At 43.4% G+C, this 108,833-nt stretch overlaps 9 protein-coding genes across 12 annotated transcripts in view; 5 read left to right on the forward strand and 4 right to left on the reverse strand.

Moving 5' to 3' along the window:
- The first annotated feature begins 18,586 nt into the window (after positions 1–18,586).
- On the forward strand, positions 18,587–28,220 carry anapc5 (anaphase promoting complex subunit 5). The gene is made up of 18 exons (XM_080499520.1): positions 18,587–18,712; positions 18,834–19,064; positions 19,150–19,229; positions 20,827–20,936; positions 21,043–21,286; positions 21,378–21,444; positions 22,013–22,114; positions 22,215–22,405; positions 22,494–22,575; positions 22,676–22,768; positions 23,667–23,848; positions 24,032–24,167; positions 24,378–24,452; positions 25,255–25,376; positions 25,477–25,584; positions 27,321–27,468; positions 27,621–27,783; positions 27,858–28,220. Exons 2-18 carry the CDS (start codon positions 18,867–18,869, stop codon positions 28,070–28,072), a joined length of 2,316 nt encoding a protein of 771 aa, XP_080355646.1. The 5' UTR covers positions 18,587–18,712; positions 18,834–18,866; the 3' UTR covers positions 28,073–28,220.
- A 4,759-nt stretch (positions 28,221–32,979) lies between these two features.
- Positions 32,980–39,177, reverse strand: ggt1a (gamma-glutamyltransferase 1a; the record flags this gene model as incomplete). The annotated part of the gene is made up of 12 exons (XM_080498795.1): positions 39,002–39,177; positions 38,795–38,925; positions 38,632–38,721; positions 38,132–38,324; positions 36,360–36,520; positions 36,016–36,165; positions 35,564–35,700; positions 35,165–35,352; positions 34,938–35,065; positions 34,581–34,693; positions 34,372–34,485; positions 32,980–33,126 (listed from the first exon to the last, which is right to left on the reverse strand). Exons 1-12 carry the CDS (start codon positions 39,172–39,174, stop codon positions 32,980–32,982), a joined length of 1,725 nt encoding a protein of 574 aa, XP_080354921.1. The 5' UTR covers positions 39,175–39,177.
- A 4,967-nt stretch (positions 39,178–44,144) lies between these two features.
- Positions 44,145–55,589, forward strand: lrrc75ba (leucine rich repeat containing 75Ba; the record flags this gene model as incomplete). The annotated part of the gene is made up of 4 exons (XM_080498794.1): positions 44,145–44,432; positions 47,222–47,350; positions 48,124–48,236; positions 54,983–55,589. 4 exons carry the CDS (start codon positions 44,145–44,147, stop codon positions 55,587–55,589), a joined length of 1,137 nt encoding a protein of 378 aa, XP_080354920.1.
- Positions 55,590–59,512: 3,923 nt separating this feature from the next.
- ggt5a (gamma-glutamyltransferase 5a) lies at positions 59,513–69,209 on the reverse strand (the record flags this gene model as incomplete). Its single annotated transcript, XM_080498793.1, has 12 exons — positions 59,513–59,659; positions 59,742–59,852; positions 60,014–60,120; positions 61,282–61,373; positions 61,667–61,851; positions 64,572–64,702; positions 64,917–65,063; positions 65,300–65,460; positions 65,558–65,744; positions 67,779–67,874; positions 68,526–68,653; positions 69,043–69,209. 12 exons carry the CDS (start codon positions 69,207–69,209, stop codon positions 59,513–59,515), a joined length of 1,659 nt encoding a protein of 552 aa, XP_080354919.1.
- A 3,812-nt stretch (positions 69,210–73,021) lies between these two features.
- On the forward strand, positions 73,022–78,690 carry asphd2 (aspartate beta-hydroxylase domain containing 2). Of its 3 annotated transcripts, none has more exons than XM_080499529.1 (5): positions 73,022–73,108; positions 73,284–73,358; positions 74,390–75,596; positions 76,058–76,171; positions 76,352–78,690. In XM_080499529.1, exons 3-5 carry the CDS (start codon positions 74,732–74,734, stop codon positions 76,480–76,482), a joined length of 1,110 nt encoding a protein of 369 aa, XP_080355655.1. In that variant the 5' UTR covers positions 73,022–73,108; positions 73,284–73,358; positions 74,390–74,731; the 3' UTR covers positions 76,483–78,690. The 3 variants fall into 3 exon arrangements, with proteins under 3 accessions (XP_080355655.1, XP_080355656.1, XP_080355654.1); XM_080499530.1 differs by having other exon boundaries at positions 73,041–73,358; positions 74,390–74,538; positions 74,705–75,596; XM_080499528.1 differs by having other exon boundaries at positions 73,041–73,358.
- Positions 78,691–80,998: 2,308 nt separating this feature from the next.
- Positions 80,999–82,900, reverse strand: LOC308132212 (uncharacterized protein; the record flags this gene model as incomplete). Its single annotated transcript, XM_080499211.1, has 3 exons — positions 80,999–81,460; positions 82,001–82,097; positions 82,182–82,900. 3 exons carry the CDS (start codon positions 82,898–82,900, stop codon positions 80,999–81,001), a joined length of 1,278 nt encoding a protein of 425 aa, XP_080355337.1.
- Positions 82,901–84,018: 1,118 nt separating this feature from the next.
- On the forward strand, positions 84,019–91,429 carry cabp1a (calcium binding protein 1a; the record flags this gene model as incomplete). Of its 2 annotated transcripts, XM_080499524.1 has the most annotated exons (8): positions 86,975–87,115; positions 87,951–88,136; positions 90,378–90,408; positions 90,606–90,749; positions 90,854–90,963; positions 91,049–91,123; positions 91,228–91,300; positions 91,404–91,429. In XM_080499524.1, the coding sequence occupies 8 exons, from the start codon at positions 86,975–86,977 to the stop codon at positions 91,427–91,429; spliced, it is 786 nt and encodes a 261-aa protein (XP_080355650.1). The 2 variants fall into 2 exon arrangements, with proteins under 2 accessions (XP_080355649.1, XP_080355650.1); XM_080499523.1 differs by lacking the exons at positions 86,975–87,115; positions 87,951–88,136 and adding an exon at positions 84,019–84,792.
- Positions 91,430–95,395: 3,966 nt separating this feature from the next.
- mlec (malectin) lies at positions 95,396–98,710 on the forward strand. The gene is made up of 6 exons (XM_080499549.1): positions 95,396–95,510; positions 95,926–96,146; positions 96,518–96,696; positions 97,141–97,317; positions 98,259–98,316; positions 98,429–98,710. Exons 2-6 carry the CDS (start codon positions 95,945–95,947, stop codon positions 98,671–98,673), a joined length of 861 nt encoding a protein of 286 aa, XP_080355675.1. The 5' UTR covers positions 95,396–95,510; positions 95,926–95,944; the 3' UTR covers positions 98,674–98,710.
- A 9,294-nt stretch (positions 98,711–108,004) lies between these two features.
- hps4 (HPS4 biogenesis of lysosomal organelles complex 3 subunit 2) overlaps positions 108,005–108,833 on the reverse strand; it is an 8,968-nt gene continuing 8,139 nt past the window's right edge. Inside the window, exon 12 of the mRNA XM_080498843.1 lies at positions 108,005–108,526. Within this exon, the coding sequence (XP_080354969.1) occupies positions 108,355–108,526 (172 nt within the window). The 3' untranslated portion in view covers positions 108,005–108,354. The remainder of the gene's footprint in view (positions 108,527–108,833) is intronic.

A 108,833-nucleotide genomic window follows, 5' to 3' on the forward strand; every position in this document is an offset into this window, starting at 1 on the left:
CACCTGCTGCTGGCTTTCACTCAACTGCGCTGGCCAATAAATCCCACAGACTGGCACTCGGATCTACACACACGTGATCCGCACAGACACACACGGAGACAAACGAACCGTCAGTGTGAATCCAGACATCTGAGGCCAAACATCCTGAACTAATGCTCAAGGAGGGTTTCTCTGATTTTATTGAATTATTTCTCCTTCCAAGAAGAACTCTATTTGGGAAACACTTTATAGAGAGAGTGGATGGGGGGGGTTGGTGGGGTCTACCCGACATCTGCAGTACATCTCTCCGAAGCAGCCGTACACAGAGTGTAGCTGTCCTGTTTTTGAAGGGCTAAAATTAATATGATGTTTCCAACGCAATCCTGTTAGCACTGTTTAATCCGAGTCAGATTGGCAGACTTGAAGACTGGGTCTCGGAAGCAGTTTGAGGATTACCCACTTTGAGCCTTATAGACGCCATACTTGCTGGTTTACTTGGCTGGCACTCAGGATTTCATATTCTGTGAGGGGGAAAAAAACAACAACAAACCATATCCGTCGTGCACATGAAAGCAAAACAACAGTGGTCAGTGACATCCTCATACTGAAGTCTCTGGTGCGCTCACCACACACACATTAGGAGCTGATATGATGAAAGCACACAAAATAGCAGTGAGAGGAAAGACAACACAGCAGAAACACTACGTGTTGTCCAATCACAGTCGGCACCCTGGAGGCCCACAGTCTCACATGGCTTCTAAAGACTGTCAATGTTTGATATTTACTAGTATGTTTACATCCGTTCCTCTTTGTCGGTATCAGAAGTTGTTTTTTTTGTTGTTGTTGTTTGCTTGAGTTTCACTCTCGCTTTAACCATCTTTGCCAGCTTGTCTTTCTGCCGAGCTTTGTGCTGTCCAGCCCACTGCCCTGAAGGAAAACTATAAGTCTTTCAGACAACATGTCCAAGACTGAGATTGACATAAAACAAGGAAAGAAAAAGAAAAAACCCTTGGTGTTTGAGGGCTGCTGATCATTGCAACTTGAAGTTAAGTCATTAAAGGTAAAACACAGCTGATAAATTATTTTCCCTGCTCATCCACTTACATGGCATTCATCAGAAAGTAGAATACATTAAAGTGAATTGAGCATTTTTGCCATTTGGGCAATATTAATTGAAAAGCCATCACTGCCAGCCATGCACCAAATGACCACATTAACTGTCAACATTATGTTTGACATCCTCTGAGATGAAGTAGTGCTTGGGGAGCTCTCAGCGAGCTCTTTAGAAACACCAGATGAGAGAGAGAGAGAGAGAGAGAGAGGAGAGAGAGAGAGAGAGAGAGAGAGAGAGAGAGAGAGAGAGAAACCATACTAAGCTTGTGTGTAGGTGGTCGGGTCTGAAGTCAAAGAACAAATTGCCTCCTCATTGCGTCACTGTTGCTAATCACAGATGGATGGATTTGCTGTGTCATCCAGGATTCCTCTCTGCCGACACAAAACGGCACAAACTTCCCCGGTGTGTTGTTTTCTCAAATGGCGGCTAAATAGAAAATAGAAAATGAGACCCTGGGTCAATTCAGAGACGAGCAGTTACAAGCTGTTTTCCTCTGTTTGTACCTCATTTTGGTTCCGAGTTCATCTATCATGTCATATCGCCTGCCTGCAAGGTATTTTCACTCTTGTTGCTCCTCGGGTCTCAGCCTGTTTGAGCATTTGAGCTTGTGTTTCAGGACAAGTAGCCTGGGGAATAAAACGCAGATCCCCGTCTCTTTTGTGCACTTGCTCATGCGAAACTTTGTGCAGCACGGTGCTTGTAAGATGACAGGAGTACTTAATTTTAACATTAAGGTATACGTCAGATCCCCCCAGATACTCTTTGACTTGTGTATTTCCACGAGGATTATTCGGTACAATGCTAAGGCAAAAATTGCTGAAACATTGTGTTTAGAATTGCCTACTTTTATAAAAACAAATTGCGAAGCAAATGAAGAAGAATGAGCAACTGGAGAAGATATCAGTGACGAGGGGAAGAAAAAACGTGGGTAAGGCTGATAGAATTAAATCCAGTGCTAATCTTGATGATACATTCCATCCAATAAGAACCTGAACAAATTTTGCAACAATTAAGAAAATAGGTATCCTGCCAACATAGAAAGAAACATAAATTAGTAGAATCTATGTAAAAATTAATTCAAGCAGTATTTGAAGCTGTTGACTTTTTAATTGGTGTGTGAGTGGGTCTTAAGTTAATGCTGCAGCATGCGGATGAGTCCCTAGTGGGGAAAGGGAGGAAAAAAAGAATGTGACCTGGAGGACATTCCTGAAGCCATCGAACATCTCCGGGGAACTCTGCGTTAGAATATGCCTCTGAGACTTGAGTTAATGCTGCTGATTAGACTTTCTCTGCTGAGCCTAATTTCCACATTGGCCTCTCCAGTAACAGTGAAGAGAAGCAGGTACTGACCCGCACAGGACCGATATTTGAATCAAGGTACACGGCTCCAGGGGTTCCATGCTTCTTGAGCCTTTGTGGTGATTTTTTTTTTTTAAGGTATAAGATAGACCCATTCTGGGAGCAGGTCAGGATTTGAAAGACTTCATTACAATAAATTATCAGAAAGTACAAGAGATGTTGGAGGGGGGGAATGCCAGTCAGTCCTCTGATCTCTTTTCAAAGCTTCACTTTCCACACGATGAGCTGGTATAAGGGTTGGAGCATGTGGTCGGTGTTCTGAAGACTTAAAGTCGCAGTCACTAACTATGTTGAAGGTGCTATCAAAATGTATCGATGAATAAATGAACATTGTGCAGGCTGACGTCGCTTGGCCCACGCTTGAATATTCAACGTTTTGATATTAACAATGAATCACATGAACATGTGTAATGTGAAGGAGGTGGCATGGACCAACAAACCTGTAATTTTTGCAGCTCAGTGTTTTGGTTCTCCTGGTCTGAAATTGCACTGTTCATCATTTCATTTCGAGACACGTTTTTGGTTTTTTTTGTTTTTCCTGACACAAAAGCCTCTTTCCAAATGGTCAAAACCAAACAGCAGACGAATTTAACAGCTACTTGGCAAACACACCGTGCAGCATTTAGCTGCTAAAAATGTGCCAGCGGTTGGCTCTAAATGCCACAACATCCATTTTCTGTTTGTTTGCGTGTGTGTGTGTGTGTGTGTGTGTGTGTGTGTGTGTGTGTGTGTGTGTGTGTGTGTGTGTGTGTGTGTGTGTGTGTGTGTGTGTGTGTGTGTGTGTGTGTAAGACAACAGCCATAAATACCTAATTAATGCAAATACATAAATAACTAATTGATTGGGCTCATCTAACATTCAATCTATATCAGTAATTACCTGGAATCCAATGACATGTACCTGAACACCAGATGAAGCTGAAGAATTAAAAAACATGGAAATGCCACCATGGGCTAATAGACCTGCTCAAGCCTTCAGGAACACAGAGGTCCACAGACAATTTTCCAACAGCCAGATTGTAATCCTATTATATCAACCACTCTGCTCAGACAAATGAAATCATCTGCTGCTACTGGATGGAGGCCAAGTTTACATAAATAAATTAAGAAACAGATTCACTTCCACCCCCTTCAGTGATTGCACCTGGATTCCCTGAATGGTGAAAAAGCATAATTCACATGATAAGAGCCTCTCAATAAATTGGACTCAAACTGTATTTGATTTCGACAGGTCTTCAATGTTTTTCCTCTTTAAAAAAAAAAAATTGTTCATACAGGTTCATTTTACTTAATATTCAAATGTTATCACACTGAGAACATGTTGACTAATTTGGGCTAAATCTCCAAATCATGAGCTGCAATTACTCCCACGAGGCTCCGTTTGAGGTCTGAGTCTTGTGCTGCAACATTACTTTTACACAAAAGATAAACAGGCTTGAGAGCAATCCCACAGGAGCCGCTTGTATCACCAGTCCTTTGGCTGAAAAACTGCATGTTGTGATAAAGCATTCAAAACTAATTGGTATTAGCTGCGAGTAGGGATTGATTGGACGAAACAAATGGTAAATTAGTACCTTGTGATTGCCTGCCACTGCCGACTAGCAAAGTTTGAATGGACACTCAAACAGATCTTAGATATTCTACAACAATTGTCACAACCTCTGAGAAGTTGTGAAGATTTGAGGAATATAAGCTAAAGCGGCTGCAGTGACCACAATGTAGTTGCAGTTAAAAGGAAAACCAAGGCACTTAAGGACAACATTTTATTTGCAAAAGGACTATTAAAAATCATAATAAGAATGTTTTTGTAGCAGAAGTAAGGAATATAGATTGGTCAGAGGTAACACAAGAACAAGATCCAAGTAAGGCTGTGGTGGTCTTTAATAATTTGATGACACAGGTGACAGATAAATGGAGATAGATAAATCTCAGAAGCAATGACAAATGTCTCTGACCTCAAGCAATACATGAAACAAAGGGACAAAGTCAAAGCAGAGGTATTTTGCCACCATTTGGGAAAATGGAAGGAATATCGTAAAATGTGAAATTTTGCTCCCACATGAAACACATTTAAAAAAAAACAAACAAAAAAAAACGTTTGTACTATCAATACAGATTAATGAAGGTAAATCAGTGCAAAAGTATGAAGTACATTAAATTAACTTATGGTAAAGAAAACAAGGTTTGCTCCAACGGTTTTTTTTGGAGGGGATGGAATTTACCAGACGAAACCAAAGGAAATCAGCCAGTTTTTCACTTAGAAAATTCAGAAATTGAGAAATGCCATGAAGTTAAGACAGGAAGAAGAAAATTGATAAGAAATTATATAATGCAGACCAAAAATAAATGTTGGATGAAAGTTCAAGATAAACCATCTTGTTGAGGTGAAATTGTTGAAGATGGTGGTAGATTTCATCTTTCCTATATAATTATTATAAGGTTAAGGAAAAGCTTCTTTCCATCACAATGGAAGATAGCAAGAAATATTCCTTATTAAAAACAACAAAGAACCACTGTGAGCCTGTTACTGGCATTAAGCAAAATAATGGAAAAAGTAGAATATGACCAAATACTGGAATATTTTACAGCTTGCGGATTAAATACAATTTATCAGCATGTATGTAAAATGTGTCACTCCACAACTTCTGCACTTACTCAATATGATGGGCACAATATTTTTATATTTAAGTGCAGCTTTTGATGTTTCAGATCATACAGTTTTATTAAGTAAGTTAGAATTTGAATCGCCTGCCTCAAAGTAGATAGAAAGTTATCTTAGTAATCGGGAGTATAAAGTTTATTTTAATGGTAATTATTCTGACGTTGGATAGATGGATTGTGGAGTTCCCCAGGGAAGTTGTTGGGGACCTCTTTTGTTTTCTATTTTTACTAAGGATTTTCCCCTGATGTTAAAACATGCAACCATGGAGATATATGCAGATGACACTACATTATTTGCATCTGCACAACTAGAATGCCACCTTCATAATATTTTAAATGAGGAATTGGCCTTGGTAGCACACTGGATGAGAGCCAACAAATTAGTTATTATTGTTGAAAAAACTAAATGCATGACATTTGTTCAAAACACTGATTAAAAACTACACCGATGTTACATCTGACTTTAGGAAATAACATAATTGAACAAGTAAACCATGCAAAATTGCTCAAAGTAATATTGGATTAAAAATTGCCATGGAGCACTCAAATTAATTGATAAATTGATTATGCATGGTGGTTTGGTCAAACACAAGTGAAAATAACAGCCAGTAGATTGAAGTACTTCCTAGCATTTATTAGGAATGTTATTGTTGCAAAAATAGCTAAAATTAAATATAATAAATTGTCATTTCTTGCAGATAATCAAACAATTACAGTCAAAGTGAAATGAGGTGTGCACCACCAGGCTGTAAAATTAATCAATTACCAGGAGCTGTTTATGATAGAGTCATGGTTACCTGGAAGGCATTACTTGGATTTTTGTTGTCAGAGAAAAAAAAAGGATGTTTTTAAAAGAAGTTAAAAGGGTTTACATTTACACAAGAATTATTTCTGATTAATCATCTGTGATCACCAATTAATAATGATGATTTTAACATCAATAATAATGGATAATGTAAAAATAACAATGATAATTGTTGTTGTTGCTGTTTTATTTCGATTTTTTGATGCCCCCCCCCCTTCCAGTTATTATTGTTATTATGTGACATCTTTGGGTTTTTTGTGTTCTTTCGACAGATATGTTTTATTTGGTTTCGCAGTGAGATTCACGGTTTGTCCTGTGTGACTGTGCGTGTGTATGTGTGTGTGGCTTTGTATGTAATGTAAATAAGCTCTGTAATGAAAAGGAAGGAGACCACAGGCAGACTAGATCCTGCAATAAGTCAGGAGCTAATGGGGCTCTCAATAAAGTGAACAAATGAACAAAGCTTTCACAAAATTGTGAAAATATGAGGGTGCCGTAGTGTTAACCACTTCATCCTGAAGACAGTCCCTTCAAGCCTCATTGAGATACTGCACTCAGAGACGAAACACAAGTAGGGCACAGTCACCTTGATATTTCACCTTTAACCACAGAAATGTAATCAAAAAAATACCTTCAAAATGTGAGTTGATGGAATTCCTTTATAGAATGACAGAAATAATATCAACAAGACGGAGATGTGAGGCTCCAACCTGTGGTGATTGCTTGGCTGAGACTTGGAAATGATGAGTGAATAGTTCAAATGTTTCAGTAAAGTGAACCATAAACAGTTGTGTAGTGGTTAATACCCTCACCTAAAAGTGAGAACATTACCGGTTCGAGTCCAGATTGAGTCTGGATGCTTTGGTGACTGAAGTTTGCACGTTTCCCCTCATACATGGGGAGGTGCTCTGATTTCCCCCCAAAACTACAACATTTAAAGTCAATTTCTGTAAATTTCCCACAAGTGTGTGTGGTTGTGTGTGTCTCTGTGTTTGTAATGTAATGGACTGGCGACTTGTCCGGAGATTGCCTTTGCTCACAGCCAGCTGGGACGGACTCCAGCGCCCCACAACCAAATGAATTGGATAAAACGGTGGGAAAAGGATGGCTGGATAGATCTCCAGAAAAAAAAAAAAAAAAAAAAACATCACACATGGAACCACTCTGTTGTTTCTGGCTGCCATCTGTGATTGGAAACACCAAATTTAATATGTTACTGACAGGTAGACTAAACTAAAAAAAAATAAATGAGAAGAAAGTCCATTTTTATGTAATTAGTTTTTATTTAACATGATTCACCAGTGAAAGGGTTTTTGACTCCATCTGACCAGCTGAAAAAAAGCTTGATAATGTTATGAAATATTGGAACTCTATGTATGTTGAAACTGTGATGTTGTAATTTGCACAGGCACAAATCAGCACAGAGGGAATGCATTACAATGTCAGAGTTATAGAGCTTGAGCTATAAGGTGGATGGATGGATGGATGGATGGATGGATGGATGGATGGGAGCTGTTTGATCACTTGTGATTTAGGTGAGCTGCTTCAAATGCCACACGTTTATTGATGTGACGGCAAAAGGAAACTCCATCCACATCTGAATTCATTAGAATTCATTAGAGCCGTCCACACCGGATGATGTCATTCGCACGGCACTAAGACACTAAGACAAGTCTGTCGCTGGATCACAGCCGTCCCAGTGGTGAATCGAGCTTTTTCAAAAGCCTTGGAAGTCACTGAATGTCCATCAATGGGAAGGTATCCGGGAAGCTTTGGGACCACAATTAACTTGATTCTGTTAAGCTGACCAAGGTTTTTTTTTTGTTTTTGTTTTTTTTCCACAGTATATTTATTTGTTTCTGACGGTGTTTGTGTCTGTCGCCTCTGTTTCCTAAAATAGTATTTTCCTCTTCCTGAATAATCTAAGACAGATGAATATAGATGAATGTGTTTTTAATTTAAGAGTTCCTAAAAAGGAAAGAATATTGTCCCCAGCATTTCATTATACTGGCCCCGGAGAAATTATATGATGAATTAAAAACAGGGATTAAAATGGTGGCTTCATTGACACTGTGAGGATTCCCATTAGTGCAAATGAAAGATCTTTCATCAAAGCCTGAGATGACGGCACCGTTTCATTCACCTCTACCAGCTAAATGCGTCTTCTCTTTCCTGCACATACCTCCGATTAATGCTTATCTGGTGTTCCACAAAGCAACACTTCAGTTTTCTTCTTCTGTTTAATCTGATTATTCCGTCTGCCCCTGGAGAACGATTTCCAGAAATGAAAAACAAAAAAGAAAAAAGAATGACACACCTCCCTTTATACTAACTCACTGCACAGAGACAGTTTTCCCTGATCGGAAAAGTCCATTACATCATGAACGTAAACACTTGTGTAAGTCAGCCGGTTGTTTTCTCTCTGTGTCCGGCAACACGTAACCATATCAAATGAGAAGTAATGATCCCAAGTGTATTACTTTTTAATGGTGTTATTACAGCATACGCGTACAATTAGTTCATCAGCAGAAAGAGCAGATGATTTCCAGTGGCTCAGCTCCATTTAATGGCCGTCCCAGGGATGCTGGCACAGCAGAAAAACACGACTGCAACAGTAGATGACATTTAGAACCATAAACAGCTTTGTACTGTGTAGGTTTTGAGTGTGTAGGCCTAAATTAAAGCTGCAGGTGGCAAATACTTAAATTAAGAAGCATTAGAAATAAGTCATATCTGTATATAGACAGCATATTATGTAAGAGTTCATTGAATCGGCCTCTACAGTCATTACAAGATATGTCACGCACACTCAATTTAGAAGTGCGCTTAAATTTACCAGCATAATTTATAATTACAGCATTTCAGGGGACATCCTCACTTTGGATGCTGCTGTTGCCGCCGCTGTCTGATTTCCTGTAATGTACCATCATAAAAAGGTGAGTCGGTGATGATCAGATGATGTATCGCTCCAGCACCGCCCATCCCATGACATCAATTACGCTGTGACACTTTCACGGTTGTCGGGCCACCCGTAATGATATCCGATGGGTCAACTTGAAATTGGACAGGTGAGACGGTATGTCATCTTGACATAAGGACAATGGAAACAGCATGAGTGTTGATAGCAAAGAAAATTGATTTAGGGGCATTTTTTCACCAACATCCTCACATTACTGCTACTGCTTTTTCCCCAGATATTATTTAACATTTGACAATGACAATGTCATTTTTTTTTTTTCCTCCGTGCGGCTTTGCTGGAGACCTGTTTGGTCACATGCTTGGATTTCAGGATAAGTTCCACTTTTTAAAACGTGAAACTACTCTCCTCTGTCAATTCAGTTCAGAATGAAGACTGAGCTGTACTCGAGCGCAGCAGAGGCTTAGCCACTTTTAAAAAAGTGCAGCACATACCTGAAAGAGATTATCATCAATACCCGAGCAGTCATACCTACGTTACAAAATCCCGTGTGTTTATTTCCCCCCACTGACTTTAAAACGACAAGACAAGCCATCCTAATCAGACTCAAAGTTCCTTTATTATGGTGAAGAATCTTGTAGCCTTTGCTGTTTCCGCCTTGTTCTTGTCACTCCATAAAAAAAACCATGAATTATGTTTGCAGTGTATTAAATAAATTACCTGGAGTATTGTGAGACAAGCGTCACACAGATCTGTGCGTGGGAGCTGGATGAAGGTGTCCTTGAAGTACTTCATGCACAAGAAATTCACAGAGGATTAAAACAAGGAGATGATTTGAAATAGCGGTTTCGCGTCTCATGATTTGCCGTCAGTATTTCTTCGAACTTCCACAGACATCAACTGCAGTCACTTTGCAGTAATTCATCAAAATCTATTGTTTTGCCAGGGATAAATAACCATTTACATCTTAGTATAAAACGCTAACATCTAAGTCACTGATTTACATGAAACGTCAAAATGGTATCAATGAATGTTTGAATGTGGCATAATACAAAAAAACACCTGTTTGATAGGCACTGTATCTTTATTATATACATTGGCGTTCATTCGTACATATTGGACTAAAGCACAAGTGTAAAGGATTGGGTGAAATCTCGTCTTGACACTCTCTTGTAACCAGCTGACTTCCACTTTAACGATTCTTAGAGAACCAACAGTGGTCATGAAACCTGAAGAGAAAAAAAAAACATGCTACTGAAACATATATATGCAACTTGTGTGACATGAATGGCTGATTTGAAGTTGACAAAAACATAGCAGGTGATAAAACTTTTATCTTGAACCTTTTTACAACGAGAATGAATTGATTTATTTAGATTTTAAGAGTGTAGAATTGTTAAAACTTTGCATTTTCTTTATTAGAATAGCTCCAACTCTCAATATCTGGCATTTCTGTTGCTCATGTTACAAATATGGGCTTGAGGAAGTCCTTGGAGACACTATAATGAATATATTGTTAGCATTTTCTCTGCATGTTGCTCTTTTCTTCGAGGTATCAGAAATGGTAGAGGAGCTATTGTAATGAGAGTACACATGTCAAGTCCTGTCAGTGTTGACAGGATACGTATAAAATAATATACAATTTTTCTGTCAGCAGTTCCTTCTAAATATACCTCACTGGTGCTTCAAAAGCTAAATGTTACATCTTGATAAGTTCAATAATCCCCCGCCTGAGCGTTCTGCAGCAAGTTTTGAGGAAATAAGTTGTGTTTTTATAGCATGGAAGCATGAAAGGTGTATATTATCTGCTGGGGCAAATTTGAAAGCTTGTTTTTTGGGGTTTTTTTGTCCATTGGAAAAGAATAAGAAAAGAAAACAACCATTGAAAAAAATACAACTTGAAAATTATTTAAGAGAGATGGTTTTTTTTAATCTTACTGTTGTTTTCTCACAGGTATGAAGTTGATCTAAACCTGATCCAATCACACCCACTGACTGGTCTTGTGAGACTTTTCCAGTAAACTCTTGAGAGCAAATCTGCTCACATAGACTTTTTTTTATTTTTTATTTCTCCATTAATAAATATCTTTATTAGGAAACAAAAACGTCATAAGTACATCCAACAGCTCTGTAAGTATTATGATAGGCATATGTTGGAACGCTACTTATTTTATTAGTTTAATTGGTTTTATCATAAATGTTTTGCTGTTCATCTGAAAAAGTTTTTATTGTGTACTCAGCCACCTCCTCGACTCCCACTTCACCCATGACTGTCCCCCCACCCACCCCAGCAACACTACAGTCACGTTATCTGGCGACCCCACTGTGACGGGACTGATTTCAAACAAAACGGAACACAGAGAAGAACCTCAGCCTTTCCATGTTCCAACTGTTACTTGAACATTCGCAACACGTGACAAAGGATTGAAACTCGACTTGAGACGACTGCGGCACGCAGAATACGCTGCCGTCTGTAGACACAGCAGAGAGTGGGGGAACTTTAAATTCCACATCTCAGCCGAACTCGCCTGGACTACAAACATGTCTCGTCAGGTGATCGGGTCCCAGCGCTGAATGGACTGTGTGAGGAAGATGAAGCCGGCTTGGCTTTGCTCACCCCCTGCTAGTGGTTGTCAGTGATAGAGGCTCTCCTGAGCCGCCGCCGCTCTACACAGGCGAAGAGGAAGGACCTGCAGAGGGTGGTGAGGGGAGCTGAGCACGTCACACACATGCAGCTCTCGCACACACCTCCATGTGCAATAAACCCCAAAGGATTTGTAAAATGTATTTACACAGATAGATTCATACCTACTGTAAATTAAGAAAAAGAAAACGAATTGTTTGATTGGTTTATTTATAGATTAATATCCAAACTTGTTTCTGTTTCGATGTGTTCATACTAGTCAACTTTATTTATTTATTTATAGTAGTGTTTTTGTTGTTGTTTTGTGTTACAGTGTAGTTTGGAGAATTAAAAACCTTCCTATTAAAACGTCAATTGCTTGACAATTTGACTGAAACCAAGTTGAGTGACACTTAATATGTTACAGTAAATGACCATGTGATACTTGCCTCCAAGGAAAATAAACACCACTGACAAGCAGAAAAGGAGAGTGTCTTTTCTCTGTATAATTACTGTCAAATAACATAGTTGCTTTCAGGTAGAGTCAAAGGATACTAAGAAAATTGCAGGAATAGGCGAGCTTTTAATGACTGGAAGACTGAAACAACATCACAAAGTGAAAGTTCAATTATATGAAGTTTTGTTACCAGCATGCAAGCAGAGCCATGAAAAAAAAAAAAAGGCTAAAAGTGATTATCCAACAAGCCAGAGCGAAAATATGAACGCAACAAATCTGAAATCCAAAATCTATCAGGAAAGTTTAAAACTTAAGCAATAGTGTGTTCTTGCTTTTTGATTTATGGCTCGGTCACGAATAGCAGAGACTGTATCAAGATATTGTTATGGCTTAGAAAAAGAAAGACACCCACTCACATGCACACTCACACCCACAGAAACACAGAGAGATGCAAAGGCAAGCACAAACAGAGCTGGCTCAAGAAACCAAACACATTTGCCTTGAGAAGGAAATCCACAAGCACACACAAACAACTGACATGTTTCTCTCTGTGGGCCATGAAACGGGGCCGAACACTCTTCTTTTCAAGTCTGTACCAGTGGATTTCAGCACGTTGGACAGTACCTCAGCACCGCGGACAAAGAAAGTCAGGGAAGTGCTCAAGGTCCACTCAAAGAGACTAAATCCCTCCAAAGAAGATGAAAAGGTGGTTATTGCATACGCAGAGAGGCGGCTCCATCCATGTACGGTCGAATGAGCCATGGGTCACCCGTGCCTTTGGGGTCAATACGCTTCCGGTCAGTTTTGTGTCTTTTCTCAAATCCATTAAGCCCTTGAGATTTTGTCATGTACAGGGGTTTTGTGTTTTTATTAATCTTTCCTTTCATTCATTTATTTCTTGGATATTGTTGAGTCAATTGACTGAAGCCGATGGAAACCTGCCAGGAAATTTAAAAAAAATGTGGTGATTGTTTTAATTAGTTGGCTCCACAGTGACGGTGCTTTAAGTTGAAGTTCTAAAATGCGAGATGAACTTTGGAGTCGATGAAATATATTTCTGCTCGGCCTCTTCAATGTGTTATTAATGCACAAGTCAAACACCCTCAAGGAATCACAGAGGGCACGACCATATCTTAGATGAGAAAAGGGAGAGAGAGCGAAAGTTGCAATAAAACCGAAGTAAATCCCTCTGATACCATTTGGCAGACGGTTGCTTGATATACCTCAGGCTGGATATTAAAAATCTCAGATGGGCTGTCCAACTGACAACTTAATCCATTTAGAGACACTGAGTAAGCAGCAGGAAGCTGAGTCAGGGTCAGTGTACACAGAGGTCTGTCATTTCTCACATGAAGCACAATAAGTTTATATCTGGTAATCTATTCCACACACTTAAGAGTCAGACAAAGAGCGTCGAGAGGCAGGAGAAAACTGCAATCATCTTGTTTTGATATCATAATGACGAAAGGGTGCAACACCATGAAAGCCTCCCAGGTCGGCCGTTAGACAAGCACTTGAAAAGAAGAAAAAAATCCACTGTCTGCACACTAAAAGAAATACTATAGGGACACAGCCAACTTAATGCGAGAATATGTTATGCAAAATCCTTGAATGGTGAAGGGTAGGCCAAATGACCTTTTGAAAACAGTGCAGTTCAATATGTTAATTAAGGCCATGTTCCAAGGTAGCGCGAGATTAGCTGGAGGCACAGCACAGCCTCGGCGACTTTCTTCTTGACGTTCGGACAGAAATGTAGGAAGGTGCAAATGAAAAACACTGGCTGTGATATTTAATAACACTGTTGTTGTTTTTTTTCTCCCCTAATCCTGTGCTGAACTTGTGACGACAAACACAACCCACATTCAAGGAGAAAGTGGCATTTTTGCAAGTAAGATTACATGTAGTTCGCAATGTTTTTTGTGAGTGTGGATTAAGACTTACTTTTTGGAAAGAGAAAGAGGAACACCTTTGAGCCTGCACGACGTCCACTGATAGAATCGGCCACTGTAGTTTCCATAGCCAGGCTGCGAACCTTTGTGATGGTTGAGTGAGCTGAGTGCCGTTCAGCATGTTTTCAGGCGCCCAAACACTTGGAGACCCCACACCACTTTTGGTGAAGTGCTGTGCAAGGCCAATGTCAGCAGAAGGGCTCAAATCTGCAAGCGACCCGTCCCCGGGCCACTGCACTGACCAGCTGACCACCATCCTCACACAAACAATGAACGCAAAACTTGTTTCAAGGCATTTCCTGAAACGAGTGGTGGGAAAACACGGCGACGTCACAGGAAGATGAATATTGCTTGTCTTCCTTGCCGGTGGGGCTTTTCTCCATTGTACCCAGGATTCCTCCCACCGTCCAGAGAAACACTTGACAGACTAGGGAATTACTCTAAATTTGCCGTAGGTGGAAATGTGAATCGTGTTTATGTGTCTGAGACAGACAGACACCTGTATCTACACTTACTTTCACCCTGGGTTCAGGCTGAAGTGACGGCAGAAGATGGACGGATGGAATTTCTGATACTGTTTATCCAAGCCTCTTGACAAACTAATAAAATACTTTTAATATTTCAGTCAAGTAAATCACAATTACATAGAAGGCATTGGTGAAAAACTGAACCCTTTGAAAACTGCTCACAATGTCAACCACAACTTAATGTTGACAGTGAACGTACTTCTTTACGGACATAAATTGTGAGGTGATGAAAGTAAATTAAAAACTGCTTCTCTTGACAGCTGTGAATTACTTCATTCCTTGTTTCAATTCAATCTTTGCAACTGGAGTCCATCAGCCACCGGTGACCGCTGTAAAGTGGACCAAACCACCTTGAGGCAGATCGGAGGGGGTCACTGCCTTTTAAATCTTAATATTTGTGTCCGTAAGTGTTGATACTGCTTTACATAAATGGTGTTGTATTAAAAATATTACCCAGTTTACTACCAAAATTGATTTTTAAACCTGATTATATGCTCCCAACCTCAACCATAATATCTCTCCATCCATCTTCTCTTGTGAAGCGGCAGGGTGCCGTCTCAACAGGTGTCTTGTGGGTCACACGTCAAACACACAAAGACATACAAATAACAACGTATTCAACGGTAAACCTGATCTATCTGCAACTAACCAGCTCAGTCAGTACCATGTAGCATACAGAGGGGGAAAAGATGAAAATAACAGCAATATCTATATTTAAGATGTCCCTAGACACAAGTAGCCATGTATATTAGTAGGTCCTGCACGTGTTGCCCCAGTGACGTATGGTGCATTCAGAGGGTTTTTGTAGACAGGTTTCATTACCTGCTTTCAACTAACTGTCAGCTTCGTGTTTCCAATGGAAAAAATCCCAAGGTTTTTCTTTGAGAACTGGTACCAAAGGTGGTCCTAATCTCGTCATCAAATGCTCAGCGAGAAATAAATGCTTTTTTGTTGTTTTTTTTTTTAAAAGGAAACAATTCCCGCAAAGAAATCCAAACGATATGCCAGCTGGTAATCAAAACACTTCTGGACAATTTTCTGAATAATTTGTTTGGATTTCTTGTGAATCAACCCATTTCACTGTGGGGTAACTTAGATCTGTGAGGTTTCTTTGATTGGAATATTAAAAAAAAAAGCCACTTTTCTTCACAGTCTATTGTTGTTCGGGGGGAAATCATTGTATGAAATGCTGTGAAGGAACGTTCAGAAGCGTGAACCTAAGTCTAGGTTAAATAAACTCCATGTGTTACAGTAAAGATGTGTGCTGCTGTAAGTAAGGCCACTTGATAGATAGATAGATAGATAGATAGATAGATAGATAGATAGATAGATAGATAGATAGATAGATAGATAGATAGATAGATAGATAGATAGATAGATAGATAGATAGATAGATAGATAGATAGATAGATAGATAGATATTCCACTGTCATCATGACAATAAATAGTCACTGAGGCCAAAAACAGATGAGACACAACAGAAGTTTGTTTGTACATTTCCTGAAAAATTAAATCCTCCAAACTGTGCAGTCATACAGTTGGTGATGTTAGCTGACAGTGACTCAAGTGTTGACAGAGGCATTTAGCGTCCATTTATTTAAGACTTTCCAAAATATCAGCTCTGACAGGTGCTATGGTCTATCTGCTGACTTTCACCCCCCACATCAACAACAAAAAGAAGACAAACCGTGACAGTGGTACAGTGAGGGGAGAAGTGGGGCTCGTTCTTCGTCCTGTCCATCTGGTCCCTCTCAGGCCAGTCAGTTCCTGATGGGAGGAATAATTCAACCAGTCCCAATGAGATGGAAGCTCAATAGTGCCCTCTTCCGGATCAAGATGATTCACTCTCCCTCTTTTCTTTTCTCAGGGTTATAATGTGCTGTGGGATCTTACATGCCTCTCTATCTGTCCCACACAGCCTGTTCACGTTCCCAGTTTCAACACTGAATTTGTATTTATGCTTATTTTCCCTCAGAAATCTGAATAACAGCAAACATTACTTCGTGGATGGATTATTAAATAGGCAGTTGATACGCAGGCACCAAGACACTCACAGTGGTGGTTGGGGGTGGGGGGGGACAAACACTGATGCAGTTTGTGTTTTTAACTTATTCTATCAATATATATTGTTTGTCTCAAGTGTTTGATCTGTTTTCTTTTGATGCATTTTTGTGATTTTTCTTTGTTTTGTTTTTTTTAATGTTTTGGTTATTAGTTTAGTCATATTGGCCATGTCTGCCTCTTTCTCTGACCGTCTGGATTTCATTTAGTCTATTTTGCATTTTTTTTGTCCTTTTGTCATTTAATGTCTCTGGGGTGTCCTTTTTTATTTGAAGAATAAGACCAGGCGCATCAAGCTTCCTCGGGCCCCCAGACCTGCATCCAGCCTCCACAAGTAATATTTGTCTCAAATATCAAAGATAAGATGATTCTAATTGCAGACAAAGGGAGACCTCTTTCTGCTATGCATACAAATTTATCCCTCTGCCTCAGATATTGATCTCTTATTAGCCAGACAATTAGAAAAATTATAGTATTTTCAAGGTGGATTATACAAAAACAAACCAGAGTAGACTGTGAGACGGCAGGAATTACAATTCCTGGATTAACGGCATACCAACAAAACAAATTAATCCTATTAAAATGTTATTTATTCATTTTTTAACTTAATAGTGTCCAGTATACCCAGGCTTGCACACATGGTGTTTGAAACCAAACGAGGAACCGTTCGTGAAGATATGTGTATTTCAGGATGCAATTATGACATGGTTACAAAAGCAGGCTGACTGTTTTGAGCTTCATCCCACCATCAGGTGACCATCAGAGTCGCCCAGTGTTGACAGAGTCATACAACAAGTTGTGAGCATGTCAAAACTTCATATTTGTTATGTTTTACCAATATAGTCTGACCCTCTTCATGATAAGGAATCTATATCTAATATAGAGCCCTTGGAATGTTATTTAGGAGGCCATTTAGTTATAAACATATAACTAACACATGTCATATATCAACGCTTAGTGATGCTGTTTTGTTTACATGTTCAAAATTAACACAGCACTTACTTATTTGTTTTGTTTTGAAAATGTATAGTAGACTTATACCTGTATTGAATTGGACATGGTGATTTCTTTTTGATGCACACTGCCCTCTAATGGTCATGATGTGTCTGCCTGTTTCACAAAACTGGGAAGTTTGATCACTTGCTGAAGTATTATTACACAGTAACTGTATGGTACCAAAAGATATTCTTGATTTGTTTTTATATTATACTACAGAATATTCATATTCATACATTGTGAAATGGGATCTTTTCAACTACAATTATCCCAGTTCCCATTGATGTGAAATCATCTTCATCTGATCGAAGCAAGCTGATATCAATTCATTAGAATATAAACAAATATTTATGCAACCATCAAATATTTAATAATACTCCATAAGTACAAAGCAAATACTCAGTTATAGTCTGCAGTTCTAGTAACTACGGTTCTTATTTTGTTGTCTTGGGTGATGAAGCAATTGTAATATCTTTTTCGTCACGCATTTATTTTTTTGTTTGGTATTTCAGAGTTTCAGAGATTCACAGTCAAGCTGCATTAGGTTTGATTTCTTTTTCAGATTCTTGCAAAACAAACATTGGGACGTGTAGTGAAAGTAAAAAAAAAAAAACACTTCACAAAATACATTTTTAAAAAGCTGGAAAGAAAAATTGAAAAAAATATATATATGACTCAAAAACAAGCTATAACTACACAGGGAGAACATTCAATTTTCACACAAATGCCCCCAGTCCCAGAATTGAACTAATATAGTCTCAGTGTGAGGGGAGAGTGCGAATCACTACACAACCAAGTGGCCCATGACAGAAAAGAAAATATATTTTCGTTATTTAACTTGGTTAGAATAAAAATAATGTATGTGTTATTTGATTTATTTGTTTACAATAGATTTCTATGCATCCAACAATCTTCTACAGCACTTAATCCAATTTAGAGTTAAAAGTGTTCGTGTGGTAGCCCTGTTAATATTGTCCTCTAATAAAACTGCTGATTTTCTTTACCACTGCTGATTTATACATTTATAAAACTCAAAATCTTCATAGTGTGTTATTTTTGTCTAGTTTGAAATTAAAATAAAGTTTTTATGGCTTTAAAAAAAAAAGTATTTTCTTGTGTGACGTCATCTTTCGGCGACAGAAGGAGGGTGGTTTGAATCTAGAGAAACGATTTGTGTTGATATCTTTAAAATGATCCAGATTACCCGTTTAAGCAGGATCATTTGCACACCGTTAATGTGATAGCTTGTCTTCAGCTTTACTGAGGTAAATATCTTTGCTTTTGATGTTTGAACTTATTTTACCGACGCTAATTGGACTTGCTACACTCGTTAGCCTGTTAGCTGCTGGTCCTGTCCGTCAACTGTCTTCACTTCAATCCTCCCAGCTTACTGCACCACCAGTGTAAGACTTAAGGAGGATGGCGAGCGTGCACGAAAGTCTGTATTTCAACCCCATGATGACGAACGGAGTGGTCCATGCCAACGTGTTTGGCATCAAAGACTGGGTGACTCCGTACAAGATCTCCGTGCTGGCGCTGCTGTACGAAATGACCGCGTCCAAGATCACCCTGTCGGAGAGGAGGAGGCTGAACAAGCTCATCCTGCCCCTGCAGCAGGTCAGATCCGCCACCGCAGTTCTCACGGCGTTGATCCCTGGCTGAGTTGCATGTTGCTTGACCGTGTTGCTTTGTGGGTCGCCAGGGTCCAGACCTGAGCCTCGGCCAGTTCCTCGAGACCGTGGAGGAGTGTTCGCCTCAGACTGCGTATGCTGTCAAGATCAGGTCAGCATCTCCCCCGTGCAGAAGCTGCTCACTGCACTAGATCGAATTTGCAAGTTGATGGACTCAGTTTGATTCTAATTGTATGGCATATATTTCAACATAACCATGGCATCTTACTTTACTTTGAATTGTAGAGGAAAAACACTGTTTTACCACGAGGAGACCTCCAGTGAATCCAGACTCTGAGTTTGGAAGCTTTTTGCGTGCACAATCCAGCAGCTATTGCATAGTGAAGAACTGGCTCGGACACAGAGAGACACACATCCACCTTCTGCACCCCTTATGTCCAGATCAGGGTCACGGAGGGCTGGAGCCAGACCAGAACACACCCTGGACAGGCCGCCAGTCCAGCACAGGACAAATATAGAGCGATTGACTGACGCACACATGCATTCATGACGAGACAGAATCCAGGGTCACCAATTAACCTCACAAGCATGTTTTTGGACTGTGGGAGGAAACTGGAGTATCTGGTGGACACACACACACACACACACACACACACACACACCAGCCAGTATTTGAAGCCAGACCAGCGCTACCTTGTGCCACCTTGCTGCTGAGGAACAAATAAGTAGACCTTAAACAAGCTAATCGATGGGGTCAGAGACCACAAATTGGCCGACTTTCTTGCTCCAACAGAGAACAGAGTGCTCACCACTTCAATAATATTTAAATAACACTTATTTATTCTTAAATTGATTTATTTCTCATGTGTTATAGCTGTTCTCTTATACGCGCTTACTTGAAGTCGTTGCATACATATATCTTGACTATTGCAGATCTTAAACTATGTGTCTGGATTCTTCCTTGAAGTCATGATTGATCCTTCAAATGGACTTAAATGCCAGGTTATTTTGATTTGTACTGCGATGCACCAAGACGAGTGTATATCCTCAGTCTGAGCCTGGCAGAAGCTTTCAAGATATCACTTATTGATCACTGCACAGACCTTTTAAAAAAAAAAAAAAATAATAAATTTAAACAAATAATGGATACATGCCTACTTCTTGAAATTGACATAATCAATCATGAGAAGAAGTGAGCCGATTCAGCAAAGGAACACACTGGCATATTATTCACTTAAAAAGGAATGTAATCCCAAAAGCAAACACGCAGGCCTGCACTGCTCAAAGTCACAAATTTCATCTTGGATTTGATGGAAAGCATCAGTTAAAAGAATTACCTTTTTTTTTTTTTTCCTCCCTTTATTATTATTTCACTCCGGTTCCATCACTATCATGTTGAAAGTATATTCAAAATGGAGTAGCACTTTGTCAAAGGACTGTGTTCCAGATACACTCTCACAGTTTAGTAATGAAACGATATGTAATAAAAAAAATTTTTTAAATGGACTAAACTTCAATAAGTCTTTACTTTTATGATTTTAATTGACGACGTCCAGATCACCTTGTTCCAGAATGTCTAATGTGTTTATTAAGTTAAATAGCTCAGTGACAAGTGTTCGTATCTCGCAGTCTTGACTGAGGTTTCCTCGACGAACGCGTTTAAAAATTGCAACGCTTACCTGCATTCTAGCTGACTGGACAAACGTCGCTGTGTGTGACTGGTGTTCCTGTTCTCTATTACTTCTCAGGCTGCATGAAATGGCAGATGGAGAGCTGAAGGACATGGAGTTCTTCTTTTCCACTCTTCCCACTCAATTTACTGCTTTTGATTCCGAGGCTTATAAAACCAGCGTTGTGGGTGAGTTGGGGCTCATGAGGTGTCAGTCCACTTGCTCATCATGAAACGTGTGGGCTCCGGTTGGTAAGCTCTTACTTTGAGACGTGTTTTTTTCCCTTCCTGACAGGACTTTTTATTCGACACATGCTGCTGGCCTACAACAAGCTGTCCTTCAGTCAGGTGTACAAGCTGTACAAGTCCCTGCAGCAGTACTACCACAGTTACTATGCCAAGCTGACGGACGAGCCGGCGAGTTTGCCGGCGCTGGCCGCGGACGACTCGGACATGGACCTCACCAGCACCGAGGATACTGAAGGACACACGGTGGACAAGGAGGAGCTGGACGCCACGCTGCATGAGTCAGACCTACGGTCCGTGATTCTCTCCCCAGACAGCCTCCAAAATGATGTGAAACATGTAATCAGATTCTCAATGTTGTTGTTGTTGGGTTTTTTTTTATAGGGCTGACAATGCTCCAAGCAGAGGCCCCCTCTCGCAAAAGCAAGCAGAGTATTTTCTTGCAAGGCAGGTGGGTGTTGAGATGGAAGGTAATGTTATTGTTTAGGTCAACCCGTGTTCAAACCAACAGTAAATGGTTAAATTAGATTTTGCAGGCCCTTCTGGCAGCAAGCAAGACAAATATGACCAAAAAGTGGCTGCCTTCAGCGCCACCCTCTCTGCAAGGTTGGATTGACATTATTCTTGGAATGTTCAAAAATGGAGAAGTTAACCTACATAATGCAAACAAGAAAAAAAACTAATGTTATTGTATTTGGAATAAATGGATCAAGTATATTACCCCAACGAGAACGGATTTTCTATGACTTCTCTGAATTGTTTAAAAGGTAAAAGTAAGTAGTTCAGGGTGTCAGATTTTCTCTGTCCCTGTAATTCTCTGACAGCTTTTGTGGTTTTTGTGTATACGCAAAACAACTTTGTGTAAACAGAGGGTTGGTGAATGCTGAGCTGAAGTGAGTTAAAAATGCACGGGGGGAAAAAAAGAAGAGGAAATAATCTTACATTTGTATTTCTACATGTACAATTACAATTCCAAATGTTAAAACTAATAAATTAGATTTTGCAATCTCTTTGTACAGGCATATCTTCTTAAAAACGATGAAAACAAAGCCCTGAAGCCTGCTGCCCTGCAGGAGGAGCTCAACAACATGCTGAAGTTCAACCCAGACTTTGCCGAAGCGGTGAGGCCCTTCGTCCCAACATGTATCAGCGAGTTCCCAAAAGTATTGTGGAGTGGGTGTCTGTCATCTTCATCCCCTCTCGTCTTCTCTTCTTCCGCAGCATTATCTGAACTACCTGAACAGCATGAGAGTCCAGGACATCTTCCTCTCCACCCACAGTCTCCTGCATTACTTCGACCGCCTCATCTTGTCCGGTAATGAGGGCAAAAGCAACGGGGACGAGGGGTACGGTCGCAGCCTCCGCTACGCCGCTTTGAACTTGGCGAGCCTTCACTGTCGCTTCGGCCATTAGTGAGTACAGGAGTTGGTGAAGTCGGAGTGGGAGGGGGCCGTCAAGGCGTGACTACATGTGTTTTTCTCCTACTTGTTGTCATTGAAGCCACCAGGCTGAACTGGCTCTGCATGAGGCCATCCGGATTGCCCAGGAGTCTAATGATCACGTTTGCTTGCAGCACTGCTTGGTAAAACCAAACAATCCCGACAGTTCTTACTTTCGCGTCACTTCAGCGGTGGCGCCAGGGTGCATTAATAATTATGTCTAACACAAGTGTCCTCTGTCAGAGTTGGCTCTACACGCTGGAACAGATGAAGGGATCTGACAGCACGGTGCTAACCGAGGATTCTGTGAAAATGGCTGCTCATTTCTGCCTGCCAGTGAGTGCGTCCAGAGCCCTTATGCAAGACTGTCCGCGCCGAAGTGGCTTTGGCTGTTCATTAGTGTTTTAATTGCTTTGGCTCAATTTTAATTTGTACAGAGCGCCACGCACAAAACGAAAACATCGCTTATTCATGGGAATCACAAGATTATGCGCTTGAATTATTGGGGGGATTTAAATGGTTGTTCATCAAATAAGGCTGCAGACTAGGGTTTTGAGCATTTTCCTTTAAAGCGGCAAGTACTGATCATTTCTTATTCTGTATCTCATGTTCTGCAATATTGGCATCAATAATCATATTTGGAAGAAACTCCACAGGATCTAAGTAGCCCAATAAGCTTGATTAAGAGGAAAGGCACAATTATTTAAAAATAGCAACCAGTGTGAATGAGAATCAATCTAGAAACAGACACGGTATGAAGAGTATCGATGCTCTGATCGATCTACACATCAGTTCTATGATGTAACGTTTCCTGTCTGAAGACTTTCTGTGAAAACTGAGCCGAGGCTTTTGCTTAATTTAGAGTCAAACATGTTCTTCAAGTACGTGTGCAACAGGTGCTACTGTTATTTAACAGGTTTACTGCCACACAATATTTGTCCTGGTATGGGGTGGGTCTCCCCTAGGGGGCGCCAGAGAGCTTCAGCAGGAAAAGTCCTGTATACTTTTGGTATACGTAATCTGACCCAAATTGTTCTCCTCAAAGGCATCATTCACAAACAGAAGATTATATTATTCCAGATTAATATCTTTGCTTTGACACTTTATATACTAAATGCTTCATCTATTCGCAATTTACTAATACATAAAGAATCCGGTGTGATATTTACTGTTGTCCTGCGTGGCCCAATCTGACCTGTTGATGTTCGACGCTGATCGATTCTCTCTGCTGCAGTACCTGGCGTCTCTGGGCATTCAGTCGTTGGTCCAGCAGGGGGCGACACAGGGCAAGACGGCACACAAGCTGATGGATGCCCTGAAGGACACGGACATCCTGCACTGGAAGCACAGCCTGTCGGAGCTGATCGAGATCAGCCTGGCTCAGACCACGTCCATATGGAGGATGTACGGAAAGAGGTGTGGCCTGTTTCTCCTGCACACCGCAACACGCCACCGCCACGTCTGTTCACTGGACACGAGCGCCACGCTAGCCACTTTTGACGAAGTCTTTGAAGATGTTGAAAGAACATGCCACTAACAAACCCCGAAACATTTTCTTCCGCAAGTCATTAATTTCCCCCCCCTGTGTGTGTGGTGCAGCACCATGGCTCTGCAGCAGGCCCAGCTGCTGCTCAACATGAGCAGTCTGGAGCCGGTCAACTTCGGCGTCCAGCAGAACAACACGGAGGCCTTCGCCGTGGTGCTCTGCCACCTGGCCGAGCTGCACGCCGAGCAGGTAGCACTTCTGATTTGATCTCGCCTCCCCGCCGCCATCCCTCCCGCTGCTGCATATCTATTAGTCAGTCGCTGCGACGGCTTATTGCTTTCCCGAATTTGCCCGATAGTGATAAACATTGATTCGGTCTGGGTATTTGGGTTTTTTTTTTTTTCCAGCTCCTGCACGTGACTCACTGTCTCGTGTATGTCTGTTTGTGTTGTGTTGCAGGGCCTGTACAGTGCCGTTACAGCCATCATTCAGCATCTAAAGGAACAGTTCCCACATCACACTCAGCATGCCAAGGTGCCCCCCCCCCGTTCACCCACGCTGTGTTTTTCCAGTGGTGCCTTCTTGTATAAAGGCAGAGAGCAGAAACAAGTGGCGCATGGTCGTCCAACACATTACAGTCCAATAAATTATAAGAAGAGACTCCCTGTTGCTTCATGTCATCGGCTATTTATCAAAAAGTGTCGCTTCCAGGGAAAAATAGGTAGCAGCTTTATTAATATAATTTTTTTTTAAATGCAGTTGAAGCATTCATTGTTATGTTTACACTATGAGGTCAGGCTGCATGTTGGACACTGATGTCACACCATCATTTACTTTGTGCTTCAGGTTTCAGGCTGATGAATCTGGTCAAAACTTATAATAACCCACAACTTATTGCCACATTTGCTGCTTAAGTGAAAGCAGCGGTGACTGTCGAACAGTTGTGATAAGATTTTCTCATTTCCTGTCTGGTTGGAAATGTGTTCAGGCTGTAAGGATTAAATCATTTTCTGCTTGGTTTTCTCTCGATTGGAATTGTTTATAGTGAAACTGATTAAGTTTATGCATTTAGCACATTTCAGTGAGCAGTTTAAAGGGAAAAACCTTAAACCATCCAAACAAATTTGAATCTGTAAGGCAAAGTTGAAATGGCTGAACTACTGAATATAACTTTCAGAACTGTTTTTTAAATTAAGAAAACTTCGAGACATGTAGACTTTCACTGTAGCTTTTGTTTGGTGTTAAAGCTGAAATACACAACCAGATAATTTGCAAAATAATGCAATTTCCTTTTGTTTTGGTTTTGGGTTTTTTCCTTCCAAAATCTTCGATCCAGCTGTGGATGCTGTGTGACCTGAAAATCCAGTTTGAGAAACACATGAACGAGGGGAATTACAACTTGGCGGAGCCGCTGGTCACGGCCATCTCTGCTCTGAACAAAACAGAAGGTCTTTACAGGTAACGTCACAACACCAACCTCCGCCTCTGGATCTCCGTCTGTATGTGTTTTTTTTTTTTTTTTTTGTTCTGCGCAACCAACTCTGAGTTCCACTTCCAGGAAAGCTCAAGTTCTGAAGGCTCTTAATTGCAGCACAGAAGCTTATTCCATCCTGCAGGAGCTGCAGACTCACTGTGAGAAGACGAAATGTACAGAGATGGTCATCAGGTAGGACACTTTGCTTATTTTTGGATGGGTTTTCTGAGGTCATTGTACTGCAAGGAACACACACACATACACACACACACACAGTGAATCTATTCTAACTCGTCTTTCTGAAGCAAAGTTTCCTTTAATATTCCAGTTGTTTTCTGGTGTTTTTGCTGTTACTAGATAGTGTAACTTGGATGCATCCTCCCCACAAATCCAAATATCACACACATAAAAGTCACAATATTACTTCTATGAGATTGAATGAATTGAATTCCCCCAAAAAATATATAAAAAGTTTTAAGTGCACTGGAAGAATCGTCTGCTTGGCAGTCTGGCTGCTCTTCTTCCAGTCAATGGCCTCCAGAACTCAATTATCAAATTGATCAACAAAAACTTGTGAGAAAAGATACAACCGAATGCTTTTGTTGTATACAACGAGATGGAGCACGGACAATACCATGCAGGAACCTAAACAACAGTAAATGTACATATAGCTATGGCACTGTTGAAGATTAGATACCGTGAGATCGAATAGAAATACTTTATTAATCCCAGAGGGAACTTCTTGAACTCTGCATTGTTGATTGTGAATTACTTCATAGAGGAGTATTGAGTGGTCATGGCTCTGTCAAAGAAACAATTTGATGCACCTGCAGAGTCTGCCAGATAATAATTGTAAACCAGCGTGTGAGTTATCCTTGATGCTTTCACAATTCCACTTTCTTCCAAATGACTAATTATTATGCATGAATCTTAGAAAAACATGAAATGGTTCTTTGAAACATTGAGACAAGCGCTAATTGCTTTTTATTTGATAATAAGAAACGTCATAATGTTCTCAGGCACATTGAACTACCGTAGTTCAAATGTCCCTTTTCAAACAGATCCGTGATCGAATCTGGGAAGGAATGTAGGTAATTCTTTGCAAGTATTACATTATGAAATAGTGACAGTTATACACAATTATGTGTAAGAAATGTATTTAAGTATGATTTCAATTGTTTTTCTTTACCCCACAAACATTGAAATTGTTTTGTTTTTTGGGGGGCATTTTATTGCTTTTCAACTGGCTTCAGTTCCTATAAATGATATCTTCAAAAAAAAAAAAGCCACAGTGATCTCACTTGTAGGACTCATTGTGATAGCCTTACAAATTAAAATTTTCCTTAATCTAACGGTCAATAGTCTTAATTTGGCCTGCGTTTTTTTTTTTTTTAATAATTATTATTGTGCCCTGCCACACTGATAAGAGAAGAAGAAAATAAACTTGTCCGTCTTAAACTCACCACAAATGAAAGCCTTGGAGTTTCTTAATTTACCTTTATTATCGATTCTGAAGACGTCATACAACATCCGTGCAGAATTGATCGGTTCAATTTGTATCCATAGGTAAATTTGCTTTGCAGCAAAATAAAGAATGCAGCCGTACGTATTGACTCTGTATTCCAGCGTAGCAACAAAGACATAAAAGAGCTCACCGGCCTGATCGGATTGAGCCGGTTGAAGCTAATGAAGAGCAACAACAGCCAGAAATAATGAATTCATGACCAGTGGGTAAGAAAGGATAACGAGATTCTGCTCGTGTACCTAATGAAGTGATCGGCGAGTCTCTATAGATGCCTGCACGCTGTCAAAGATGACGTCAAATATTGATTTGTTTATGTGTGTATGCGTGCGTGCTTCCTGTGGGGATGGGCCCGAGCCACGCTTCAACTCTCGTCCACATCACCGCCCTCTCACGTCTCGCGCAGGGTGATGCTGTCCACCGCCCAGCTCCACTGGGAGTCGTCTGGCTTCTCCACTGCTCTTCCTCTGCTCCTGCAGGCCTTGGCTCTCGCCAGGCAGCACCACCTGCAGTCCCTGGCCTCAGAAACCATCCTTCACCTGGCCTTCACTCAGGTGGGTGGAGACGCCGTCACCGCTGCTCCCGGTGATGCAGAGCGGAGCTCATTTGAATGCAGCATCGAACACATTGCGCACGCAGTTTAACCGCCGGCCTTTTGTTCCCCTCCTCGTCCCCCCCCCCCCCCCCCCCCCCCCCCCCCCCACAGCTGATGCTGGGGGTTCCTGAGCAGGCCCTCAACGTGCTGCACGAAGCCATCGAGCCCATTCTGGCCCACGGCTCGGTCATGGACAAGGGCCGAGCCATGCTGCTGGCCGCCCGCTGTCAGATGGCGGTGGCTGGGTTCAGGCCAAATCAACAAGGGCAAGCAGGTAACGGCTCCACCCCCCCCCCCCCCCCTACTCCGAACGCCGATCCTCCTCTCATGCTTATTGTGTCCCGGCAGATTCGCGTCTGGTGGTCTTGGCCGTGGACTCGCTAAACGAGGCCGCGGCCTATTTCTCCAAGCTGAGCTGTAAGGAGCGGCTGCGGGACGTCCACTACCTGCAGGCTCAGCTGCACCACTCACTCGGACAAACGTTGCAGCGCAACAAAAGTGCAATGCTCTTCCGCCTGCTGGACCAGGAGCTGCAGTCGCCGCCGGTCTCCATGCGACTCTAAATCCTCCCTCTTTACCAACGATCTGGAGGGAAAAAAACCCCAAATCATCTCCTTTGAACTGCTGAGATAAGTCTCTAAGTCTCGCCAGCAGATGGTGTCCTGCTTCTGTCACCAGTCAAGTATTTTCTATATCAGTCAGTTGAGCTCCAGGTGCTGGTGCAGCGCCTTCAGCTCAGGAAAATGGATAAAAACATTACGAATAAAGATTGTCCAGTAAGTCGTGACTGTATCTATTACTTCCCATCATGATTCAATTTACAGACGTTGATGACTTCCACATGATGTGACCCTCAGATTCCACCCCAGACGCGGCTTAACGTTGCCCGAGCGGCATCAGGCACGCTCTGGCTCATGGGCCAGTTTGGGTTTACCAGGAACTGTCGCCGTTGTTCTGATCTACCTGCCACTTGCTGATGAATGAGGGTAATATCAGAGTTAGCTGCAAGATGAATGTGTTTCAGTGGCCTGGGTGATTCATATTCTGCTGGAGGAATACTGATGAAGCTGGATTCCAGAGGAGCAATATCGTGATCACGTATTAACCCCGTGATGGCTCAACCCCGGCTCTATCTGTATTCCGCCGCAATTTGCAAGATCTCTTTGGGGTGTTAAATTTACATTAGCTTTTTCCCCCCCGAAACAGTTTTTTTCATCACTTACTGCAGCCTGGGAGCCTGGAGGGGGGAGGGCGACAGGAAACCTCTCCCTCATTTCCCTTCTGCCCCGGCCCCTGAAAGTTCCTGTTGAATTAGCTTGAGTGTCATGTTTGGCTTTATGTTCCTCCGTGGATAAACACGTTGCGTCGGTGCGTCATGAACGCCGCCTTGTTTTTTAAGTAAACGTCGCACACAGTGCGCCTTGGCAGCGGTAAGTGTGAGTGTTTACATGTTTGGGTGTGATTCCAGCCGACACTGGGTGGAGTGTGTAGGAAGGTTTACATGAGTAAAGCCAGTGTGTTCACATCAGGCAGACATAAACTGGTTCACAGGTAATAGTAGAATGATTAGTTTAAGCACATTGGAACTACTTCAAATGATTGTGTTAATGACTTTATTTTGAAGTGAAAATGTTTTAGGTGTGACTTGATGCAGTCAGACAAACATAGCTTTGAGTAGACATCAGTCACGACGGATTTTAATACCACAGATCAACCTTGTGGAAGTTTAGAACATGTTGTACTTTGTGGGATGAAATTCAATTAACTAGTTTTTATAACCACAAGTTTTGGATGACAAAAATCTTTGATTTCCATCTACAGACAAAACAATAAATTCAGCTTTTAAAAGGATGCAGGTGGATACGTTTACTACATTTTGATCAGTCAAATATTAAAGGAGAAACTGGGAGCAGAGTTTCTACAGGGTCCCGTTTACTTTCCTCCCTGAACACAAGCGTACGTCCCAAACTGCTCAAACAATGAGTTGATGTAAGGGATTAGTTTTAGTCTCTAAACAAAATTAATCAAGAACAAATGTTGTGCCTGGTGAATCATTTAAGTCTTTAATCAAACAAGATACCGACACTCTGCTGCGATGGCTGCTTTTTCCTTCATTTGCAGCCGATCCCGGGGCGAAGCTTTATAGAGGGCTCCTTTTGGTTCCTTTGTTTTAGGCGTTACTACTTGGATTAGAATTTGATTTATGTGTAGTCATAAAATAGCAATAGCCCTCTAAGTAATTCTCAAGAGGAATTTACACACGCCTAAATATGAAGCTAAATGTCTATTTGTAAGACTAAAGGTGGAGCTTCTTCGGGTCAACAATGTTTTTATGAGAGATTCACACAGCGAATAGACTCAATAATGCTGAAACTAGTTTGGGATTCAAATGTCTTCCTCAAATATACTTCAAGTCATACTTGTTTTTAATTCCTTTTTTTTTTGTATTCTCTGTCCTTATACTCTGATTTCACTTGTAACCACCCCTGCCAACATTAAGCCTGTTGACTGATTAATTGATCCTGCTGTTGGACTTTAATTTGAACTTTTGTCTCCACAAAGCCCCGTGTGACTCGCTGCTGTTGAGTCGTCATGAAGTAAACACATGATCTGGAAATAACCATCAGTCTCAACTGATGATTCAGCAAACAAATGGTCCAAATAAAGTGAAACTTTAACTCTCAAACTCTCACTGTTCTAGTCAAAGTAACAGACAGAAGAACCTAAACTAACATGAGGTTCGACACATCTGCTTTAAACTAACGCATTTAGTGTACAAATGAGCAATGTTTAAAGATTGATATTAACTTCTTGTGCTTTTAGTCTCAGAACATGGCTATCAGTGGATTTACAGGACCTTTGTCATGCAGGCTGGCAGGAGCTGCGTCTTCCTCCATCTGTCGTAAGAACAAGTGTCCCACACCAGACTTACTGAGCTCTCGGAGGCCGAGACGGTTGTCCAGCATGGCAGATTGCAAACAGTCATGTGTTGAACCTTTTCAGCTCTGAAAGCAGGAAGATTTATGAAATATGTGGCAACAGAAGTGTTTTTGTCTTGTTCTATAGATCATTTCAAAGAACCTGGATTTGGGCTTTGTTCCCTGGACACACTGAGGGGGAAGAACCTTCTAATCATCGCCTGCACTCAAGTATGAAACACGGTGAAGCAGCCAGCCGACACTGATAAACACTTAAAACGAGTTAATCTCGTTAAGTTGTTCACAGGAGAAATTTCTCAGTATCATATTCTAATGAGACCTATTAGAAGGGGCGGTGGCGCAGACATTGGTGAAGTGAGCTTGTAACCAAAAGGTCAAATCCGGGACAAGAGATGTGGCGGTGAAAATCGGCGCTTCATCGGCCCACTGCTCTGAGCCCCTGACGAGGGAAACACCGCAATGTCCTCTGTTCCTCTGGACAACTGTGTACATGTGAGGAATTAAGGATTTTCCTCCTTATCTTTCTTGTGACTGGAAGGTGAGGGTTTGAATCCCACCGAGGGGTACACTAGGAACATTCTAACTTATGCCAACCAACAACATACAATCAGAGTGGCTTTCCTGAGATGAAGTGGCCAAAAAAAACAAAAGAAAAGATGGTGGGAAGTGGCTCGGCAACCCAGTGAACTGATGAATCTACTTGTATTGGGGGAAAAACATCTTCTAGGTCCATTCCTTTATGTTCAAGAAAAATAAATGCTCAGTTTTCCTCCACATAGATCATTATCTTCTCAGTTCAGGTCATCAGGGAGGATCTTTTTCACCAAACCATTGCACGTATTTCTAAGATAATTATCCTTTTTGTTTAGAATAACATCCTGCCTTCATATTTACCCACCAGGTCATTTTTCAAAACCGATGATAATTATCTTCAGCACCACTGAGACTCTGAATCCTTCTTGCAGTGTATGTGCACCGGGTTAATTTTATTGATCACAACATTCAACTGAAGAACAAAATCAGACGAACCACGAAACTTAAACAGAAGAGTGATTTTTTTTTTTGTGCCTCATATCTCAGTTACTATGATAAAATATAGCATCTTTGTTCAAAATGTTTAATAACAAGCATGGCAACAAACATGGCATAAGAACAATGCATGTTTAGAAAAATATATCTGCAAATGTATTTTTCCGGATACACTATACATTCACTTAACCTCTACTCGATATTAAACATTTACAATTCAGAAATAGTAGAAAATAACACGATAGGTTTTCCTCTAAATGATCAGGATCTACTTACACCAGGAGACATTTTTGGTGAAACAGGCAACAACCTGAGATGTCCTCCTTTTTATTTGGTATACCTGCTTGCTTTACTGTAATACTTTTCACCAGATCGACATCCAAACAAACTCTCTCCAGACAAACTTCCTGTTATTCACAAAAGGTTTCCTTAAAAAAAATAAAAGAAATAAAAATGGGACAACCTAAAACTCCGATTCTCCCTTTAGCAATAAAATCTAAAAAAAAAAAAAAAAAACACATTTCTCATCGGCCTGACTTGATATGTAACTTGGCTTTAGCAACCAAAAGTACAGAAAATGTGTGTCTGGCAGGTTAGTTCTTGGTTGTAATGATGCTTCTTATCTCATAATGTATCTGTAAAAAAAATAATTAAAAAATGTGTGGGATGAGCAGCAGAGTCAGTGTGTTAAAATAGAAAATGAGCCAAATCTTCTCTGCCGTGCCAAACAGCTTTTCTTCATTGTTTTGGGCTTCTGGTGGCTCTTTTTGTTATTGATCACCAGATAGATTTAGTGGATGTTTGAAACAGGAGAAATGATCACTTTAGCGTTTTGTTATTTTCCCTTGTAACAAACCTCAGTAGCGTGTGGTCGCACCATGCATAGCCACAACAGCGTCCTCCTCATGCTGCTCAGCAGCCGGCCCACACACTCCTGGCGCCAACAACACACGCCCACAAAGGTTTCATAAGGTTGAGTTTGGGCCTGTGGGCCGGTCATGGGACCAGTCTGGGGCTGGCCGAGAATATTCAGCCACTTTCTTATGGGTCTGCTGCTCATCCCACAAATGCAACATTTAAAATGGACGTCGACAGTCCTTAATGTTTATGGAAAAGCTCTATGGTTGCAACAAAGCAAATCTTCTTACTCTTTATCCTGATAGTTTGTACCTGCAGCTTTTCCTCCTCCAGTCCTCAAGCATCACCTTCCTTCTTAAACATGGTGATGAAACCAGACTAGATTTACCTTTTTAATTGAAAATGCAAAAAAAAAAAGAAAAAAGGTACAAAAATGAGAAGTTATGTCAACTAAATGAGTTTTTGTAGGAAAATTGATTCAGGTTCTATGTTGGAGCAGAAAGAAGTGATCTCCGAGAACATACGGTGTCTCTCTCCACAGGTTTAGCGTCAAGTGTTCGATGCAGACGCCTTTAATAATCCGTGGTTCTGTCCGAGTGTCTTTGAGGAGACGGTGGTCACCGGGGGACGTGAGGAGAACCTGCTCAGTATCCCGCCGGATAGCCTCCTTTCCTGGGGTCGGACTCTGCACAGAGCCGCTCTCCCTGCCGCACCACCGCCTGGACCACAGAGTCTGGAGTCCTCAGCAGCTGTGTCACATGGTTCTTCTGTGCCAGACCCTCCAGGACGCTCTGCCGTGGGAACGTCACACACAAACGAGAAGGGGGGGGGATTCATAAACCAGGATCATAGTTGATGGTCATGGTATTTATCACAGGCAACTCACTGAGTAGCTTATTTATATGAGGCGTCCCACTAAGGCTTTTGATTGTTTCCTCCCTGTCTCCTTCCTGAGTTATGATGATGATGATGTACATGACGCTGACAGGTGTGCAGGATGAACACAATGATGAAGGAAACCATCTTTGTAATGTATACCTTAATTTACTAACTATTGTGTTTTGCCACACTGGAGGCTTGTTTGAGCCCGAATTGTTATCAAATATGATGAAATAAAATGTTTCCTCTAATATTGTAATTATTTTATGACATCATAAAGTGAGTCAATGATTTATGGTTTGCACTTAAACATGTCTTAATTTAAATACCAGTGAAAGAGTGAGTTTATACATTTATCTATATACAGTTTATGGTAGTTATGTATGATTGCTGTTGCCCAAGTCATTAGTACTCTTCTGTTCTCTGTAATCTGTATTCTATTTCTCCAATCATCAGTACAAAATAATGTATTAACATTAAACACATTAAATTCACATTTAAATTCTTGTTAAATCATTTTATATTATTGTCCAGTTATTACATTTTTGGTTTTATTTAAAACCATGTAATTATATTTCAGGGTCAGCACTTTGCTACCATTATTGACCAGTTATGACATTTTGGGTTTTATTACATTATATTTTAAAACAATTTAGGTTGTTGTTACATCAAACAAGGCAAACAAGGTTTGAGGCACAAGTCCCAAAGACTTCAATAATATAATGATTTTATTGCATATTTAAATCTTATAGTATGTATATAATATTATATTGAATATGCATGTTTGGGTTTTTTTTTTTATTGTGTACCAATGGCTTTATATTCTGTACACACTGTTCTATATATAATATGTCCTTGACCTTAGTACGCTTTTGCAGGTTGTCTAACTTCCTCCGCTGCCTCCGAGACCCATCGATGTACATATTTGTGTTTCCTTGTAAAACATCTCGTTTGGTCTACTGTAAATGCAGCATTTTGCACACACATTGTCTCCACTTTAAACCTCCTCACGAACGACAACCTGGATGACATGGAACTCAGCGAGAATCGAAATGATGTTTCCCAGAACCGGTTGCTCTACAAACTAGCATCAGAACCCGTGTAGCCATTTCTAATTGAACTGTTACTTTGCACTGCGGTGCCTGCGTGACACCCACCTTTTCAAAGCCCTGCTCAACCACTGTCATATTAGGATTCAGCTGGTTGTGGACTCGCGGCTCTGTCACGGCTTTCTTCAGGTCGTAGTTAAAGAACAAGGAGTTCAGGATGACCTTTGTGCAGACAGAAAATGTAACATGTCAAAGTTCCACGTGCCGGAGCGTGTGAATCTGCAGCTTGGAGCTGCATGACAATGAAGTCCACTCACCAAGGCAGTGGCTGTGGTTATTTTTGTGCCCCCGGAGGCTCCTACTACCATTTTTACTTTGTTTTCTTTGTCAAAAAGGATAGTCGGACACATGGACGACAGCGGCCTCTTGCCTGCAACAGATGAACAGAATTGACTTTCTATCTTCGCTAAACAGAATTAATTAGATCACAAAAGCAGGAGCAAATATAACGCTGGTGAAAATGTGAGATCGGAAACCTTATTAGAGAAATACCAAGTACTGATTATATCTGTTGGAAATAAAGGTTTATTTTGAAAAGATCCACTGGTGCAAGAAAGTCATACCTCAGACAAGAGGTTCAGGAAGTAATGTAGGGCCATTTCAGTCGGCCATACCTGGTTGGATGAAGTTGTTGGGCGACGGAGGGATCCCAAACCCATTGGTCATGTACGGAGAGCTGAAGTCGTCCATTTCATCGTTGAAAATGATCCCAGTTGATCGAGACATGACTTTAGACCCAAAACTGAGGAAACAAAATAGATTTTTCTCGATGGGAGAAACATTTGTTGTGTTCGAATCCAAAGTAAACATCGGTGGGCAGGTCGGACAATGAGACTCTTACTATAAATTAATGGTACTGGTGGCTGCCACAGCGCTCCCGTCCTCGGCGATGACCGACAGGTGAGCTGTCCCGTGGTTGTCCGGGACAAAATAGTCAGGCTCGTAGTAGCTGTCTGGATGGGTGGTGTCGTCTGTAATTTTACTCCTTATGCCATCAGCAAAGTAGTCTGAGGTCATGTTTTGGATTAGCTGAGAGGAACAATGGGAGCGAGTTGACAAGGAGGAAAAAAGAAATCGCCCAAACTCGTTTTTTTTTTTCTTTCTTTTGTGCACATGCCCTTCAGCAACTCTTTTCACCCCAATCCACCCCTTTGCTGATGAGAGAATCATGACTGTAATGAGGCCGGTGATTGTGGAAAGGCTCCAAAGAGGTTTGAAGAATAACAGCATGGGCACTTACATCAGTAATGTTGAGATAGCGTGGGTCGCCCAGGCGGCTCCTTTTGGCGTAAGCAAAGCGAAATGCCTCCACGATGCGGTGGTATGTCAGAGTCTTTTTCTCTGCTGTCGATACACTTGTGTCTGTGAAGTTGTACCCTGTGGAATATCCACAGAATGATTGGCTTTACAAACTGCGTGAAGGCGATTAAACTCTTAAGTCAAAAGGACAACATGAAGCTCGTACACACACATATACATTAATTGTTATCCCTCATTAGAAATTAAAGGAGGCACTGCTCGTCTGCGGCTCCAGCTGAACAGATGGCGACTCAAACTTGGCCAGCAGAACTGAGCACAGGCTCTGTTTTGAGCCTCCAGGAAGCAGGCGGAGGAGTATTCCAGGGGCGACCTGGGGAAGCCTGACATCCTTTCTCCTGCATGACTGCACAGGCGCCCGGCGAGGCCGCTCACCGTCCACGATGTTCAGTATGAGTGCCAGCACAGGGCCGCTGGAGGGGGCGTCTGGAACGTGCATGGTGTATTCCCCCACGTTCAGCTTCAGTGGGCTCTCATTCAGCACTGGCTGGTACTCCAACAAGTCATCCAGGGTGATAATGCCGCCTGGAACAAGTTCAAAAAGTGTCACAGTGAAGTTAAACTGAGGAATAATGATCCCATTACTGTAAATCACTTACAGTGGGATTTCCAGTGACTCCTAGCTTGAGTTCTATTATGTCCAACTTTATTTTTTAGTTAGTTTTTTTCCACAGTGCTCGCTATATTTTCCTTATTATGGGAAGAAAAAAGAAGCACACCTGCCGCCTGGATGTCCTCGACGATGCTGCGAGCCATTGTCCCGTTATAAAACACGTCGGGGCCTTCCTCCGCTATCCGTTGGTATGTTTCAGCCAGCTTTGGAAATCTAACTATGTCATTTTCTTTCAGGATGTTTTTTTGAGAATCACAGAACACCTCACTGAAATGAAGAAAAAAAAAAGAAGAAGAAGAACGTCATTGAAAGTGAACACTGGGAAGAATATAATACTGCTGCCATGTTTAACTGGTGAACATGAAGCCTGAGAGTATCAAGAGAGTGAAATATAACAAATTAATTTCTGACCCAACAACACATCATTTGAGATACATTATTCTAAAAGTGTCTGTGATGAGAAGCCTCTAAATCAGAACAAAATCAACTTCATACGTGGCCAGTGGTGTAGCTGTTCACCCTCATTATGTCATTATTACATTATGTATTCATGTCTGTTCCTGCAGTGGACTTTTTTGCACATTAATGTTTTTGCACTCATGCATTTTCTGTTATATTTATGTTGTTTGTCCTTTCATATTGTATCGTCTTGGTATCGTCTGTGCAGAATTCCTTTTTATCCACAGGAAATTAATCCTTGTTCTCTAAGTTGGGGAAAGTAATAAAGATGATGAATAACTGGAATGTCTGTTTTAAGCCATAAGGTCTCATAAGCCATGGATCTTTTATGAAAATGTAAATGTACATGATGCACTTACTGACTATAAAAGCCAAGTGAATAAGGACCAGCTTAATCCTTTATCTGGTTAATCCTTTAACTGAATGATGAGTCAATGGCAATCACACAAGTCAATGAAGAGGAAGACAGAAATAATTACAGCATTAATAAAAAAATAAAAAAGTGAGAAGAGAAATTTGGGGTAAATCTTGTTATATTTGGTTCAAATAATATAACATTACAGTGACTGACTATAATACAAAATGAGTTTATACAACTTCATCAAGAAATCGCAGAGGAAAATATTCCATTTAGATGCACTATTGAGCTTTAAATTGTGATTTTAGTTAAGTGTTACACTATATTTATTCCGCTCAAATAACATTATAATGTTGATGTGTATCATTTTTCACTCAAAAGTTTCCCATTAAAAAATCCTTAAGATTGAATTTTTCCACTTTCAAGTATTTTATATTGTGCATGGCGGGTTCAATATAGCAAAGTGTAGATTGATTATTGAACAGCTGTCCATGCCGTTGTCATCATATGAATTCACAAAGGGAAATGATCAATCTTGGTTGCAACAAACTAAAGATTCAAGTGCAAAAAAAACCTGCAGTCTTCATATCGCAGTACATTCACGTAGCTCTTTTCAGCACCGTGTTCTTGTTTTGTTTACTTGTTAGTACATTTTGAACACTTCTTTTATCACTTCAATCAATTTTGATCTTTTTTCTGTCATGACACGTTTCTGCATTACTGCTTTCAATTAACCAAATTTTGTTGTGATTTGAAATCATCTCGCTAAATGAGTCTCTTCATGGACAAAGCAGACACATTCCTGCAGTAATCATGAAGTGTTTCATGTTTACTGTGATGTAAGAGGACTATTATCAACACTCAGTTTTCCTCTTTTAAGTCTCTGTGAGGATTATCCACCTGCCTCTCAGCTGTAACTTGATATCCAACATGTTGACATGTGATTAAGGAAAAGAGGAAAGGAGATTAAGGGATTAAGCAAAATTATTTCCGTTTTTTTTTTTTTTTTAAGGCTTCATATGAAGCAAATATTTAAGTATACAAAAGGGAATCCCCCTCACCACATGTTGGCGTCTCCTTGAATGGATTCCTTGCTCTTGAAGAGGGCGTGAGCCAAGGCTTTTCCTATAGGGAAGCCGTCACGAGCCAGGGCGATGCTGGGCTCAAACAGCTCCTTCCATGGCAGCCTGCCATGTCTTTTATGAGCCATCTCATAACCACGGATCTCCCCCGGAATCGCGATGGACAATCCACCTGTTGTGGAGCAGCAGCCGTGGATTACCAGCATAATGTCTTTCTTACCATCCCCTGTCTGAAGTTGATGAGACGCTATGAGACACTGGATGCTGTGTTCTGCACATATGGAGTATTTTACTTTTATTGGAAGCACAAGGAGGAGCAGGAAGGAAGAGGGCTGCATTGGATGACTGAACATCCAACAGAAGCGATCTAATCTAAATCCCTCCTCAGTGCTGATAGTACAGTTGCTGCAACAGCTTTACTGAGTACAAGGACAGATCTGAATCTCCGGGGGGAAATTCTCCATCCCACATTCAGGTACCTGTACGAGAAAGCTTGGTATTGTTGCCAAACATGTCTTCGGTGGCATTCATTGGCGCCGTCTCCCTCGCGTCGATGGTTTCCACCTTTCCTGTCGGGCAGAAAACGAGGACTGATTGAGCCTCGTTGTTCTCAGTGAGACACAGTGAACGGCGCACGCTCACCTGTGGAAGCGTTATAGATGACAAAGAAGAGCCCTCCTCCGATGCCCATGCTGTGAGCATTTAAGAGGCCGACACATAACAGGGCAGCGATGGAGGCGTCCACAGCCGATCCATTTTTCTTCAGGATGTCCCTGGAAACACGGGGATGCTTTTAACAGGCTGAGAAAGCCGACGTGCACAAGTTGCCCCCGCGTTTCCTCTCCGTACCTCCCCACTTCTGAACACTTCCCAGCGTCGGCGGCTACGGCGGCCTTCGAGTAGAAGTAGTCTGAAGGGGCGGGCGGGTTCTTCTTCCCCAGGCCCATGAACACCCCCAGGAACAGGCTCACCGCCGCCACCAGTAGGACCACCAGACCAGCAATCATGGACTTCCCAACCATTTTCCTTTTGGAGAAAAAAACAAAAAAACATTCATCATCAGGCTGAAACTGAAACCGCCTTTGTTAGATACAACCAAATGAACAGCAAATGTTAATTTTTTTTATTTTTATTTTTTTTCTTACCTTTGGCTGTGATCTTTTTGACACAGTGAAAATAGTGCGTTGCAGTGAAAGACTTGGACTAAACTACTGATCCTCCCTGTCCGCCGTGACGCTGCGGCGCTTTGTATGACAAACCCCGGCCACCAGCGACGTGTTGTCTGTTGTGACTGACTGTGAGGAGTGACATGGAGGTGCTACACTGTAACGATGATGAGCAGTGTTTCCTGGATAATAAGCACGTGTGCTGCCTTCGCACATGTTTTTGAAAGCAACTGGGGGGGTAGGAGCATAAAAAGAGCAAAAGGAACTTAAAGAAAAGTAAATATCGTGAACGCTTTCTTCTCCATCTTCTGTGTTTAAGCCCTTGGGAACATCAGCAATAACTTTTGTTATTTGCAGTTTAATCCATCGTGTTTAAAACTAAATGTCACTTTTAAAATGATGGGTGGCTCCTCCTCCCTTTTCACTCAAACTCTTGAGCCTGTCCCCCCCAAATCCTCTATAACCTTGAGTTTGACTCTGCTATCTGTCTGCCAAAGTGAAGGTGCGAGTGATCTGTTTACAGATGCGAGCGGCGTACAGCCGTCACCCATGGCTCAGTGTGATTGGCTCAGCCAACGGCGTCGCCATACTCAGTAGCCGTGTCACAGTCTATTTGGAATTATTCTGCAGGCGACCCTCAGATCGATTGAGATGCCCGAGCCTCCACCCAGGAGCACAGGCCCAAGCCGGCGGTGTCGACGCCGCCGGTTTCACAACATGCCCTTCTGAGGTAACTCGGCTAATCCAGCGTTCACTCCTGTTGCTGGGCCACACTGATAAAGGAGCCCTGTGGTCTGCTGCTGCTGCTGTTGCTGCTGCTGCTGCTATGACTGTGTCCAAATCTAATCACGACTATCCAGCTCTCCATCTCCCAGGTTCAGATCCGCCCTACAGAGGGGAGATTATTCAGTGCATTGAGCTGATTTATTTGACAATTATATTTCTGGGTTTTTTTTGCAGATTCCCTTCAGTTTTATACGTGTCTCAGTGGTTGTTGTTTTTCATGAAAATATCAGCTGCGGTTTATTCTCCATCCCTCAGTGGAGGGCTTACAGGTTTCATTTTGACGTAGCTGTGAGGGGTACATTCGCACGCTCTTCAATATTTCCCTTAATATGTTTCTGCACAATAAAGGAGCCGGCGTCTCCGCGCCTGTATATGTACGCTGCAGCAAATCAAATCACATGCTACGGTTGTTCCTCAGCGTCAGGTGAACGGCAGCCTGCAGACACGTAGATGGTCACAGTGGAAACGGAGGTGATGTCATGTGTTTTTATGGGCGACTGTGGTCCTATTTAATGACAGGGCCTCCCAAAAAAACAGGCTCTGTTCAGTGTGATGCAATTGTCAGTTTATGGCTGAGCTGCGTGGCAAAAATATGTTTTTGTCTTTATGTTACCGGCAGCCGAGGGAAGAAGCAGCGCTAAACCCTTCGGTTTGTTGCTGCAATAAAGAGTCACACGTGTTTGTCATGAGATTTAAACACAATCCTTTTGCCTTGATGTTGCAAAAACTAGAGAAACCCAAGAAGATTGTTGTTCTTTATAATCACCATAACTTCTCCGCTTGCTGCTCTAAATATACACATGCTCTATCTTCACTCCAATCACACTGTACAGCAGGGGATAAGAAACCTTTATCATTGTGAAGGCCACAAACATTTCTTTCTCATGTTCAAACTGCAACCAAGCACTTCTACCACAAGGGCACAACGAAATTTCGGCTGCTAATTTTATCATTCATTTATCATGATTAAGTTCTGGTTTCATACTATGAATACAGAGTATTATTAAAATTAAATCGGTTGATGCCTCTATCCATGCTGTGGTTGGCAGAGTCAATCACTGAGAGTTCCCCACAGGGCTGCTACAGAGGCACACAGATTCAACATAAGGGTTTACATGCTTTCCTTGTGCATGAGTCGGTTTTCTCCGGTTCACACCTGTTTAATTACAGGGTTGTGGTGCACTGACAACCAGCAAAGGCAGTGTTTACCCTGTACTGGTCACCAGTACATCACGAGCCAAAACACACACTCACACAACCAGAGGTAAATAACCTCAGAGGACCCAGAAAGATTACACATGCACAGGGAGAACATTTCCTCACAGAAAGGCCTGGACTTTAACTTACCGCTATGAAAACATGTATGAACTTAATTGATGACTCTAAATTGCCGGTAAGCGACAACAGTAAGACTATGCAAATTCCACACCTTCCTATGACGCAACAATGCAAAACACTGAGCCACTATTGTTGTTATATTGCCCAAAGGCTTCGGCTTTGAGGAGATCAGTTCTTCTTACTGCGAGGCAAGACGGCTTAGCACTGCAGCACTCAAATCTCATGGATAGAAAGAGCAATTTAGATAGTGTAGGGCATAAGAATACGATTAGAGGAGCTTGAAAACCGTACTTGTGATAGCTGTAACTCTGTACATTTGTTTAATTGAAGCCCGTCCTCGTCATTTGGCTGCCAATGTTTTCAAAATCCCAGCAGAGGCAGTTTGTTGGGCTGGAACTCTAACCCTGAGGACATCAATGGTTATTGTCGTCAGCCGCAGTGGACATTATGCAGATGTTCAAAGTCCAGCGCAATCCATTAAGTGACCATCATCTGTAAAAGCAATTGACCTCACTCATCTCTAAACCTCGACATCCCCTTCGAGGTAAAGCTCAAGGTCATGGCTGGAATTTAATTTACATGTGATAAACAGAAAGAAAGATTGATCCCACAGATTTGTATTGCATCAACACATACCTACATGTGCAAGACATCGAGTGATGTTCAACACACATCAGGGGAATGAGGTGTTTTATCAGCATCGCTTGGAGAGATAAAGATCTGACTCAGCCAATTAGGGGCCTGGGAGTGATACATTAAATCAGGGACATCAGTCAATCATAATTACTACATCGAGGAAATTATGCAGCAGGACCTGTCCAGGGAGGATGTGAGGCCGGGGAAAATAATTATTCGAGAGCAGATCAACTGTTGCGCGTCACTAAACAAGGATAAGCCTGAATCATGCCAGAAAATAAGGTCAAATCAGGATCAAAGCCCTTAAAGCCACACTGATGGGACTTACTAATAGGATATGTTCAGAGGAGAGGGACTGAAATAACAGTGGGCTGAATGGCTGACCCTTCATTGACCCCCAGTGGGCCCCTTCCATGACAGCCGTGTGACAAGAAGATACACGGGTATACGGATGTTCTTCCCAGATTGATTTACTGGAGTTGTGACAGATGCAAACGTGATTTGACAGCTCATGTCGTGGCTGACTGACCGCACCACTGCTGCACGAGGAATTTATATTTATTCAGGGCTGCTGGCAACGTGGCGTGTTTGGGAACCTGCATATCAATGGAAATCTTTTGTGTTGTTTTTTTTTTTAAGGGAAGATCTAAAAGCTCCGTCTGTAACCCTCTGACATCTTCCCCAACCAAAAAAAGGACTTGAAAAATGAATTATGAACAAGTATCTTTTTAAAACAGAGCATATATTCTTTATACAAAGACTTTTAAAGGTTCAGCCTGTCATTTTCACACCAGACCTCCATTACTCCACTACTGTTCCAAATACACATTAACTCTTTAAACCAAACATGGATTCTTTAAACCAGACCCCGACTCTTTTCTATTGGACATTTGTAGACCTGATCGAGACTCTTCAAGACAGAACTAGATTCAGTAGACCGTTGACTCCAGGATCCAGACTGTCAAAAAAAGCATGTGAATTAGGAAGGCCCTTGAAGCACTTTCAATTTCCTTGTGTATGAAATGTATATTTGTGTACGTGTAAACACTTGTGTATAAACTATACATACAAATCAATATAATGGCAGGCATGAAATAAGATTAGATGAGGTTGAAAACAGCATAACTGTACATTTGTTTAATTAAACCCTACCCTCCTCATCTGGCTGCACGTGTTTTAGAAATCCCAGCAGAGGTGATTTGTTGGCCTCAAACTCTGGACCTGAATGACTCTTTAAAACGGAACGTGATTCATTAAAACGTTGACTCCTTCAAACCTTTTGAAGCACCTCGAATTTCCTTGTGTATGAACTGTACATACAAATACACGTGCCTTGCCTTAAAGTGCACCTCTATAATCTAGTCCAAACTAATCCAGACACGTCAATTCTTGACAGCTTTAAACGACTATACCCTGATTGTTGGAACTGCTCCCAGACTCTCGAATAAACATGGATTCTTTGGTTCTCTAGCTCAGTTAATCTGATCTGCCTCCACTGGATTGACAAAGGGTCGAAAATAATCATGCATGTTTTGATTTTTGTAATATTGCACGGACGGATTATTTTCTCGTGATGTGAGGCATACAAAGTGTCTGCACGGAGGAGAACTGGGGGGGGGGGGCTAACACCAAGCCCTGCCATTGGTCGGACGCTCCACGTTGCACGAACCTAAACAGCAGCGTAAAGCGGAGAGAAGCGGCTGAAAGGATGAAGCAGCCGGCGCGTCTTCATCACAAGAGAGACAGGCGCACGTAGCCCGTTGGAGCGAAAACCACAACAGCAAACGGAGGGATTGTGATAGATTAGACGTTTTGGTTTTGTGTTGGGGGTTTTTTTTTGGTTTAGTGGAGAATCTGCCTCTTGCAGCAGCAGCAGCAGCAGACAGTCGGAGCGGTTTGCGTCCAGCGAGGAGCGCCTGTGGCAGGAAAACACTGAATCTCATCATGTTGTTTGTCCTTTTCGGTGGTCTAGTCTGAGCTGCAGCGCAGACGCCTCTGCAGGGAAACAAGACAACAACAAGAACAAGAACAAGAACAAGAAGAAGAAGAAGAAGCACGACCACAGGATGGGATCCAGACTGAGCAGACAGAGCAGCCTGGACAATGAGAATTTCTCCAAGAAGCGACGCAAGCTGCAGGACGGCTCCGGGGAGGGCGACAGGAGCGGCCGCGGCGGCGGAGGAGGAGATTTTCTCTTCGCACTGATGCTGAAATCAGACAAACTGCCCGGGATGCTGCGGAGGACGAACCACAGCCCCTACATGAGGAGAGTGGCGTGGATCAAGGAGATCCAGAAGCTGCTCCGCGACCGCAGGATAGACCAGGCGACGGACGTGCTCAAACTGCTGAGGAAGGTAAGAGAGGAAGAACCACCACGAACACCTCGGACCTGCATGGAGGTTTCCTCCCTCACCCCGGAGTCCACGTCCAGGGCACTGTCTGTCTTTGTAAATGCAGTTTATCTATTCATATTTATATATATATATATATATATATATATATATATATATATATATATATATATATATATATATATATATATATATATATATATATATATATATATATACTAGTGCCACAGGTGCAGGCTGTGTCCTCTGACCTTTTGGCCCCAGATCACCCCTCCTTTATTTAAGTATTATCGTCCCTCTCTCCCTGTGTGGCCTCTCGTCTCCTTCCTGGATGATTTGTTGTGGTGGAAAGTGGGCCACTGGCAGAGCAGTGTACCTGTGACACACTGTTTCTGTGGCAGTCACAGCATGTGAGTCACCCCAGTGCTCTCTCTCTCTCTCTCTCTCTCTCTCTCTCTCTCTGTGGGTAAGTGCTCTGTGTTGACATCAGATCTGAAAGGACTGCCTGCACCCTGAATGAGGAAATGGCAGAAACAACATGCCGTGTGTCATTGCATTACCCCCCCTAATGTAATAAAGTCTGAATGGGGTCGAGGTATTTTCACGAGCAGCACGCACACAAATAGAGTCCTCTCCATCTACATCTGTCCTCGTTTCCGCCTGTCTGGCCACAGTCTCACCTCTCCTCAGGCTGTCCTGACGCTGCCATTAGACTGACCTGCCCCCTCCATTTCTCCCCACTTATAATGTGTCCCTCGGTAATGGCCTGTGCTCCAGCAGTGTGCTCTGGTCCTCTACACAAAATATTGTTCCTCTCCAAAAGGTTTTATTAACTCGTTCTTCAAGGATGAAGGTCATAGAAATGAAAATCTAGGCCAACCATTTTTTTTTCTCTCTCTCACGCACTCTCTTTGTTGTGAGTGTTTGTGTCGTCCTCTAAAAATGTTCTTTTTTCTCTTATTTGAGTTGAGATATTTTGCAGCTTCTCTTGCTGATGAAATTCTTTCAAATCAACCAAGTGCATCTCGTCTGACATGTATTGTCACCAATCCGAAATACCTACGGGTTTTGTTTGTTATTTTCTTTTTTTGGAGGGAGTGGGGTGGGGGTCAAAAAAGACGTGATCACTGCACATTTCTTGTAAATACCTAACACCGTTTTTGCTTCACGCGGATAATAGATACAAGTTCTTCCTCAGAATAGACTCCACTCCTCCCGCTCTTCGGAGTGCGCTTGTTTTTAAAGCCTTTTCTGGATATAAGATCAAGGATTATATAGGTGCATCGAAGAGAAAAAAAAAAAGTGACAGCATCCTCTGTGCTCTCATTTGTTTGCTCGCCCTCTGGGCCCCTCCTCTGTCTCCTAACTGTCTTCCAATTCAGTGTTAATTACTGTGAAGCCTTGACACAGGAGAGAGTGGGACCTCCTTAATCAAAGCGAGGAGATAAACTGGCTCCACCAGGCTCCATGACAGCCGCGTCACGGGGGACACAGGTTCACTCCCTCCAAACCAGCTCCACTTTTATTAAATGGGCCGTACTTTTATCTTTGCTCGCAGCATAGCAAGCAGGCGGATATCCGAGAGATCCTGTTCCCTGAATTTAAAAGAAGGAGTTGTGCGGCGGAGCTAATTGGTGTGTAACGGCGAGCACGGCCTCAGACAGGAGAGGGGATCAGAGCTCTGCTGCGTATGTGGGAGCCATTCGTGGGTTTTCATGTCACGTCTGCAAATGGCAGCGGATTCGTGTCGAAACACTGAAGGGGGATATTTCCGTCCGTCCTCTCGCAGAAGGGCGAAAAGCAGCGTCTCCCTCGCTCAGTCTGTGTTTACCGCTGCCCCTGTTAAAAGGGGGCCCTGCTAGCGTGGGGCTGCCAGCCTCCCCTTCCAACTGTCTATTACAATCAATGCTGATTGGGTTCAGGAAAGAAAATCTGGTGTGCGTGCATTTGTGTGTGCGTGTGTGTGTGTGTGCGTGCGTGTGCAGACTGTGTGATGTCTCTAAGGCTTTCTTCTCTCATTAAAGTTACACGGGCCATACAAGCGCTTGCAAGCGTACTTTCCCTCATTAGGACCTTGAGGATGGACGTGTTGATGAAGGCGAGCTGTACAGTTCAGTACACACTGCTGACTGCTGCTTGTCTCATTACTCCCAAAAGGTCGACTGACATCTTCTCCCCTCTTAGGTTGATTTGATTCGTTTTTTTGTTGGATATCTTCCTGGATTCGTGGTGTTTACGAGTCAGCTGCCACGGCGGCCACCGACACCAACGCAAAGTTCTGCATGAGAGCCTTTGATTTGCAAACAAAGCGTGAATCCATATGTAATCTGGGAATAGCTCACAGCTGTAGAATGAACTCAAATGTCCTCAAAGATTTCAAGTCAGGAACCAGGGCAGAGCGTGAACAGTGGTGGAGACCTCAGGGTTTCACGGCGGAGCATCAGGAGAATCATGAAAGCATTTTCTGCAGTGACACGTTGGGTAATGCACTGGAGCTGAGCGCCACAGAGGTGTGATTCTATATGCCAAAACACAGCGTTCCCAGTGACTCCCCTTAGATTTCACTTTTCTACTGTAGGGGGGGGGGGCGCCTGTCTCCTTTCATGAATATTTAAAACGAAACACTTCTTTCATCCCTCCATTTGGAGTCACGGTGTCCTTGACACAGCAGAAATGCTTTTATCTCTTCCCAGGTCCAAAGTCATCAGTCTTCATGGTGTGTTCTCTTTTTTTTTTTTTACGTTTCCACCTCACGGCTGTTGTAATCCGTCCTCTGTTGTTTACTCTGGCAGGATCTGGGTTTGGAGGGCACCTCACTCAACGACATCTTGTACAAAAACGCCGCCTTCCTCAACCTGGTGGACCCGATCTCCCACGAGCTCCTGCTCAGCTTGGCTCGAGAGATGCAGTGTCCTAAGAAGGTCAGTTGTTTAGTTTTTTTCATATGTCGTTCTCACTGCGCCACACATCATGGCCACGTGAATCCCATCGGATGTCGTAGAAATTTCTCCCGGATTAATTTGAAGAACGAACCGGTCTTTTTTTTCTTTTCTTTTTTTTTTTTTAGGATTGTTTAATTTTTCATACCTGGAAAACTGGAGTGACCCAGTAATATGTGAAGAAAAAAAAAAGGCCTTGAGGAATCAGTCAAATTAGCACAGCAAATGAGAGGAGATTAGTTTTAGACACAGAGAGAATCTCATTATTCAGAAGGTTTCACAGCCACCAAAGCTGAATATTGATTTTATTCTATTTATTTTTTGACGTCGGTCTTGTCCACCGGCAACAACAACCTGGTAAACGAACTGAGATGATGGGAGCTCGCCAGCGCCTGTCTAGAATGTCACCTCTCCAGTGTACTTCCTGTGCCCCGCCTCCCGACGCCGCCTGCATGTGATTAGATTTTCTCGCTCCAGCAAGGCAGCTAAATTGTGTTTTGTTCAGCAGAAGCTCGAGGCTTTCGGAGCAATAACACATCATGTTTCCCCCTACATGTGAAAGACGTCACAGTTAAGAGTTTGAGAGCCTTGAGACGGTGAAGGAAGCCTTGCAGCGCTCGCAGTTTGATAGAATCAATGACGGAGGTGTCTTCTCATGCAGGAAATCTCCCACCTGAAAGCTGCTGCCCCACTAATGCTGACCTCTTTGCTCCGTGAGTCATTATTAACACTATCTACTGCTCTCTTCCTTACAGGATGCAGACACCATAAAGTCTTCGGATAAGATTTGCAGACAGCTGATCTACCACCTGACCCCGCACTCCAAGTGGCTGAGGCAGAGCATGTCCAGGCGGAAATCCCAGGCCTGGTAAGCCCTCCTGTCCAGACACTCAATCTGTCATAAGTCAGCAGCTCCACACAACAGAGAGCGGCGCTCCGTGTCCAGCAGCGGAGATTTCCATCTTTGTAGCTGACATTGACATAGGACAGAGCTCGCCACGGGCTGGCCGGACGGGAACGTCACGGGAACCACAGCTGTCACTCATCTCTCTTTAAGCGCCCCGGCCGTTGCAGCGACTGCGTGCAGCATAATTCACCCACGTGTTTTGCGGAGTAAAGATGGCGAGGGTTCACGTGAGAGTGTAATTGTACTCGTTCTGACAAAGGAGCACGTCGCTCTTGATGTGCAATTGACGGCCGGTGAATTAGCTCGTGCACAGTTTGTTGCTTGGTAATCCTATTCATGGAGCAGCAGCGGCGTGTTGTATTTCTCTCTCGCGTAATTGCTTATTCTACAGCTGGCGAGACACTGCAAGTAGTGCATTCATTTTGTGGAGATGAAAATAATCTGGGGATTGAGAGGGAGACAAAGGAGGCTCAGTGAGATCAGACAGGTCCATTTTGAGCCAGTCAGAGGTATCAACGCGCAGAATCACAGGCAAAGCCGAGGCATGTTCTCGGGGACCTGGCCTGGGATCAGCCACTTCACCGTCGAGCCCAACAAGCACGGCTTTGTTGTCGTGCTGCTTCATGTTTTATTCAGCGGCGAAGAGGAGAGACACAAGATTTAACCGACACGACTGCATCTCTGAAACATGCGCAGATAAATGTGATTGCTGGATTCCTGTCGCTGAAGAGGACATTAATATGGTGGATTTTTCTAGTTTGGAACTTTTATCCAAATATTTACATGAGAATTCTACCTGTGTTCGTCATTACTTTACTACCTATTTGTGTCTTCGGTATAGCAGCTACACTAATCTCAGCTTTTCAGCATTCAGTGCTGTCTGCCTCTTTTTATTTTTGCGTATTTTTTTTTTTATCTGTCCCAAGTTAGATGATAAAAAAAAACGTCTGTCTGTAGATTGCATGGTAAAATACAGTAAGATGAGTATAACTCAGAATGAGCATGAAGCACAGGTAACAAAGTTGTTTAATACAGTTGTGAGCATGCCTTTTGTTGGCATTATTTCCTCTTAATTATTCTTATAATTCCATTAAAACGCATAATAATTGGACTAAAGTGTAATGGAGACTAATTGAAATAGATTAAGATCAAGGGCCGAACCACACGTGTAACAGGAATGACAGTTTGAGACTGTATGTAAAGACGAGGGGATGTATATCAAATTGAAAATTGATCTAATCTGGTAGCAGTTATACATTGTATTGCATTTATGGATCCCAACTTATGTGAAACTCCAGGATTCAACCAAAAATGACTACTTGGTGTGAGAAAAAGCATTTTCAGGGTGAAAGCTAGAAAGGATGTGGTTTATGGACAGTGAATGGGGAACTCATCCTGTAACACTTTGAAAAGACCTGATTTACAGTCACCAGCAGGTTCATTTAGTACATTTGTGCAAAGCGGCGCAATCCACAACAGCCCTCACAAACTCACCACATGTTGTTGACACAGTCAGAAATGATTATTCTTTATGTTCATCACCAAGGTTGCAGACGTTGGTGACGCTGTACTGGAGCTGCATCTTTCGGAAAATGTCTCTAATATTAGCTGAAGTTCTCCCAGAAACGGAGTTCAGCGACTGGATAACGTGTGACGAGCGGAGCTTTGGTGTCGTTTGCAGGACCTTTCGGCTGCAGTCTTAAAATAGTTTCTCACGCAGTTCTTACGGGCGGTGACACGTTCCCATTCAGTGAAATAATAATTGATCTGACAGCAAAAGTCATGGATCATTATGCAGAAATCTATGAATTAATAATAGGCTCCATGATGTAACCTTAACATTGCAAATGCCAGCGTGCCAGTCTGATGGCGAGCCTGCTGGTGAAAACCAGCCTGTCTCCTCTGTCGCCCCACCAGGTGATCTTTTTGCAATTTGCCTTCTGCACCAACCTGCACCACGACCCTGCTAATGCCACTCACATACGCAACTAAACAGAAATAATAACACTTCTTGTGATCTTGTACTACTGTGAAACAGCAGTACAATCTGAGCAGGTAATGCTTGTGTAGAATTGTGTTTTAGTGTATTTTCTTCATGGTTTTGTGTTTGTTTCGCTGCAGGCAAGCTGCCTTCATCTGTGCACAAGTGTAACAATCCCACCTCTGTGTGAGTTTCTCTTTGCTGAGACGCAACAAAAACAGCTCAGTCTTTTTTTCTTTTTTTTTTATGTGTTTATTTTAAATCTACTGGATTGTTCATCCCTTCATTATCCAGCATTAGAACTGCACGCCGGCTGCTCTAAATACTGTACACACGTTTCTGACTGAAATGCCACTGCAAATCTGAATTTCACTAATCCCTTTAATCTATCTAACTAGTTTGTTTGGGTTCGGCTCAAATTGTGGATTTCTTCTTGCTTTTTTCATCTCCGATGAAAAAAGCTCCGCAGTGGGCTGAATGGAGGCAATGACCCAGAAACTCCGCAGAGCCGCTCTCACCTTAAGGGTAATTTCATACGAACGCGGAAATTGCCAACACTTTCGTAACCTTTATACCCTCTTTGATTTCCGCACCATATCTCCCTGTTCCATCGGTCTCGTTTGACTCAAAATATGCTTTTATTCAGAGGCATAACAACAACAACAACACATTTCTCTGAACCACTCTAACCATATCTGGTAACTTCTGCATCTCTTCATGGGTTTTTTCCTACACAAACAACAGTTAATTGAAGTAAAGACTCCAAAATAGTAAACAAATTGTGTTGTTTGTTTTGATTTTTGTTTTTCCTTTGCTAATCATCTTCTATATCCAAGTTTTATCTGATTGATGCTTTTATCTAAACAAACTAAATGTGGCTTTGTACATTAAAATAACTACTACAAATAACAGTTTATACTTTTAAGCAAACACCAAATAAATATTTCATGTTTTTCTCTATAAATGCCCATGAATGTACAGGAACTGATTGAGAGAAGCTGGGGGCATTTCTTTTTTTTACAGAGAAATCTTGAAATATGCATGATTTTTAGTCATTTTTATGCCACTTTGCAAGAGATGTGATTATATAATCTTGTTATTTTTTTCTTCTTTTGATGTATTTAACAGCACATTAAAATAAAATGTAAAATGTACACATATTTTAGTGAGTACCCGTCACACAATTTCTTTATTTTCTGCTTTTAACCTCTTCTCAAATGCATAACTGTAGATTACATTGGTTATTGCAGCATGCCTTGCACGTTAAAGCTTCCTCAAGAGGCCGTCAGTCACTTTTGACTGTCAGCCTCAAGAATAAAAAAAACTGATCTCACAGGAAGATAACAGAGAAGCTGCTAAGGTCACTTTTTGTTTTGTTTTTTTTACCAAAACATTCACAGCATAATAATACATCCTGGTGATATTATTTAGGAGCAGCATATTGTCATTTTTCATATAGTCTGTGAACTGTGAGATTGAGCCTGGTGCAGCATGAAGGACAATGCAGTGGTGACGCCGCGGTGTGTGTGTGTGTGTGTGTGTGTGTGTGTGTGTGTGTGTGTGTGTGTGTGTGTGTGTGTGTGTGTGTGTGTGTGTGTGTGTGTGTGTGTGTGTGTGTGTGTGTGTGTGTGTGTGTGTGTGTGTGCGTGTGCGTGTGCGTGTGTGTGTGAGACAGTTAATCACAGTTTGCAGACTTCTCTATATGCATGTATCAATTTAATCTTGCTGAATAAGCGTTTTCAAAAATAAGAGCGATATGTCAGGGAGCTGATGTGATTAGGCCGCTCATCTCGGAAAGGCTTCACCCAATCCGAGGACTGAAATGAATAATGGAGCAAAGTTTTAATCTATATGACTCCACAGACAACAAAATGGTGTGCGCGGTGCGATGATGGCCCCGAGGAAAGCCCAGGAGAAAATCAACTGCCCAAAAAGGCCATTTGTTGACGGCTTCTTTTATCCACCCACGACGTGCATTGAAACATTTTTCAAGAGTGATATTTTCACATTTTTCCCCTCCGCCGTTCCCCCTGACTCCTCAGACATGTATATTTATCTTTAACAAATCGTAACAGTGAGTGACTTTACGCTTACTGAATTCAGATGCTGCTTCATTATCTCAAATTACCGACACATGGAGACGGATGCGACGCGCGTGGAGACGAGTACTGCACTCGGCTCCTTCCCCTTCAGTGGAAACACTTAACAGGAGACTTCATAATAGAATTTAAATTTAATTTATTGCTTAATTATTTAATGGATATTTATGACATTAGTTGATTGTTGATGAGACCTGGTGGCGCCGTTACTGAAATGTTGATTTATGTTCCCAGAGAGATTCTCTTTTTCCTCTTCTTGCTGCTTCGCCCGTCTCCATAGCAATTTATACTGAAGGGGGTTTGATTTATAGTCAACAACACTACACTTGTGAGCCATTTGTTTTGAGCCAGGTTTATCATTTAAACGGAGCACCGTTATCAGCGTTTGCTCGAATGTAAAACCCACCGAAAGTCCTAGTTATCGGCGACACTGTGGTTTTCCTGGTGCCCCATTAATCTGGAGGAAGGATGAAAGAGGCTCCCAGAGCGGACGCCTCAGACATCTTTTTTTTTTTTTTTCCCCTGTTTTCTGAGCTCAAAAGGATGAGTCTGTCGGAAAAAGAAGGGCGCTTCGTGATCAGAACCTATTCACACCCGCAGGGGAGCCTCTGCCACAGCCATTAGGAGTTGTGTGCCTCCGGTGAAGATGAGGTTTCTGTCATCTAAGGGGCTGCGAGGGCCAAACAAAAGGCGGAGGGAGCACGGTGACTCACTAGACATCGGCGAAGGTACAGCCGGCTTGACAGATGTCCTTATCTCACAGATTTCACGCTCAACAGCTGATTAAACTCAATTTTATCCGCACGAGTTCACAAGTAGAGGTTATTCTTTATCTGGGTGCCTGGGTGGGCTGTTATTATTTTTCCTCTTCCATTGTTCTATTAATACCAACATTTCTGCTCATCAAATCATCCTCTGCTTTTAAAATGAAGCAGTCAATCCTCCTGTGTTCAGCATGACCAACAACAACAAAAAATAAAAACCCCACTTTAAAGCATCACGAGTGACAGGTACTGCAGTGGATGTCACAGTAAGTCACCGAGTCCCCGAGGGTGGTTTCATTCACTCTGACACCGAATCAGTGTTACAGGCCATTTCAGTAACGGCTCCAGTTAAACGCACCGCATCCTCCTGCGCGGCGGATATGGGCGACGGCAAATGGGGCTGACGGAAAACAAAAGGGCGAAGGAGTGTGTAAATATTGCATGCACACTTTCCGCTGCGATGTAATGGCAATAGCAAATGCTGGTGAAAAGGTCTGGAGTATTTGTCGTGTTGATATTCAACCTCAAATCTTGTTTGTGTGACACGGTATCCTGAAAGGGCTTTTAAAGAGATATTCAAAGGCCTGTGTGATGCCAGTGCAACAAAAACAACCAGAAATCCTGTGCAGAACTGTCAGTGCACATGTTTAATAAAAAAAAGCAGCCTCCAGACACTGACAGTCACTTTTAAAGTCACTTTTATAGTTGAGTGTCATGTTTGATTTGACACACTCTGGATGCTCTTCCAGGCCAGTCAACCAGGGTTTTAAGACCTCAGAGGTGCCCTTCCAATTGCTGGTACCCAGACCCGACTGCTGTGGGATTCAAACCAGCAAACCTACATCCGCAGCTCATTTTTCTCACCTCTGCCACCACTGACCTATTTAATTTGACTATACAGAAAGAAAATAAATCCCCCAGATAGTTACAGAGCACAACCAAAGTGCACACCAGTCATTCACCGGTCAGCCCCGGGGCGCTATTGGTGAAGGCAGGTCACAAACTGGGAACATCACCAGTCCATAACTGGACTAATACAGCGAGACACAGTTTCAGTGTGTTTTCGAATCACCAATTAATATCAAATGCATTATTATTTTGGGGACTGTGGGCAGAAACCCTGATGAAACCTGTGGAGAACCTGCAGAAAAGGTGGGGATATTTTTGCTGTGAGGGAAGAGTGCCTACTTCTCCACTGAGCAGCCCAATGTACACATTCATGTATTGCTCATATTCAGTTATTTTAACAATCTGCAGCAGTGCATTGAAATGTGCCAACGTTCAAACCTCTTTCAGTAACGTTAGAATATCGGTTTATCAATTTGCACTTCACGAGCTCAAAAAGGAAGTAAATAAACCTTGTTGCTGCTACTTTCCCTGCGTTTTTGCCAGATTTCCCCCACATCTGTCATCGGGTGGCATCATGCCAGCTGAACAAGAGACTCATTTCTTTCCCATCTCATGAGTAAAGTAGCCATGGATGTCAGTTCTCATCCTCGTTTCATATCATTTACTGTCGCGGAGAAACATTTGCGGCTCCGTGCAATATGGAGCTCTGTGTTCCCGGGCTGTCCAAGCTCTGGAGCGCAAACTGCCGGTCCGTTCAGATGTTTTGGCTCTTCTGTTTACACTAGTAAATCCCCATGCTGGAGTCTCTGTATCAGCCTTCCGCTCCAAGCCGGACCAGTCACCCCCTCCTTTATACAGCACAGGAAACACAACATCAAAACCATGGACTTGTTCCCAAGTTACAGCAAGGGAACGTATTGAAATGTGCTTTCACCCCCCACTGTGATGATTTGAGTGTTTACATCTGACAGATCCTATCAAGTAATGATCCTTCTCCTTCATGTCCCCCAACAGTCTGAAGACAACTCTACAGAAAAAGCTTTCCAGCGACTCGGTGGACTTGTCCGGCATCCCTCTGTCCTCCCGTGACGTCCGCCAGGTCGCCTTCTACCTCCAGAACAACAGAGACAGTGTGGTGGCTGTGGACGTCAGTTTCACCGAACTCCAGGACGAGAACCTGAGGTTTCTCCTGCCTCTCCTCGGCTCGCTGCCCAAACTCGGCACCCTGGCCCTCAACGGCAACCGTCTCACGTTGGTGATAATCAAAGACCTCACCGAGATGCTCAAAGACCCCAAGAAGTTCTCCAGCCTGGCCTGGATCGACCTGGGAAACAACGTGGACATTTTCACGATGCCTCAGCCGCTTCTTGTGGCGTTGCGCCGGCGCTGCAGCCTGAAGAGCAGCCTGCCCACCATCTACGAGTACACAGAGGGCCAGCCCTACTGCTACCACCTGGAGACGTCCATCGAGGAGCCCAGCCACTACGAGGAGGAGGAGGAGGAGGAGGAGGAGGCGGAAGACCAGGAGGAGGACGTGGGGGACAAGTTTGAGCTGGAGCCGTGGGGTTTGGGGGAGAAGCAGCTCTCCAAGGACTTCACCCTCCACTACTGTGAGAGGTGATGGAGCATTCACACCCTGAGGCTCCTTCAACTGTGGGTGGAAACGTTCCCCGCAGCACTCCTGTTACCTCCTTCGCCCTCTCGCCCTCACACCACGAGCCCGGTCACCCTTTGAGGCACGGCGGGGGGGAGACAAGTGCCCACATTGTGAACTTCTCGTCCCGACACGGCGACCAAGCCATTCCTAACCATCTCTGAGTTTAACCCACACAAGACAATGACGTGACGGCCGCGGCGGCGAACTTACTGTGTTGGTGGATGGTGCTCTTGGGAACAAGGTGCGGTTTCATTGGAGGGGGGGCTGGAAGTTTTAATGATCCAGTGCACTCTCTCTCTCTCTCTCTCTCTCTCTCTCTCTCTTGCTCTCCTCCTGTCGCTCTACGTCTCTCCCTCTGTGATAGCGGTGTCTGAGGAGCCAAGCTTAAGGAGGTTTAGATCGGATAGAGCAGCAGCATCCTGGTCTGTGGCTGCGGTGAAAGTGGAGTTGTTGTGAAAACGGTGGGTCCCTCTGGGCTCTCTGGCAGGACTGAGACTATCTCCGGCAGGCAGGGCCTAGCTCCACATTGTGTGTTCTCTGTTAATCTCTCAACAAAAGCTATGACACAAGTTCAACAGACTATACAGCCGACGAACCATCACGTGACGCCGGCAAAACTGCTAGGTCGACTCTTTGCGTGTTCCCCCCCTTTCCAAATGTCCACTTGTGAATACCCGCGCAGCTCTTGTGTAGATGTAAATGAGGACACAAAACATGGCTCTGTTGTGTTTCCACGGGCTATTTTAGTGCACTTTGGTGAACAAAGCAATCTTAGAAGACAACGGGTAGGACTTAACAATGGATAGCTGTCACTGATTGTTTTTGTACTTGCCTCAATGCTGATATTCACTTCTTGGTCATTATTGAGCTGCTGTAGTCACCGCCGCAGTGTTTCAGTCCATTTATGACACTACAGCTAACTGTTGATACAGCCCGCACCGACCGTCCTACTGCCGTTTTGTCTATGGATAAGTTGTCATTTTTATCGATGCTGTACTTCAGTGGCTTTGTGTTCTTATGAGACACAGCCATGACTGTTATTTATTGGTTGTAGTCCGTCAACAGTAGCACATAATGATTAAATTAGACTGAGCAGAACACTGTAATGCACTTTAAAGCACTATTCTTTTGATATTTATTTTTCGTCTTAGCATATACTCTGCATATAATATTTATAACTACAAATGCTTGAAGTTGAGAGTGTACCTCCTCAAGGTGAAATGCTGACCAAATGGCTCTTGATTGTTAGAAAGTTCATTTAATACCACCATATATATGATAAATGTTTAATGTCTTATATATGTGTCTGTATCGGTAAATTGTCTGTTCGCTGCAGTAATTATTTATTTGTTTTGATGTCTTGTCTTTTCTCCAACTCGGTAATTACAATGACTCCAATAACTATGAAACTGAGCCCAGCGACCTCCTGCTGTAAGCTCAAGCTGCAAACAAATGGCTGACAGGATTACGCAATGAAACGGGGGAAAAAAATAGCCGAGTGAAAGTAATTCCCAGACCGAGCAGACACCTTTTAAGTTGGATGTTCAATCTTGAGACATGGCGAACGCTGTCCACTTGGTTTGTAGTTTAAGTTTCATGTGTCGATGTCAAACTCTTCTTTGTTGTAGCCTGTGTGTATTTGTCTCATGTCAAACATTGACTGCCAATAAAAAAAGATGAGGAAAACTGACAAGTGACGTCTGGTTTTCTTTTGATGACCTTTACATCATTTTAAAAAAAGACAAGAAAAAGGAAGATCAGCTTTGGGTTATCGACCAAAAGAGGATTTATGTTTGCAGATTAGTCAGCAAGTAGGTCAATAACCCGAATCAGTTCGGACCGGGCGGATTGGGATCGGGTGTTGTACTTGTACTTGTTTCCGAGCCAGCGGATGATCGGTGCCGTCAGGAAAACGTCTGTTTGCCAAGGAAAGCAGGGTGGTCATTTCATGAGGCCCTGCCCATGATCCACTCCTGGCAACCTTTTGCTCCTGCTGCCAGACATGGTAATGTGGCATTTGCAACAGGTGGCGCCTCGAAGGTCGAGGCACAGTGTGACTGTCACACCCCCCGAGGCCCAAATACCATGTGACACGGCAAAGCAGCTCACCTTGAAAACCACCAGGATGCTAGCATCTGACCTTTTCTTCTCACAAGTGATTTACTGCTCCGTAACACGCGATCAACAACAATTGTTTTAAAGAGGATGTGGGAAATGCATCAAACTTTGTCCTGGGATGCTGCTCTTGTTTGATCTGATTCCTGTGCTCCAGCTGCTCGGGCACGAAAACGGAAACATCATTTATGAAAAGTGGCACAGAGAAGTCCTAAAATCTGTTTGGGCAGCATGACGGCGCAGTCCAATGGATTTTCACAGCTCTGTTCAATAGTACTAACCCCAGGTTAAAGGAATTGACCGACCAGCGGTGAGCCACTTAAACGCATCCAGAAAAAGCTCCCCACTATTGGCTGTTTGTGAAATTAGACTTTCAACCAGGGTCGTTTATTCTCGTCCTTTTTACAAGATATTTTTAGTCGTTTGTGGATGTAATGCTAATTCTATGAAAAACAACTTGATATTCATCACAATCACTTTCAGAGACCGACTCTGTAAACACGTCCATAACTGATTATGCGATATTATGCACATTTCTTTAAAAATGTAAAAAATGTAATCTACATTTTAGTTCACATTCATCATGAATGTATTAGACTGGTAAAATAAAGCCAAAATAACTTTTAAATTTAAACTTTGATGTTTTTCCTGTGGTAAAGAGTATATGTGATGAAAATATCTATATTTCCACAAAAAATCAAACACTGATCACCAAAAATGATTACAATCTCAACATGAAACCAATTTTAATTAAACCTTTTTCTTAATACAGTGAAATGTCAATACAACTTCTCCTATAGATTATTTTTAAAAACTCAGCCTTAGAGTTTAGTGAGCTTTCTTGGCAGCATCACTGATCTCTCAGTTCAGGTATTGGTGTTGTGTTTGCTACGATACAGGAATTTGTTGGGTGTTTTTTTTTTCCAAATCAATGTTTTTATTGGCCCACATGCTATGTTTTACACCCCTGTTAACTGTTTCACAAATTCATAAAAAAAAAAAAAATAATAATGCTCAAAAAAACATTCATTTGCAACTAATTGTTGACTGCAGTGAGTAAGTAAGCGAGCGAGCGAGCCCTGCCTTCAACTAAAGTCAGTCAAGCCACTTGCAACCCTCAGTTGGAGAAATCGGTCTGGACGATAGAGGTTTTAGTTGTATATGACACACTATATCCATAATTTAATGTGCATATATGTAACAGCCAGAGGATATAGCAGTCCACATACAAAAGGTATGATCATAGACCCGGCACAAAGAGTTAACAGAACTAAACATCAAATATGTGCGAATTATTAGAAAATAGCCCGACATACAGTATATATCAGTTAACATTCTGGCTGTAAATTAAAGCCAGTTTTACTATGGAATAGATGAACAAAAGTCAAAGTTCTGAAAGTTTTTCATACAAACATGTAAAAAATTGTTTGCAAAAGTGAGAGACAAGGCACAAGAGAAAACAAACGTGTACAAATACAGAGAACAGACGAGTCACAGGAGGTCGGGTACAGTCAAACATGTGGGCTGTTGTTTCTCCATGCAAAGAAAAACCCATCATGTCATTGTTACAGTCGGTTGTGTCTGGAGCCCATGTGTTTAACTGCCATGCGTTACTGCAGCTGTACGCAGCTGGAGAAGCCTGTTATTTTGTGTTTTGTTCAATGATTTTCCGGCAGGACAAACACCATCTGCCGCACATTTTGTTGGGTGAAAGAAGGTCTCCGTAACCTTCGGCAAAACTTGTAAAAGTCCAGAATTATTGACTCATGGGCTCAGTAACCGGCTGGTTCGCCCATTTTCCTGGCGTCTGACCACGCACGAATACAGCCGTCCTCCTTCTCCACAGCGTTAACAACGTTGTAAAAATTCTTTGCTGCTTCATGATTGTGTCCCAGAGCGATAAGAGCCTCAATTACGTCCTGGAGGGCAAAGAGAGGCGATTCAGACGGAGCAAAAACAGGATGTGTTACTTTACTAAACCAACAAACTGAATAGTCTTACCTTATCAAAGCCGGGTTCAAACTTAACGGCATTTTGAGGGTCGACATAAACAACAGGAGCACCGATTGCCTCCTTAAGACTCTTTCCGAACCAAAGGTGGTTCATGATCGCCTGGAGGACGAACGGAAATACGGCGTCACGTGGCAAATTGATGATTACGGACATGGTGAGGAACACTTTTGAAGAGAGCTCTTGCCATGACAACAGTGAGGAGCACTAGTGTGCAACAATTTATCTTAATGGCACTTAGCGTGATTGTCATGGACACATACAGAGGCCATCCCCGTGGTGATCATTCCCCCACCGGTGGATCCAATCACCAGCAGCTTTGACTGAGACTTCAGCACAGCGGGGGCCATGGAAGACGGTGGCTGCTCCCCTGCAGGCGCAACAAAGGATGCTGACTGACAGGACAGACGGCGACGATTCAGACGCGTCAATGTGAGGGGAACATGAACAAAATGATTATGAATACAATCCGTTGAGAGGCTTTGTAGGGCATCTATTCAAATGTGACATGTGCCTTTGCTTTTGTTTAATATCTGAGAGACTATTGTCAGAAGATTTCTATTAAAATCCTCAGTTCTATTTCTATTCAGGAGAATAATCAGCCAAATCTCACGAAAAAAAACACATCAATCTATTCAGGAAGTTACAGTCCTGCTTTTGATATGAAATGCATTTTCCTTCCAAAGTGGCCCAACAAAACATCCCGACTTCAGAGTCAAAGGAGGAGGACTTCCTACTGAAAACTCCAAGAAAGTCCTTCTGGAATTTGGTGCATATTTGCATCACAGTTTTGACATTATTGTCATTTGGTCAGCTGTGTAATCTGTTTAACTGAGCTCAATAACAACAGATCAAAATGGTCTGAAATGGCCTCCACAGTCTATCTAAACGTTGCAGCAGATCTCTTATTGTCCAGGACACATTTTTCCTGTTCTCCAGTGAGAACCGCAGTCTGGGTTCCCATGTTTTCCCTGTGCATGAATAGGTTTTCCCACAGGCTGGATGAAGCAGAAGATGGATGGATAAATATTGCATTTCGTTCCACAGATGTTCAACCTGCTGGACAGTAAAGGGTTACAGGCCAAGTGTGAGAATAATTTTTTTTTTTCCAATTCATGTTTGTTTATTGCAGATTTTGTGAAGTGAGCTGCTGAATCAAAACTGCTTGAGCATATTATATTCAAGGGTCCTCACATTACTACTCCTGTGTTAAACTCTCATTCTTGTCGCTTCTCCTCCTTTATTCCATCCATCTTCTAATGCTTCATTCTCTTCAGGATCAATGGGCGCTGGACCAAATCCCTACTATGGGTGATTGTATGATTCAATTCAATTGAATTTGCACCAAATACAACACAGTCATCTTAAGACAGCTTTCTTGAAAGAAAAAACAAACAAGAATTCCAACTTAAAATCCAGCCAGCAAACCCATGAGTTTCTTACTCTGAGGCAAAAGCAGGAACGACAACGTAACCATGCCGCCTAGTTTCAGAGCCGTTTGGAGAAAAATACAAACGTTGGATTGGTTTACCAGGAAAGATGTTGTCAACTTTCCCACAGAAGTCATAGAGCTCGTTGTTGAGGATGACTCCAGTGCTTGGAGATAAGATCTTGGAGCCAAATCTGTGAAGAAAGTGCATCAAATGAGCAGACTGTGGAACCAAAGACACTTTTATCGGCAATACAATCAAGAGACAACAATAGAGATGCTTCACAGAAAGTGGACTGAATTCAACTGCGATGTTACAGAAAGTGTCTTTTGTGGACGACGGCGGGGATCGTATGAGGAGAGAGAGATCCTCTTCACAAAAACACTTGTTCCTTTATCTCTTAAAACCTCAGTAATCCCGGACTCTCAGACTGACAACACTGATGTCTGGTTTGCGGCTGCGGAGCGGAGCCCTTCAGATACTGACATGTGGTTGATGGTGCTGGTGACTGACACGGCCGATCCGTCTTCTGCCACCACCGACACATGTGTGGTGCCCATGCTGTCCAGATGTGGGGTGATGTTGTAATACTGGGGATCGTGAGTCATGTTGCTGCTGATCAGGCTCCGCATGTGGTTGGCAAAGCTGTCCTCTGTGAATCGTTTCGCCATCTGTGAGAGACGCAGAGCGTTTAAAAACAAACACATTGGGGCAAGAGAAAAAAATACAAAAAGCACAAAGATTAAAAGGAAAATACTAAATCAGAACTTGAAAGGGATTTGCAGCATCCCTCACTGTCCCAGTTTTGGTTCTATTTCTGCACGTGTCATTATGAATCTCTTATTTCTGCTTCAGACATGACAGCTATTGTTTTTCAGAAGGATCAAACATGTCATGGAAATCAGTTTTTTGGTTGTTGCTTTTTTAAATTTCACAGCAGTATCACTTCCCACACTACAGCACCACGAAACAATTATTGAAAAATATGCAAGTCATTTCCTTAAAGTTACGTCTCCTGAAGCCAGTTCCGAGTTCTGATCATGTCATGTGGTCATGGTCATGTTTTGCTCGCTGCCTTCCGGGGTCTCCCCAGCAGATCTTTTTACGTCAGTTTTACGCCGGATGCGCTTCCTGACGCGAACCTCGGCCAGATTCAGGTGCAGTTCAAACTTTTACCGCAACCTTCACAACCAAGAGAGCCGTTCTTGCTCTCCACCAGTCAAATCTAACTGTTCTGTACCTACAAAACCTATTTAACCTTCGACATGAAGAAGGCTTTTCATAAGCAGTTTCGCAATTGGTGAAATGAAAAACAAAAGGAACATTGAACTGAAGACTTGTGTTTTGTTGTTTGTTTGTTTGTTTTGTCCCTTCAGCCTCCAGCACCACAGACAGCGCCTCTCCATGCAGTGCATGCTGGGATTTGTAGTTTTTTAATGCATACCCTCCCCCACTCTCAGTTCAGTCATTCCTTTTAAAATAACTTCACCTCCCGTGGTGCTTTGTGGGCTGTGTGGGCTCGCCAGAGTAATCTGAGCACCAGACACACGGCACGCTGACAGGAAGTAGTTTGCCCTTTCAAAATGAAGGGCTTCACTTCAAATCCAAGGATTTAGACATATCTAAATAATACATTAATTTAAAATATAAATACATATGTAATCTAAAAAGATATTTATGAACATTGTTGTCTTTCCACGGTTAATTATAAGAAGTCTTATTAATGACTTTACATAATATTATGGAGTTTGTTGTCCGACTGGAGCGGAGAGTTGGGAGTGTTCAGTTTAGACTGGATCAGGGTGGGTTGGAGCTGATTCTGCCACAATTGGCATGTTGGCAGAACTTATTCTCTTTGCTTCTCTGACAACTCAACCTTATTCTTTCTCAAGAGAACCTGTGGTGTCGGGTCTGAAGGACACCGTTTCCCAGATATTTGTTCACGTTTCGGATGTTTAGCAAAATTCCAGTCACGGCGCAGGAATTCTGACGGACTTTAATTGCTGATGAAATTCCGAAAACCGTTTCAGTCTAATCTGTCTGCCAGTGAGGCCTCTGGAGTGGATCAATACACCACTCCACCTGCAAAGCTAAACTCCATCATCACCTTGGCATCAAAAGTGATCAAGGACTTCACGGGAAATTTGTCTTGTTTTAAAAGTAGCGGGCGGAGAGCCAATGTCCAGATCCTCCAAGAGCAAACTGTTCAAACAGACGCAGAAAATGTGCTGTTGTCAGAATCTGAGCAAGGCTCAGAGTCACCTTTTGCAAAAAAATGACACTCTGTGTCAAATTCAAATACAAGATGATTTGTATTACATTGTTTCATTGAGAGTAATTCGCAAAAAAATATGCATTTCACCTGTATTTCACATCAAGTAGATTTCTCATGAACAAACCACTTTAAGTTTTTTTAATATGTTCCCTCAATATGTGTTTTTATTACTTTTCCTGTTAATGATCTGCTAAATATGAACCTTCATAACGTGATCTCCACACTGACAGTTGACAATCATCAGCAGTTTCGTTCACTGTAAACACAGTTCACTATGTATTTGTGTCCCTGCAGGGCGATTAGTATTGCAGTCACGTATAAAAACATGAAGAACACACAGTTCCACTTAGGAAGGCGAACACAGTTTCTGTACCTTTCAGGTAAAGCTTAAGACTCTTCTATTGTATAACGTTTACAGTTCGGACCGGTTCAGGACACCTTGGGACTATTTTCTGGTGAAGCTGCTGAAGGTTTAGACTGCCGGGAGAGAAACACTGCACTGAGCTTCTCTCCTTACATACCCTACATTCAGCCATGCTCCACTGTGGTTTCTGTCTGCTTCAGTCGATTGGAGGAGTTGTGATGATAAGAGTCTCTGAATGTGTGTTTGCCATGCAACAGAATGAAAAAACTAAAATAAAATATCAGTTATGGCGCCAGAGTCATCGGTAGCAGACCCCTGCTATAAGGGGTCTGCACCTCATCACACCTTCTTCCCCCACTTCGGCTGAGAAACACATCTGCTCACTATGCAGGAGACGAGTGTGAGGAGAGCTCAGGTTGATTGATGTGCAGATTATTAGTGAAGAGCAAGAGTGAAACCCTCTCGTTTCTGAAGCCCAGAGTGCCAATTATGTCACAAATACTAAACATCCATCCATCTTCTGTGGCAGCTTTATCTAAAAGGAGTCTTCAGGGGAGCTGGAGCCAATGCAGCTGTTAACATTTGAACTTCTAAATAAACATCGTAGAGATTTGAAACCAATTCCACTTCGAGCAGCTGAAGCTACCGAGCAAAATATGGCCACGTGTGCGACGACGGAGCATTTATGTGTATTGTAGCACTGCGGGACAATCTTCAAATAAACATACACTGAAGTATTTCATGACACTTACTTGTTCTGAGCTGAACTGTGGGTCCCGGACATGCTTCTTCAACCCATTGGCAAATTTAAAGGATTCGATGTAGCGGTGATAGAACAACGTCTTTTCATCGTCACTCAAAGATGCCGAATTCAAGTAAAATCCTGAAAGTAACAGAAGAAAAATGTTTGTGACTTGATTCTTGTGGGTACATCCCTCTTTCAAATAGTAATACCGGGGTTTCTATTGCATGAATGAATTGAATAGCATTAAATTGGCTTGAATAGAATAGAATAGAATAGAATAGAATAGAATAGGGGAGACTTGTTTGTGGTGTGATGGTGTCGATGAGCAGCAGCTCTGCAGTTCAGTCAGGACCTTTCATGATGTTGAGGATGAAGCCGAGGATGATTCCTCCGGCGGGGGGTGGGGGGATGTACATCTGGTATTCTCCCAGAGGAAAAGCCCACGCATCAGTCACCATAACTCTGTACGACTCCAAGTCCTGCAGCGTCACGGTTCCTCCTGAGCAAAAACAGTGAAACGAATAGCCCCGCTAAGCAAACGTGAAGGAAACACAACCCGGCCCGAGATAACCGAGACTTTTAATGCGTGCAGACGGCTCACGTCGGACTGTGTGAGTGATCGCTGCAGTGCTTCACGGGCCCAATTGATTTGTTCTTTTGTAATCGGATCATTGTGCCAGGCAGACGCTGAAAGTAGCTGGAAAAGAGGGCACGATGAAACCCGTCTGACAATACCTGCCTCCTGGATGTCACGGATTAGGTCCTCGGCTATTCTGCCAGAATAAAAGGCGTCGGCCCCCTCGTTTGCAATCGCTTCCAAGGTGTCGGCCAGTTTCTCGAATTTCACCACATCGCCGGTCTTCAGCAGGTTCCCATCCTCGTCTGAAAATAACCTTCTGAAATAAGACACAACGAAAGAAAGACGAAATGTAACATTTCTGCTCCTCACACTGAAACTGTGAGGGGGGTTTTTGTTTTGGGTTTTTTTCATACCGCAGCGCCTGGGTCTCATTTGTGTCCGAGTGCGGGATGTACCGGCCTTGAATCTGAGGGATAGGAAACCCCTCTCTGGCCAGCTGGATGGTCGGCTGGAAGAGAGTGGCCCACGGCAACTTCCCGTAAAGCTTGTGTGCCATTTCATAACCTCGAAGTTCCCCTGGGACACCGATCCATTTGCTACCTGCAAGATTGAGTTTGTCACCTTCACCCCTTTTTATTTTTTATACATATATATTTACTTTACTTTTTTTTAACCAGGCTTTCTCATTGATGAGATATTCCATCCATCCAAGGCTACTTCAGTCCCTATACCATAATGTGGTGTATTATCATTTGTGTAATATTGAGCAAATATTTAATTTGAATACTGCATCTTTACAGTGGTTTGATAATAACACATTTTCATTTATAAGCACCATTCAGGACATCCAAGGTCACTGCACATAATGAAAATGTTAAAAGACAAAGCCAGAAGTCACAATGTGCGCAGTCCTGGTTCAATCTGCAATTTGCTCTGCTTCCTAAAATACTCCAAGATCATGTGCTGCTTGCCTCCTAACATAATCAGCTGGGATCAGATACAGCCCCCACACACACCCACACCCACACCCATGAGTTGGATCAAGTGGAACAGAGACTGGATAGACAGATGGATAGTATTTCCCCTCTTGCATTAAAAACAACCACACTTTCATAGGACATATTATTTTAAATACATAAATTAAGTGCAAGAATGCAGCCGATAGCCGGTAGAATGTAAATGCAGTTTGCTGTATAATACGAACAGCCATCAAGTACGTGGACGGTTTAAACATTAGTATTATATTTTATTGTTTTAGCCCCTTAAAATTTAATTTTTTATGAAACAGAATCCAAACAACGGGTGAAAGTCTTCTTCTGTTTTTTCATCACGTGGTGTTTAGAGCCTCTGCGCTTTACACAATTGTACCTGACTGATCCTGTTGTCCCGACTGCGCAGCATTCCCCTGGTTTCAGTTAGGTCATACTTTCCTGTTTACCAAAATAGGCTTAGGTACACGTTGTACCAAGATTAATAGTTGTCCTGGTTCATTGTATGTGTGGTCTTGGCATGGAGCTCAATTCCTAGCTGTTTCTTGTTTTAGGCCTTCAGTTTACAGTCTGGCTGCTGCTTGTGAACCAAGAGAGACATTTTAGATAGATAACGATTGATGCTTTGTCACGGCTGGTCATAACGTGACTCTTGGAACTTTGTGTTCTCAAAATACTCACATGAGTGCAACTGTGTGGTATTTTGGGATTATAAAGTCCTTTAATGAGTATATCAAAGATGTCCTTTTAATCATACTGAAATGTGCAATATGTAATTATCTGCTTATTGTAAATCAATGCAGCCTGTTTAAAAAAGCACAAAGAATCAAAAGAGTGACACCATCATCTATATGATAATGTTATGCTGTCCTGACGATATTAAAATCCAATCCATCTTTATTTATAAAGCGCTTAAAATAATCAGAAGGACACAAAGTGCTGTGCACAGAAATAAATAACCTTTTTTTTTTTTAATTACGGTAAGTAAGATTTCCAGCAGTCCCTTTCTTTATGCAGTATAAGTTTTAACCACCAGGTGGTGTATTGAGTCACTCAAAGAAGCAGCTGGATGAACAGTTAATACAACAATGGCTGAAGGCTACACAGTAGTGTAATCTCTGAAATAAGCAGGGATTTATCCACTGTGAAAAGATACTGATACCGTCAACAATCAAAGAAGAAGAACTGCACAGCTCAAACTCTTAAGGTCAGGGAAAAGCCACACGGACACTGAAGTAACTCACCAACACCGCCTAGTGTACAACAGTGGCATGGCCTGCTATAATGTGCATGCACTATTAGAAATATTATACAATTCTAGCTTTAAATCTCCACTTGCATTTGTTTACAAAACACATCATCGTGTGTATGTGCAAGTTGTGATGCGGCAAAAGGCCACATGGCTCTTTGTTTTTGTTTTTGGTGTTTTACTTTCACATGAAATTGAATCAAATGTATGCTTTCAAATGTTTGCAGCAGCAGCTCAGGTTTCCAGTATTTGTTCCCCCTCAGCCAGGTGCGTCCTAAATTCCTGCCAAGCTATGAAACCTTTGACCAGGTAAGTTAATACTTCAAAACAGACGAAGCCTGAAAGACAAGAAAGTCTCCTGATGACTCAACCAAGATGTGATGTGAGATTGGTTACCTGTCACCATCTTGGAGGTCTGGGGGCATGACTTCAGCAGGTCAGATTTCACTTTGGAGGGTGCAGTCTCTCTGGAGTTGATGACTTTCACTTTTCCTTTTAAAAGAGGAGATATCAACAATTAGACCTGATTCCCAGAGCAGGACTCTTGTTGGACATGCTGCATTAGACGGATTATATCAGGGGTGTCAAAACTAATGTCAGGGACGATGTACACTACATTTGGATGTTGAGGGCCCAGATCAGCAAAAACGAAGTAACATAATCAACTTTGTGATACAACTTTTTAGGCAACTCAAATGTTCAACATTGTTTTAGTGCCAATACATAAGAACACATTCACGTTTGTATTCAGCTCTTATACATCAAGCAAGTGTACTTGAAACACCATGCCAATTCTAACAAAACTCATCGGTGCAACATAAAAAATGAAATAAAGAAAAAAACATCTTCATTTTGCAGCTTTCAGCATGCATGTTTAACACATTCACACTCAGTCTCAGTGATGTTCATACTACTTCATCAATCAGGCGACAAGCTCCCAGTGATCTGGTGTCCCCGAGGTGCCTAATGTCCACCGCTCTTATCAAAACACTGCAATACCCAGTGAATGAACTGGAAACAACAGCCTCTCTTATAAACCACCAGTCAGTCTCTTCTATGTGATTCTCACACTTTGTGCGGTGACCCTCATTATTGGCCGCACGTTCGACACCCCTGGCCTAAATGAATGAGTGACTGTGTTACCAGAGCTGTCCATCACTGTGAAAATGGCCCCCCCTCCGATGCCCATACTCTGCGGGTTCATGATGGAGGTGCACAGCAGCGCAGCAATGGCGCCATCTACCGCCGAGCCGCCTCTTTGGAGCATGTCTCTGAAAAGGAAAACGCACTCCTTCACGTATGGGCATCCCAAATAAGGGAGACGTGTGTTTACGTTCAGCAAAGCTCGAAAATGTAAACATGTTCATAGTCTGTCGATTGTTCAATGGGTCTGCGTTCTTTCCAGGGATGATATTTCCCAAACGTAGGAGGGGAAAAAAACTGTTATCAGAACAGGCAAAATGATTTGTTTTGCTTTACGCACAAGGCGACTTTACTGGAAAGTCTCCAAGATGAGTTAGTTCAACAGAGTAGATGTTAAACGTCACACCGTGTTGAGTTTTTTTAGGTTGTTTTGTTGTTGTTTTTTTTGTTACCTCTTGAGTGTCCGCGCACAATCGTTTCTCATGCGTAAAAGTCGAATGCGTAAAATGCTACTCACCGTCCGATTTCTGAACATCTCAGGGAATCCGCAGCCACGGCGGCTCGTGAGAACGTGTCATCTGGACACTTGTGCCTCACAAGTAGAGCAACACACACAATTCCAGCCACCACGCCGAGCAGCATCAGTGCGCAGCAAGTGTACGCCTTCGCCTTTGACCTCGCCATGGCTGCGTTTTCTCTCCTCGGGCCGCTCCGTCAGGAACATTCACTTTTCATCGAATCATCATAAGTCGACTCCAACTCAATTAGTTCAACTCCACCGACTGAATGAATGACCGAGAGCTGCCCCCACCAGGAGTGTCCACCCCTCGGCCTGGCTCCACCTCCCGCCTGGAGCTGACGGAAACAAGGGGGGGGGGGAAGGAATTTGTAAACCAAGTCGCTTGTGAGCCAGGATGTTTCACCAAAACACAACAGGGGCAGTTTAGTTTGAGGGGGACTGCAGGGTTTGTGTCACCGGGACAAATCAAAGTTTTATTGATCACAAACCAAAGATACTCACTGATCCAAACAGGAGCATGACTGAAAAAGTTGTCAAAACAAATTTCCTGAACCTTTGATCTCAATGACCAATATGCTCTTTCATGTTTTGAATTATATTTTCAATTCATGTCATTGCAATTCTATCATTTTAATTTAGGTTGTCAAACTTTTTCATCTGTATATTTTTAATGGAGAAATTTGCTGCTTTGTATTTACATTTGCTGATTTATAAACAAAGGCATGCAGTTTGCATCTACTTTATTGTTTGTCTGAGGAACTGAATGAGGACGTCATCCGACAGTTGAAAATAATATTTTTAGTGGTTTTTAAATGTGGTTCAGCAGTTTTTGACAACAGTATTTTACCAGTACCTGCAACAATGAAATGGATAATGTGGGACGGAAGAAGGATGGAGTTTTACCACTAGTTCAAGCAAAGCACTTGTGCATGTATGTATATTTCAGGATACTTTACACCTGCAAGACCATGTTCAATATCTACGCAAAATGCACAAACCTGCCACATTTACCCTTTATGACGCCCAGTAAATTAAGATAGCACTGGGATTGAAGAATTACATGACAAAAAGGCAATCACTTTCTTCAGTTGGAATAATAAATGTTGTATTTATTATCACAGTATCATTATCGGACAAACAGCTGCATTCATGTCTGCAACTTTATGTGTCTAAATAAACTCATTGTTTCCGGGATAGTTACATCTGAAGCTGAAATATTCTATTCTATTCTATTCAGACGACCATCTATCTATGCATCATATAGTTTATTTACGTCTATCCAGCTCCTACAAAATGCTGCTGCCTGACTTTTAACAGGGACTAAGAAACGAGAGCACATCTCCAGTTTTAGCTTCACTCCACTGGCTTCCTGTCTCTTTCAGAATTGTTTTTAAGACTTTAATATTGGTTTTTAAAGAATTAAATGGGTTGGCACTGTCTTATTTATCCCATCTTATACATATACACACTCGTGTTTTATCACTGAGGTCAGCAAATCAGACGGTCTTTGTCGTACCAAGATCTAGATTAAAAATTTGAGGTGGCCGAGGCTTTTCTGTGGCTGCTCCCCGTCTGTGGAATCGTTTGCCTCTCCACGTTAGAACTTCTGTCTTTTGAGTCCTTCAAGTGTCAACTGAAGACTCACATGTACTCGTTGGCCTTTAACAGTAATTGAGCACTGTGATACTGTGGCCTTGTTTTTAAGTCACTGTTTACTGTGATTTTTACTCATTGTTGCCCTTTTTTGTTTTATTGTTTTATTACTACTTTTAACTGTGAAGCACTTTGGCTGTTGTGTTAAATGTGCTATACAAATAAAGTTAGATTGGATTGTTTGTCTTATGTATGCTGATTATATTATATGCATGTTTTATACATGATTGTGTCAATTCTATTAATCTGTATGCCTGATTTACACTTCCTGCCACTTTAATTTAGAAGCTTTTCTTCTGTCTGTGCTGTGTGTTTCTTTCTTTTTATTTCATAACTCTTGCTATTTTGTGATGTTACTATTTTCTGCAGTGGCATCTTTTCCTTTTCCTAATCATATCACTTATTTTCTATTAGATTCCTGCTCCTGTCTACACGCTGGCAATTCAGAGGAAGTTAATCAAAACAAATATTAAACATGAGCCACACTTTAAAGTGTTTAATGCATCGAGTGAAGCTAAGAGGGTCCATGTGCAGACTGTGGGGTCTCCAGGAGAGAAGACTGCAGCTGGAGTCCTTCAGGAAAAGCTGCTCTCGTGTTTTATGAAGTCCAGTATCTCCAGTGGACTTTGCCCTGTGGCTCAGGTCGCAGTGCATGCTGGGGGATGCTGTCTGCAGGTACTGTAAGTCAAATGAAAGTCCATGGCGGAACCTTCAGACATGCGGAAGAGCTCCGTTTAGACAAGTCAAGTCAACATTCGAGAGACTACCGGGGGGGAAAAAACCCGGATACCGGGAAGAAAGGTCTTCAAAATACAATAAAGTTGTTTTATTTTTCTGTTGAAGTCACTTAATGGACCTCATATTGTGTTAATAGCCCCATCAAGTAATTGATCCTGAACTTGCAAACGTTCACAAGAGTGTCTATCAACAATATCTGGTGAAAAATATTACTTTGCCTTTCACTTTTACACATTTTTCAATAACTGAGCAGTAGTTTGTGGCACAGCTGAGATTTGAAACCAGGATCTTTTGTTCACCTGCACTTTAACCAGAAAAGCCACTGTACTGGGAGAAACCTTGGATTTTTTATTTATTTTTTTTAACTGGAATAGCAGCGTGGAATTTCCTGTCATTTATAAGCACGGATAAATAGCTTTGCATGAAAACTGTTCCACCGACACGGCTTCAAGACGAGACATTAGAACAATGAAGGTGAACTTAAAACAAAGATATTACATTTTAGCGGAGGGGGGATAATAAGGTTTACAGATTCCCCACACAATAATCTGAATATAAATGAAGCAAGAAGAGTCAAGTATAAGATGTCACAGCAATACAAGTCCTGTACAATTGAACATAAAAACAGCTTGAGGAAATTATTATTTGTTGTAGTAATAGCCTTGTTCTTCATTTGATTTGTTTATATGAAATAAATAACGTTTAAAGTAATTGAGGAACCATTCCAAAAAGAAGCCTATCAGGTTAATCTGTGATTCTAGTTTGCCAGAATGTGAGTGTGTGACTGCTCACGGCCTTTCACTGTGTCAGCTGGTCTCCACCACAGAAGGACAGAGCGATATCAGAGATTAACAGGTGTTTGTCTCCGTGTGTTCTTCCTGTGACGGACCGACAACACGTCCCAGCCTTCACCCCTGCTCTTCTCTTATCAGCTCCTGCACACACAACCACATAATTATGGGACCATGCTGTTTATATTTGAATATTTGAATTGACTCATTACCTGAAAAGTGATATCTGATGTCAACTGTCATTTAGTGCTGTGTTTGATTACTGATCTTTGTTTGTAGTAATCCTTTGTTGGTACACGATCAGCCAAATAAGACAGGTTTCAGCCGATTCTTTTTTCGGTTGCTGGATGGTTAATTTTTTGTAATAATGTTCTATTTTTGCTGCTTCGTATGAATACAACCGAAGTAAAACTAAATAAAGCAACTAAATATACGGAATTTCTAAACTACATTGGATTTAAAAGTCTGATATAAAGCAGTAAGCAAGTATTTTATATACTGTGTGTTTTTCCAAATGCTATTTTTCTGTCTTGGAAAGCAGTCATTGAAAAAGATCACTTGAATATCAGCGGAACTTCATAATAAAGGCTGTAGAATATAAAATATCTGATAGAAAGTGCTGGGTTTTGTTTTTGTTTTGTTTTTTTAGTGACGGATTGTAACATGCGTTGAGATCAAAGTGGTATCCTTATACAATCCTTATTTTTACCACCCGGACGTCATACATTTATTTTGAAAGACCCAGTCGGAATGAATCACTGAGTGCGTGGCGTAGACTTGACGCTGGGTGGCTTCCCTGGTGGAGCTCCGGTATTTACATCAATATTAACAGGAGCTTGTCCGCGGTGCTGTCCGGCTCAGACAGGGAGTCCAACCCGTCGGTAGGACAGCTTTTAACTTTTTAAAATAAAAAAAAACCAACCAAACAAACCAACAAATCATCCGATTCTCACACGATGGCTGTCGCTTCCAGCTATGACTTCTCTTGTGCATTTTCTTCTGGAGCCGTTTCCTCCGATGCTGGCGACTGATATCCGTCTGCCTTGTGCACTGCAGTGGTGCGCAGCTTCGCCCGGAGAAACACCTGTGCGCCTCTCGGCTCCATTGGCCACAGTCATGAATGTCCAATAGGTATGGATGCGAGCCTCGTGCAGGAGTCAATAAACATCCACGTTGCTTTAAACTTGGAAACACGAGCTTTGGGGGGTGGGCGCTTGTGTACCGAGGTTGTTTTTTTGTTGTTGTTGTTGTTTGTTTTTTTTAATTGAGCCATCCAGCTCGTTTTCTCTCGTATGGCAGCTCGGCCCCGGTGCCATGCAGCAGCCGTGGTTTCGATGACATGGAGGACCGAGGTGTTGGTGGAGCAGAGCAGGGTGTGTGGTCGTTAAACTGGATTCTTGGCTGGGCGTGATGGAGCCCGAAAGGCAGCAGGAGTGTGGGGGATGATGTGTGGGGGCGTCTTGACGCTGTCAGACAGGATGTAGGGGAGGATCCATTGGAGCAGGATCGCCCGACCATTTTTGGCGAGAGCGCATCGTGGACTTCTGATCACAGTTGACGCATTGCACTGACTGCGCTTTGGCGACCGGTCCATTAGCATTATATAATGACTCTCATGGAATTCGGCCTTTTTATATCAATGCATGTCCTTAGACAGCATACGATTACCACCCCCCCCCCCCCCCCCCACCACAACCACCACCACCACCACCACCACCCTTTTCTCCCTCCCTCCCTCCGTCCCCAGAATCCACTTCTGCAGCTCCTGCTGAGCAACCTATGAATGCCAATTATAAATGTGGGTGGTAATCAACACTGTTTACCTTTTATATAATTCACTGTGCAGCGATTCCTGGCAGGCAAGTGTGATTGGTGCGCAAAAATAGGGGGAGAAAAATAGATTGGTTTGTGTTAAATGCAGCAATGTACCCCTGTGACTCATGGTTTTATACTGTGTGTATGTGTGTGTGTGTGTGTGTGTGTTTTTACATGAGCTGACTGGCGGGTGGGGATTTACTGTGAAACTCCTGAGGATGAAGGTGTTTCACGGCGCTGCTGCACAGAGTTTGGAGTATTAATTTCAAGCGTCCTCCCCGAGGTCAGTGGCAGCATCCTCTCCTCCCCTCACACCCCTCTTCTCCCCTTCTGTCTTTGTTTTTCAGGGAACCGATAACCCCGAGGCGCGGCGTCTGTCTGCATTTGTCTGAGAGAACCGGAGGAGGGAGCAGCACGAATACCGCACAGCCAGACATCATGCACAGAGAAATCTCCCCCCGCCGCAGAGTGCTGAAATGCTCGGACTGAGGAGCCGGTGTGTCAGATCAAATCAGCAGACTGTTTACATCAGGGGGGCCGATAAGAGCTGCTTTGACACTCCGCTCGCTAACACCCCGTGTGTGGTTCAAGACCCCTTCCATCCACAATCAGGGAAACGCCGTTAACTGATCCCTCATCGGCATTCTTATTTTTTCCGTCAGATTTCAGCGGGCCAGCAGAAGGCCGGGATGGAGTGGTCACTGGAGAGCGTGCGGGAGATGGTGGCTGGAGGGATGCAGTCTATAAGGGAGTGTGAGATCTGCGCTTTCGCCATCGCCATGTGTGTGCTGCTGCTCTTCATGTGGTATTGTTACAGGGTGGGCCGGGAGCACGGCTCCAGCCCTCTGCGGGGGAGGTACCTGGCCGGGCCGGGTCGGATCGGAGGGGTGGTGGGGGGCTTCATGAGTTCAGACTGTCGCGGGCGGGGGAAAGGAAAGCACGGCTCGCTGCTGGAGGAGCAGAACGGCTTTGCTTTCTGCCAGTCGTCGGAGTGCTTCCGCTGTACGAGCGCGGGGGAGAGCCTGAACCAGAGGCTCTACCACAGTCTGCAGGACTACGCCAAGCGCTACACCTGGTCAGGTATGGGGAGGGTACACAAGGGGGTCCGGGACCAGGGCCGGTACCTCAACAGCCGGCCCACCATCCAGCGGCCGGAGGTGTTCTTCCTGCCCGACCTGCCGTCGGCCCCGTTCTTCTCCAGAGAGGTACAGAGACATGACGTGGAGCTGCTGGAGCAGAGCTTCCCCGCCCTGCTGGCCGAGTTCGAGAGCATCTACCACCAACCGCCGGCCCGCGGCGGCTCCTCCCTCCCCCCAGGCTGGAAGGCCAACAACACGCCTCGCGGGCAGTGGTGGACCTACTACCTGGTCAACCAAGGCACCCCGCTGGTCCTCAATGTCAGGAGGTGCCCGCGGGCGTGGCGGGTGCTGGGCCAGCTGCGCACCTTCATCGCAAACAACGTGTTTGGGAACGCCTGCTTCTCCGTGCTGACGCCCGGGGCGCTCGTCACCGAGCATTACGGTCCAACGAATGTCAGGCTGCGCTGCCACCTGGGTGAGTAGACTCCGTGGACCCACACTGATGACATGGTGATGCATTTAGACTCCCCGCAACAGCGGATGATTTCTGAAATGGGCACATTAGATGGACGAAGAGGAGCAGTGAATCACAGCTGGAGTGTTTAGACTGAAGGGAACTCTCCTGAGTCAGGAAGGGCCACCGCTGAAATATTGCCACCTCAGCTAAAAGTGTTATTGTTCCCGCTGCACCTGAGGTGTGCGTCTTATTTTCATCTCCGCTTTCTGACAAAGGGTATAAACACTTGTTTATTGATAGGTTGATCGTATTTCGATTGGATTCTTTGCAACAGTATGCTGCAATACCTCGGGATGATTCCGGGAACTGCCACCTGCATGTGGGATCGAACACCAGTGAGCCCGATGGAATCAGAAAACGCTTTGAAATGCATGTATTCTTTCAGTCACAGAGACGGGCATGTGATTTTTGTCTTGCAGGTCTCAGGGTGCCCCCTTCCTGTGAGCTGGTGGTCGGTGGAGAGCCACAGTGCTGGTCTGAGGGCAGCTGTCTGCTTTTCGACGACTCTTTCCTCCACAGGGCTTTTCACGAGGGTAAGAAGGGATTAGGACAAATCTTTTCTCATAAAATCTTAGAAAGAGGATTGACCCAAAAGGGCTGTGTAAACCAACATCAAGTGAAAAAGTTTCACTTTAAGTCAATGGCCAAATTGGGCCCTTGATTCTCAAGTTTCTTTTTGTGTTTCATTTTTTTTTTTGTCTGTTTTCATGCAGGCGGTGCGGAGGACGGCCCCAGGGTGGTCTTCATGGTGGACCTGTGGCACCCCAATGTGGCTGCTGCAGAGAGACAAGCCTTGGACTACATTTTCACTCCCGGCCGTTTAGAGGACAAGGAGGGAAAATAGGTGTGAGTGCGAAACCATGTCCAAGCAAAGGACCGACGTTGAAGGAGGAGTCTGTAGGACCGCGGAGCAACTCCTTTCCTGCCTCCAGACCAGCGCTCATGTTCACTGTGTACATATTTTGCGGCTCATGCGGTGTTGCTCACAAGTCTTCTTAGCCGATGACGAAACATTGGGCCTCTTTTATCATATGTCGTGTTTATGCCTGTATAGTTGTTTGAAATGATGCCATGATTCAAAGTGCACACTCTTGTTTTCCAAACCTTCGGTCACAGTAGTTCAGAGCCATTTCGGTAATGTATATTAATACCATGGCAGGGGCTGTAGCTTATTTATTGCTGGGGCTTTTGTTTTGCTTTTAACTTTGAATCATTGAATGTTTGTTTGCATAAAGATGAACGATGTCATTGAACAGTAGAAACTCAGCAATCGGCTCCCACCAGCTCTGTTTTTTCCAACTTTTAACACATTTAGAGCCAACTCTTCAGAATCATCGCCATGATTCATAAAACAGCTCACAATACTTTAATTTGTCAGTTAAAACAATTCAGCGGGGCGAGATGAAATCAATATAGAGAGCAGATTAAATTACAGAAATATTTAACGGCTCTCACAAGCCAAAAAACGACAACAAAAACATTGTGAGACTGTTTTGCTTCAGAGTGCAAATGGGTCCAAAGGCCAACTTTTTCTATTCGCTATGAATGAGCTGAAATCATTGAGTAAACATTCTCCCGAGCCTTAACACCGGCACATGGCGCCATGTGACACCCAACATATTTTGCGTATTCTGCAAGGGCTACATAATTTGGTAAATCAGTGTTTTGTATTTACAATCATGACCATTTGAATTTCAGTTCAAACCAAGACACACTTTTGCACAATGGTCCTTTCGGAAAAAAAAAAAAAAACATTTCCCCATATAGAGGACAAACTTTAGACTGTTTACCATGTTATGAATGACTGGACACTCTCCTGCTTACCGAATGTGGACATGCTGTCACTGATTGTAATGCATTGCGTAAAACTACAACATCATCAGTGCTCGAATGAAGCAACAGCTGCTATATTCATCAGTCGGCTGTGCAAAACCGAGCCACATTCACCCGGAAGTACAGAATACGTTGCTGGATTATTTGGTTGCACAAAGTTTTGTAGCCTCCTGGTTCAATTAGAAACTATTTAAACAAGAAAGTGCATTGCGTATACCGGTAGTTTAAAAAAAAAACATTGATACCTTTGCATATCGATGTGCTGACGATCAAATGTAATGTTTTGTAGTTTGGTAACTGAGGTCCAATGTCAATCATGATTTGAATGTTTACAGACGCAGCTAATGTCTCTGTCCCGACTCCTGCCGGTAGTTAATTGTGCTCCCCTTCAGAAATCGGTCGTGCTCTCAGAAGACATGGTTAGATAAGCACATTTTTAGGTCAGATTGTGTGAGTCGGCGCGTGCTGTAACGCAGAAGATGACGCGTTGATGCTGAATTTACTAAACTCTTGTAATTTGGTGGCATTTGATATCGAGTTTGTATTCCTGTAAATATGGCTGAAGGCGAAGCGGGAAAAAAACAAAAAAAATGCTTCGAAAGGTTTGAGATGTTTTCGAATGATTGTCTTCAAAACGCTTCAACTATTGTGTTTGTCTTGATTTAAAGCTGAAGTGACTTTCATGGTGAAAAAAAGCCCACCGCCACACCATTTTGATAGGTTGAATTTGTATATTCTGTAAAATGTTTATGAAGTACACTCTCCGTTGTTCTGTGATGGGTTTTATTTAGTCATTGTATTTTAGCAGCGCCGTGTGGGAGACACTTATTAAAGCAACAACCCCCGAGCTCATCAACGGCTTCCCACTATTTGTCTCAAGAGGTCGTGGAGACGAACCTCCAGCTTTTACTGCTCCCGTGCGATTCAAAGTTGACCATCAATTTTGTTCTGATGTTTACAAAGATACGACCATTTGTGAGCTGTTTACAACACTGGACGGCACCGACACTCACATTGAGATGTCCACGATTAGGTTAAAAATAATCAAGAGTGCTGTTGATTCACTTTAGAAGATGAAAATGATCATTCCCGAAGCATTTTGCCTTGCATATACAGTCTATGGTGGGGGCAGCCATTTGTTTACATGTGGATCAAGGATTTGTCCTTTAGCACATTCTTGTGTGGATTTTGAACAGTATTTCTGTACATTTAATAAATGGTGGAGTATCTTATTTAACCAGCTGGTGTTGGACCTCTCTCTTGTTTGTGTAAAAAAAAAACGTTCCAGATGTGCTTCAGACGCTGGATGCATTCGCTTTACTGCACTGTGCTGAAGAAACGCCATTCCGGTATTGATTTCACAATCAATTTAATGCAAGCAGACAGAAAGGAGTTTGTGCTGCCTTCTTTTTTTTTCATCACCCTGATGCAGTGTTGTCGTACTGGCACAGGGAGGCACACCAATGCAATAATCTTGTCACTGCTTCTATCTTTCTTTTTTTCTCATTATAACGGCACTTATTTCCTGTCAGACCAGCAGCGCCTCGGGAGGAAAGGCAGCCAGATGCACTAAAACGTCTGAGGTAATAACCGAATACATGTCAAATAAAAAAAAAAAACGGCAGTGTCGTCATTTCTCTGAGGTTCACGGGTTCATAAAAGACCTATAATTGCCTCATTCGCTATAGTCAGGGGGATAATTCCTCACCTAAACCTGCTCCCTATTTGCTTCTGTCGTTTCTCTGAAGATGCATTTAGTATTCCCAGGTGTGAGCCGAGAGCTCTGGTGGTTCGAGGCATACATTTTGTTTTTTTTGTGTGAAGCTGATGCTCACAGTGGAAGTGGGAACATATCTCGACTGGTAAAAGCTCAGTGTTTTATGAGCACACAATTAATTTTCCACTTACGTGACACCTGAATACTTAAAACCTTAATTCCTGTGGCACACGTGTTGTGCAAGCAAGCACCGACCTGCTGCTCCTCACAACGTGACTGCTGCTGCTATAAAACCTGCAAGATTAATGAAGTCTGAAGGTGCCTTTAGTCAAAAGTATAACTGGACTTTCAAAGTATATCTAAACAAGCTGGCTGTCCTGAAATCCAGGTTTTGAACGTGGGACCACCCAGATAATGTGTTGATAGTCATCTCCTCCCGCCTGGACACAGAACAGCTGGAGAACAGCCACATGCTCTGGTGGACAAGCACACACTTTAAGCAGACTCTGTTCAAGGGACTGATTTTTTCTTTTTTATATATAAATACAAGGAAGAGAGAAAAATAAACAAGACGTGTCAGTATTTACAAAGGCCCTGAAGCAAATCCATGTTGGAGGCGCTGCTTTGACGTAGCAGCGGCTGGTGTGAGAACTGGTCTCTGCTTTAAGGTGAGCTGAAGTTCACACACTTCTCAGAGGGACTATTAAGCATATATTTAAATTTACCGGCACCTTGCATTGGATACTGTACATTCCATGTGATTAAGCTATTAAGGCTCTTCTACACTCACAACATGCGTTTCATGTTAATCTGCCCAGAACATTTTTGTTAAATCAGTACCTTTGTGACTTTAGATTTTAATATAAAAAAAAACCCTAAGATATTCTGCTGCACTGGAATTTATAAGAGATGTTTTTTATCATCTGTAATTTTTGATTATACCGAGATATTGAACATCTAATTCTATTTCCATGCAGAGGAGACATACTTTGAAGATATTTGTTAATAAGCATCTTTCAGTGAATAATAATAATTTATGCATCTTGAGGACGGGTAAAAAGTCCTCTTTTCCTAAATCAAAATCATGGTCAATATTGTAGTAATTTCTGAAGGGTATGGGTCTTAATATGAAATATTTAGATTTTAGGCAGGGTTTTAATTCAGTTCATCAATGTGCTGTGTGACGATGCAGAGGTGAACCAAGGAGTGTTGAGTTATTGCTCTTCAGTCCTGGAAGTGAGCGGCCGAGCACCCGCTCTCTGAAACTTGGATTTACCTTGAGAGTCCCTCAGTATTCTGTCTGCATCTGGTGGATAATGTGGACTTAAGAGTATAATGTATTCATAAGTTAATTCCACTTCACCAAAGCCAGGAGAGGCAAGACCAGCTGGTTGACAAAGTTTAGCAGAGCAACACGTGTGTGAGGGCGTCACAGCTTTATGTGTGTCGGCACTCTAAACTTGGATCTACCACATGAAGTCTTCAGTGTTTTGATGACATTTAGTGTCTTGTTTATATACTACAATGCTTTCATTCAAGGTGTAGAATGATGGAGGAAGTCCACAGCTTGCAGCACCCAATGGAAACAACCCCATCAACACATGAACAATGAACCCCCAGATCACCGTGACGTATTCCACCTCCTGTAAGGTCTGGGATTTTTTTAATCTGGCAGTTTGTATTTTGTACACAATCATTTTGCATTGATATTTGCATGTATATATAAAAGTTTTAGCTAAGAAAAAAAAAAAAGTTAAATTAAGGGAGAGTTAAAATGAAGATACTGGGCTCCCGTTTGTTGGGAGCTGATCTAAAACACAGACTTGCGCAGAGGAAAGTTTGCTTGTAAATAGTCAGTTAGAGCCAGTCTGATCTCCTGGCCGTCAGAAGAGTCGGATGCAGTGTACGAGCGCACACCCGGCTGTGGGAGGCAACGCTGCAGAGCCGCTGCTTCCTCTGTCCAAGAAGGACTGACCGTCTCCTTCTCGTTCTCACAGAAATTGTGTAACGCACAACAGGTGGCGATCACATTGGGAGTGAACGTGTAGTGGAAATCGCTCCTCTTGATCAACACTTTCCATCGGGACTTGAGTCTACAAAAAGCCATCTCCATTGTTGTTCTGGCAGAACTTAAATACACGTTAAATGATTCCTGCTGTGGGGTTATATGCGGGGAATCTGTGTAGCCTTTCATAAGCCAGTCCGTGAGAGGGTAAGCTGGGTTCCCCAGGATGACAAGGTTGACAGAGGCGCCGTGGATTTCTCTTGGTTCCTAAGAGCAAGAAGACATGAGAATGGTCATTAGTAGTGTCGCAAAGTATTTGTTCAGTTTGTTTTGTCTGTGAATCATTTATACAAGTGGAAATAAATTGAAGGGGAATCAGACACGGCTCAAGTCACAGCTGATGTAAATCAGGGGCGAGGGAAAAACAACTGTTATTGAGAAGAATAACTCTTAAAGCACATAGACACACATTACTAAATAGCACGATGTGTGAACTGTAATGATCATCTCATATTCTGCAGCACTCACGTGAACATATTTTGCTATTTCTAATGAACAGCTTGTACGCAAGAGCAGTTGCTATTCCTTCAAGTGTAACATACAGGCAGTATTACCTCCTACTGCTGTACTCTAATCACATTTTACTTTAACGTTGGTGCCCTCTGGCATCTATTATTACAGCAACGTTTTTAGATTTGAGGGAATGAATGCTGAAAATATTCATACAGGAGCCAACTGACATGACTGTGTGCATATAAAATACATTTAGTAAAAGAAAAGTGCTTATGTTTGTAAAAAGTGAATTACTTTTGGTAAAAGCTGCGCCTGGTCGAATAACACCGACTGCCGGAGCACGCTGGCATCGTGAGCACATCCTGGCATCTTGCAGTTGATGTTCCAAAACCTAAAAGTGACATAATGAGTTGTTCAGATAAGCTGGAGCACGTGACATATACACGTCCAGACAGATGTCACGTGACAGACTCACCGACACGTATCGTCCACCACGGCTTGGAGCACATAGGAGGGCCATCCTTTGCGGTTCATAAAGTCTTTGTAGCCGTCCCTCGGCGGCAGGACGGGTATGTGAGTCCCGTCGATGCACCCGACGACTTGCGGGATGCCGAACTTCTGCTCGAATCTGCGCGCAATGGCGCGCGCCTCTGCCGCCGTGGGCACCTGGATGAGGCTGTGGATGACGGACGACACCATCCCTTTGCAGAAGCTGTACACGAACTTCTTCACGGTGGATTTGTGAACGCCGAACTGATTGGCGATGACCCTGTACTCCGCGCAGTTCGCCAGCTTGTACACGGCGATGGCGACCCTCATCTGCAGGGGGATCGGCGCGCGCACGGTCACGTCCTGGGGGCTCAGCGTCCGCTCCATCAACCCGCACAACTTGTCGAAGGACCCGCGGCTCATCCGGAAGTGTTCCCGCCACTCGTCGTCGGAGAACTCCTTCAGGACCACTCGCTCCCACCAGTCTTTGCTCCTCACCCGCATCCAGCACTCGCGGTAGCGGGACGTCCGGGGCGCGAAGTGGAGCATCACGGCGGTGGCGGCGGAGCTGCACTCCATGAGCATCCGGCGGTTCCGCCTGCCTTCGTTCAGCAGGACGAGCAGGACGGACAGGGTGCATCGCATCTGCACGAACAGCAGCGCCGACAGAAAGTACGCGATGGACAAATTGGCGACGTTGTCCATCGTGGTTCCTCCGAAGTCGTTCACATGCCAGCTTGTTGTGGTGTGTGACGTCACGCGTAAACCGGAAATGGCACTGACACCGACGAGCGGAAGGCGTGTGTGTATGTCGCCGTCTCTCGTCGTGGAGGAGAGATAAATTCACCAATAAATCGATTACAGTGCAGTGCATGTCTACCAGGACAGTGTCACAGATGAGCACGTGGGATGACACTACCTTCAATAAAAGTAGCTACGATTCTTGATTTATTCACAGTGCAATTCAAGTTGTTCGTAACGTAGTTTGTAGAAATGTAAATAAATTCAAATATCAAGGAAAATGCTTGTATTTTATTGATCTAAAACAAAGGGGGGGGGGGGGGTGTTTGTAACTGAGGTTACAAACATACAAACATTGTCTCATAAATACAAAGCCATGTGGGAAACTACAGTTTTATCTTATATGGATGCATCCATGAACTTCCACGAGTTATAGTGGATGGGGATCTTTGTCCTAGTGTCAATGTTACTCGGTGTTGACTTTTCACGTCGGTGTTGGGGGTATTGAAGAGGACATGTGACAAGAGGACGGTGACAATCTGTAGACGTTGAATATTATTGTAGCGTTCATAATACTCTTTTTTGAACATTGTGAGGTGGAAAAAATATGATGAGCAATTGTGTATTCCTGCTTTCTGCGTGCACTGGTGTACAGAATCGTTGGATTTCGGTTTCACATTCCAAATTGATGTTTTATTTTGGGTTTTTTTTTTCAGCTTATCGTGGAAGTGCTTTGTGTTTCTGAGATGGAAACTGTTTTTTCCAGGCACACTTGGTCACGGTAAAGTTGGACGGCTATTGGTGTTTCTTACTCCCGTCGACACCCACGTCATTGCCACAATGTCAGAGACGAACCTTCACATCAATGAAAAAGGTGACGCGCTCCGCAGCGACGCGTGTTCGCTCCCCTGTCAGTGCGCGCGCTCCGGCCGCGCCGCCGCGCAGCAATCAGGTGGTGAAATGTAGCTGAACTTAACGCGGGCAGGCTCTGCTGGAGAGTACGTGTCGACCATGGAGAGCCAACCTCAAACGATGTCGACGAACATCCCGCCGCCGCGACCGACGCGATCCGATCAGCCGCAATGAGCGCCTCCCTCCCCAAATCTGACTCCGCGACCTCGCTGCTGAAATCGTCCTCGAGGAGAGCGACACACCTCCCCGATCACCCCGCGGAGAGCCGCAGGAGTCAGCATCAGCACCAGCCCCAGCCCCAGCACCAGCACCAGCATCAGCATCACCACCGTCCCGCCGCGCTCCACGGCGGCGGCAGCAGAGCCGAGGACTCCTTCTGGTCGGCCGAGTGCGACGTCAGCGCGCGGAGACCTCTGTGCCACCCCTCCCTCGCCCCCAGCCAGGACGGGGGTCACAACGCAGCCGCTCGGGGCAAGTGCAAGTCACATGCCGCGCACGGCCAAGTTCCCGTCCAGCCTGAGCCGAACGGCGAGGCGGGCCGTGGGGTGAGGGAGCGCTGCAGGACGTCCAAACCCCCCCACCGCCACCACCACCACCGGAAGCACCGGGAGGACCGTGCGCCGGCGGCGGCGGCGGCAGCAGCGGCGGCGGGACCGCCCGAGCCAGAGCAGTCCCGCCGTAGCCGGCACGTCCCCCGGGTGCCCTCCCTGTCGGACAGCAACGACGACCGGGCCCCCCTGTGTGAGCCCCGGGGCCACAAGGGGGGCAGTGCGGTCAATCGCGGCAGCGGCTGCGGGGGCGCTCAGGTCAGCAGTCCGTCCCCGTCCTCCTGCTCTGTGGTCCCGCTGTCCAGCAGGTCCTCCCGCCGCTCCCGGAGGTCCAGCGCAGCCTCTTCTGCATCAGACATCAATTTACGCACCATCCTCAATTCACTCTTTGGGCAGGTAAGGCCCTGAAAAATAGAGTGGATCATATCAAAACAAGGAGTTTAGAAATTATGTTTGGCATTCAGTCGATTGGTTTTGGTGTAAAGTGAAAATATATGGTTAAAAATTGCCTGACAAGCTGTGACAGAGACACATCAAATAGATATATATGGAGCTTTTATTTTTGGAGAAGCTTTATCAGAGGATGATTTACATGTTCTAAATGCAGTTTGTATAGTGTACACAGCCTCTCTTTCTTTCCACCTGAGACTATGTTAGTTTCCACCTGTTCTTGTTTGTATTTACATGTGGTTAACTGTGGTTTCACTGATGCTTGGTCTAAAATCAATACACTCTAAAGCGCTTTGTGATGCTGTCTGCAAACACTGTCATCCCTGAACCGACTATAGAGGGAAACGCATCTTCTACGCACTCATTTCTTATGTAATTTGTATTTACGGCAGTGCCTCCTACAGACTTTCTCAATCAGGCGGCCCTTTCTTGTTGAAGTGGGGGTGCTGGAACAAGTAAAATGTTTTCGAGAGGTGGAAATCTGTGATGTGTTAATGTGGATCTGGTCAAAGGCAAAGATGTGTTTGTGTATTCATGTTTCTGCATTATTCAGGCTGGAGCAGTGCAGCGGCTGTGGTTTGTGTTTGAAGGAAATCATGGTTGATGTTCCTGCTGGAGATGGAGGCTCTATTTTGAGCCACAAGTCTATTTATACAAAAGAAAGGAGTCCGGCTTAATATGCCGGGATTCTCGCAGTGCTGCAGTTTTGCGTAACTTGGGTTCTGTGAAACAACCAGCTTTAGATTTACATGCAAAATATCAATAACGACAGCTCCCGCTTGGTGTTTAAACAAGTTGAGGCACGCAAGATATAGAACATTTTGATCATTTGGAAGTCACCGTTTATTGGCTCCCTTATATGTATTTAGTTAGGTCATGAACAAGGCGTTGATTTATTACTTCCAAAATGGATAGAGATGAAATAAGGATCAGCAGAGACACACAGAGGTCATCCATTATGGCTTCAAGAGAAGCTTCTCTGAGTAGTTGTAGTACGAAATCCATTTCTGCAAATAACCTGTGAGTCAGTCCGTAGAAACATTAGCGTGACCTGGTGAGGCAGCTGCAGGAGACGGAGAGGAGTCCAATGGCAGGGAGAGATTTAACACACAAATTGAGACATACAAACGTTGCTTTGGGCATTGAGTCCAACAATACGCTGGATGTAAAGAGGATTTTGTGCAACTTTGGCTGAGAAGAGTGGTTTGGCAGTTCAGGGCAGATGAACATATGAGAAGAGAATGAGAGAATGAAAGTAGCCACATTTACATTTAATTTCCTGTTTGATCGAGGTGTGAGGTTTTTTTTTTTGTTCATTTTTTTTGTTTGTCGAAATGTTTTATATATCTCCTATACAGACAAATGAAATTGTAGCCGAATATAAAGCACACAATAATTGCATGTTGTTGTAGGTCAGAGTGACCTTGTCTTTGTCTGCTGGGGGCAGAAGACGGTGTGGCGTGTGATGTGGGGGGTGCAGAGCAGGAGGAAACAAAAGGCTGGAAGGGCAACTGCAATGTAATCATTTGAATGCGGGGTTGCAATTTGACAAATTATTCTTGGACCGGCACGCCAGAGTGCAGATAAAGAGGACGGCAAAACTGGAAATAGGTCATCACATAATGTTCTTTTAAATTTGCCTGCTACAGATTTTTTTCTTTTTGTTTTTTTATGGTCCAGAAAGAGCAAACACCTCAGAAGATGTGTGCAGCCCCGACTTGAATGGCTTTTTTTTTTTTTTTTTCCTGCAGCCAACGAGAAGCTTGTGTCCCTTTTCTTTTGTTTATTCTCATGTTTCCAGCCTGTGACTGCTGGTTGTTGACAGAAAAACCAACAGTTTAGTTAGTGTGACAGTCGGGGTGAAATATCTCTGACGTCCTGTTGCCTTTAATAGGCATAATTCTGTTTCCTCTCTCGGTCCACTACTCTCTCTCATTACGTTGTCGCCCCTCGCACCTATATATTTTCTCCCTCCCTCTCCCCCGCTCTTCCCTCTTCCCTCTTCCCTCTTCCCTTGTCGCCGGCGCTTCTACAAGCCTGTTGCGACGTGCGTTTAACGTGGACGGAGCGGTGCAGGGCAGTTCACTGTGGTCTTCCAGCGGTAGGGGCAGGCAGACTCCCAGTCTTCATGGGTCTTGCAGAAACGAGAGTTTGCATTCCTTTCAAAAGCCAAACTGCAAATCCAGGAGATAATAGGACCCCATGGTCCCATTCAGTCCCCCTTTTTTCCTCTGGTATGGGAAACTGCCTGGACTGGCCTCTGAGAACGGTAAGGCCGTCTTCAGCGTGTTGCAGTCGCATCTTTCTCACTTTGTTAGCCGGAGTTTGTAACAAACGTGAAGACGGCTTCGAGTCATTGAACTTAACATTGTTAAATCCTCTTCTCAGATGAGTTTTCTGCTTGTTTTGCTCAATTCTCCTCTCTCTGCTCCAGACCTCATGAGAGAGTTCATTCTCGTCATACAATCTGTTGTCATGTTTATACAAGGCTCCTTTCAGTTCTCGGAAACAACATTTACTCTTTTAAATCATCAGTTCCGCTGCCTGGTGATGCAACGAATGCTGCTTCTGCACAGCCTGTATTTGGCTTCGGAAAGCATTTCGCTCAAACTTCTGTTAGATTTATTGTTTTTTTTGGCTTGTGACACACACTCTCAACAGAACTGAATGTCTTTGAAGAAGACAATGTGTCCTGATGTCCTCAGAGCTTAAAATCGTCTTGTGATCACGACACATACGTAGCCCGTTCCTCTCAGCTTGCCTTCGCCCTGCGTCCGAGCATGTTTACTGTTCCCGTGACAGTGTATAGGTGTGAGGTGCCAGTCCGTACAACACAGCTCATAAACTGTTATGAACGATGAGTGGAAAGTTGGCGACATGGTGTTTTATTGATGCATTTACCTTTATGCTGTTTTCTTATTTTGGACATTCGCTCGCAGTCGTACTTGTGCAGCACGTACACACATTCTGTGCTTGTAAATTTGATCTCTTTTCTTTTCTTTAAAAACAAAAAAACAAGTTAAGTCTACTTTGGCTTTGTTATGTAATCTCAAAGTTCCCTTCTCAACCTGTGTCTTTACTCCACTCTGCTCGCCTCCGGAAAGCTGCTCCAGGATGCTGAGAGGAGATTCAGAGGGGCGCTGTCCTGTGAGGAGATTGGCCGCTCAGGGTATCTTGGGCCTTATCAGGACTCCATTGTTTCCATGACACAAAACTGCGTTCTCGTGAGCAACATTCTGGGACAAACCTGTGTCTTCCTGAGTACAGGCATGGAACAGTGCAGGCAGGCTGTACGTAAGTCTGGAAAAAACACACTCCTCATCAAATATTCACCTCAGTGAAGGTCAGATTCCCGCCATGTCCAAACCACAGCAACAACTTGCACCACATCCATCGTTTCCAACATTATATGTGATAAATATTGTGTGGTTTAAAGTCTTTACATGTAGATGCACTAATACAAACATTTTAAATGTAAGGGGTGAGTGTCAATGTATATACATCTTTACTTTGTCCCCCTTTTGAAACATAAACACTGTTCACCGAATGCATATCTCGTTATAGGCTATTTTGCTTTGGAGGAAAATCCAGACCGATCCTATGATTATTTATAAAACATGTATTTTCTTTTGCAGTTCAAAGACAATTAACACAATTCTTCTGTAACAGGCATGAAAAATCTAATAATGTCATGTAAAGATGAGACACACTATGGTGCAGTGGTTAGCATCATGCCTCACAGGGAGAATGTCCACAGTTTGAGGCCAGGTTAGATTTTTCTCTGTTGACTTTGCATTTTATCCACAGTCATGAAAACATGCATTTCAGGCTAAATTGTAATGTTAAATTGATTGAATGCATTTGTCTGTGTTTGCCTTGTGCTGGACTGGCAGCATGACTTCACCCATAGTCAGAGATCGGCTCCAGGCCCTGCAGCAGATAAGAGTCGTAAAGAAGATGGGTGGATGGATGGATGGATATATTGGGCCTAAATTGCATGATACTTAAATTATCCAACTAGGTTCCAGACCAGTGTGATTTATTTACATGTGGTTAAATTCAAGAAAACCTTTTTTTGATCCATTTCTGAACATGAAGTCTCCGGTATTTGTCTTCAGTTGACTTTACTACAAGCTGTTTGACAGTGAAAATAGATTCCATCCAGAAAAAAAAGTGTTCATCCCCCCTTAATGAGACCAAAACATGAAACTTTTCAGTTGAACAGTCAGTGTATGTTTCATGTCAGCCAGGTGCTGCTTTGTGCCAACGTGTCACCAGTAAGAGGAAGTTCAAACTTCTCAGTGGCAGAATGGTCTCTGTGCTACACTGGAGCAGCAGCCTCGTGGGTCTCAACCTGCTGCTGGTGTTTCTCCTGACTTTCATTATTCTGAGAATCAACATCCTCACAGGAAAAACTGGCTTTTCCGGGACCTGTTTAGTGCATTTCATTACTATTCACTCGTTCGTCAGTGCTTGTGCTGTCCGGATCCTGTTTCTTTTGCCAAGAAACGTTGCTGAAGCCCTCAGGTCTTATGGAGCAGCCGTTTCTTTCCTGCCTCTCCTCTGTGGGTCCTTCTGCTCTATATTCAGACGTTCAGTGAAAAAAACAATCAATACAACAAAGTTTCAAATAAAAAGAAATGAATTTGTTCTTCTCGGCTCTGAATGCTTTAAAATGCTTCCTAACAGTGCTCAATAGAATTTGTCAATTTCCTTTGTGATACATTCAGATGCGCCATCCCTCTGATAACTGAGAATCTTGGCCAACGACATTCCAGCATACAACGGCGATAGGAGTTGGATGGACTCTCACAACTCAACAAACCTCGCGTCTGTTTTTGTTGAGGCCAAATGATTTGTGTTTGGCCGTGACATTGACTCCAGTTCACAGACGCAGTGTTTTGCAGGTCAGACCTGGAACACGTCAGTGAAGTGACAGGCCGAGGTGTTGACGGGGCGGCCACCGGACTGGCTCAACTGACATTTTGGAGCTCAGGTGGCTCCTTGTGTGTGTGATGTCCGTGGTTCCGGTCAGATCCTTCTGCCGGCCTGACGTCAGCACTTGGTGTTGTGTTTAGACTTCTCACTACTCCTGCTGTTAACCCCTGAGGGCTCTGGGATATGTCTGCCTCACTGTCTGCCCTTTAAAGGTTTCGCTCATTGCAGGCTAGCACCGGGAGAAAAAAAAAGAAAAAAATAGAAACAGTCGCATTCTTTTGTGAACTCCAGGTTTATGGTTCCCAGTATTGCTTCTGATAGGGATCATCCAATTTCTGTTCCGAAGTTTTGTCATCATGGTGTGAAGTAGCTTCAGTCTGCTGCTGATATCATTTAGTGTTAAAGCATCCTTCAGAGGATGGAGAAGAGTGGAGGTTTAGACTTGGGCATCAGTGGAGCCACAGCGTTGCCAGTGGTACGTCTGCACACCGCTCATGTATGGAGGAGCTCTTGTAATGAAGGGGAGGGATGAAGGCTGTTTTTTGTTGTATACTTGGTTTCGTACTTACTGATTATATGTTATTTCTTTACAGGACCGAGAGCTGCGGCCAGAAGAAATGGATGGTAGGATTTCTGTACCTTAATTTCTGTTTCGTTCTCAACGCAAAGTCAAACAAAATGCATTTTAAGATTGAAAACTCCTCACAGAAAAAAATTCAGACGCGACAGTACAAATGAAAAGATTTAAAGTTCAAACGGCACGCGTTTAAGACAAAACCATGCACATGTATTGCTAATAATTGCTTTTCCTGTTACGACAGAGTTGCGGGATGCTTTCAAAGAGTTCGACAAAGATAAAGATGGTTTCATCAGCTGTAAGGATCTGGGGAACTGCATGAGGACGATGGGATACATGCCTACTGAAATGGAGCTGATCGAGTTGAGCCAACGAATAAACATGAACTGTAAGGCCGTTGATCATTTAATCATCATTTAATCATCAGTAATGTGTCCTCAGTGCCTGCTAATCTTTAAACTTCCATGCCGCTGAATTTTTCTTTCGCTTAAGTGGGAGGCCATGTGGATTTTGACGATTTTGTGGAGCTGATGGGTCCAAAGCTTCTCGCAGAAACAGCAGACATGATCGGAATAAAGGAGTTAAAAGATGCATTCAGAGAGGTAAAGGTACAGCTCAGGCCTCAGTCGTGTGTTAGTTTGATAATTTGGCTGTTTTTAATGTTAATCTTCTGCTTGCTGTCCCCAGTTTGACACGAATGGAGATGGGGCAATAAGCACCTCTGAGCTTCGAGATGCAATGAGGAAGCTACTGGGCCAACAAGTAAGATTTGGGTCCCACAAAGAAAAACATTTTAAAAACTGTTATTCGGTCATTCTGTTATCACTGTGACATGCTCCACTTCAAGTCTGTGTTCCTCTTTCCAGGTCGGTCTCAAAGAAGTGGAAGACATCCTAAGGGATGTGGACTTGAACGGTGACGGACTTGTTGACTTTGAAGGTAAAACATTTTCCCCAGTGCGGACTGCAGGAGACAAATAAAGGTGCGGCGCACAGGTGAAGGGGTTAAACTGTGCGACTCTCTTCTCCCTCTCTTTTGACAGAATTTGTACGAATGATGTCTCGCTGAAACGGTGAAGTTTTCAGTCCTGAATGTGAAGCTGTGTCCTTCTCTTCACCAGACAGAGTACAAATGAGGACACACTAAATTCTTCTGAGCCATCAAAATCTGAACGACACTGGAATTAAATCTCCTTGAATGTTATCGACCGAGTTGTCGCCTCACACTTTCACTCAATAAGTGTTCTTCCTGAAAAGTCTCTAGTTCAACTGAGGCAGAAATTGCTGTAGCCTAGCTGATGATTGTCTAATTTATGTTTAGTTTATGTTTTATTGCACTTTAATTCCCACTAAAAAAAAACACACAAAAAAAACTTCCCATGTGTACAGATTGCTGGTGTCTTGTCTCATCCTCTACGTGGTTTAACTAAGTGTCCTGCAAGATGTCGTCTTCGATGTACAACCGCGTCACGATGAGACACTGAATGTCTTTAGAAAATACGTATCAGATCAGTGCACTGATGAATATGTGAACACAGTTTGTGTTACGATAGAAAACTGTAAGTGAAGCAACCGTCTGTCTGACATTGGTGCTGCGCTGAGGAACCCTTGTGGCAGTGGCACACCTGTATTGTCGCTGTGTGACCGTCTGTGATGTTCCACTGTGCTTCAGTCCGGTTTGTCACCAGCGTCTCCGTCCGACAAGAAGATCACTGCTACTAACGACAACTCGACTCTGAAAATGCCTTTCATATGTGTTTTTCCGCTCATCATAGATGCAGGGCAGGGTGGGGTGGGGGGGGGCGGGGGCAAGGGGTGGGAGGGGCAATAGATTATGACAAGATGTACAGATTTTTCAAATGTTAAAAGCCAGAGAACCAAAGTGCTCGCTCACACTAACCTGCCATTTTTTTTCAGCAAAATGAAGCATCTCCGAGCTTCCAGCCATTTAATAATCACAGGTTTGAATACCCAGAGTCTTTAATGTAGCTTTGGGAACAAGCAATGTCTATTTTTAAAGGAGTCCGCTTTGCCCTGTCTGAGATGATATAGTAGGAAGGACATGTGTGAACCGTGTTGACAGTGATTGTGATTACATTGTACCTGTACTCTATGTCAAGGTCATTCTGATTGTCTTCGTGGGGAATGCTCTACACACCTGTGTCGTCGAAACAGATTTTTATGCATGCCAAAGAGAGACATTTATTAAATTCAGTATGCACATTTGAAAAATATAACAAAAAAATATTTCGCCAAGTTAACTGTAGAGAAATAAAAAGGTGTTTACATTTGAGCCTCTTGTTATTGTGAGGATGTTGCCAAGGAAAACAGAGGCAAACTATTATGAAAAATGGTTTTATGTTTGCTATTCAGATGAAAATGAAAATATACATTGACGACAGCTTATTTTGTTGTGGTATTTTTTTTTTTTTAATCTTCAATGTTCAGAGCCTCATAAGTGTACTAGTACGAGACCGAGTGCTGTCACTGCATGTTATGAGGACAAACCTTAAATGATCTATTATTCATCCGTACATGTCTTTGGTAAGACTGCAGGCCCAGCTTGGTTTACCTGCAGTGACACTGCAGTGCTGGCACTGTGGAAGACCACCAAATCACCACAGTGAAGTACAGGAAAATGGGTCCCTGTGTTGACCTGTTTAATATAGAGGGAGCAGTTTAACATAAAGGGAGGCAATGATTCAAAATCTCACTTCACGAAAGAGTATCCCCATATTTTCACTTTGAGGGTTTTAAATGGATGGATGGATGGATCCAACCAGCTCTTATTGAAGCCAGTTTCAGAAAAGCAATGCCACGCTCCTGCTAAAGGTTTAAGCAATTTAGTGCCAGAGAATGTATTCAAATTAAAACAGCCACGGACACACAAAAAAACCTCAAGGCAAGAAGTTTTCAGCCAGAGAAATCAGAAAGATTACAAGAGTGTAGCACGCACACCAACACCCACGACTACATGCTGCCTCCAGTTAGTCCACTCGTCCTCTGCAGTAACAGGGTTGCATGTAAAAACACCATGGAGACAAACCTCAAATGTCTGCACACATACACTCCAAACAATTTGTGGAGAATACCTATACTGCATTTACGCAGTAGTCTGTACTGTAAATGTATTGCGAATGTTGATGAATCCACAGCAACATGTCCCACTGGGGGCAATTGAACAACACCGGGCAGCTTATTGTTTTACAAATAGGCGCTATTTCATCCTGTGCTAAGTTAAAGAATCAATCATGAAACACCTGTCACTCGTGGTGGTATATTGCTGTTGCCGTGGCAACTATCTCCATTCATTCCTCTCCGGTCGACTGTCAAGTGCACCGTGTGCGCGTTGCGTTGGACTCTTCTGATTGGACAAGAGTCGGACTGTACCAAACCAGAGAAACGGGGGCGTTTTTAACAGAACACACGTAATGATAATAATGCCATCTTCACGATTAAATACCCTCATATACGTTTCTACTTCCCAATCCATCAATAACAATGTATGAAAGGTTTCATGGAAGTTTGGCTTTTTCACATTAGAGTGAGTACAGTAGGTGTGATTTATTTGTTTTTTGACACTGCCTAATCTGTTTCCTTAGTGCCAAATAAAATCATCTATAAAGAAGTGTTTCTCAGAGTGGGTGCTTGTACCTTTGGGATTATTTTGGATTACAGCAGAAGGTGGAAGGGATTTTTTTTCAATGTGCAGTCATGCATCATTACCTGACAGAAAAAAAATAAGTACAAGTTTGACTCAACAACATGACACACACATTTTGTATTCCAATGTTTTTGTTCTTGGTGCATCTTAAACTGTCCAAAACCTCATAGATAATATTCAAGATGGTTATGATGCTGTTTAATCCTCTAGAAGCACGTTGAACTAGGAAAGGAAGGCACTTTGCAGAAAAATGTTCTCAGGCTTAAGAAAACCCCCAGATGTACTGTGCAATGCATGAAGGATAGAAATGAATTATGTCTGCATCAGGCATGGATAACGTTTGTCCAATTAATAAATTATTGGTTTCACGTGTAATTGTAGGGTTTGATCATTTAAAGCACACTTGGAATTGAATCCAAATGACTGCATTATTCGGTTTATTTCATCTTTTTGGTACAAACTCAAACACATGCTTATTGAAGAGGGTCACTAATACACAAATACTTGTCAAAATGCTTATGGTAGATGTGCTTGGTCACAATTTGTCCCTATGACAGTGAGGATTAAGATTTTGGTGGGCTTCATAATGATCCAAGTATTCAATCACTGCTATTTTTTGGGGATAGAAATATATATATTTTTTAAATATGTTTCATCATAATTTTTCATAGAGTCATGGTGATCTTTGTTTTCCAATGACACTTGGGAGGTGGACCAATATAATCTAGAACTAAAATCAAGATTAATCCAGAGCATGCAAAATGCATAAAACAGTATATTGAGCACTTGATTAGATGAAATCGCACATCTTTGCACTATTCAATGGCACGACTCAAATGGATTCTGTGTGGTCTCCATTTTCCTACCCACGTGCACATTAACTTCCATTCCCTTCAAATTCCTTACATTAAAAATGATGTGTCTTGCAGGCAGGGCTGTGGGTGAGTTTTGTGGGACGGTCGTTGCCTGGCAGGCTGCACTCGGGGCAGGAAAACCTCTCAAACTCCCACTTGACGTGGAGAACGAATAAAAAAAAAAACACAGGACCACCTTCAGGTCTGACCATGTGTGGCAGTCGAGTGTGTATAAATTATTAACCACTCATAAAAGTCATTCCCTGTGCTACTCTCTAAAAAAAATTACGCTGTTTGTGTGTCGTTGCGGATGGATGTGATTGGTGAGCGATATTAACTCTTCCATACAGGGGTTTTGAGAAAGTCTGCTGTGATTGGACACAGCGTGCGTCAGTCAGCGCGCGGAGGCGACGTAAGGCTGCGTGGCCCCGCCCCGCCCCCTGCACACTGGCTGCTGGAGGCTAGCAGCGGCGGCAGCAGCAGCAGGCTGAGCGTGGAGCTGCACACATTGAATGAAAGTCAGTGTGACCAACACGAACCGCATACTGTCGGCACCCGGTGAGGCCGTGGCGGCTGAAACACGCTCTCACGTTGGCAGAAGGAGAGGTTGGAGACATCCGAGGAAGGGGAAGGTAAGGCGGGTTGTCACGAGCCGGGCTCGCGCTCATTCACCGAGAATTTCTGGTTAGACAGGTAGGTTAGCTAGCTCGCGCCAGCGAACTAGACACCAGCGTTACTCGCCGCGATTTCTGCCTTAGTTTTTTTTTTTTTTTTTGTGAATCACAGAGGCGGTGTTTGGTGGTTAAAAATGAATAAAAGCGGGGGGGGGGGGGGGGGGGAGTGTTGCGGTGAGATGCGTGCGAATCGTTTTCCGGATCTGTGTAGAACTGCCACTGCCGGCAGCGTTAGCATCGCGGCTAACTTCAGAGATCGTGTTTCACGTCATCCGGACGAGCCGCCTAGCTGCTAGCCAGCCTTATGTGCTCTGCATGTGGAATGGCCACGGAGTGACACACCGACGCCCTGTCCCGTGTCTCGTGTGTCCAGGACCGGGCGGTGAGAGGCAATGCAGCGGGTCACGGCGCCGATCGTCGCCGGGCTGGTCGCCGCGGCGCTGTCGCTGCTGTCTGAGCAGTGCTGGGCGGACGGCGGGGGCCCCAGCCTCGCCGAGCGGGTCATCTGGGCTGTGAACGCCGGGGGAGAGTCGCACGTAGACGTGCACGGCATTCACTTCAAGAAGGACCCGTTGGAAGGGAAGGTTGGCAAAGGTGAGTCAACCCCTCCCCGGCGCGCGCTTGCGGCTGCGCCTCACCTGCACGCTGCGGCCGCTGCTGGCGGAGGGAGTGACGGTGTGCAGGAGGAAGGTGTCGCTCCGAGGAGCAGGAACCTCCCGCACACTCCGGCTTCCGCAAGTCTCTCCAATCTAACGAGGAGTCAGCACAGAGGGCTGGAGCCCCGCCCCTCCCGGCCTGGAGAGGAAGCAGAAATGATATGATCACATTGACTGCACAGCAACATTTGTTCCATATAATCGTCACCTTTGTGTTTCCAGTACGAATACGAGAGTAAAATTCTGCCATTTAGAGCTCTGGTGCCCCAAAATGCATCCTGAGACTAATGGTGCTTATTCCTTTCGCAGCATCTGATTATGGGGTGCGACTTCCAATACTACGATCCAGTCCAGCGGACCAGGTCCTGTACCAGACGGAGCGCTACAATGAGGACACCTTTGGATATGACGTACCGATCCGCGAGGAAGGCGAATATATACTAGTAATGAAGTATGCAGAAGTTTACTTTGCTCAGTCACAGCAAAAGGTAAGACTTTCCTCAATGACTCGAATCTTCACTGTGAACATTCTAACTTCTAATGCGGCTTTTCCTCTTCTTCTTGGTCTTACTTGGGGTGCACAACAAACCACCAATGTATTGTCATTGCAGGATCCACATTTGATTTACACTGAACTGTAAAAATCAATCAGGTTTCCATAAAGTTTGCATGACAACACACATGGCAAATAATGAATAATAATAATTGAACATGGCAAAGCTGCGCTTTAATCAGGTCGAGGCGGCTGAAGCACTGCTATTCCACAGTACAAGTCTCAAAGCGTAGACATTAGACACTAAACTCTTTAAGCAGGTTCTGTCATTATTGGATTCTGCATGTTTAGCTGATATTAGAGCAGCCCCAGTTCTAACATAAAGTTCGTGAGCAGTTAATCATTGCCAGTTTTGTAAATGCCCCCCCCCCCACCCCAGGTGTTTGATGTCCGTCTAAACGGCCATGTGGTGGTGAAGGACCTGGATATCTTCGACCGCGTGGGGCACAGCACGGCTCACGACGAGATCGTCCCCTTCTCTATTAGACGTGGCAAGCTGAGCGTGCACGGAGAAGTGTCCACGTTCAACGGCAAACTCACCGTCGAGTTTGTGAAGGTGAGATGATGGCTTCTGCATGTATTGTTGTTTTTTTTAATTTTATTCCTTATCGAAGGCTTTTAATGTACACCAGTCATATGTCACAGTCTGGTTTATTATGTTTGTGAAATATTCTTTTTTTCAGCTACCAAGGCTCTGTAAAGCTTCAAATTTCACATACCGTGTTTGATACGTGGCTCGTTGGTCACTTCAGAAGCAGAGGCCTGAAAAATAGTTAATTTTGGAAAACTAATTTGACATGGCTGTGAATCAGGCGCTCACATGTGTCACTTCTTAATCGCAGATGGGAAGATCTGGTAACATCCAACACAATCTGAGTCATCTGCTCAAACTTGTTGCTTCACCTCCAGAACTGTTATCAATTAATTTTACAGTGAAGCCTATTTAAATGTAACAATGTCCTCGGAGCTTTTCTGTTTGAAGTGTCAATAATAACACATTCATATCACGGTCACATGTTGGTTTGAGGGGTGGTTCATGTGTTGATCAACTCAGTGCAACACATCAATTATACATATATCTTTTGAAAACCATCTATTTCATCTGGTGGTACTTTAGTCAATTTGTGGAACGAGTGTTTGTAGTCTAACCTTTTCTTTTCCTCGTCTATAAGATACAAATGCGGCACAGCCTCATATTTCTTTCAATACAATAACCATATATTCTTCCTGAAGTTATCGTCCATTTGCTTCAAAGTTAGTTTTCTTTTTTTTTATCTCGCAAACACAAAGTTTTACATTAAGGCACAACGTAATAGGAAAATATTTAACAAGTATTTCACGACAAGGATTTCTAAATGATTAACTGAGAGTTTTTTAGGAGAAACTCTTGAAACACGAATGTGACTCGGGAACAAAAATGTTTCATGCAGTGTTTTTGTGCTTCCATTTGACTCTGCTGACCTTCACGCATCTTTTTCTTCTTCTTCTTCATTCCAGGGTTATTACGACAACCCCAAGGTGTGTGCGCTCTATGTGATGAAGGGCACATTAGAAGGTGAGCCTGCAGGAGGACCGTGTGACCCGGAGAGCAGATCTGAGTATTTAAACGTGGTCACCTGAGGTGTTGCGCTCCGCTCTTTGTGGCTGACTATTCAAACTCTCTTCAGATGTACCGAAACTCGAGCCTCACCCCGGCTTGGAGAAACACGAGGAGGAGGAGGAAGAGGAGGACGACAGCGAAGCAGGCGAGGAAGGCGGGAAGAAAAAGGTCCCGGCGGGTTCCAAGTACCGGGTCCAGTCGGGTCCCCGGACGCCGAACCCGTACGCAGCAGACAACAGCAGCCTGATGTTCCCCATCCTGGTTGCGTTCGGGGTGTTTATCCCCACCCTCTTCTGCCTCTGCCGGCTGTGAGACGAGTCCCCGCCGTGGAGGAGACGCCGCGAGGACGAGGTGGACCGTTGAGGGGGGGGGGGGGGGGGGGGAAGGGGGATTTGGGGGGCAACAGCAGCACAGGTAAACACAAACATCGGAGGAGGACAAAAAAAAAAAAAAAAGGAGAGCGAGACGTTTTCTGGAAGCCACTGCAGGATGGAGCAGACGCTGCTGTCAAGGGGAAGTAAGGTGTGTGTGTGTGTGTGTGTGTGTGTGTGTGTGTGTGTGTGTGTGTGTGTGTGTGTGTGTGTGTGTGTGTGTGTGTGTGTGTGTGTGTGTGTGTGTGTGTGTGTCGCGCGCTTCTTTGTGGATGTGTGTGGCGCCCGCCTCTGCCGAGCCTTCAGGACAACGTTCAGTCACTTTCACTCTTGACGTCGGGACAGGATTTCCACACGACGCCCGTGTTCAGGAGGCTGGAATCGACACATATCCGCAGCTACCAGGAGGGAGTTCTCCCTGGTTTTGTAAAGTAGAAGCATTGTTTTGTACCGGGCGTCGCCTGGGGGGGGGGGGGGGGCGCACTCCGTTTCACACTCCTGGTCACACACCTGTAAAAAAAATTGGAAACGGTTTGCTGCTGAGAAATTGGCGAGAACGAATCAAAACGGCGAGGGTGGTGGTCCTGAGCTCCCGAGCAGCCGGAGTTACTCCTCCTTCGGCGGGGGTTCATCACGGAGTTGACGTGGTGTTTGGCCATGGCTCAGTCAAGAATCTGATTCAGGGCTTAAATTAGTTTAATTAGTGGGAATATTGGATTTTTTTTTTTAACGTTTTTTTGCATTGAACCTTTAATTGGACAGTTTTTTGTTGACGTAACAAATGGTGGAGTTTAGCGATGGGCAAAGTTTCTGCTGTGACAAGTGGAAGCTCCAGTGAGTAGAATCATATTTAATGTAACTTTGCCTTGTTTTTTTTGATCCATTGGAGTGTGCATGCTGGCCTTTCCTTTTCACCAAAGAATGTTGTTTTTTCTTCCTTTCTTTCTTATAAAGAAAAACCTGGTGGCCTGTTTGATTTGACCAATAGCCTGCTAGCTGACTTGTCTTCTGGCCTCTTGTTGGCACAGTCTGCGCTTCTGAAACTGATTTACTGCACATGTTTTTGTTTCTTTTCAAAAGGAAGGAGTGGTAGTGGGGGTGTTTTTCCTCCTTTGCTTTGTTATTCATACATTTTTCTATTTTCGAGCTGCTTTTGTCACCTATGAACTGGAGTGGTTTGTCAGCGCGTTAGAAAAGGGGGAAGCTTCACCTGGGCGATGATCTCAGTCCGACACTCTGGACAGGTTGATGCACTTTGAGTTTCCCTCCGCCCACAGTTAGGATTTGATAAAGCACAAGTATTCAAAGTAGAGATCGAATGTTTACCAGATGTTGCACATCGACCTTCACATTGGAATAATTTCCACATTTTTTTTTTTTTTTTTTTTATTTCTGCCTTTTCGAATCTGTCTTAAAACGTTCCGATGTGGGCTTTTCTGTTGAGTCGGCGTGATTGAGTTCTCCTGGTTCTCCTGCAGTTTAGTCCAGTAGTGAAGAAGAAATATAATCCTTTGGGGGTCGTCTGCCCCCCCCCCCCCCCCCCACCTCTACATAGCCATGTTAGTGGAATCCACTCTTGCCAGATTTGAAGTCTCAGTTTTTCTCCTCAATGATATTCTTTTCTCTTTTCTTTCTTTTTTTTTTTTTTTGCTTTCCTCGTGGACTGAAACTGAAAAGCAGCTTTGTTCTTCGGTTCGTCGCTCGACTTGTTGTGAACCCTCCTATTTATGCATCTAGTTACCTCCCTTAAGTGCTTAGCTCTACTCCAAGGATCATTTTTGTAACTTTGCCTGCTTCACTAATGCGTCTTAAAAAAAAAAAAAAAAAAAAAAAAAAAAAAACCCCACGCCACTTTGGGCCACACTCCTCGCTGCCCTCCCCAGTACTGCTGCTGCCATAAGCAGTGCTTGAATCACCCTGAATAGTTGAGTTGTAGTAGATGGTTCCTCCGTTCTCCTCGGACGGTAGTGCCAGAAAATAATAATTTTGAATTCTTTCTTTTTTTTTTATTTGTCGAAAACTCGACATATTTAAGGCGTCGGCACCTTTCTGTCCTTTGAAAAGATGCAAAAAAAAAAATATGAATAGATAAAGTTGATTTGTGGTTTATCTGCACCAAAGTCACTATGTTGGGTTCCTCTGCACGTCTCCACCGCCGCGTGTGTATATAAGGTACGAGATCACACTGCTTGTGGTGTGACAACGGTTTGGTTCACATGGGGTGTTTGTGTCGTCGCCGAGCTCTGGGTTTGTCAGGAGGAAGACTTTGTGGCCTTTCTTCTGGGGGGGGGGGCGGTGGTCGGTACAGAGTTTAGAAATAGAAACATATTATCAGGCGGTCGGACGAACTGACTGTCAGAAAGTCAAATAAATGAGAATATGGGATATTCCATTATTATAATAATTAAATATATATATATATATAATTTAAATTGGCGCGGGGCTGACCTGGAGATATTTTATGATGCGCTTGGATTTTTTTCACATTTTTTTTCCCCCTCAGGATCAGTTTTTTTTTTGTTTGTTTTTAAAAACGTGCTATTTTATTGGTGTGACATTTTGCACTGCCTCATGTACTTTGAAATGTCCTTTGTTTTTGTTTTTTGTCTTTTGTTGCCTTGGATTATGGAATACATTTGTGCTTTACCATCCTTCGCCTTGAGGTTGTCTTCTATCAGAGAAAGCCTGTTTCTTCTTTCTTTCTCCCCGTTCAGCATTTTGTTGAGGGGGGGGGGTTTAATCCACACACAACGACAATGATCAGGAGACTTTATGATCGCTCACCTCTTCTAGGAACAAAGCCAGTCAAAAACAAATGCAAAAGATTTGCGAGGGGAAAAAAAGTTTCATGTCCACCACTCGTTTCAGTCTTTTTACATATCTCAGCGCCTTCCGGCCTGTTGTTGTTGTTGATGGTGCATCCTATGATTGGATGAACTGGAGTGGAATGAAGATCTACTCTGTTCTTGTTTGTTTGCCCCCCCCACCCCACTCACACGCACGAGAACCAAAGAATTGTCGTCATACCATCCAGATTCTTAAACACCGTGTCCTCGCGTGACGCCGGAGGTTCTTCATTTCACCTTCTTCTTTCTGACCTGGTTAACCTGCGACTGAACCAGCACACGTCTCGTCATCTCACCCGATCAATCCCTCATGTCCCGTCTTCTCAATGTCATTTTTACTTTGTAAAAAGTTATTTGAATTGCTCTGTAATTACTGTAAATTTGTTGTTTGTTTTTTTGGGGGGGGCATGTTGCTACTTTTTTTTTTTTTTTTTTTTTTTCTCTTCTCCGTTTCAAAGCAACAAAACGCATTAAAATTGATTTGGAAAAGCAAAACAGAATTGGAGCAGCAGAGAAGCCATGTGGGCCGGCTCACGTGCACGCGACGAGTCCCGCTCCCGATCACACGGCGCGAATGTGTGAGACAGCGAGAGTGTGCTTCGTGTGAGTCCTCCCTTCTTGCATACCACGTGTGTTTGGGTAAATAAATGCTATTCTGAGGCCCGGAGGCAGCGGCAGGTGGACTGAGAGATGTATCCGAGACCCCTGCTCTCCTGACTCAGATGTGGCGTGTATCTGCAAAAACGGGGAAACGCTGATAAATGCTGTCTCTTTTTAATAAATGTGCTATTTTATCAGAACGCGTTGCTGCTGTTTTATTTTAACCCTGGACTTCCCACCAGGACCTTGTTGAGGTAATTGTGCATCTTGACTAGTGCTTCCGTCCTTCCCGGAGCCTGCGTCATCCCACTCGGGGTCGAGGGTGCTGGAGCTGATCCCAGCTCACTGACTGACTGAAGGCAGGCCAACATCAAGACACTCATACTCGTATTTATACCAATGGGAAATTAAAATACAGGTTTATGGCTGGTGGGAGGATAAAAAAGACCTAACACAAGTGGTGAGAAGCTGAAAATCTACACAAGACTCTCAAACCTGGGAGCCTCTCGCTATGAGACAAGGGTGCAAACCACTACACCGCTGAGATGTGCAGTAGATGTGTGGTTATGGGAGGTCTTTAACTTTTTACACCATTTTTAATCGCATCTGGGCGACTGAACTATGTAAATGTGGTGATGCAAAAAAAAAAAAAAAATGCATTTCAACCCTCAGGATGTTATTGCTGAGTTGTTTTTGTGTACACTTTTTTTGTTTTGCACTTTGAGACATTTCTGATCTGGAAAGCTGGAAATGGTGAATTCATCCTTCTCACTTTGGTTAGTTGACCCTTTTTGTTTGCACAGGTGGTGTCGCTCCCACCTTTTCCCCCACCAACTGTAAAAACTCCTCCAAATAGATGAAGTATAAAGAAGCAAAGCAGCTGAGCCCTGCAGAAGAGGGAGGAGGCTTCCTGTCATGAGCTGAGCTTTAATGACCAAAGACTGAAAATAAAATTACAGTACGCCTTATTTACATATTTACACATGCATATAAATTAATAGATTTGACATTGAAGTGCATCAATAATGAGTAAGTTTGCAGAAAGCTGTGTGCTCTTCCAGTCCGACGAGGGATCCAGCACGTCAAACACGCCGCAGCCCGACCTCATCTGTAGTACAGAGCCACGAAGGGCGTGTGCACCAGGCGAACGCCACCCGCCGCACAGGAGACCCCCGATCCGGCCCGGCTGCAGCCCAGGACTAGGCCCAGGTCCAGGGCAGGCAGCGCGTGAGCCGCCCCGTCCCCCCACGCGTTCCCGTCGGTGTCCTGCAGGGCCCCCGGAGCCGGCGCTCCACCTGCCGTGTTCCCACCCGAGAACAGTGCTGGCCGTCGCATGTTTGCCAGGCTGCGGCCTCGTCCTCCGCCCCCGCCGGCCCCCACCTCCTGGAGCCTCTGGATCAGGAGGAGCAGATCCACCCGGAGCTCCAGCACGCCACCTCGCGACCCCAGGCTGTACCTGGAAAGACACGAAGACGACGGCTGGGTGACATCACTGCGGTTCAGTGTCTCGTGTCCATGGAAGCGTTGGGACTAAACCGCGGGAGCAGAGCTTGTACCTGGTGGGAAGGCCGCGCTTCGCCATGGAGGGAAGCACGGGGTGGACGTCCACATTCTGAGGGTTGGAGAGTTGCAGGTGAAGCTCGGCCCGCCGGACCGTCAGCGACAGAATCTCCCCGTTGAGGATGAACTCCACATCACTGTCTGGTGACGGGGGAGGGGAGGGAGGGAGGAATCAGAGTCTGTCAGAGTCACAGAGAGCAGAACTTCCACTCCCGCCAGGTTCACTGCTTGTAAATCCCCGGGATCAGAGTGGAGGCTCTGCCTCAGAGGTGATGTTTTCACTCCTAATACCTTGTTAATCTGTCAGCAGGATATCTCAACAATTCTTGGCGGGGACATTAAGCCAGCTAAGACTCATTTGTATGCAGATAACACACTCCTCTATACAGCGGCATTAATCACGCCATTAACATCTCCCAAATTGCTTTTCGGCTTTCACTCCTGCCTCGGCTCAAAGAGCAGCTTACGACGTTTGCCAGAGGACGAGTCTGCAGTTTCACTTCTTCTGCACCTTGGAAGGTTGGAGTGTGGGTACCTTTTTTTTTTTTTTTTTTCCTGTTTATTGTTTATCTTTTGAATCGTTTATCCTCATAATAAGACACCACATTATTCTGACAGCTTCTTATTGGGTTTGCATGGATTTTCTTTTCACGACTGGTCAAATATATCCATTTTCAGATATGAGCTGGCGCATTTTCACTAATATTATAAACAATTTGAGATAATCATGAGATATAATCCAATCTGCCAATATGTGGAGCCAAGACACAAAACAATAGTGGAACTGATGTCCAAACATAAATGGTGACTTTTCACCACAGCAAATTTAACTGTATAATAAATAACAATTTTTATATTTTTTTAAATCTGCAACTATTTTATTTTTGATTCAACTGGTTTTTTTAACTGGATATTAGAGGTTTAAGTCTCTTATAGGTCATTTTGACATTTTAGCTGTTTAACACTGTTTAACCCCCCCCCCCCCCACACACACACACACACACACACACACACACACACACACACACACACACACACACACACACACATCTGAGCACTTTTCTGACGCTTCGCTCCACATTTCTGTCTAGAATGTTTTAATTCATCATCCTTTCCATACATACTTAAAGACGTTAACAGTGTGTCTAATGACGCTCCTCTATCAGGGCTTTATTAGTACTGTTGTACTTTTCTTTCAGCATGATGTCCTGCTTGGCCACACACAGATCATTATCTGGTTTACTACAGTACAACATTTCTCCAGCTCCGTCAAGGGCTATTTTAGGACTTTTAAACTTCTTTTTTTTTATTGTGTAACTTGGTGGCTCCACACCTATGACAGATTATTTCTTAACGAGGAAGCTTCATGACAAGATTGGAAACTGTAGGAACAAGAATCCCCACCTTTTTAGTAAACTTATTAGCGAAACGAAGCCATTTCTTATGGTCTCAGTCATTCCTTGATACTGATCATTCATAAATGACTGGCTTCATTCAGGGTAATCAGTGAAATTAGTTCCTCGTCTCGATTGTTTGAGAAATTACTCATCAATATTTGCTTAAAATTGTGTTTTAGGTATATCTGTGCATCCATCTGTCCTTTTAACAATATATATGTTGTGGTTGGGTAACTTTTTATCCATTCTTGCTCATTTCTCACTACATAAGGACAGCATTTCATGAAACTGCACCTTTGAGTCATCTGCATGAGGTTTGTACAAACGTTAAGATAGTCTTCCTCTGTTTGGACTGCCGTACAGTTATTTTTTTATGCTGTTGGCCAACTGAAGATTCAGCAGGAATAATAATAAAGAAGTGAAGTACATAGTAATCCAGTAGTAGCCTCGGGTCCTGATGTTTTTATGCATGAAATCACCAGCCCCTGTGGTTCAGAAACATCTGAGGAAATGACCCCGGGAAATAAAGTTTGGAGTTCTATTTTTCTGGCTGGGATCTGGAGCAACAGGAACATCTCTTTTTTTAAATACTTAGGGTCTAATTTATAGCTTTAACAGGGAAAGAAAAAAAACTCTTCCAGGTTGTTGTGTTTCAGAAGTAAATGTGGAGGATCTTACCTCCTCTCATGCGCCCTTGAATCCCCCTGACGCTCCTGCAGTGGACCCTGTCCTGGCAGCAGCGGTAAACCCGCCGCACGAAGTTGAACAGAGGTCTTTCTGGGAAAACCAGACCCCGCGAGGCTCCGGGAGAAAACGGCCGCACTCGGAGCTGCAAAAGCGTCCCGTCTTCTCCAGAAATCTGGCGCGCGCTCTCCAGCCAAGGTGCCACCAGCTCCGCGCAGCGCTCCCGGTGCGCGTCCGCGGCCCCGCGCCTCCATCGCCTCCACGTGTCCGTGCGTAAAGTTGGCTCGGCGGACTCGGCGGCGTTTGGCGGCGGTGACAGCGTGTCCACCGCTCGTCCGCTTACTCCGATGTCACTCGTAATCGCAGATATGAGGAATGACGCAATCCAGACGCTCTTCGAGGAGGCCATGGTCAATCGGTTGTTCGCCGAGGAGCAACGAGGGAGCTTCTGCGCGGCGCGTATAAAGTATCCGAACTTTACATTCGGCGACTTTTGGTCTGCGTACTAAATACCCCACTGACAATGGGGACAACTTACTACTTAGAATTTGAATCCTGGCTCTCTTCATAGTCCCTGCCCCTCTCTTTTTGTACGTGCCCTAAACCATTGACCCCCACCGCTTTCTTTTAATGCGCCTGCATAATGAGGCGCCCCGAAGAGCGCAGAGCCCCGCGCTTTCACATTCATCTACTTAGCTAATGACTCCAATTACTCCATATTTGGTTCATCAAGACAGATCTTATTCACGGCACCTTTGGCTCAGCATCGTTTAGAGAGAAAAGTGGCAATAACATTTTTATAAGCATGCGTAGGGTGGATTTTCTTTCTTCAAACAGCTCTTTGGAGGCGAGGAATTAGGAGCTAAAGGAGGAAAACAAAAGGAGCCAGAATGTGGGGTCACATGCACCCGCTGAGGCTTTAAGCCACAAACTCACCAAAGCAGCTCACGTAGGACTCAGAGCTCGAGTGGATCAACTATTCATCTAATACCCACAGCTTCCAACAGTAAATCTTGACCAAACATTTTAATAGGCTCAATTAAATGAACGACAGCTTAAGAAAAACAACCAAAATGTAGTGTTACAGTGCACAATGACATTTTCTTTTTTAAATCAAATCTGAAAACTGACGTTTTACCAGAAAAAGAGATACTGAACCACAACTGCTGCAGCAAAAGAAAATAACATTCTCCATACATGCACACAGCTATAAAACATACACAATTAATGGTCCTAAACCATTTCTTGAAAATGCAAAATTAGATAAAGCATGACATCAATTAAATGGGGGTAAATGTAAAGTACCAATGAAGCAATAAGGTTGAAAAATAAAATGTGTAAGGTGTATAAACAGATTAGTCACACAAGATGTGATATTTTACAAGAAGTAAACTAAAACTCTTGTAAACGAAACATCATTTTGTGCAAATACTTTTCTTGCAGGATGAAATTCAAAGATATACAATTCAATTCATATAGAAATGTCAAATATTTGCATGAACATAATCAACTGTTTTCAGCACAATATATTCTAAAACAGTGGTACTTTTTGTTGGTTGGGTTAAAATGGCAACAAATAAACGGTGGCTTTCGAACTGAGGTGTGCTTCATGGCATACTACATTCCGATGTAAACATCTTTCTAAATTGTACATAATATTCAACTATCAGTGAAAGAAACAGCTGTTATAAGGAAACTTGTATATATTTATATCACTGGGTGAATAATCAGATTCTAAATAATTGAGAAATGTCATATGATACATATTGGGTGTAAAATAAGGAGAATTGTTGTCTGTTAACTGTAAACATTTGTACCGGTAGTAAAAAAAAAAAAATCAGTGCGATTTGAGACAAAATGATGGTAGGAACACAAGTTTCATTTACATCCACTTTTTTCTTCAACATTTCAATTTTTGTTTTGAACCATAATTGCTCTTCACCACAGCAGACGTGCAGGAAGGGAAGGGGAGCGTTCTTATCGGAGGTGCAGTGAATCTGAACAAGTAGAACAAGAAGTGAACAGGTTTTGCATGCGGCACAGTGGTGTAGTGTTCCGCGCTCTTGCGCCACAGACCACGTTGGCATTGAGAAATACTGGATCCGAGTTCATTCTGTGTGGTGTTGTTGTCGCGTCCCCCCCCCCCCCCTCCCCCTCCCCCTCACCTCCCCCATTATCTGGCAGGTTAAAATTTGGCTCGAGGGGAAGTTTCTGCACCTTTTGTGTATATTGTTCACATTGTGTCCAACCAGTCTACTCTTACCTGGTTGGAGACAGAAAATGTGGTAAAAAAAAAAAAAATCTGCATCAATCAAGTGACAATTTCAGCTGGGATCAAGCAGAATTGTGACTTGCTGTAGGTTGCGTGAACCAGATCCGATCACCAGATGAAGCTGCACACTTTTTGAGGGATGTCTTGCGATGTTATGAACGCGACAGTTGAGTACGTGTGAGAAGATGGTGAGTTTGTATAAAACTCCAAGCAGGATGGGGACTTGACATGGGGCTGCAGATCTCCTCGTTCCTCCCGTTCCCTCAGAGCAGGTTGACGCCATGTTTCAGCAGTCGGTGTCTGGCCTTGGCGGGCAGCGAGAAGGCGCTGTCCTGGTGGTTGGGGATGCCCGAGTTCCTCAGCAGGACGCCGTACTGCTGGAAGTACGTCTCCTGGGCCACGCTCCGGGTCCCGTACACGGCGCTGCCGGCACTCCTGGGGAGAAAGTGTCACACACGCCCCCACGTTTCCATGTTCAGCTTGCAGAACAGCCACGTGCAGCAACAAGAACCGAATAAGACACAGCAGAGCTCGAAACTGTAAAATGCCATTAGGAAACATACACAGTAATGAAAACAATATATTGTGTTGACATAGTAATTACATACAATCTTTACTATGTAAACACTTTATATATTGTTTCACTTGTTTGCCTATCTTACATTGTGCCTATTTTATATTACTCATCTATTCAATTTGACATTTTATTTATAATTTATTCAATTTCATTTATAGTTTTTGC

This window comes from Blennius ocellaris (genome assembly GCF_963422515.1).
Source record: "Blennius ocellaris genome assembly, chromosome: 7".
In the NCBI taxonomy this organism is placed as follows: domain Eukaryota; kingdom Metazoa; phylum Chordata; class Actinopteri; order Blenniiformes; family Blenniidae; genus Blennius; species Blennius ocellaris.

Coding starts and splice junctions, on each gene's coding strand:
- anapc5 (XM_080499520.1), top strand. CDS start 18,867: ATGGCGAGCGTGCACGAAAGTCTGTATTTCAACCCCATGATGACGAAC. Junction 19,230..20,826: donor GCGTATGCTGTCAAGATCAG/GTCAGCATCTCC, acceptor ATTACTTCTCAG/GCTGCATGAAATGGCAGATG. Junction 21,445..22,012: donor AGTATTTTCTTGCAAGGCAG/GTGGGTGTTGAG, acceptor CTCTTTGTACAG/GCATATCTTCTTAAAAACGA.
- asphd2 (XM_080499529.1), top strand. CDS start 74,732: ATGGAGTGGTCACTGGAGAGCGTGCGGGAGATGGTGGCTGGAGGGATG. Junction 75,597..76,057: donor CAGGCTGCGCTGCCACCTGG/GTGAGTAGACTC, acceptor TTTGTCTTGCAG/GTCTCAGGGTGCCCCCTTCC. Junction 76,172..76,351: donor CCACAGGGCTTTTCACGAGG/GTAAGAAGGGAT, acceptor GTTTTCATGCAG/GCGGTGCGGAGGACGGCCCC.
- mlec (XM_080499549.1), top strand. CDS start 95,945: ATGCAGCGGGTCACGGCGCCGATCGTCGCCGGGCTGGTCGCCGCGGCG. Junction 96,147..96,517: donor GGAAGGGAAGGTTGGCAAAG/GTGAGTCAACCC, acceptor TTCCTTTCGCAG/CATCTGATTATGGGGTGCGA. Junction 98,317..98,428: donor GATGAAGGGCACATTAGAAG/GTGAGCCTGCAG, acceptor AACTCTCTTCAG/ATGTACCGAAACTCGAGCCT.